The sequence below is a fragment of the Diplotaxodon limnothrissa genome, linkage group LG9 (genome assembly GCF_057381915.1).
Source record: "Diplotaxodon limnothrissa isolate DT_005_m linkage group LG9, D_limnothrissa_male_GT1.1, whole genome shotgun sequence".
Classification (NCBI taxonomy): Eukaryota; Metazoa; Chordata; class Actinopteri; order Cichliformes; family Cichlidae; genus Diplotaxodon; species Diplotaxodon limnothrissa.
In genome coordinates, this window is record NC_140604.1 from 16692367 (window position 1) to 16836545 (window position 144179).

The 144179-nt window shown below is 38.4% G+C and overlaps 1 protein-coding gene across 1 annotated transcript; it reads left to right on the top strand.

Annotated features, from left to right (window-relative positions):
* The first annotated feature begins 19303 nt into the window (after positions 1-19303).
* LOC146625383 (cadherin-12-like) lies at positions 19304-84465 on the top strand. Its single transcript, XM_085362031.1, has 11 exons — positions 19304-19549; positions 35990-36284; positions 40613-40732; positions 42914-43081; positions 45503-45690; positions 62004-62257; positions 69031-69167; positions 72509-72630; positions 78023-78140; positions 80602-80853; positions 83837-84465. The coding sequence occupies exons 1-11, from the start codon at positions 19304-19306 to the stop codon at positions 84346-84348; spliced, it is 2412 nt and encodes an 803-aa protein (XP_085218157.1). The 3' UTR covers positions 84349-84465.
* The last annotated feature ends 59714 nt before the right edge of the window (positions 84466-144179 follow it).

Below are 144179 nucleotides of genomic sequence, written 5' to 3' on the forward strand. Positions count from 1 at the left end.
TCTATTATAATAGTGAGGCTCAGCTGGGGGTCCATTACATTATCTGTGCTTTGAGATGAGAACTTGACAGCTTGAAAAGGAATTTCAGGACAGGGGAGCGACATGGAAGTCAAACTGTGAGCAAAAAAACTGAGAAAAACTCTCAAAGGAAGAGAGTCAAATAAAGATGCATGTAGCAGCTTTTTTTTTTTTTTTTTTAATTTACTTATAAAATCTGTTTTCAATTTCAGACAAGCGCAGGCTTATATGCCGTGAAGTTACGCTGAGCTGGAAGTGTGCTGTGTATACAAAAAAACCCCAAAAAACAACCTCTGTTTTAACTGAAAGCATATCATCCTTGCCTGTCCTAATGCTCTTTGACAGCTTTGTGTCTCGTATTGTTTCTCAGTAATCAGTGGCAGACGACAGCAGGCAGGGGAAATGCCAAATAAATGAGATCACAACAGTTTCAAAAAGATAATCCCACCAAACAGCCACCTCAAAGTCACTGACTCACAAAACTGTTCCCTCTTCTATTTGCACAAAAAGGTATCACAGGTTAAAGTGGACATTTTTGCCGGCACAGTAATATCACCCTGCAATGCTGCAAACATCAATAGCTTGCAGTGCAAATTGCTAAAGGGGAGGAAGATGAGATTCCGTGAGGCGTATCATTTATGTCACATAGTGTGGTCACCGAGGGGCCGCCTAAGGCAAAACCCTGAACTCATTCTCTTTTACTTGCATTTCTTTGATCTTCATTAATTAATTAGATAATTATTACACCAAATTTCAAGCGTGTGAAATGCGCATAATGGACCATTAGTTTGGGATGATGTGATTGGTCTACTGGGTTTCTAACACTTGCAAGTCAATGAAAAGCCTAAAGAAATGTTTACTGCTCAGTTCTTCTGTGTCTTCTTGCATTAACAGTGAGATACTCTGCACTCAGTTACAGACTCGCACACTTTAATATACATATGTACCAGCATGACCATTTGGCTACATGGACACACATGAAAAACACAGAAGTCCATTAGCATAAACCAATGACATGATCATAACTATACATCAGCGACTTCCAACCCAAATGTTCTTTGTGTTTATCTTTACCCTGATAATGAGACTCAGCTTAATGTGATTCTGTATCTAATAACCCAGAACACCATGACAAAAATATTTGCTTTTGTCTCTCCCTTTCTAGTTTTATTTTGCAGCATGGTTGAGCAGAAAATGTGCACCACGCAAGAGAAAATAAAAGAGCCATTAAAACCGAGGATAAAATAGAGCCAGCTGTGGAGGAGTGGAGGTTGACTGGAGGCCACAGAATAGTAACCTGGTCTAAGGTTGATTCACTCCCACACCTGCCCACCCGTGACAGATAGTGGAGACCAGAAAGTTCAACTGCATCATTTTAGGTTCACTGACTTGGCAAAACCTAACGGTTAATGAAATTAGGTGCAGAGTTTTGTTTTTTTTTGTCAAGGTTTCATTTCAAGGACATAACTCCAATAAAGGAGAAATAAACCTGGCTGTGTTACTGATATGATATTCTTCCATTCCATTCTTCTGATATTCTACTTTTCTATTTTAAAGGTTTCTCTTAAAGGGCTTACATCTATGAGCTACATAGATGCATTGATTATATAAGCTATCTAATTAATCTAAGTTAGATGTGTCACCTTACATTTAAGAACAGCATGTTTTAATCATGCTTTTCATCGATTAATGATTCAGAAAAGGATGAAGCTCATTTAAATCAGTTTTGCTGTCTACAACTGGGAAAACACGAGTAACTACACTATCTTTTGCATGCAAATTAAACCAGCTTCTCTCTTCTTCCACTTGTCTTACAGTTCTGAAAATGTTATTGTTTCACAACACTTAAACCAGGATTTTTCAATAAAAGTTGCCCAGGAGCCCCAAACAAACCGACATAACTTAACATCACCAACTGTGTGGTATGGGGGAGTCTGTTGCAGTGATGCAAGCTACTCTTCTATGTGTCAGGAAGAGGAAGACAACAAAGAAAGTGTCAATTGCATCAGCAGATACACAACAGGCACTGCTCATGAAGAAAAGACAACAAATCAGACTCCTGATATGTTTTTTTTTAATGATGCAGCAGTCTGACTGTGCACAAGTCCAGTCGCTCACACAACAGAAACTATTGCTCCAAGAGTAAAACTATAATTTACTAAGCTAACATAAATAATATAAATAACAAGCTCCAGGCTGCATTTACTGTCAAGGTTGGGTTCAGAAATTCAATGTTCACCGGTCACTAGGGGTGAGCTACATAAAAACGGCCTGCTCGCCATGTGAAATTGGCCTTTGATGAGGATTTTAATTTAACAGTTCATTAATGCTCATAATGCCAGACCTTTCCCGACCAAGGAACAGATGTGATGTACATGCCCCTGCTTTAAAGAACCTTTTTCTTTTTATGTTTTAGGCAATGCTTCCAAGTAATTAGGGTCAGACAGGGCAGGAAATACCAGGTTTAGTACGAACCATTTAACTTTAAAACTACATGCAATATCCTCCACCTCTGTCTTGTGATCACAGGTCCAACTAAACGACTCAAGAAGAATAGGTGTGCATCCACATTGATCTCAAATGACAGCAACCACCTCAGAACATTTAAATGGGGATATGCGGTCAGGATCACTTCTCTTTTCCTTATCTTGGAGGTTGTCCTGATAGTCCCAAAATAAAATGTCAAGTGTTCGATCCATGAAACACCAATCAATAGTTTAGTCCTTCTCTCACACAGGCTGATTAAGAGACACATTGAACCTATGTATACAACGGTTCTGCATAATAAATCTAAATGTTAATGTGCTGCTCAGTGTGCCAGAACAGTAGCGGACTCCCTGCAGTCACACTGCATCTTCGTTATCACTTGTTTCAACACATGTAGGCCAACAATAGAAATACCTGCGGTTTGGCCACATATTTAAGTCTGTCCAAATGTGAAGAGACTGTTCACTTTGTGCGTGCTCTTTCCTGTGCTCTTTTAGTTGGGACATCATTTTCATTACTCCTTGTTGTCACAAAGGTCATATCTTAAATAATTATTGCTTATTTGATAATACATGCTGGTATTTCAAATTCATTAGATGGGGCATGCAAATAAAAAAAAGGTTTTCTACTTACATATTCAACTGGGTTTTCTATAGAGTTCTGCAGAATTTCTGTGGCATTTCTGTGGTAGTAATAACAGTCATATATGTGACCTCAAGCCGGTGTTTATCTATTTGCTGTACACAACTGAATCCATTTGAGCGCATAAATAATTTAAAAAACAACCTCTCTGCGATAGCATTTTCTCATTATACTCTAATTGCTAACTTTTAAGAGCTATTGTTTCATTCAGTGTTTCTACATGTTGTTTTGGGAGGTCACATAACCCAAGTTTCATATAGAGTTGACTGCAAGAAAGAAGTGAGTGCAGGTATTTGATGATCATTATAAAATGTTTCAAAATCAATTATTAACTATGCATTCAGTGCTAATGCTGCACTGTATGCTGTATTTAGCAATCTTGCGGACTGTTCATCTGGTTTCAGATCTACCCAGAACACCACAAGCTGTGTGGCTCTGCTTCCATCCATCATGATACTGGGATGGGGGGAAAAAAGGGAAATCAGCAGGACAGAATGCTGAAGGATAGGAAAAACAAGACTACTGTATCTCCTCAAATAAAAACTAGCAGTCAGTTTAAAAGCTGAGTTGACATGTGTGTTGAAAAAAATACAAAAACAGAACAGACGAGCTATTTCTGCATAATTTAAACCTGCCAAAGTCTCAATAAAAGTATAACGCAACATCTGTGTTTAGTTAAAAGTCAAAGTTACACAATGTGTTAAAATTACTTATACTGCATTCAGACTGCATGTCAGAAAACTTGGCGTTTTAACAGTAGCCAAGCTTAAGGACTAATGCGTTCAGTCGTTTTAAGTAATTTCATGTTTTGCCCCACCCCCTCCCCTCATTTACCGTTTGGTGGCTCATGATGTGTTTTATTTAACCTCAACTCAGACCAGCAAAGCTGTGACACTATGAGTGCAGTTGATGAAAGCATACTGAAATAAATTTGAGTAATCCCTTTTGAGGAAACAGTGCCCCCCACACCCACCCCAAATTTAAAAGAAAACGCCAGCCTCTGATACAAGCTTGTTCTCTTGAATAGTAGAGGCAGATAAGCGCTCTAAGATGCCGTCAGTACTTCATCCCTTTGTTCGAACACACACATTACAGCAGAGCATTAATACCAGACGATTAAGATTTGGAATTTCTATAATCATATCATTGTGCCCGTTCAAGAATAAAGTAAACCAGTCTGTGTCACAAAATTACTGGAAGAATAAATAAGAAATGAATTCACACAGTGTCAGATGTAAAAATGCAATAATTTTCTACAATTTAGCATTTTTAATTAAAAAAAAAATGATTCCACTTCCATCGGTGTAGGCGTACATTAATTACCATCAGTATTTGTTGCACAGGTTTTTGTTCCTGTGCATTTGTCTGACCCTTGATCGTTTTGCCTCTTTCTAAGCTGTTGTGAATTAGTGGAAAATAACAACATTTTAACTGAAACATTAAATCCCCTTTACATTAGAACATTAATACACAGACAATACAATTTGTCAGTAAACACTATAAAAGTGTATAATTAACCTTATCTGGAGAGCCTTCTTGCACTCACCAGCCTCTTAACAGGCACTTCAACAAGCACCGATGGCACCCACAGTGTCAGCAGTACTCAGTTCTTTGATTCTCATTTTTATTTTTGTGGGGTTTGTTTCAGGAAATTTTCCTGTTGTATTCGAAATTCCCCATTTTTGACAGCTTTGAGGAGATTAAAATTGTTTAGAATTTCACAACAAAACCAAAAAGGCTTCCACTGAACTCAGTTTTCTGAAACTCTGCTTGTTAACAGGAAAGATTGTCAAGAGAATAAAATTCCCTGTCTCATTTAAACATCCTAAGCCTTTAAATCTGCAACAGGGGAGTAGACGACTGTGGGGTTTCATTACCCACAGAGTGTAAACCTTTTATTTAGTTTTTATGTTTTTCTTCCAGGTTCGTCCTAAATAAGTACAGCTCTTTTTTTCCCCAAACATCAGGCCAAAATGTTCTATTTATTTTCTGAACAAACAAACTTTTCTTTTGGTATGCAGGAAAAATCCTGCTAGAATGATATGAGAAAGAAAAATAAATAGAAGGGACTGGACAGCATTTTCTTCTTGCAGACTAATTTTGTAATTTCGAATTGTGAGAGGCAGATGTGTTTCATTTTAGATAAACTCAAACAGAAATTGAGTGAAGAAATGAATGATATGGACTCTGATATTCCACAGCTTCTAATGAAACAAAAATGATAGGAAAAGGCCATGAGTATCCCTGACCACGTCAGTAGAGTACAATTGAGTGGCAATGCCAAAGCAGCAGCGTGCAGAGGTAGATTATTGGTATCAGACCTCAAACATGTGGGTTTAAAGTTACAGAAGGACAGGCACGTTCAGCTCCTACGCTGTGGAAGTATTTACAGTGCTGCAGAAGAGGGGAGATAGGGGAAAGCAACTTCCCAGGTGTCACTCAGGACCATATCCATGCAGGGAAAATTGATGATGGCACAAGAAGGAAGGCAGGAATGATGAAGATTTTCACTGCCACCAATCCATATCAGTGTATCTGGGATGTCTGTGCCACCACACTGCGTGTTTGTGTGCGTGTCTGTTTCCTCATTCCATGTGCAATCAAAGTAGGCAAACCTCTGAAAAGCTTCCATCTAAGTCCAAATGATAAATTCAGCATATCCGCTAAGAAATGCATGTTTTATGTAAAAGTAAAGTCCCCAAATTATAATTTGATTAGCTTCAAAATGATCTGCATCACCAAAGACAACCGCCATCCATTCCTCACCTACTGACTGCTCCATGTCATCGTTTAGTTCAGTATCATATTCCGCTATTTAGGCATCCTTGCACATTTCCTTGCTACTTTTATCACTTCTCCTGAAAGTACAGGCAAAAATGTGTCAGCATCTAACCAAAAAGCTTTATTTTGGTTCAATTAGTGACATCTTTTACAATATGCCAACCTGATAAGCAGTCTCTATTCGCTGAAAGTAAAATTTATGTGTAACAAAAGGTAGAATGGGAAGGGAAAAACCACATGTCAATTCTAGTGCACATGCTGTGCCATAAGCATCATTCTGGTGGAAAAAGGGGCAGTTAAAATTTGCATTTAGATTACTATGGTAATAGAAAAAAACCACAGTGATGAATCTTGTTCTGAAAGAGAGACTAATGTGGTTGTATTTTGAATAAAATTGTAAAGTTAAATACTTGTGGTAAGCTGTATGAAAAGAGGTACAATGTAATCCTCATAATTAATTCATCGGGGTTAAACAATAAAAGCCAAGCCAAACTTACTACCATAAGGAAAAGATGGCAGTGGTTTAATGGAGATGAGCCAAATCATGTGTCACCACCATTGTTTATCAAGTGCGCTAAAGATTATGTGAACTTGATGCTTACTTCTGCCATGTGTACTTTATAAAATGGACTAATGGTAATGCAAAGCAGTAAAAGCTGAAGACAAGTCATTATTTCTTCAACATGCATAATCTCCAAACATTGCATGAATAACTATATAATTGTAAATTAAAACTTAAAGACACGAGAAATTCAGTCATGAGATGAATTTGCCACACACCACACAAGTACTGATTTTCATATTCATGAGCACCACATTGTTTGTCAATAGTGCATACCAAAAGGGCTTAATTTGTTTTCAGTTCTCCCCCGTCCTCCAATTGCAGAAGTGACGGCTCTGCAGCATCAGAGCCACTTAATTAAGCATCGCCGAGCACACACACACGCACTTTTTAGAGCTGTCTCAAATAATCAAATAATAAGGCATTCTTTGGGTGAGAATTCCCCCGATGACTGTAGTCATTACTGTGGAAGGGAAAATGTAAACAAAAGGCAGGAAACACAATTGAACACAAGTTGGAGGAAATTTATTCAGGGAACTTATTTTGTACTTACTTCTCAAGTTGAGAGAAGTTTATTTTGCAGCCCAGGATGGCAACAGGCCAACTGTTACTCCAGGCCGCCTGAATTATTAACTGCGTGTGACAAACAGAAGTTGGGACTTTTTAATTTCTGTCCAAGACTTACTTGTTGCACAGCAGATGTTTCAGTGAACTGTCAGACGCCATTAGCATTCAGTTGACTGCAGAGGTGGAGAGTCAGATTAAAGATTCAGCATGTGACAATATGCACAAGCTTGCAATTCATACATTTGTAAGTACTTAAAAGTTTGACTTAGTATGGACTTTTTTCCCCCCACTTCAACCTCACACGCTTTTCTCACTGTGTGAGAAATATGATCCATCCCCTGCATCAACATGATGAGCATAAGAGAGACGCTGCGGTTGATGTGAAGACACTTATTAAGTAAAATGCTTTTGATCTGACTGTTGAATAGAAGATGCAACATTAAAGCAGGCCTCCATAATAGCTATGCTTTTAAGTACATCACCACAATATCATGAAAAACAAAATAAACAGGAGGAGGGAGGGTGGGAAGAGGCGGAACTGCTCATAATATCAGCTCCAAAACTGTTGATTAGAATCTACAGAAACGCCTTCAAAAATACCACAAAAGCGAGCAAAGGCTGGTTCGTTCTCTGCTACCATCAAACGGGATTTCAGAAACTGTTTAGACTCATTTCTCTCTCTCTTTCTTTCTTTCTCTCCCTCTCTCGCTCATTTCTAATTTATTGCCATCTGCTCTGCTCGGGTGTAAATCTGAACGCAGGCTGACTTGCTCGCCCAAGCTTTATCTGTTAACATTTAGCAATGTCTAATTAAGCAAAAATGGGAAGTGCGTTGGCTGAAAAATGCTGCGGCCGGATAATGACAGTCATAACAGTTTGGGATACGTGTCTGTCACAGCAAGCAAATGCACTTATTAGATCAGGGTAATTAGAAGAAGACAACAGCTATAATAGGCAAAAGCTGTTCAGCTGTGATTAAAGAGGCCAACTTGCAGTACGTCGCTTGCTTCGTTTTTAAGTTTCAGATGTGCAAATTGCTGATGAAGGTCACTAAAAAGGCAACATACTTCATTCACCGTACATACCTACTGACAAAGACAACAAATGCTTTAATTAAACAAATGTTCTAATCTGATGAATGCAACAGGAATTAACTTTTCTGGCTCAGCTAGACAATACTCAGTAATCATCACTAAGTTGGCTAAATCAGGGCTTTAAGTTGGCGTATCCTGAAGTAGCCAAAGTTGAGCAACAGCAAAGATAAGGAGCGAGGAATTAAGCGCTAAAGCCGTAGTGCCCCATAGGCCTTCAAATATTATTTCATTTGGATACTTAAATACATTAGAAACAATACATATTTTGACGATTCTCTGCCTGTCCCACCAATCAAACGTGTGAAACCAAAGTAAAAACAACCATCTGGAAATAATTCAGCTGTCAGAATTCAATTTTATGAACAAAAATTATTTTATGGCCAAGTGAACATAGCAAAATGAACTTCTACTGGTTAGACATTTTTACATGTTGTCAAACCAGTATTTAATTATAAGATAGGTGCCCTCTACGGGGGTAAAAAAAAGTCTATACATAGAATCCCTTATAATCCCTTAAAACTCCTCTCAGCTTACACGAGGAGTGAAATGTCCCAAGATGGGTAATTCAAGTCAACAAACAACTAAATAATGCTTAACAGACCAAAAGTAACACATTTGCAATGCTAAATGGTTGTTCCTGAGTGTCATTAATGAGTTTATCCCATGACTGACTTTAATGTGCTGTATTTGCTGCCTCACTAAAAGATTTCCAATTTGTAAGGTAAATCTAGGAAGGGCTTCCTACTGCCTCACTGGAAGTTTAATGTTTAAGTGTATACTAGGACCGGACAGTTTGACCAAAAATCTTCTCATCGCTGTAGTTCTTGAAATTCGGATGGTTTCACAGTATAAAAATTGAATGTCACAATAAATATATAAATACAAGTAAAGAAACCAGAAATCAATAAATAATCTTCTCTTAAGGTCTATCAATTCAATTATTTTCCAAAATGCTTGCAATGTTGAACAGCATTAGTTTGGTTAATTGTTGTCTCATGTAAAAAATGTATCTTGTGCATGGAATTACAATTAGTATAGAGGTAATAGAGTAATCTAGTAATTTAGTAAAACTACACAATCCCCTGTTATAGCTGATAAGAATAACAGGGGATTGTGTGTAGTGAGACTATAGGAGATCAATGCACACCTGCAATGCAGTTTCTGGAAGCAGAAACAGAAAATAATGGCATTATTTGACACCCGCATGTACTCTGCTTCTTGGCATTTCAGTTAGCATTCTATATCTGGCATAAATCATTTTTTTGAAGTTCATAAAATGATGTTTTAGACATTTTTTTTTTATCCTCAATTAACTTTAAACTTTTCTAGCACAGAAATTAAAATCTGCCTTTCTGCAAACACATTTACATTAAATTACCAGTGTTGTTCATGACAATTATGGATTTTTTTTCTTTTCATGAGTTTTGATTACATATGGTTTTCTGCAACTCGAAACTTAATTTTCTTCTCTCACCTTAAAGAGAACCGGTACTTAGCCACTTCTCTGGTGCTATCAGTCTTGTTATCATCTGACTTGCCTTCTCTAACCTTGTCTGCCAATAGTTGGTGCTGCCTTCAGAAGAATTTAATGGCACACACTGTAAGGCAGCAAAAGAGTTCAAAATTCAGCCTTCGACCATTTCTTTCCATAGCTCAAAATGAAGCAGCAGGGGCTGAAGCACTATCTGAGCTTCTACAGCGTACACTACAGTAGGGAGGTAAAGCAAGATTCCTCCTACTGCCAATTTGGCTTCTGGGTCTGTGCTCAAGCTGAGCACTGACAGGTCTTCACAGTCACACCTTTTATTTTAATGTACCTTCATTGAGTTCAGATCAGAGAACAGCAGTAGCTTTGACTAAAACAGCATGAACCAGGAATCACTTTTGAGCTGTTCCACCTTTAGGGCCAGTTTTTCTTTTCTGTATGTGTGCAGCATGTCACAGATTATCCATAGCATCTAAACTTTAGAAAGAAAATACAGAATTCCGATCCTGGGTGCCTGTCTGAAGTTTTATACATTTTTCCTTTTTAATCATAACCTTTCATTTGAGCGATATCTGTTGCATCATAGATTTTGTTGGCAGGGGATCCAGACATGTTCACGCTGGGGAGAGCTGAGTCAGTGTGGAGCTTTTTTTTTTTTTTTTTTTTTTAATTTCCTCAGGCCAGTTTTGTCTCTACAGCTAAGCCTTCCATATATTCAGGGGGGGAAAGTTCAGTTTCTAACAGAGAGGCAACCTTCATTCAGTAGGACACATAGCTAATTTATTTTTCATAATAACTGGATTATATTCAAGGTGTTATACTGTCTCACAGAGTACTCAGTGGCATGAAGAGTTCCTAAATGAACAGAACTAAACTTGTGAAAAGATGTCTTAGTTTGTAATCTAGTCTACCTGTCTTAAATGACAATACAATGGAAAGCCATGGAAACCGACGTAATCAAGGATTCCAAAAACACCCCAGCAAGCACATCGTCAGTTTTCCCCTGTCTGTCTCTGAACTGATAAGGAGGTGACAGATTTATGACTGGAATAATCTCCAAAGTATCAGGTATCCACAGCTTTGGACACATTTTAGCATAAATCTTTAGCTTTTGGTTGTCGTGTACTTGGTATGGTTAATTTGTAATCGACACCACAATATCCCAAATATGCATTCACCAGTGCACAGCCATTACTGAATTATGAGCACTGCTGCTGAAATTTCATGGTTCATCAATATCCACAATGGAAGGTAATCAACACAAATTGTAGTTTCTACATTGCAAGCAGCTAACTGGGATCAGTATGAAACAAAGAGGACCAGATAGCCACAAACAATTGCATGTATAATTTAACCACTGCTTACCATAGATGGCTCATCAAGTGTTACACAGACAGCTGGAGTCAAAAGTTCATGGAGAATTTTTATTCCCAGATACAAAATTGGACCTAGACTAGTGCAACAGTGTCCTGCACAAAGTGTATTCACTACAGAGCTCCATCAAGTCTCAAACTCCACAAGGCAGACATAAATCATCCTAAAGATTCAAATTTTGTTTTAAGCTACTCCTCAGCTAGTGTGTGTGTGTGTGTGTGTGTGTGTGTGTGTGTGTGTGTGTGTGTGTGTGTGTGTTGGTCCAGTCTTGCACTTTAATGGTCATCGGATCAATAGCTTCACTACTTAAAAGAAATATAAAAAAAAAGTCTGCTCCTAAATATATTTCTGGAAGTCATTTTCTTTTGGCATAAACACAATCATCCATTGAATTGTGATTATTTCTTAGAGACAGAGGCCCATACAGAGGTACTGTCACAGAATGCATGCAGTTTAAAATGAGAAACTCTGAGGACCACTGCTGCAGTCATGCCTCTGAAACGCAGACTTCTACTCTACATCAAGATAGTGACTTTCTACCTGCTTACTCTAAATAGATCCTCCAAGATACCCAGTTATGTTTAAAAAAAAAATGTAAAAAGCTAAATGATACCAAATGCCACAAGACAGAGTTGTGAATCCCTCATTAAGTGCTGTTTTCAAGCAGCTCAAATTCACAAGGTCAAAAACTTGTTGTCTGGCATCCCTGAGAACTGTCTGCCTGAATGACGACAGTTGCCTGTGTACCATTGGTGCACCATGGCTGCCTTGGGGCAACAGGGATGTTTCATTTCATCTTAGTAGCTGCTTGTCTTTCACTGCTCCAGAATAAGATCAGGCATGTCTCCTGACTCTGAATATTTGTATCTGTCAAAACCTCAGATGTCAAAAAAGTGATAAAAGATAGCTGAGGACTGGTTTATCAGGATATAGGGGAAATATATTTGTTACTGTGATTCTTTGATGTACCTGGGTATTAAAAGTCTGAGTAAAAAAAATAAATATAAATAAATAAATAAATATAAATAAATAAATAAATATATATATATATATATATATATATATATATATATATATATATATATATATATATATATATATATATATATATATATATTTTATGTATTAAGTCAAAATATATTAATATATATTAAATGTAATCAAAAATAGTTTGAGTATTTGGGATTTTTTATTTTTTTTTGTACACCAACACGTTAAATTTTAAATCAGACAGACAATCGAGGTGTGACTGAAGTGAAGTCTTTCGTCTCTAATTCAACTGTTTAACAAAGGCAATGTGAGAACTGACACTTTGTGTCAAAGTGAAGTGACAGGGTGACAGACATCAAATCAAAGGCGCAAAATAAGCTGTTCTTGCATTTCCTGCCTGTCTTGTTTGACTTTATTATAAAACTCTGCTTTTTGGCAATCAATTGTCAGTTTTTATCATTATAAAAACACTGCATGTTGCCAAATCCATGCACACCTAGATCAATATTCCAAGTCCTTTCAAAGTAGCAATCTGCTGACTCCTCGTCTGATCAGATACTACTACTAATTGTGTATCAGACACACTGAAATACCAGCCTTTTATTTCGTTGGAACACCTTTTACTTCCCAAACTAATTCATCCAAATAGTGAAGGCCCTTGTTCCAAACTATTAAGGTGATGAGCTTAAATTATTGATATGACTAAACATTTTAGTGGGCGAATTCATCTCTTGAAGTTGATATAAATTGAAATGCTGGAGAGAAGACGTCTCACTCTCTTGGTTGTACAATAGTCTTAGAGTAGAGCATCTCAGACACCAGCTTGCAATGTTACAATAATTTGACAAGACAAACTTAATTACATAAGAAGATTTTAAAATAATTACCTGAAGCATCTATAACTTTATTTTTCCCTTTCAAAGGGAACACTGACAGAAATCGGTGCACACAAAGCAATACTGCAAATGACAAAGAGTCAAGGTGGACAATGCGGTACAGTACAAAATGTGTCATTTTAGGCTGTTGAACTCCCTGTCCTTGTTGTGATACATAAACAATGAGATGTTTAGATATGTGAAGCAAGGAAAGCAGTAAAAGTATACTTCCTAAGCAGCTTCTATCAAAACCCCTGCAAAGTATCTTTGTAGTGATGACTTTCTGGTTTTGTCGATGTAGCACTTTAACAAACATCAAAGCACATTCATCACAGAAATAGTCTTGGCAACAAGCATAGTTGCCATTTGTCACTATTAAAAGAATGTGTTTTCGGCTACTGTCTAGTAGTTGTAATAAACTCAAAGGATTGAGTTCTTCTTCAACAGTCCAATTTAACAGTTTAGTTTAAAAATGCATACTGGCATTTAACAGTGGTATCACCTCTTTTAAATCAATGGGGTTATTTGCTGCTGAATCTATTTGTTGGCAAGGTAGTTTTTTGAATGCTTTTACAGTTGTTGATACCCAAATAAGACACATATTGAGGGTGCATGCAAACTGGAGAAACACTTCCCGACAAGACTAAAGTGTAAGTGCCAAACTTTTGTGAAAACTTTTCAATACGTTTTATGATTGGAAGCAAAATATGTACGCAACCTTTTTGAAGGACTCAAACTTTGATGGATGTGGACATGAATTTATTGCAGACAGAATGCCACGGGCTACCTATGGGAAAATAAAATTCATCATATTCCTGTTATGCCCACAGTATTTCATATCGACAACAAAATGTAACATTTTTCCAGGAGTAACACGCGTTAAAGTAAAGAAGATGACTTATCACATCATAATAATAATAATGTTTTCATTGTTCAGGGAACAACATTTCGTGCTGCTTGTACATTTGTGTTATAGACCTTACATGCTGACGCCCTCCAAAGTGAAGAATGTTTCCATTTCCAACATTAGCTGTGTTATTTTACACATGAATAAAGGACTGTATTTTCAGACAAGCCAACTGCATGGTAAATAAGTACATTTATCTGAGTAACTAACTGAGCCCTTTTGTTCACTATTCATTACTTAGGTTGTGCTATAACCTACGCATGAGGTGTTCCTCGATAATTTACCTTGACTGGCCAGCTGTGTTGTTACTCCCATTTTCATTACATTGCTTCCACCTACACCTCTCTCCTCCCACTCTTTCCCTCAAGGGTTTCAATGATATTACTGTCTTCTTCTGCCTTAGCTCTACAAAAAAATTCTTCCAGTTATTTCCCTGACACTTTTTTCCCCTCACATGTCCTCAGCTTTAGTGCACATATTTCCTCCTCAGTCAGAGCTGTACTTGACATGAGGTTTCTGCCTTGAACACTGTAGTGATAGAACTGTGACAAGTCCTTTCCTATTAAAACTTGGAAACAAAACTCCTTGTATGTTACAGATTCTTTAATGCAGTGGTCCCCATCCCCCGGGCCTCGGACCGGTACCGGTCCGTGAGTCGTTTGGTACCGGGCCGCGAGAGTTGAGGCTCAGGTGTGAAATGTATGGTTTTCAGGGTTTTTAATCGGTTTTCAGCGTTATTTTGTTATCGTTTTTATCGTTAACTTGGTTTTCCTGGGTCTTTTCACGTGTGTTATGAATAACTCGTCTATTTTTCAGTACCGGTACTAGTTTTATTTTGTTGTATTTTTCCGCGACACCTTAAAGGCCGGTCCGTGAAAATATTGTCGGGCATAAACCGGTCCGTGGCGCAAAAAAGGTTGGGGGACCACTGCTTTAATACAGATACACATATAGATCCTAATACCATTATATCTTTTAATATCACCAGCTGATAGTTTGTCAAATATAAGCACAGACAGAGGGAGACTAATCCTTATCTAGATGTACATGTAGGTGCTCTCAGGGAATTGAGTGAAAAGCCTAACAATAATGCAGAAGTGAGTGAGTCAGCACTATGTGGAAACACCTATATTCAAAGGACAAATTATCCCTCATGAAACAGCATTTAAAAAGGTTATTCTTGGTACACACTGAGGAATTAAAAGACCTAAGGAATGTGAATCAGGTTCATAAAAAAATGTCAGTATAACATTCTCAAACAATATATGAATAAGTAAAACAAACTGACAGCAAATTACTTGAATATAACTCTTGAGATTATTAGAACAGCCATGTCTGGTCTAAAAGGAAGACCAGACATGGCATTCAACATAAAATCTAAATATTGTCCAATGTCCAGTATTTACAAAAGGATTTTCAGTTCTGTTTAGAAAGTTACCCTTAACACAACAGTTAAATAGGGGAAAAATGTTTACTTGTTTTAGTTTGCTTGAGTCCCCACAAGAGAAATCTTTGGTGAAAGCCTCGGAGCTTTGCAGAGCTACAGGAAGCCAGTCTAGAATATGTTGAGACCAGAGTTCGATAAGCTTTCTGAGATGCCCTGCACCCCCGTTGCCAAGAATGATTCATTACTCCTATGCACAGAATTCAATTTGTAAAGTATAAATTGTAGCACTAGGGATAAGGACCCAGGTCATTCCTGGACTGGCAGAACATGTGTCCATCACAGTCTGTGACCTCCTATCCATAAACTCAAAATCACTCTTTTAAATGCAAAAGTCATTATGAAGATTTACGAAAAAAGAAGCCATACGACAATAAATTATGTATTACATTCTTGCATTGTTCTGCTTAGGCTGCACTACTTGATGCTTCTGTCTACAGTGAAATGTGCATGCTGTTGCTCTATAATCAATGGAATATTTATTCATCTCTGTATAAGTCGATAACCTCGTGTAGATGATCATCAACATTTACACAAGGTTAGTGAAATCTCATTCGGTAGTTGTACATTCGGGAAATCTAAATGCTGCTGTTAGGGTTGGACAAGATGGTAAAACCTCTCACACAGGTACGTCTGAGGAAAATAACAGCATGCAGTACTAAACTATAAAAACGTAAAATTATAATATTGTAGTATTACTTGTTATTTGCAGAGTCACATGGAGAATACTGTGCCTGACAAAAAAAGATATTAATAGAGAAAATAACAATGTAGAGTGTAAGAAAAGATGTGCTTTGTGCAAATGCTTTGTAGCAATTGTGTTACTGGTTAAGCCTTCCTCTTTCATAAGGTGACCTTGTGTGCTACCTGTGTGTATCGTACACAGGTAGCACTCTATTTAAAATATGAAATCAAGATCAATTCCGTTGTATATCAAACGTAGCTAAATCCCTAACCTTATTATTCCAAGTACAAATTTTCTGCTGGCCGCCACTGCAAGACGCTGCAGTTTTTAAAGAAGGATGAAAACAAACATCTCTGCCCACTTGTCTACCAAGACATTAATGTGTTTGCAAAACAACAACTTGATCCAGATGACTCATTTCTCCCCCCTTTTCCAAAAGTCAATGCCTACTTATTCGTTTGTCATGTTTATAGCAGCCTTGACGACTAATAACTTTCTGTGGGAGTTTCTTGTGGGTGGTAATCTGCACCAGCAGATCGGCCAGCCATATGTTGTTTGATTATTGAAGGTGATGTGCGAGAACACTGTCAGCCTACTGCGTTGTGTTATCTGAAGTAGACACCTGGGTCAAGGCTCACAACCGAAGCCAGACATATGCTAATTAACTTATCTCATAAAATATGCATCAAGCCCTCCCAGGACCGTACAGTGGCAGAGGATTGTGATTTTCCAGGAATTATGGGAACAGTCATTTTCCATTATGTCGATGCTAAATGAGGAGTGACCTGCGGGAGAGGCATGTCTGACCCATGTCAAGACAGTTCCTGCCAATTTTGCACAGAGAACTTTGCAGATCAGTTTTGACTTTTAAGATACTGTCGTGACAGAGAGAATAAATGGATCCAGTTGCACCGCATAACCTTGTTGAAGTAATCTTCTTCTGAAGCCGATGTTCCAAGTCAGTATAATTAATCAAAGACAATGATGTCAATGAGGGCTCCAGTTATGAAATTAGAGGCACGCTGTCTTCCATTACTGTACAGCTTATAAGTGCATTAGGAGGGAAAGAGGAATAATAAACCAGGTGTGGAAACCATTAGCTCCATTCTTCATTCCCACCATTTGTGGTTGCCTTCTCTTGTTTTCAGCACAATTAAGTGTCTTGTAACAAGGCCAGAGTTGAATGCGTGAGTGTTGATATGGTAGTCAAGATTGTAAACAAGGTGTGAACAGCAACACTCGGTACAACAGTCATTTGCTCAATAATGAATGAGCTTAACAAATTAGGCTCCTTGTGTAATATTTCATTCTCTTCTGTGCAATGGACTAATGAGTGATTGTTCAATTACAATACCATTTCAGTCCTTTTATTAATAATAATTTAAAAAAAAAAAAGACTCACCTGACATCCATAATTGCAAGTAAATTAGTTTGAAACTGTATATTTTTTATGTCTGTCTAAACGCAGACAAAAATGGGGTTTCTAAATTATGTACTTTAGCAATCCTGTTTCTCTCTATAATCTCTAGACACACACAAACGGTCATGTTTTTGTGTTCCATTCTCATTTGTTTATTTAAGACTGGTGGATATGTGTGTTAGATCAACACTAAAGTATACCACAGGGGCTGAGCGGTCAGAAAAACTATTAAAAATGCGCTGTGGACTCGTTTCAATATTATCTAAAATCTGCATGCCATATTTCTGCAAATACTGCAGGGCCATTATTTACCTGAACTGCAACAAGAAAGGTTTCATTTGAAGCTGGCTTGAATTAGAGGCAGGCTTTTATTTCTAGTTTCCTCTGTTTAATCAATACAAGTGTCCATGTATCAGCATTAAGTCTCGTTACGCACCAGTTTGCCCCGTTAAAGTCACCAACACGTGGTAACTTACTTTTGGGAGAGAGAGAGGGTGTGTGATCAGCGAGGTACTTTATATTAATGATTTCACATACATGTAAAATAATTCTCCAATGCACCAATGTACAGGTCAAAACAATTTGTAATACTTCAAGATGTTTACTGTACTGGAAAAAAGTCTAAGACTTCTCTAAGAAAGGCAGGCAAAATAAGGTGCATTTTCATTAACATAATTTATGAACATAAATATTTAAGCAACTTAAATCCTTATGTTTACCAAGCAGTTTAGGTTTGTTCATACTTTACATCTGGCGCTATAGCACAAGTAAGACCACAACACAACCATTATTGTTTTAACCGTTTTTACATTTTTCCTTCACTCATTGATGCAAAATCAGATCAAATGAACTTCTAATGAGTTTTATGCAAACAAAACCTCTTGGATATACTGTAAGTTCTAATGAAATCTAACATTATATGTCTTTGAGTGGTAATATGTATAATGAATATCTTCTGCATGAGGTGCCACTTTTGTACAATACATGTCTGTCAAATGACACGCTACAGCAATAGGTTCAATCTCCTGTGGCCACTAGTTGTCAAAATGCACTCCACATAAGAGCGATGTCTGAAAGAAAGCAACGTATCCTAAAGAAATCACTGAGAGCATGTTGACATTTTACACAATACGCATGTCAATTTGATATATGAACTGCCAATGTATCACGTTTTATTTTCAGATGGCTGCGTGCAACGTTTGTCAGGTTTTTTGTTTTTTTTTCAGTAGAGTTCAACTTTCAAGTTTCATTGGGTTTCATACTAAGACAAGGTTTGTGAGGCAAAACATAAAGCTAATCAGCAACCTCTCATTAAAGCGTCACTAAATAATACATAACTTTGAACTTCTGTGGGAAATCATGGCAGTGACAGGTCCACAGCACAGTGGCACACAGTGGTTTGACAGCAAGAATAAAGTCTCAGTTTTCACTAAAGAGATGAGTAGTCTAGATAATTAGTGCATGCGTCAATAAGAACCGTCTGGTGTAGAGGTAATCTATCACCAGGCAAATAATTACAACAATTATTTTTATGCTTGAGAATCAAAGTAGTCTCATTTATCACTGTGCAGTTAAAAAGTAAAGCATGGAGGTTGGGGGAAGAATAAAGGCTATGCTGTACTATCGATTCACTGACATTTATAAATAGCAGGATAACAGCACTTCATATCAACCTGTGATAATCACAAGTGCTGTAAGACATTCCTGGACTGTCTCTAATCAGAATTAGCTGTATTATTACAGTTTGGTGCAGGTGTGGAGGATAAGGACGTCTTTTCGACTAAACATTTGTTTTCTTTCCTTCAGGTGATGAGCTCCACAACTCTCTAAGAGGGATCCTGACAGACCGGGGAGAGCTGCAGAGTCTCACAACTCACCCATTTTCCATACACGCCATCGCAGATTGTTTCACTGTGGCTCAGTTCTCGTCACTGGACTTTAACTTGGGGACCTGAACCGCACAGATCGCCAATGCTAACAAGGAACTGCCTGCTGCTGTTCCTGTGGATTCTTGTCGACGAGGGTTCGGTCTCTTATTTACGTCCACCTTTACCACCATTGGGACGGAGCAGGACGGGAAGGGAGCACACCAGGAGCTTGGTGGGCCCAATGAGGAATGGGGCAGCTGGATTTCAGCGGGTCAAAAGGGGCTGGGTGTGGAACCAGTTCTTTGTACTGGAGGAGTACATGGGGTCAGATCCGCAGTACGTGGGCAAGGTAAAAAACTTTTTTTTTTTTCCCCACTGTTATTTATGGTGCAGCAGAAGTCATAAATCACATAGTAAGGAGCCTAGGAGAAATTGAATTGGGAGTAAATGGAGGGAGCGATAGAACATGAGGAAGATAAAATGGGAGGAAGGGAACAGAAAAAAAACCTTCTAGTTTAGAGTAACTATAAAACTACCCTAAAACTACCAGTATTTTAGATGGGAAATATTTTATTCCTTGAGGTTATAATTAATTATTGACTATTTTAATACCATGTACTTATACAAGTAACAGCAAATACTAGAAGTTGCCTATTTTCATTCATCCCCAAGAACTTTACCTCTTTAATCTAATAATGCTCCTAAGGCTTGTAAATCTGCTCCTATTTCTTAGTGTTTTATGATGTGACCAGCATCACACAAGAAAAAAATCCAGACCTAATAATGGAGCTGTGCCACAAGATTTCCACGTTAGACCAGCCACACATGACATTGAAGTGGTGAAAGGTTTGATGGTGTGGTAGAAATAAATTTAAATTACAGTCCTTGTAAAGGTGTCAGAACATCATAGTTATGAGCCACGGAAGATGCTGACAGCAATAAAAAGACAGCAGAGACCCAACAGCCTGATCCGAAACCAGACGGAGATATATACACATACATCCCATCAAACTCACATCTTTTTGTGTCACCTCAAACCTTGGCCGTCCCCGCTTTTTAGCACAGGATTTCTTATTCACTGTTCTGGCTTAAGACATTCGTAAGCAAACTCTGTGGGGGTTTAAGGCTAAAGTTGTAATTTGGCACTCCAAGCTTACATAGGATAATAGTAAGACTGACTTATCTGCCTCAGTGCCACTGCAATCAGCCCTGACAAGCCACGCTGTTTGTGGAAGTCTCTGAGGCTAAAGCAGGGCCAGGGAAGCAGCTGTCTACTGCACTCCTAAATCACTTAATCCTGGGCGGCTGCTCTTCTTCAAAATAATTGACTGATTCTTCAACATATGAAAAGCATTTGGAGATCCTCGGACCTTTGTTGGGAAAATCTTAAGGGAGAGGATTTCCCTTTGAATCTTAACCTTTTTATTGTACACTGTTAAATGGCACGGGGAGCGCTGGAGTGGGTTACCATTTACACACACTTCTGTGATATCATATTGAACGGTAATGTGAGAAATGTTCAAACAGAGAGCATACTAAGAGATAAAGATGTAGGTGAAAGGGTTCAAGGACCTTAGGAAGCAGCTTTGTTTACAGGGCACATTAATGGACTATAATTGACCATAAGTCTGCAATGAATGCGTGTTCTATATTACATCAATATCTAATGTGGTAATGTTTTCACTTTAGAGTGTACTCATGATTTCCAGCCAGTGACCTGCAGTGAATTGGAGCTCAAGACACTTTTGTTTTATCCTCTGTGGCAGAAGTGTCCTTCTGGACCAATTGAAGTAGTAATTATCTGACAACAGAGAGGCAACTGAACCCAAGAGGAAAAAGTTTAGTGAAGCAGCTGAAGCAGTTTGGGGTATTTTTTAACATACGCTAAGTAATATAGAAAGCACAAGTAGTGTACATGTGACTAGTTTATCCAAATGCACACCTATAGCTCAAAAAGGGTATTTTAATGAGACATGGTTTGTGAGTATGTTACCCGGCATTTATTTAGGTATATAACGTACACAGTGCTGTTATTATTCATTACTTTTTGTGTTTTTATTATTATTTTTATTGTTTTGCCTTTATTTGATAGCTGCAGCAGAGATCTATGGGAAATGTGGGGAAAGCAAAGAGGAGAATGAAACATGAAAAGGAACCAGGAGCTGAACTGAATTCTGAATACAGCAATCACTATACTTTAGTACGTGATTGTTAAAAATGCTGTCATAAGAGATTTATCAACAATGGACTAATAAGGGGGGGGGGGGGGGGGGGGGATTTTACATGCCACACTCCAATTTATCAAGGAGATGATTAATGCAGACAATTAATCTTTCCTTTTAAAGTTTAAATGGCACGATCTGACTGTAGGAACAGCGCTCACAGAGGAAGCTCAGAAAAAGGTACTTCTGACAGCAGGAGGAGAACGACTTGCATCCATGCATGTGTGAGACGAATGACAAACACTAATAAATCCTGACCCTGTTAGCAATAATCAAAATCTATTTCGAGAGCATTAAATGCATCACTGCCAACTGTAATTTTGACAGCCAAATCACTACTAATTAGTGCTGGCCAATAAATAAAAAAAACAAAACACGAGTCACATTACAAACAAGGTGTATTTCTGCCAGTTGTTCTGACAGCACAGAATGCAGACACGTATCGGACGAGGAATGGGGACATTGCCAGTACTGGTATTATGGATCAGTAAGTTTGCCTATTAACTAGTGCCTTTGCCTGAACACACCAGCTGTTTGTGGAGAAGGAAGATGTTAAAGCACAGCGGGATAACATTTAGTTGTGCTTACATCTGCCTTGCTGTACGTCAAATTGTCAGAACACGCTCACCTCAGTTTTAGACTTCACCAAAACAATATCCGCGCCAATGCAATCGGCACAAACATAACTGGATAACATGCAATTCTACCTGGTTTTACTGCTTGACTATTCCCACTAAAATAACTCATGTTTCAAAGCATCTGACAGACATAAATAACCAAATCATTTTGTGTATCTCAGAATATCCTGCTTCTTCTATTATATTGGTAAATGTATTTATTTTTCCTAGTTGCAAATCCATTTAGTAATGATGCAACAAACCTAATTGGGCATTTCTGTACTTCTACCTGGGGCAGCATGTGCATGGTGATTAGTATCGTTACTTTACAGCAAGAAGGTCCTGACATCTGGCCTGGCCCTTTCTGTATGGAGTTCAGATGTTTGCAAGGTTCTCTCTGAGTACTCTGAGTTCTGCCCGTAGTCCAGTTATTGGGTTTAGGTGGTTCTAAATATGCCATGGGTGTGTATGTGACTGTAAGTGTCTTCCTCCATGTGTTAGCTGTGACAGACTGGCGATCTGTGGTAGCTGGGATGGGCTCCACCCCCCCCCCTCCCTGTGACTCGGATAAGCAGAAGAAGATGGATGGATACAGTTACCTGATATAACTGATATAAAAAGATGATTCACTGGTCCAGCTTTAGTTTGCTTGATTTAATTTACCTTAGTCCTGTCTTAGTGGCTTACATAAGGTTTAGCTAGAGCAACTGAAGGTCTTTTAAACATGATATAATACTAAAAATAAATAACAAGGTTCTGGGTGACAGACTTATGTAAATTTGTGAGACTAGGTTGTCTGTAAAGGGCAGAAGAAAAACACATGAAAAAAAACCACATCAAATGCTGCCTGATCTATTTTGGATTAATGAGTGCAAGCAAAGCAAGATTTCTTTTCTTCTGCACCACAAGCAGAAAGATATGCCATGTCTGCATTTTCACTTGTTCTGTTATTATCAGATGAGTACAAAATAAAGAAAATGAATCTACACTCCAGCTTATATACCGTTTAATATATGCCATCTAAATTAAAAATACAAACTGTGTAACTGTGTGTGACAAAAAAAAGAACCACAGAGCTACAATATTCACACTGTTTTTAAACACATCATATATCTTAATATTTAGATAGGATTTTATACACTCCAACACTAACAGCTACATGCTCGGGAACTTAAGGTAGGAGACACTAAACGTGAGAGGAATGTTAGAAACGCTACAGTCACAACTGCAGGTTCACCTTCACTACTTACTTAATTACCCCGATTTCTCCCAGAGGTGTAAGTAAGGTCACCGGATTCAGCAAGGTCTTTAGCACTACTACTACTAGTCCCAACTGCTTGTATTAACAAATGCTCTGAGTTCTTGCATTTTTTTTTTACTTTTCTGCATACAATCACAATGCTTTATGGACTTTTTTCTATTAAAGATGCACTTAGAGTGAATCACATTTACATTTGAAAAAGCAAAAAAAGGGCATGTTAATACCAGATTTGATTTGTAGTGTAAATAAAGGAAACATAGTCTGCCAAGGATATTATAAAGGTTTTAAACCACATTAACATGTCATGCTCGTCGTTCACTTTTATGGTGAGGTTGTTCTCAGCAATGTGAAGAAACAAGCTTTAATGCCATAAACATAAAAGTAAAACAAATATATTTTCACCATCTTTCTCTGCTGTTTATAACGATAGCACATAAAGTATTGTGTCAGCGTTTGTGTGTACAGCATTGTTTCTTTGCTGTTCCATTAGTATTTTCACAGCACTTTTCATTCACTGAATGGTTAGGCACCTAAATTTAAATTAAGTTTTCCACAGTGTAATTGTCTACTAATGAGACTGCATCATCAATGTGGTTTCATTCCCTCAAATTTAAAGTAATACGCTGCACCGACAATACGTTTGCAGAGACAGTTACTGAAAGTTGCACCAGCAGGTAGAGCTTGTCACTAACAGAGGGACAGTTACAACACCAGCTGTGGTGGCCACGTCATCTTCTTGCTGACAACTTGATATAGCTGCTGTAGAATGTTTGGCACACATTGCAAATGTTTTCTTAAATCTGATGCGTTGGCTGTTTCGATGTTTCGAAACTCGTGTACATTCAGTATCAGTCCGGTGCAATTAAAACATGAGCTGGAGGGGAACTTCATGTGCTGGCCCAATGTAGCAAATAGTAAATTAATTGATTAATCTCTATCGCTAAACTATAACCAATAGAAAGGCATGATCATTAATAAATGCAACGCTAAATGTGCATTTGCATAGTGATAAATTTACTGCTAATGTCAATAAGCTGCACCCCTTTTAATACAACCATCAATAAAATCCTAACGACACCTAACCATGCACTTAACTCAAGAATATACTCATGTTGACAGCATCATTATTGCAGTTTAGCAACGAAGCCCGGAGGGCTCGTGGGGGTTAATATAACAACCCTCTGTACCCTCAATAAGATAATGCTGAGGCCTTTCGTGTGCCAAGCAGTGATTATCTGACGTTAAAAAAAAAAAAAAAAAAAAAACTATTAACAGCGTGGCTGCATATCAAGTCAAACTGCTTCCTCTCACTCTCGATTAAACTCTCCAATGAGTTCGGGAGCTATTTTCGAGATTTTTCCTCTGACATCATGTCACTTTCTGTTTAAAGTTGATGGCTATGGATGTTGGAAGCAATTCCCTAAGATTTTTAATAATATGGAAACTCAGAATACACTTAAACAGCACTTGTCTTCTGAATGACAACACTATCTTAATACTTAAGAGTAGAGATGTAATCAAAACCCAATGTATCTCTTATTTTTGCCAACCAGACTGCTGGGATTTTTCTAGCTTGATGCTCCAATTTTATATAAAGTCATGCATATTGTGAGTACTTTATATTGCATTGCATATGGATGCTCAAGACAATATGCTTATATACAGTTAGAGGAAGGTAAAGAGAGATTATTACACTGATACTAAACTAAAAACTTTGTTTTCAGTATTTTCAGTGCAACATTATCTAAGAATTGTAACTGAGTACTGGCCCCAGATAAGAAATGTTTTCATGTTATCAAATCCATCTGAACTGTACGCCTGAATTGTTTTTTTTGGGGGGGGTTTTTTGCTGTTGTTGTTTTTTCTAAATCAAGCAGTGCACTGTAAAATGACAGTATAAAGCTTGTGACACTGGATGCTTTTGCAAACTTGATTCACATGCATGATATATTTTTTTTTTACCATGTATTCATTCTAAGAGATAATTAACCAGTTGTACTGAAGATGAAAAAAATAGACATGATAGGGAATCCACTATTTTCTCTTTATGCAAGTCATGAGAAAATGACAACAATGGAATGTGCTGCCAATGACAGTCTCAAAAGATACTCAACAAATTATACACTTGGCAAGAAAAAGCAGACAGGGAATTGCTTTCATTAAAAAAAAAAAAAAAAAAATTTAAAAAACGCAGCAACACGGTGGCACAAAGCAATTATTTAACCCGTAACGGCACTGAAGAGAAAGCCAATCAATTTAAAGAGTCACATTTACAACCCATACAAGGAAAGAAAAAATATATGCAGTGTATGCAAAGACATGCAGGACATGCCCCAATGCCCTGCTTTTCACACTTGCAGACAAAAGGTCACTTATTTACATATAAGTCAATAAGCCTCTTTTTCTAGAAAGGGCAGAGCTGTTTCTCCCACAACTTGTTTGTTTCCTGCCTGACAAGGAATGACCATCCTTCTTTTTATTGATGGCTCTTCCTCCCAGTACCACCCCACACCTGGCTGAGATTTATTACTGATGTGAAGCCTGCAATTTAATCTTTCAATGAGGACCTATAAGAAGGACATAAAAACCTTTTCAGCAAGACTTATGCACCAGGCTCAACAAAGAGAGCGATTCCATCAGCTGACCATATGAAATTTACAAGCCTTACTCTGCGATAGTATGTTCCACACTGTTAAATACAGTTTGTTTTAAATGCTATGGAATTAAGCTGTAAAGCTAAAACCTGAAGACGGCCATATAAAAGCAGCAAACCTGTTTACATCATTTGATGATGACAGCCACTGCTGTAAAATACTTGGGATAAAATACTTTGATTGACTACAAGGCAAGCGAGCGGATAATTAACTTCAACTCCAAAACTCTCAGCCTTCATAACACTGTTTTGCATGAAGCTATGAAGACTGGTAGCCAGTGATCAACAGCTAAGCTACAGAAAGCTACAATTTGAAGAGTCTTTCAAGAATCCTGTTGAACTGTGCATGACTTCTATGCAGTATGTCCAACTTGTACATATGCTCCCTACCGGTCTCTGAATTCACCTCTGAATTCAAGTTTGCCACCTTTTTAATTCACTGTCACATTCTGCATAATTTGAAAGGATTGCTCTCCTGAAGAGTATGCATGGAGTGTGTCGGTGAGTCAGCTGCTCGTTACAACATATTAAGAGGTTGAGAGCATTTACAATTGTAATGTACGTTAGTGATGAATGCTGCGGGATTTCTGAAAAGAACAGCTGAAATAAAAGCTAATGATGCCATTCATCTGTCCTGCCAAAGTAATATATATTTCACATATTTTGTCCTCATGGGTAATGGGCTTTTTCCCCTGAATTGCTTGGGCCATATATCCAAATGGTGCACTAATGCCCCAATCAGTATCACTTTATACCATAGTCCACTTTTTCTATGTTTACAATGACACTGATGGGCAGTATTGTTGGCACTGTAGGCAGAAAATCGCATTGTGCATGTCATATCACACATCAATATATCGTTTAATCATGTGTGATATGAGGAAATGGAATGCAGCCTTAACCCTGTTTTCTGGGATCAACAGAATCATATATATCAATGTTTTATTTAAAGAAAGAAGAAGAAAAAAATCAGTACTGCATAATGTTATTTGCAAAAGGTAGCCTTGTATACAACCAGTAATCTTAGCACGAGTTCCTCGGATTCTTGGCCTAGGAAACATTTACATCAAAAACAATTTACAATTGACCCATTTACAAATGGTAAACGCAGTTGTCTCAGTTCTGACTGCTGCTGTCGCACACCCACGACAATATCTGTCACTCTGTTACTGCCTCTTGCTTTCGCTCTCTCCCTTCCTCACACGTGTTTTCTGAGATTGCGTATCTACCAGTATAGCCTCCTGTATGAATATCTTTTTTTTTGTTAGCTTTTCGTCCCCATTACCTGACTGAGGTATGACACAAACCAGACAGGGAGCTCCGAGTTGTCAGCAGCAAAGAAATAGCTCGGAGGCCAGTATCGATCAGCTATAATAAGCTTGCAGGATTTGGCATAGTATTTTCCTTCCATCAGCCGCTGCTCACCAAAATTACCTGCAAAAACTTACAATGCAACCAGGAGTCATCATGTGCCCTGACAATACACGAACTTCAAGCCACCTGCAACGTACCCCAATGCCAACAGACTGCCATACTGTCATCATACTCCTGAGTTGCTAGGACAGTGGTTGAATGGCTGAACTGAATGGTGGTTTCAGACCTTATCTAATGAATACAAGACAGCAATAGAACAGGGGCGCATAAGAGCAGTGGAATGTTTTACTCTCATTAACAGTGCACAGTATAAATTCTGACAGGTGACATATAGAATATGCCCTGGTCTTGCTCAAAGCATAATCCACAATTAAATATGGATTAGAATCAATTTATTTAATAAATATAAAGTATAATAAATATGCAAAGAAGAGCTTTGTGATACCAGTCAGGAAGCATGTTTCGCTTGTATACCACGAAATGTGAATAATCCACAGAGACATTTAACTGCATTTAAAGACAAGAAGAGCAAGTACGTTCTAACTCTTTTTCGACTTGTTTACAGTTTTGTAAATGCACTCAGTGGTGCGGGATTGCTGGACCATTCAGGGAACAATGTTGGCTCGCTATCAGCAAAGGGTTGTGGCTGTGATATGCATTCCTTAGAGGAGCTCCACATAATCCTGGTTGCAGAAATCCAATTACAGCATTTTCTACAGAGGTTGGTTACGTTCTCTGAAATCACTCAAATTAATCAATATGCAGGGTTTACTGCATTGCCAATGAGGAACCATGCACTGCAAATCCTAAAAGGAACAGGGATCACCGACCTCTTGCACATTCAAGAATTTACTGCAAGGCAAATTCCAAATATGTGACTATTTTACAGCCGGTAAGATGAGCTACCATTTCCCATCATTTCTGCTAGTAGTTGAGTAGTCTGAGTCAATATTAGTATTTTGCCCTGATGATTAATAGATGAGTAGTTGCCTTAGCCATATTTGTTTTCAAAGCATTGCTGGCGCATTGGCTGCTCATCATTTCTTCAATACTGTGGAAATTAAAGGTTTAACCCTAAATCTAATCTTTTTTTTCCCCTTTAAAAGCTATGCCAACAAAATCTGAACTGCTTCGTGATCACTGAAACATTTGTCTGACAGTCTGTGAACACTAAAGGACATTAAAGAAAAAAAAAAAAAGAAATGTAAACAAATGAAATGTAAGTGCAGTGACAGTGTGAGCTTGGATGGCAACAGGAATCTCATTTCAGCTCCACACACGAGCAGTTTCTTTTTATAGCTGCCATGTCACCTGATACCTTGAGCAGAGAGTTTTACTAATTGTGCTTAACATGAAAAATGGAGAGGAAGGATATCATCACAAGCCAGCTCTTATTCACTCATTCTCCACAAGTTAATTTACTTAATGTGTGCAAATGAAATAATGGCATTACTGAAAACTGTAACTGTTTTGTTCATGTGTTAGAAATTGGAAGCAGTGCTACAACAATGGAAGGAATTTCCCCGTCTCTATTTTTAAAAAGCCGTATTGTTAAAAAGGTTATGGATACGATCATGTCTCTTGTCTTGTGGGTGTTTTATAGCTTAAACAAAGCATTTGTCTCCCTTCTTATTAATGGACTTTCTTTACATAATTGATTACCATTGTTAGTGCAATGGAATTTTTAATTAATATCAGTCAAGTTTCACTTATAATTAATGGGGCAATGAGCCTGTTCATTTTGCATTTGCATTTCTTTTTCATCTCCAATTCTGCAGCTCTGAATCAATGTGCAGGTTCCTCTCTTGGGTACTTGTATTGAATAAACTACAAATGTGAAAAATATTCTTTTTATGCCAATACCCAGAAGAGGCTTGTTTTTCCCCACTCTCTTCTTAGTTAAATGACAATTAAATATAAACTCTCATAAATACAATGTGATTATTTGCTCAATAGTACACAAAAATATGAATGCGCCCACAGTAGTACTGTGTTGACTGATGATAGGGCAGCCTATTGAGTCATTAGTATATTGATTAAACACCATCACATCACAAAGTAGAGTACATGGAAGCTATCGCAAACAACTAAACAACCTTAAGCAATCTGAAACAGTGCACTGTAAGAGACAGTGGTGTGAAGATGTTGGCTCAGCACTACTGACTACAGACTTCAAGTGCTCCCTGTTTTGTTCACTGGAACTGTGGCAGATAAAGTTATGTAACTGCAATCACATTGTGCGATTCATGTGTGATCAAAACAATTATTTTAAAATTCATTATCATATTTACATTGCTTGTTGCAGAACCTGTATTAGACGATGATGACTGAACACAGGTGTTTGTGCTGAGTGCGACCCTGTATGTTTCTTGTCAGCAGAGGTGGCAAAAGTACAGACATTCTATACTTAGAGGTACAAGAAGAAGTGCAGATACTAGTGCTAAAAACCACTCCAGTAAACGTCCAAGTACTGATTCAATTTCTTTACTCAAAAGTAAAAATGTACAAGCTCTCAAATGTAATCAAAGTAAGAAAGTAAAAAGTTGCTCTTTGGGGGACATATCTATTTTTGTGCAAAGCTAACTGAACCTTGTGCTGTATTAACATAATGACAAAATAATATCAGGAGATGGGAATGGAAAAACTTAAGTCCAAAAAAATTAGCTGTAGGGGCTCAGCGTGGGGGAAAGGATCTCACAGTAATTTCTACTGAGAGCTCCAGTAGATTTTCTTAATGTACAGGTTGTGATCAGCTGGCCTGCTTCTCTCTGTGGATGCACACAACTGAATTCAGCAAGATGTCAGCGGATGTTTCATGAGTTGTCTTGGCCGATTTCCATCCTCACTGACAGTACACTGTTTATGCTGTATTTTTTCTAGACAGTATAAGTTGGTATGACGGTGGAATTCAGTCAGCATCATCTGCTAAAATTCATATGAATCTCTGCAACACTCGTTGTAACTCTGACCATGAAACCACAGCCGCTGTGCACCACACGCTGTTCTTTACTTTAAATCCATCACAGTACAGCAAACTAACCTGTTTAACCTTCACTATGCACAGGATTTTCATGCAACCTTTAAATAGCAATGTTCCACAATATTAAAAAAAATCAAAACATACTGTCACATGTACAGACCCAATATCCGATTTAAAAACATGAGGACTTACATGTAAGCTTTAATTTTCCAGTTTATCAGATACCACAGAGCAGTTCTTACCTTTAAATGTATATCTTCTTCCGCTCCTGTCCTGTTTTTCTTATCTTTCTCCATCTCTGAGTGAAGTTAGCGCTCCTTCTTTTCTCTCCCTGTGAAATACAGCGGCTTTAGCTAGCAACACAATGTGCGACAAACCGCACATGAACAGTTTGTCTTTGCTGACGTTTGTTGAGCTGACAGAAACATTGCGTTTGAAATTACCTGACACTTAAAAAAGGTCACTCCTTTTATGCTCGCTCCTCTTCAGTAGGGCTAGTCATTCCAGTGTTGTGGCAAAAAATAAATAAATAAATAAAAACACCAACCCACTTTTAGCCCCTTAATTTGGCACATCTCATCTCTTTTTATGCGATGTCCTCTGGCGATTAATACACGAACAGGATTTCTTATCATATGTTACTGTTTAGGCTCAAATCGGTTTGAAGACCAGCAGTGACATAAAATAACTCCTCTCAAGTGCATTAAAGCAAAAGTTACGAACCTGTTTTGAAAATGTAAAGAGTAGGAAGTAGTCTTGTGAGATACCACGGATTTCCTTTCCGAACCGATACCAAGTCAAATTCACGGCGCTATCAACGATACTGATCCGATACTTTGTACAAAAACTTAATGTGTTATTGTATTTCAGATTATAGCTTTATAATGATTACAGGACATCAGACTACTTGTTCTTATTGTTCAATTATGAAGAATTATCATAAAGAAATGTAAAAAGAACTAAAGTTGTGTGTTAATTGATGCTATTTGAACAGGTATCTTGTCATTTAACATGTATACTTGCCTGGACATTTCAGCAAAAACATTCAACATTCACACTTTCCCTCATTCACAGCAGTGCTGTGCCACACTACAAGTTTTGGTATCAATCCAATGCCAAGTAAATACAGGGCCAGGATTGCCGATATCAGTACAAATTATTTTAAGTTATTCAGGCAGCTAATTGTGGGAGAGTAGGTGCCATGACTTATGAGATAAATTCTCAGTTTGCAAATTCTGCACAGTTTTAATCACCACTATATCACTGTGATTGTTACTTTCCACAATAATTAGTTAACACAACAAAACACACCTTTCAGTTTTTCACGTGTTCTGAGACTGGGTTTTTGTTGACCTGGGATGTAAATATTTCTGTCTCTAAAGCACACAAAAACGTTCAGACATTTTTTTTATAGTGCATGTTTGCGCTTCATTTTTTGCAAAGAAATAATTAACACAGTTCAGTGGGCTACATACTGAACTTAATGGATAAAAGCAAAGTATCAATCCAATCGTGCTAGTACCGATCCGATACCAATACTAGAGTTGGTATTGATATTTGGATTGATAAGCCCACCGCTAGTAGGAAGTACAGATATTCACTAGGTATTCACTAGGGGTGGGTTTAAAAAATCAAATCGATTTTAGTTTGAATTATGCCATATCGATTCATTAAAACCTGAATTGATTTTTAAATATAAATGTATTTTTCAGTAACACCACAATCCTGAAAACCGAAATCTCACAGATTCTGAAGCTGCAGGTTTCGTCAGTCTCCAAACAAAACTCACTGAACCAGCAGCAAAAGAAGATCAACACTACGCTTCACATTTGAAAAACTTTGCTATGAATTCCCTCTTAATTTTGCTTTTACTTCCTGCACAGCTCTCTGTCAGTGTACTTAGAGACCAGTTTACCATCAAAAATCTCTATTTTCTGCATTATTCTCTTGCTTATTGTGCTTTCGTGCTGATTATGCGCCAGTCTACCGTTGTGTACCATGCCTTCGGGAGCTGTTTTTTTTTCCCCAAAAATGACCTCCAACAAGAAAGCCTAATTTCTGCTGTTGAATACCAAGGAAATGTAAACTTTAACAAATTATGTCAAATTGCAAAACGCTTAGCTGTGTCTCCAACAAAATATTTGTAACTTTGCCCTGCTTCACTTCAGCAGCATCAGGTAATGTTCATATGTTGATTCATGGTTTTCTTCTGTTTTTGATTTCCTGTGGAACATGTTTAAGTTGGTTATCTGCCATAAAAAGCCAGGCCAGCAAAATTTTCTTCATGGTTTTCCGTATTTGATCCTCAGTTGCTTTAACACAAAGGCATCTGCTGTGATGCTAACACCTCTGATGAAGTCTCACAAGTGTCAACTTTGTTTTTATACATGGATATAAAAATCTGAATATGTCTGATCATTCATACACTAATGAATGATCAGTATTATGATATTTCTGACTGTCTGAGTCAAAATTGAATCGAATTGGGATCTTGTGAATCTGAATCGGATCAGTTATAGAAATCAGTGACGATACCCAGCCCTAGCATTCACTCGTACGTCAGATCATTGCATTCAGGTGTTCCAGTCACCTTAATGGGCACAGGTAATATAAAGGACTTAGGCATGCAGAGAGCTTCTAAAAACCTTTTCGAAAGAATGGATCACTCTCAGGAGCTCAGTGAATTCCACTGTGGTATTGTAATAGGATGACACCTGTATAGCAAGTCCAGCCCTAAAATTTCATCACTGCTAAATATTTCACAGTCAACTGTTATTGGTGTTATTATAAAGTTGAAGCGATTGGGAACAGTCGTGAATGTACGTCACATGCATCACCAACACTAACAAAAAAGTGTCAGATACAGTGGTGTAAAGCATGATGCCACTTGACTCTAGAGCAGCATTCTCTGATATACCATATCACTGGCAATCTGATGTCAGTGGTCTCGGTTTGGCGATGCCAGGAAAATAGTGCGTGTCTGACTCCAATGTGCCAAGTATACTTTTGGTAAAGGGGAGATTATTGTGTGGGGTTGTTTTTGCAGGAGTTGGGCTCGACCCCTTAGTTCCAGTGAAAGGAACTGTTAATGCTGCAGCTTAACAAGACAGTTTGGATAATTTCATGCTCCCAGCAGTTTGGTGATGGCCTCTTCCTGTTCCTAAGCAGTCCTAAAACAAGTTTCAGACTAGCTGCCTGAGATTATACCCTTGGTTTGAACTTATAATGGTGAAATGAGTTGCGCGATTTCTAATATACACAGGGCTGATGTGGTGATAGTTATAGGAAAACTGAAAGAATGCAGAATGCCATGGAGACATGGCCATGGAATAATATAAAACTTCCAAAGCAAATATAAACAGAGCAGATGTTACAGCAATCATGTAGTTTAAGGAAAAGCACAATCAAAACACAATCTCTACCAAGGATAGGGCAATAAAATCTTTAGTTAAGCTCACAGTGTATACGAAAACCCTCTTGCGGAAAACATTTAAGTGAAGAATTCCCTCCGCAATTTTGAAATATGTATTTCAAGCCCTCGCTGTTCACTATTAATTTAATTTAATCTTCCCACAGTTGGAAATCTACTGTAGTACAAGTGATTTCATAAACCGTTTGAATAGATTTTGAATGTTTACAAGATTGCAAAACAGGACACAAGGTGAAAGATGCATGAACCATAGTTACACAAAACCCTTATTCATCTTGTACTCTTCTTGATGCTCTGATACTGTCCAACTAAAACACCAGGTACTAGAATACACAGTGTTTTATTAAAGACCAGCAAACTCTGAAGCACAAATTCCTGGGGAGCACTGGAGGGCAACAACACTTAAACCATACTGCTGTCAGTCAAAAGATCCACAAGAAATGGCTGCCTTTCATTTGGCTCAACAAAATACAATTCTCCACATAAGAGTGCGTATATCCACAAAGGACTGTGTTTATACCCCAGGCCCTAGGGTATCTGAATGTAGTTTAACCCGCAGACATGGTACTGTGTTACATATAGCATCAGAAAATGATAAATAACTGTAATCATTACTGCTCCAAAAAGTGCTGCCCAGATTTTGTGATGAAGACAGTTTAATTAGAGAGGGAGCTCTCTGCCCAGCTGATTTTACAAGAGCCTGATGCATCCTACAACAGCGGAGACAAGAAGCAGGGAACTGCAGCCAGCAACATCATGGCAGGTTTACTAAATGATGAAATGCACAGCCAAGCACAATGGCCAAAGTAAGAGCACAATGGCTTAAACCAAAGTAGAATATAAACAAAGGAAAATAAAACAGCCCAATTATACTTTATAAAGACAGAAAACATATCAGGAAGCCTATTGCATCTAGGTGCATAGGTGCATCTGCACCTATTGCCTTTGCATCCTTAAGCAAAGCCATCACAGAATTTCCCACATGGATTCTACGTTTTACAAATCAATAATCCGAACAGAGAAAAAGTAAACCACATCTTTTTTCATAGCCACTGAAACCAAAACCCTTCTGTCTTTTCTTGATTTTTATAATTACTGATTCACATTTTACATTTTTGAGACATGGCATGACTCAAAATGATGGGGAAAAAAAAGAATCATAACAACTCAAACTATTTCATCAACTTCTCTGCTGCAATAAATAAATGTCAATTGGATATCTGAAAAAGCTGAACAGATGGGCCAAAACCATGACGCACATGCTGCACAAGCCTGCCTGTGCAAAAAGGTTAATATTTACAGGCTGAAGAAAGGCTAATTTAATCGAGAGAAATGTGAGTGTTAGAGTGTGGATCTATCCACGTGTTAGGTAGTGCCATTGTAAGAGGGTGATTACAGGAATCAGTTCACAGGTTTAAAAACAACCAGAAATGTAGCAACCTCTACTCAGATCCCTTTTTTGATAGAATAAAAATGAAAAAGATGTTTTGCCCCAAGCCACAAGTAGTTAGCTGGCTATGGAAATTCCATACCTTAGCAAGCAAAAATCCATAATCATATATGGTGATGATCACATTGCATTACAGCCTTTAAATATTTAAAAGGCTTTGAATTGTATGAATGAGCGCTGCAGTGAGGAAAACATAACTGTGTCAATAGGCTTTCGAACACCAGCCCAGAACTTGTTTGTCTTGTACAAAGAGAGCTGCCACTGTCCTGGGTTTATATACAAAGAGGTTCTCTTGCTGGAGCTGTGATACTGTGAAACTGTGCTGACTCCTCTGGTTACAAGACTTTTAAGGTGAAGGTTGAAAACGAGTATTTACTTCAAGGATTTATAGTTTGAACTTTGCTACTTGGAAGAAAAAACAGAAAAAGAAAAAGAAACCCTCACATCTCCTGTTTTATATAAGAGAAAATTTTTTCGTCATTCATGATTAGGAATTGATCCACGATGTTGAAGAGTTATCACTGCAGCGTAATTGCACAGAGAGAATACATTATTTATGAGCGACTTAGCCTCATTAATCTGTGAAATGTTCTGAAAGCACGATCATTTTATTTTTCTCATGACTTAGTGTTTTGCAGATCTGTGCAGAGAAATGAATTTGCTCTTTGATGCGCAGTCAGTTTCCTTGGCTGTCTTTGTGAAATAGTCTTCCTTGACAGCCCTTCCCCGGCGCATTCAATGAATCATTATATGTGCCAATGTTTGCACTCAACCTGTCGTTTTTTTCTGCTTTGTCTTGCAGCTACACACTGACCTCGATAAGGGGGACAGTGCAGTGAAGTACACTCTCTCAGGAGAAGGGGCTGGCTCCATTTTCACAATTGACCAAACAACGGGGGACATCCATGCCTTAAGAAGTCTTGATAGGGAGGAGAAGCCTTACTACACCCTGCGCGCCCAGGCTGTTGACATCAACACCAATAGGCCCCTGGAACCTGAATCAGAATTTGTAATCAAGGTCCAAGATATCAACGACAATGAGCCCAAGTTCCTGGAAGGACCATATACAGCCAGTGTTCCCGAGATGTCACCAGTAGGTAAGTAATCATTCAGAGTTACTTTTAAATACTTGGATCAGTATCATCATCGGCACACCGCAATTCTCAGCATTGAAAACTTTATTTTTTCCACTTTGGAAACACATAAAGTTCTCTTTCAGGCGCATCTTTACAACCACAGGGTAAGACTGCTCCCCCCAACAGATTTTGACATTTCAGAGGACCATTTATTCTTGGTGTGCCCCGAGTGAATTGCACTGCTTTGTCTTTCAACGTTATCCCCAGGGAGAACAGATCAAGGTAATTCACGGGGGAAAAGGCTCCTCTTGATGTGAACTGCAATAAAACCCTCAAAACTCCAAAATCAGCACTCTTTGGAGAATTGGTAGGAAAAACAGGAACAACGCAGCATAACCCCAGTGAACACTCCCAAATCACAGGCTGCATGGTAACTGTTTATTGTAGAATAAGAAAGCGACTTTTAAGTTTATCAAAAGAAAAACATCTGTTGTGACCATGGAAACAGTGTACAGATATGAAATTTAAACAGCACCCACACACTGGATTAATGGCGTTGCTTACAAATAGCTAGTTGTTGGGCTTCTGAGGTCCAAAGAAAAGAAAGTCAAACAAGCACTGATGATTTATACTGTGACTTTCATTCTAAAGCATTAGCGAAAACTTCACTTTCCATCAAGCGACTGGATAGTACAGTTCATTTGTGAATTTAATCAGTGATTACATCTGCAACAACCCCACCCCCCACCCTGTTTGTAACACTAGCTTCCTGCTATAAGTGGAAAGTCTTAAGCGGAAACACCCCTGATGATATCATATGCAAAATGATTGGTGAAGCACCCCTGATGGTATCATCATAGTCATTTTTTCAGCCTTTGCAGAGCTCCCTCAAGATCCATAGAACACATACTCCAACTGTTTTTACAGCTTGAGTAATACTCCCTATGGTGTTATGACTAAAATGACCTTCGTGCCCATTTATTGGACTGCCCATTTAACTGATATTGGCAATGTGAATAAGCTTAACCAATATGTGACTGATTACTGTTTTAGGAGAAGGCAATATCTAAATGTATAATATTCTGTGTAAAAATAGTAAGAGTAACCTATTTCTACATTGAAGAATATGTATATGTATATTTTTTAAATAATATCTAGTCTGTATAAAGGTTTAGTTGTGTGTTGGGTGATAGAACTGTTATTCCAGGTCCCATTAAAAAGTAATGGTGAAACCAAGTTGGTACCAATTTATACAGAGGGACATTACTACCAGAAATGTCTTTGTTGAGAATTCAACTGTGTGAATTCAGCCGCAGCGGCCAGTGTAAACAACAACCCACAAGGATGCCTATACTGAGCTGCAACCATTGGATTAGCATTAAACCAAATGAAGTCATTATCAATATTTATAGCAGCAAGACTTGGGTGATCAATGGGCTCATTAACTGCTACATCTCTCTTGTTGTCTTTGTTAGCAGGGCAAAATAAAAGCTAAAAGATGCTGAGCATAAACACTGGCAGATAGAGTCAAGTAATCTATTTGCCCTCGTGGTAATAATCCTTTGTTAGCTATTAGCTTATCCATGAAGTTTTTAGAAAAAGTTAATGTGCTGAAACGACTGTACCTTACTGTGCAAAAGTCTCCTCTAATTTCTTTATATTTTACTCCCAAGGAGCCAGACCAAAGCACCTAGCCCAAGGGATGAATCACCTTTGTATCTACATACAGTATATATGAAAATGTAGCAAAGAACCAATTTTAAATTGTATCTTTAGCCAATATGTTACTTGCAGCCTGTCTCAAAAACTCATAATTTGTTCCAGCTTCATTAGTTCAATTTCTGAAAAATCCCAATTACACCAACAAGATGATTTTTAAAGAGCTAAAAACTAGGCATATCTGGGCATTGTGTGCAGTGTGTCCTTAAAAAATCTGAAGAAACTAGACAAGAGGAGAACAAAATTGTTATACCTAAAAAAAATAAATCTGCGTACTGAACAGTATCTGAAAGTCACGCCCTTAAGAAGGTCAAAATCCAGCAAAGACCTGATGAAAGACCTGAGAGATATATCTGACCCTTAAGCTGATGCATCTGCAAAGCCTCTTCAGAAAAAGTCTCAGTGGATTAAATGCTGTTGAGGTAAATGAGGAGGCTGAGGTATGCCAAATCACTGACGAAGTGGACAAAAATGGACCATAGTGTCAATAGGTCTAATGGAGTGATGAATCTGAAATTGTTGGTTCCAGTTGTTATCCATATGTACAGAGTCAGGTACAAGAGTGTGTGTCTGCAGCCATTTGCAGGCACTTCAGCTAGCAGTATTGGGAACCTGGTCAAAATTGATTAAGTTACAAACATATAAAACTACTATCAGATTTTGATCCACCATTCAATATCATCTGGAAAGTCTCTGACTGGAAATAGCTTTATTTTTTCAGCATGGCCATGCTTACAAAAGCATTGTAAATGCAGTGAAAGCATATCTGTATAGAAGACACAGTGCTTACCAGAGCTCAGACCTCAACATTATTGAACTTTAACTTAACAGAGGACATAACAAAAGGCAGTCAACATACAAAGAAGAGCTGTCTGTGTTTCTTTGAAGACACTTGTCAGGCTTGAATGTCCTTCAAGAAGCCTGGAGAACTATTCCTGAAGACTACTTAAAGAAAGGACAAGAAAGTTTGCCTGAGAGAGTTCAGGCTGTGTTGAAGATTAAAGGTGGCGATACCAACCATTGACTTTCAAGCTCGTTAAAATCCGTTCTTGCCTTATATACTGTTTTTCCATGCACCAGAGTTCTTGACTGATGCTCACTGTATTCATTCTCTTCTTTTTTTACTTCATATTTCATTTCAGTGTCATTTGACTTCCTCTACACTCTACTGAAACACATCATCGTCATTTTTTTGAATACTGACTGAAGCGAATTGAATATTTAAAGTTAGATAAATACAATATATTTCCTTTTTGCAAAATGTTACCAGCAGTGACCTTTGAAGTCACTTCTTTCATCGTATTCCTACTTATGCATTTGAATTGCCATAATAATAATAATATGAGTAGAATTTATTTGACTTGTTTATAGCCCTACACCTAGGTTGGTGCCTGCTGCGTAGGCGTATGATGTGCTTAAAGTCTCTCAAACTCTCTCTGCATCTGAGCTCTTACTGAAGCGGATTTCCTCTCCTTGGATGAACAGAAAAGGTGTTAAGTGTATTATCTCATCTATTGTATACCGTGTTGTAACATGATGCAGTCCTTCTCAGGTATGTCTAATCAGGCACATGTGGAGGACTGAAACACTAATCCCTCACACCATGTTTAATTCCATTGTTACCATCTCCTCAGACTGAAAAGCCTATTTAGTATACATCAAGTTCTTTATAGAGAGCTAAAATCTTAGCAGAATTCCAAGCAACTAATAATAATAATAATGGATTGGATTTATATAGCGCTTTTCAAGGCACCCAAAGCGCTTTACAATGCCACTATTCATTCACTCTCGCATTCATACACTATGTAAATACAGTCCCCGTGGTCAGCCTCTCTTGATCATACTAAGTATCCCATAAATGCTTCAGCTATATTGTGCACAGCTATCCAGACGTAGGCATGCGGTTGAGACGTGGACGTATGTGCACTGCGAGTGAAGCATCAATGTCAACCTGTCTGCAAGTCCTCCTAAACAATTGGTCCATCTGCACGAGAACCCCCAGAAATGAGTTGTGGAGTTGTCAAACAGTCATGCTGTCAAGGCATCACTTATTGTTTCCTCACACTAGAAACTTTTTATTAAATCTGTTTAATTCCAATGCATTTAATCAGGATTGTGTTAGTGAAATAGTGTTTTCACTGCCAGCTAGTTAAAAGGGATGAGCAAAACATCCAACAAGTAATTATTCTGTCCCTGTTACTGAAGGAGTTTGGAAGACTGCCATCTTAATACTATTCTTGCCATGCCCCTTTGTTTTCTTAATGGTTACACTGTATAATGAATAGTCACATAAGAGTTTTAAGAGTTTTTGATAACCAAAAACATAAAACTGCTGCTCTATTGTTAAAGAACAGCTACTTTTTAGCGATGCACAAATCAACACACACAACAAGAAAATTGAACAACTTCCCAGCACATTATTTCTCCTCTGCACTCCTCATTGCTCATTGCACTCCATCAGGGGCTCTGAATGTTGCGCATTAGCTGAGGCTTTCTCGGCAGAGATTCACCATTCATTAGTGTCAGGTGAGATTGTTTAGCAAACTGATGAGGTTCAAAGAGTTTGGATCTCGGTCTAATGAAGAAAGCGATTAGATCGAGTCAATATGTCTTCTGACTCCTGTCTGCAGGGACATATGTGACGCAAGTAACAGCCACAGATGCAGATGACCCTACCTATGGAAACAGTGCCAGAGTGGTGTATAGCATCCTCCACGGGCAACCCTATTTCTCTGTTGATCCCAAAACAGGTAAAGTACTTGTGTTTTTTTTTTGTGTGTGCTGTGAACAGATTTAGAATTTAAACAAAACAATAATGCAATGTTTTGCAAATCTCAGAAACCTATATTTTATTCACAACAGAACATATAAAGCATATCAAATGTTAAACTGAAACATTTTATCATTTCATTAAAAAATATTGTCTCATTTTGAATTTAATGGCAGTAACATGACTAAAAAACTGGCTGAAAAACTAAGTGGTACTAAAAAGAAACAGCCAGAGGAACCTTTTGCATTAAGTTTCTATTAATTGGCAACAGGTCAGTAACATGACGGGGTATAAACGAGCTTCTAGAGAAGCAGAGTGTCTAAGAATTTAAGATCAGCAGATGTTCACCAATTTGTAAAAAAACTGCATCTACAACTTGTTGAACATTTGTAGCATAGATATAGCATTAAAAATAGTCATGATTGTGTTATGAAAATCACTTAATTATCTCATGAACACTTCCAGAAATAACTGGCTGTTATCCACGATATCCAAAAATGCAGCTTAAAGCTCTAGCACGCAAAGAAGAAGCCTTAAGTGAAGATAATCAGGAAACACTACCCAATTCTCTTGGCCAAAGTTTGTTTTAAATGCACTAAGTCAGGACGCTACCTGACCCCATTTTTTTCAGATATGTTGCTGCAATCAAATTCAAAATGAACAAATATTTTAATGAAACGGTAAAATGTCCAGTTTAAACATTTATGTTTTCTGTCTTCCACTGTGAATAAAATATGGCTTTATGTGATTTGCATTGTCCCAAGAGAATTTGGTTTTTATCAAACGTGTGAGCATGTGTGAGAATTTAACACTCGGGAAAAACAGGCCTCAGAATTAACCTTGGGGCAATAAGACCTGAGAATCTGAATTATTTATTTGAAGGTTTAAAATTGGATTATAGGATGTGCTACACTAAAACCAAACTGCTCTAACATCACACATTCACCTTGAATATGGTGAATGTCATTACTTTGTTACTGAATCTCAGGCATATAGATGCTGGCTAGCCAGTGTTGTGTGCATATAGAGGTAGGTAATTTTAACCAGTATCTATCTGTCTCTGGTGGTGAGACATTAAGAGTGTTGGTTATTTCCATCTTATTTATATGTGTGCTTTGGTCTCATGTGAAGGAAATGGCACTAAAAAGGTTGTGGAGTGGCAGCAGGGGGAGCATGGCAGATGATGGCTCTGAATCTAAAAAAAAAATCGAAATAAAAAAATAAAGAATACTGTACTTTCATACTGCCAGTACTTGCTGGTAGTAGGCCGCTGTTGGCTTGCTTTCTGGAACTGTTCAAAGCATATGAAAATAGGTTCATACATATCACACAGCCAGATATGGTGGAATCTGTTGCTGATTATGCTGCTCATCCCAGAGCTTTACAGAGCACCTACTGTGACTGTATTTCAAACTGAAGCTGGAAAAAAATCAAACTGTTAAAGCAAATGTTTGCCCTGCTGGGTCTGCAGCTATCTACAAACGCACATAAACAAGGGGAACAAACACTAGGAGGTAAAAGGTGAGCAAAGGCAGGAGGACAACAATATACATAAATCACCATGCATGTCACAGGGAGAGACACTCTCCTTCTTCCCAAAAGAAAAAGATGACAGAAGTTTAAAAAAAAATAACTATAGTCTTTGATTTGGATTCTTACATGTTAGATGTTTGCGGATCAAATGGGACATCCTCACCAGATTGAGTAGAATGAGAAAAGGAGAAAGTGTGGACCCACCTATGCTGGTTGCCTCTTTTTAGCCTGCCAACCTCCCACTGACCTAGCTATTAATCTGTAGTACAAACGCTCTCTGATCTCAGGGTCTCTGATCCTCAAGTGAATCATTATATGGCTTCACCAGAGCTCCCTATTGAATGTCAAGTGTTTCCAGTTTGTAAGATGACCTCTATTTCAGCCTTGGTCTGAGCACATATGCAGCTTCTTACACGGGAGTCAGCTGCTTAGGTGGAAATATATTGTGCTTTTTGTAGTAAATTGTGGATCTGGCATCAACTGTTTTTTTCTGAGAATTTTATGTTCACCACTCTTTTTCCCTTTGTCTCTCTATCTCTTCATCTCTGTCTCTCACTATCTGCTCTTCCTTCTCCGCTATATCTCTTCTTTATTATCTGTATTTCTCATCAATCTTGCTGTACACCAGGGGTTATAAAGACAGCCTTGCCCAATATGGACAGAGAGGTGAAGGAACAGTACCAGGTATTAATCCAGGCCAAGGACATGGGGGGCCAGCTGGGGGGACTGGCTGGGACCACCACCATCAACATCACCCTCAGCGATGTCAACGACAACCCACCCAGGTTCTCTAAAAGTGAGTGCACTTTGCAGAAAACAACGTCTTGGCTGTTATGTAGAGCAATGATGATGGAGATGACCTTATACAGGTTCACACATTTTTTTGATAATGAAATAAACACTGTGCAATTACAACGGGGCAGGAGGTATTCATCATATCTACTCTTTGTAATTGCTTTTCATTATTTGTCATTACTGCCTTACTGTCGTAAGCAGTCGTAAGCAATGGCCTGTTTGTTTTGCATGATTGCATCTACTGCTACTACTCCTGGCAAATAAACCGGGGTTGGTTTTATTTTGCTCATGGGGCATCCTTCTATATTTGGATCAGATTTGAGCATGTCGCTGATGCATCAGGGATTGAGCCAGTGTATTTAAACTCAGTATTTTACTCAGTATTTTATATAAGCTGCTAAACAGATTAATTCAATTGTAGCGTTCACCAGGTCATGTAAGAAGCCATGCAGGGGAAAAAAATCCACAATTCTGCAAAATCATTGATCTGTGAAAGCTTCTCTGCATATACTGAGCATAAATATTAAACTCTCTGCACAATGTTTTCTATTCCAAGCCAGCAACTGTATGACAGGAAAGCACAAATACTGCTCTGTATTGATGCAGACTTTTTCGGTATTTCAGGTGACACTGAATGGCCTCCTCTGAATGTAAATAGATGCAGTCAGACGGTCAAGCTCCTTTGGCTGCAAGGAAAAGCTGATATTTCCATAATGCTGTCACAGCACAGAGGTTTGGGCCAAGTATGGTGGCTCCTCTGCCCTGTCCTAAATCCTGCCTTTGTCTTCTTCTTTTTTCCATTTATATGGGGCTTGCAGGTTTAAATAATGTGCAGTGGTGATGAGTAGAAGCACTCTTTCTGTCTGATTCAGTAATATATTGCCGTATGAACCCACCACACATCTGTCTTTCCGTTGCTTGTTATTATAGATTATGTGTTTGGGAACTGTCAATCCCCTAAACCTCTGTGATGGAAAGCCAGCAGATGCCATTACTAATAGCGGTGTATAGTACCTGCATCTGGCTTAGCTGAATTAAATCATAGAAGCTTGTTAACCCAATGACAGTGCCACATAACAGCTGTTTGTTACCATCTAATAATTTATAACTTGATTTTTTTTTCACTCTGGGGTTTACAAAAAGTTCTTGTTCTATCCTTGAAAGGACACGAACCTGAAAAGACTTTGAAATGACAGGATGTTCTTGAGAGTATTTGATTATTTATTGATTATATTTAATCACAGCTCCTGGATTCACACATATGCTGCAGCTTTCCTCTCTCAATCCTTGGATCAATATGAAGGAAAAAGCTATGATCCACAGTAAAATTGAGGAATAACAAATGAGTCCTAAGATAGTACGCTATTATTTTCTTGTGGTATTGGACAGTTGGTGGTTTTGTTTTAGCATATTTATTTTTGAGAACCAAAGTAGGAATCCACTGTTATCAGAAGCACAATCACACAATTTCTTCTGCACATTTTGTTCTCTTTATTGATCCTTTCTAATCCTCAAGTTCAAGCAAGATTTTATTTGTCAAATAAAGGCTGAGCAAATAAAAAACGTGTAACTGGTCTTTGCTGCTTTTTTTTTTTAAAGTATTGATTCAGTATGATTGGAATTTGCTTATTAAAATGGCAAAGCAGTGAAGCTGGTGCAGCGGTCAGGTTCAGCTGCTGGACTCTGATTAGACGTGCTTGCTAATCCAGTCATCATGAATAATATTGCAGTGCCTTCTGACATTGCATCATTCTGAGATTTCTTAAACTTATATAGATTGCAAGGACAAAATCAGTGGTGTAATTACCCTTAGACGTTCCAGGTCCACTTTCAGTGTTCTACTGAATCGCCCACACCACCTCCTTGAAGTCACTAGGTGTAGGCACTTGATTTTTAATGCAACAGTAAAGTTTTAATTTCTCTGGCAGCAGCAGAAACTGATAGTTCAAACTGATATCCTTCTGAGCCAGAGTAGGGAAATTTAGAATGAAAAAAAAAGAGATGAATTTCTATCCACCACCTGGTGTAAGTGATAATCAATCAACCTGCTGCTTGTTTGCTTATGGATTTCTTCCCAAATCCTCGGCAGAAATGTCTGCTGTTGGTAGTATCAAAGCCCCTGGACTCTTGTGTATGTTGGTCTTACAGGTTGAGCCAACCAATTTCAAGGAGCCGAGCAGCCTTGATGTCCAAACACGTCAAAATTGAATAATATCATGCCTATAGCTACAGGCCTGACTTCAGACAGAGAATATCAGTTGCTTTGCCTGTGGGTGGATAAGACATCCTTGGCTCGGTGAGAGAATACTTAAAGCACAGAGGATGTAAGGAGCTCTACATTTCCATTTGATGACAACAGATGATAACAAATGAGTCCTGTCTGATTTATATAAACACATTTTTGTGTTGTTGTTGTTGGCAGGTTTCTTTCACTTGAGAGTGCCTGAATCGTCTACAGTGGGCTCTGCTGTTGGGAGAATCAAAGCCCATGACCTGGACATCGGAAAAAATGCAGAAGTGGAGTACACAATTGTGCCGGGCGATGGAGGAGCCATGTTTGATATCACTACCAATGAACACAACCAGGAGGGGATCATCATTCTCAGAAAGGTAGCTTCTCAGAATTGCTAATTGTTTCAAATAATGGTTGCGTGTTTTATTAATGACATTAACACACGCATTTGCTGGAAGCGTTGAGTTACCAGAAATGGGAAAAGACCGGACTGTGTCAATCTCTACGGGTCAGGCTGTTGCAGTAACCTGAGCATATTTAGTTACCAGTGTTGGTCAAGTTACTTGAAAAAAGTAATCAGTAACTAATTACTGATTACCTCTCCAAAAAAGTAATCCAGTTACTTTACTGATTACTTATTTTCAAAAGTAATTAATTACTTAGTTACTTTTTAAAAACACAATTTACAACCTGAAGAGGTGATAAAGCGATAGATCTTTCAGCCCAATTCTACTTTTTCTGCATAATCCATCATACAAAATGTAATCAAATGGAAAAGTATCTTTTTTTTACTTGTTTTATCAGTTTTAATCTTTTAACTCACAGTACAATAATATTGAATGGGTTGCATTGTTGTATTTTGTCATGTTTCTCAGGTCTTTGTCTGAATTTCTACGAACATTATTGCTAAGGATTGTCTTATTGCATTGGAGTCACACTGGGTTAAATATGTACACTTGGGTTTTAAGGGGTATTTATTATTTTCTTCTTTTTTTTGGGTTGTATGGAAGCCCCAAACGCAATTTCATTGTTCTTGACAATGACAATAAATAAATAAATACTAAAAAATACTAAAACTTTATGCATCAAGCAAAAAATTTAATTATATGCACCATTCTCTGACTTGAATAAATTAGTTTAACATTTAAACCTATTTTCTGCACATTCCAGCACATAAAATAAAATATTTATTGTGTTTACACTCAGTCTTTCAAATAGAAGCAAGTAAAACACAGCAGAAAATAAATAAAGTCAAAGACTCAGCGGTCCTTTTGCTCTATTTTCACCTGTAAAGCAGGAGTGGGGAGGCGGAGGTTTCCCCTGGTGCAGGTGTGCCGCAGCGGTGAGTGGAAGAATCCGCGAGTGAATTTCCCATTATATCCTTGTGCACTCAGTGCTTGTTTAGGGCTTTTTTTTCGCTGTAAAAAGAAGTTTTCTTCCCACGCACAACGGACGCTAATGTTTTTGTCACTTTTTATGGAATCAAACTCAAAGTAAGGTCAGTACTTCCACGCTTTAAACGCTGCACGCTCATACTCTCTCCGCACTCGATATATTATCCATTGTTGATCTGCACACAGCTGTTGTCACTAACGGCGCACTCGCTTACGTCACTGTCATGAGACATTCTCGCAAAAAAATCACGGTTTTAGTAACGCAGTAACGCAGCATTCCTATGGGAAAGTAACGGTAATCTAATTACCGTTTTTGCAATAGTAATCCCTTACTTTACTCGTTACTTGAAAAAAGTAATCAGATTACAGTAACGCGTTACAAATAACGCGTTACTGCCATCATGCATTGTTTTTTGTTATCTTTACACCCAGGATGTCCACATGGATAATATTTTTAGTAGTGTGATTATGAGTTTTGAGCACTGCAAAAGGTTTTTGTAGCATTTTTAGGCCATAGCAACAATATTCAAATAAGTGAAAATGTTCAGGTAGTCCCTCTTTATGTTATGTTGTATAATGCTGGACTAGGCAGATGCAAGGGCCACACCTGTGATCTCTCAGTTGTGAGATGTTGCTCTCTGCTTGAGTCCTTGCTGTCCATGCCTTAAAGCACAGCACGGAGACATGGCATAACTCTCTCTGAGCGCCTGTGCTATATAAAGCATTCACTCAGCACGTCAAGGCTCATTTAGTATGCCATATGTTCTTTCTGCTAAATGGATTAATACATCGAGAGCATTGTGACCCACAGCGAGAGGTCTTGGTTGCTGGCTGTTTTGAACCACAGAGCAAAAGTATCTCATTTAATACCAACTTCTTTCACCACACACAGCATTAGAGTGGCCATGATATCACTTCACAAAATGGTAAGTGGCACATAGTGATATTAGTGAAATGTATTACTCCTAGGATAAACCCACTGAGATCTGTCATCACATTTTCGAGGGGGGCCTGTAACTGCAAGAGGTGAAAAAAGGCCATTACAGCCACAGACTAAAATTAGAGAGAGAAATAGAATGGTCCAGCCAGCGCAATCACTTCTAATCTGCTAAAATGAAGCTATATTAAGACTGATTATGCAATCCATTATTACATTTAAATATGTATAGACAGTGCTGTGCAAAAGTCTTCAGCCACCTACGGGGAATGGAAATGGGGAATAAGTTCAGTGATTTATTGAAATGTGCATACATGGAGACACACTATGTTAGGGGAAAACAGAGTTTGTACAAGTCTGATTAGCTTGAAAGTACAAAGGAGTGTTAGGGCCACATTAAGAACAAAATGCAAAATGCCTTGGCACTGTCGTGCTGTGTGATACAACATACATTCTCTTTATTGCAGAAGAGTGTAACCATTGTTTCCTTGCATTTGTCCATTGCCAGCCATTTTGCTTTTTTACAAATCTGGCCAACTCAGAGTTTGTGTGCTTTTTTTGTTCTGAGCAGATGCAGATTTCTGCACCGTTTTTTCAACGTCCTTATAATTATCACCACATAGTATTTATGTGCTAAAAGAGGGATAATTTCCTTGTAACTGTAAGTGTAATTGATTTCACTACAGAGGGCACTTTGTATAGAGCATAACAGCTGCAGGTTTTTTTCTTAAAACCACAACAGGAATCTTCACATTTCAACTTTTTTCCTGAAATAGAATTTTGACTTTATTCTCAAAATGATTAATAATGTATATATTTTTTTCTTAATGTGGTCCTGATACTCTGTGGTATGAAAGTCAGTATTTCCCATGACCAGCTTTGAATCAGAATCAGAATACTTTCTTAATCCCTAATGAAGGAAATTATGTAATTTTGCTTTTTGCTTTTTAAGATAGTCTGAACCTGAAGTTTTCTTGTCATGGACTAGTAACTAGTTTTTGAAGGACATTCAAAGCTTTTCTTTGGATGTTGGTCATGATGATCTCACATTGCTACATTAATGTTGAGATACGGGCTCTGTGTTGGCCAATCCATGACCAAAAGCTTACCATTGTGGGGTTTTCTGTGCAGGTATAGTTCGACTGAATTGGCAGTGTGTTTAGAATCATTGCCATGCTGAAAAATCAAGGTGTTGCCAACCAGATGCTTTCCACATTGCATTACATGGTAAATTAAAACCTACGTTTGTAGTTCCATTCATTTTTCCTAGATCCATAACACCACTGGCTGAAATGCAAAACTATGACAGAATGTATCATAAATCCAACAAAACATGAGAACAAATGATGTGTTTTTGTAACAGGGAGCAAGTTACAAATTTGGCATGATTTAATTTAAGTCTTTACAAAGTTGCTTGTTATGTATAGAGACAACACTGGTTTATCCAATGAGGTGCCTCTTTTATACTTGAATATAAGTGGTAAGTGGCTTAAGAAACCAAAATAAACATTCCTCTGTAAACAGTCAGGTAGAAGTACTGAAAGCAAATGAAGAAGCAGCCAATGTCCAAAGGGAAACTTTGAAAGACCATCAGAAGTATTGCTCAAGACCACCAAAATAAAATGTGACCTGTGCTGCTACTCCAATATCCATTGCAATTTTTTGGATTTGAATAACACAAAATTAGTATACATCAATTGTCCAGTGTCTGATTTTAAAACCCTTTGAAAAAATAAGCAGAACTGTGCAGAAACATTTTTGTGTTTTTTTTTTTTTTTTGTCATTTTTAAACAGGTTGAAAAGTTACATTTGAAATTACTTAAAACAATTTACCTCCTTTACTCTCATTTACTTTCATTCCACTTCTGTGGTGTTAGCTAGATGCTGTATAGTGATCGAGTGTATTTACATCTGCACCTTAAATACATCACAAAGATGAGAAGAAAAAAAAGAGTGTGACCAGGTCTTTTCATTATTTTCTCATTGCTGAATAAGTGAATTCGTGCCATTACTAAAAGCAACAGCCAGCTACAGGACACAGGCTGCAGGACACAAAAATGAACTCATTCAGCAATAATATGCATTAACCTGTCTATCAGATTTAAATGTTCATTAATTCAAGGTGCAGGAACGCTGTACCGGATTCTGCTGGTCCACTTTAACGCCTGAGTACACCTCATGATTCAACAGCTTGTAGAACCACCTTTAGCGGCAATAACTTGAAGTAATCATTTTTTTCTATGACTTTATCAGTCTCGTCACATCTTTGTGGAGGAATTTTGGTTCCAGCAAGGAACCAAAAGCAAGGTCCCAGCAAAGTGTTTCAATCAGGCTGAGTTCTGGACTTTGTCTTGGTCATTCCAGCACCTTGATTCTTTGCTTTTTCAGCCATTCTGTGTTATCTGTAGAGAGAAAAATCCAATTTTAGATTTAGACAAAGAGCTGTGACACAAAAAAGCAAACCTCTAAATTTCTTCAAGTCAGAATATCCTCATTAAAATCATTTATGCTCTGTTCTGTTGTGACCCTTTCTTTGTGATAAATCTGGTTAACAACGTATGTTAACACACATAAATAGACATAATGTCACTCTTACACCCACAGCAAAAGGATGATATTTCTCTTTGGACATTGAAAGCATTCAAGTCAATTGCCGTGGGTGGGTGAGTGCTGCATGGGCAGAGAAGAGTCACATTGCAGTCTCATTAAGGTTTCACCGGCCATCTCTTAAAAGGTACAGCTTTTAGAATGATGGCATGCATCACAAAAAAGTGCATTAATAGAATTTTATATAACTTTAATTACCACTGGATTGATTTTTTGCCTTCATCGGGCCATATTAATCAAAATCAAAGTCAAAGTGCCTATGTACACAGAAACACGAGCTTCCTGATGTTGATTTGTTTGCCTCTCCACTCTGTTTTGTTTTATGAAAGCATCAAGCATTACAGGCCTAACTAATACTGTGCAATATGTTGTTTTCAGCAGTGCACAAACTCATACCTTTCATTGCCATTTGGAGCCATAACACAATAAATAATAAACAGAAATGCTCACGCTTCCACAATTCTGCCATCATGCCAGTATCACTGGAACAGCTGGCAAATGTTTGGCTCACTATCTCAGAAAGTGTCATGTAACAATAGAGAACAAATAATGTGAAGGTGTAAAAGTTAAAATTACCCACACAAGAAACTACACAGATGCACTCATATAAAGTTTTTCATGCATTCTCGCTTTCTCTCTAACGCATGGACAAAGAAACATGCAGAAATATCAGCTCTCAATCACTTAGCAGCTGACACAAGTCTATTGTTACACTGATACCTTCGTATTCTTTTGCGTATTTCACTTTAGCAGGATGCAGCAGACCCCTGTGGTGAGTTTAAATGGCATTTTCTATCAGTGGTATTGAGATTCAAGAGAAAAGGGGGGAAAAAAGTGCAAAGGAAAGCTACATTTGCATGATGAAAAAATGTCAGCATTGTGGAAAAGAAGACAATATAAATGTCAGTGACTAAAGATTATGCTTAGCATGCTTTTATAGAAAACATTTAAATGTGTTGGAACATATGTAATCGATAAGCCACAACTTTTTCTGTTTTTTTGTTTCTTTTTAAATACTTATTTAACAGCAACATTTAATTTTAATTTCATTTGATGTCATTAAATTTTTCTTGTCTCGTAATTATTTTTGGTTGTGTGTAATTGTGTATAAAAAGAGTCTTCCTTCACATGAAAAATCACTTGTAGAAGTTAAAGAAGTGGGTTTCACATTAAAACTTGCTTTCTTCACTAAAAAAAAATCACTGCTAAGGAGTTACAACAGATCCGTTTTTGTCTCTCATTTTATTCAGGGACGGAGCATTTATTTCATCTGATTGCAGAAGTATTTGAAAAAAAGGTGCAGCCAATTCTGTCTGTATTTTGTGCCTTTCAGGCTTTTTCTGATGTAAGTGTCTAAAATTTTCTTTGGGGGAATGCGAATCTGCATTTGTTTTTCTGATCTATCAGACTGAGGTATTCGTTAACTGGTACATTTTTAGTACATGCCCCAGCACACGACTACACAAAGGTGTGTGATCCTTTGATCCTCCAAAAATATGCAGCTGAGTGAGTAATTGATTCACTGCTTAGTGTAAGAGCTCCCTCAGTATGCTCTATACGTGTGTGCATGAACATGTGCAAACCAGTGTGTGTAGATCATAGGCACGCGTCTGTACACTGAAAGCGAATAGTGGATATAGTCATAGCTGTAGATCATTATATCGTGACCTTCTCATTGACAGTAATGGAAAAACAGAATGAAACAGGAGGCAATTATAATGTAAATGAAGACAGTTATTTGTTTACATCAGGCATAGCCTCGATGGATGGCAGGGATGCATCTTTCCTGCTATTGTTTTACTTCCCATGTTTGATATGCTGCCATAACAACAATGCAGCATTGTGATGTATCCCCTACAGTAGCATGGTTCTGTACAAAGCCAGCATTGAAGGGAGGCATTCTGAGCCCCTCTAACTGACCAGACCCCCCACAGGGTAATTTGCCAAACAACACGTGCTCCGTCCCATCTGGTATTACGATATTAGCAGGAGTGAGAAAGAGAAAAGAGGAAGAATGAGCATTGCCTTGGAAAGGCGTGGGAAGCAGGTAGCCAGAGATGAAGCCTTTAAGAGTTGTTCACTGTGTTCCCCAGAATACTGACCTGCCTACGGACTTGTCTTTTTTCAGGTTGATAGACTATCCCTAGAGACAGGTGTGCAAATGTGCACAGATCACCCCTCACTCTACCGTTTCCCCTCCCTCTCTGTCTTTCTTGTCTTTTTTTTTTTACTTCCCTTCCTCTCACACACATTAAAAACAGTGGGGTAGAGACAAGAGCCACATTGTGCACAGAGCAGAGTTTGGCAGACCTCAAATTAAAGACTCAGGAAGGTTGGCTATGATAAGAGGATCAGGCTGAGTGTTGGGTTCAAAGGATGATCATCTGTTTCCCAGTCTACCAATACAGGGAGAGAGGTAAAAAAGAGGCACAGAGGCATAGGGGGAATTTGTACATCCCATCTGCAAAGCATAAGATTATGGGAGACAATAGGTAAATCCACCAATGAATTCCCAAAGAGACGTACTGACAAATGTGTGCATACAGAGGGACATACTGTACATGGAAAAGCATGCAGTGGCACACAGTGTGTTCAAATACCACTATAGGTATATGGAGAAGACTCGCACACCCACACATTGAGAGATCTTGCATGATAACCTTGGGTTACGACGCTAGAATAGTTTTCAGTCAGATTGAATGCTGTTTGTCCATTTGCCTGTTTATTTGCCTTCTCCTGGGAGGGAAAAAAAGATGGCAGATATGTGTAATTGAAATGTGCGAGGCCTAAAGGAACAGCATTGTTTAATGACAGCTTGTGTGGCTTAATATTTGCTGGCTCACATTCAGCGAATCTATTTTAATACAGGACTATCTCCTCCCTGTAAAAACTGAATGCCCCCAGCGGCCACAGTGCATTGAATAAAGAGCATTTGCTGCAAACCTCTGGCACCACTTCCAAATCCATTACCACAGAGAGCGACAGTGGTCCATAAACCACTGTAGAGAAGTACAGACGACTTCAGTTGCAAGCTGCTGTATCTATAGCTTAACCATGAGTATATATAGACAACTGGGGTTGGTAAAATAATATATCTAGAACATATGTATGCAATATGCTAGGGAAAATCTGGACAGCTCAGCCAGATTTCCTGTAACCTCAGATGATAACAGCATTTCCATGCCAGTCCATCTTGCCTTACACCTACATGTATCTGGGCATCCTACTGGCAAATCTCCTTTTTTAAATAAATTTGAATTGAAATATTTTTATTTAAAAGGGGCAGTCTATATTATTGAACATATCAATGTAAATATGCCAGAGTTAGCCAAATGGCTATGTTTCATCTCCAGTGCCTGGCAGTTCAGACAAAATAAAATAAAATAAATAAATTTAACACATCATTAGATAAAACAAATATGATATGGTTCTTTGGATATTACAGTGTTTTGAGCTGCTGTTGGATATTTTGTTACAATGGTGTCATGTCTGGCATCGTTTTTGATTGGTTGTCAAGGTTTTCTATAGTTTATGTTCATGGTCTGGCTATTCCTTAGCAAGAGTGGAGTAAGTTTATTAATCAGTGGTTTGATGCTACAAGATGTTGAACTCCAATTATTCTCTGTGGCAAGCCTAACACCTTTGCGCTGAAGCTCTACAAACATGAGGGTGAAAATGGATTAATGAAATACATATTGTATAGAGATTTGTCCTCAGCTTTAATGGTCCAGTCTATTAAAAATCGGTTGCCATGGATTTTGAAGTCATCAGTTAGGATTGTTAGATTATTGTTAGTATATTTAAGTTGGTTGTCAAGGCAGTGTTGGAAGATCATTGCATAAAAAATGCACAGAAAAAGTGAAAACTTATAAACAGCACAAAGCGTAAACTAGACACTCTTTAGACAAGCTTCATCTTAAGAATACCAACTTTCAAACAAACCAAATACACAGAAAATGTGTCCACGCTGTAGGCATTTGTGCTTAAATTCTGTGCTGCATTGTGCCACATTTATAGAAACATACATGCAACAATAGCAAAAGTACACTTTACATAGAAATAAGTTTAGTGCTTACTATAAAAGAAACAATTAGTTTTACAGAGTCCGTGAACATAGGTGTCATTTGTCACTCTGTCCTTGGTGCTGAAACATCTGACAAAGAAAAAAATGGCTTGAAGGTTTCAAACTTAGCATATACTCACCAGCCACTGTGTTACCAACCACATCGCCACAATTCAGTAAATTTAGCCATGTAGACAAAGTCAATATGACCTGCTGAGGTTCAAACTGAGAAACAGGGATATAGGGATAGGGAATAAAGGGGAATGTGCTGTGGTTTTTGGTATCAGACAGGCATTTCCCATTCAAAAATCTTTCAGTTTACAGAGAATCTGAAAGACTGTGAAAAAACATTGAGTGGGTGGGAGTTCTCAGGGTAATAATCATTTTCTAATTCCAGAGGTCAGTGGAGACTGGACAAACTGCCTGGAGCTAATAATCAAATAACCACTTGTTACAACCGAGATTTGCAGAACAGCATCTTTAAAACACAAAGCAGATTGAATGGAACAGCTGAAGCCTACACCAGGTACAACTCCTGTCAGCTAATTACAGGAAACTGAGCCTTCAATTTGCCACAACTCACCAAAACTGGATGGTACGGAGGACTGAAAAAATGTCTTCTCTGACAGTCAAATTTAGGGTCAAAATTTGGTGCAAAAAACATGAAAATAGGGATCCATATTGCCAACAACAGGCTGCTGGTGGTGTTGATGCAATATTTGCACACTTTGAACACTTTTAGTACAAATTCAGCATGATTTAAACACTACACCACAGCTTCCCTGGTTGTTGTTGTTGACTGTGTCTGTCCCTTTATGGCCACATTGTAAGTAAGCTCAAATGATCTCAGACTGGTTTCTTGAAATTGAAAAGTAAGTTCACTGGCGTCCAAACTTACCAAATCAAAGAGCACTTTTCTGGGGCTGACAAATCTGCATCAATGCTTGATGCTGTCACAAGCAAATTTCAGACCATATCTGAAAAGTTTTAACTGAGATAATACTTCATACAAGAAGTCTATAAGATTCAAGACTCCATCACTCTTGCTTATAGATGCTATGTTAGCGTACAAGCTGGATTATTTAATGTATTTAAATGTAAATAGAAAGAATGTCTTTCAAGATTTTGAGTTAATAAAGCAGCAGTCAAAGTCAGCCAATGAGTCATCCAGCTTGCATAAGGTGACATGTTTTTTCTGCTCCCAAAGAACAGCATGTTCAAGTGATTAATGTTATAGTGTTGCATGGCATTTAAGAAAAGAGTGTGCCACCAATAGGGAGCAAAACAAATTCGACTGATTGCTTGGTTTGCCTTTGCTCAAAATGTCCATATTTAGACTTCCCCATAGTCAATTGACTGTACTGAGAGAAGAAGCCTTTTTTTTCAGCCTTCCTGCCATCAATTAAGGACTTAATTTTACTGAAGCCATAAAGTGACTGCAGTCTAATTTCTTCATCAGACATGTCATTACTGTGCTGTTTGAACAGTAATCATTTCAGAGCATGAATGCTGTTAGCGCCTTTCAATCTCCCTGAGATACTAGCTTAAAAAAAAGGTCAAACGACAAACACAATGAACAAGCTGCTTGAAGGACCAAAAACTGTGAAGAATATTGGTTGAATGCAAAAGAACAAAGAAGACTGATTAGACAAAGGCACATTCATTCAAATGTCTTGAAATAACATGTCATTGTATTGTAAAACCATCTGAAACATATAATGCTCATAACCTATATATTTGTATAGGATAATTACAGTACCCCCCCAACAAACAAACAAACAAACAAACAAACAAATAAAAAACAAAAACAGACAAACATACACGCCAAAAAGAATCCCCCAAAAAACAGAGACCACGGAGTGGCATGATACTACCTAGTCCTGCTCAAAGACAAGAGTTGAAACTCATCTATTGATTAACGTGCCGAATGTTCCAGTAGGAGGTGAAATGAGTTATTTTAGGCCTGGTGTAAAAGGAGTCCAGAGATGGGGGGAAGCAGGAAACAATATGTCAGCACAGCGGGAGATTCAGGTGTCCAACACATGAATAACACCTTGCCGAGACGCCAAGCAGGGAGCAATGTGTGTGCACGTCTGTGTTTGCATGTGCCGTCTGTGAGCAAATACGTACAACAAGAGAAAAAGAGGAGAGAGAGTGACAAAGAGGTGGCTGAGGTGGTGCTAGGAGTCGATGAAGTGCCTTCTCTCTCCGGTGGCCTGGGGAGGCGTGGGTGTTATAGATTAAACTAGTGTCTCGGGGCTCATCTCATGGCTAACCCTGTCCTATTAAGAGTGGCAGAGTCTTTCACAGTCACTCTACTCAACTGCAGTGTGGACAGAGCTGCTGGCAAGGCTCTCACATGGCACTCCACTGTTGTGAACACTGGGGGGATGGAGATGCTTCGAGGCAGCCAAGGACACAAACCGATGTGACTGATGGCAGCACAATAAAGTGAGCAGCTCTTCTCCGCAGTGTTAGGACCCCCTGGTATTCACAGGGACATGAAATGGCTCTCTGGGGCATGTAAGCTTTTCTCTACTGATGATAAGCTCTTTGTGCTCTGTGGTCAGTTGACTGCTGATAGCACAATTGTGGCCCCAGGGCTTAAGTATTCTTCTGCATGGCCGAATTTCGCCGAACTGTCAGTCAATGATTGCGGTGACTTCATGAAGGTGTCATTCATTTTAGACAGCCCTACTAAACCGGCGACAAACCATGCCTCATAACTGCTCATCTCACAATCTCAGTGGAATCTGAAGCAACTTTGTATCCAACAAATAATGTGTTTAGCTTATTGGACTGGCTGTCATGTAGGCTCGGAAGGTATTGATCTCACAAGAAATAAGCATCCAGACAACACGCACTTTTGCTATTCAGAGAAATATGTTGGCTCACGCGGCTGCTATTAGAAATGTGTAATATTCTGGGCATGTTTGGCTTAACTTTGATTTGCTCTCGAGGGGGTTGGAGGGGTTGGTGATTCATAAGCAGTATTGTAAATATATAATACTGTGGTTAAACGGATTTAAAGCCGCTCTGCACATCACAGATTAACCAACACTGTTGGATTTTTCACCCATTTAATCTTCGGCCCTCTTCAGGTAACACAGGCATTCAGCACAAACAAATAAAATCAGCCCTCTAATGGCTTGCTGTGCTGTGATAATGATTCGTCAGTGGGAAAGACTAGATACAGTCCCGGCTTTTGGCAGAAAACTATCCCCCCCCATTAGCAGGTGAGCATAGCTGAAGTTGAAGAAGAGTATTGAACTCTGCTATTGTTACAGTATACTGAAGTGAATGCACAAACAAACGGTGAACTTATTAAATATGCATATCATCCTGCCTCTCACATCCCTAAAATAACCACCAAGGTAAAAAAAAACAAGACAAAACAAAAAAACAACAACAGCTGCAACTAACACTTTATGCTGTTAAGAGAGAAAGCTGCGAAGGCGCGAGTAGAAACAGAAATGAGTGCCAAGTGAGACGTAAATTACTTTTTTTTTTGGACTTGCCCTTATAATATCTCAGTATAAATCGTCAACGAGCTCATCCATTGTTCTGTATTCACACATGGGAATCTGTCGATGTAAGGACTTTTTAACGTGTGTGAAGGATAATACTGTACCTGTGAGACTATGATGCTGTGATTAGTCCCCAGCTCTGAATTAACAAATTCCCTTGGAACATAACAGGTTCAATTGGCAAGGAAAAAATAAATAAAGTTCCTTCATTCAGTATCACTGCCAGTGCAATGAAGGTGCACATTTACATATCAAAGGGCGCTGCGCCATGTCTAGAATTTCAAGTATGTTCTGTTGTGATGTTGAAGAGCAGTAGCACTGACATGAGAGGAACTTGGTTTGTCCTCCTTACAAATTCCGCCGTTGATACGCTTCCTTGTTGCGTCTGCAGTCACCCATAAAAAGGTGCATAACAACTGAAGCAATAATGAGACACTTTAAACATGTAATTGAATGGTATGCAACTTGTTTATGGACAATATACATGTGTGGATATGGGTAATACTTAGCAATACAGAGCTGGCTTCATAAGTAGGTCATCTTCGAAGGAGAGGGAGAAAAAAAACCTAAACTGATACATGCAGGCACAGAATGAATGGCTGTTTTTTTTTTCCTTCTTGGGAAATTTCCCCTATGGCCTGCAGGTCTGATTTGATTCTCCCCAAGTCAAGCGTTGACACATTAGTACGTCTTCTCATTAACTCAGAATTTCTCATTACCCCCTCCTGGTCCCATTTTATTCCAATTTAACCACAGCTATCCCAGACATACTTGGACCATCATGTGTCTCAGACATATTTAAAAGGCCGTGAAGCTCTGAACATTACTGTTTGCACTGTGGAATTTGCTCGATGGTTTGTCCATGCATTGTCTAATCTCCCGCTTCCATTTGTGAAGTAAATGAACTGCACTTTGCCCCCGTGTTGTCATCTCTTTTCATTTAATAGGAGACTCGATATCAAAACCTTTCAATCGTCTGCCATAGTACTCCATAAAAAGAAAAAATAATAAAGCCATAATAAAGCACTAATACGTGCTCTATCATGCCGGGGTGTTTGTTGTGTGTTTTTAGTTTTCAAATGCTAGTGTAGAATTTGAGAGCTCTGCTCTTTATTTTGATACTGTAGAAGAAAATATCCTGGGGGGGGGGGGTCTTTGTGCAATCAAATATTATTGGCAGTGTTTGGTAAGCTTAAAACAATATGATGGGGAGGGTATTAAAAGGTTTGGATTTTTTATATTATTTTTCTGGTCTCCTGTGCACTATATTTTAGTCTTCCACTCTGTTGAATTGTTACACACTGAATAAACATGTCAAATGAACTTAATTAAGTTTCATAATGAGCAAAATGTTATAAATGTGATAAATGTTGCATAAAATGATTCAGGGCAGGAATATTTTTATGACATTTAAAACACTTTCTAGTTGCCACATTGGCTGTTTCAGCTAACAAAGGTGAGTGTTTCATAATTATGAAAAGACACACATCTTTCAAAGAAATGCACCATACTATTAATTTCTTGGCATAAAACCTGGGACATCTTAATAAGTAGGAACTTTTGTCAAACAAAGCTGTTGTGAATGGGAGGGTGAATGTGAATGCACAGATTTGAGAGCACCTTGTAGTTGGTGGCTTGTGAGAAATGTTAAAACATTTGCAAATATGCAAATGCAGAGAGTATAACTGCAGAAGCAAAGAAGTTGAGAAAAAAAGAAACAAGAATATGTGAATCATAACTCATATGTGATAAATATGTAGTAATAACGAATAAACCAACCAGCAGTTTTAAGATATAGCAAGGTAACTTTTTGAGTCTGACAAAATTGGCTAAGCGTTGCTGCAGTTTAAGAGTGCCTTATTAAAACAGTCACATTTAAAATGCCTGAATCCACATGCAATTAAATAGCATTGCTCATGCTCAACTGTTTTCAGGCATTATTTATGCAAAGTCATTTGTCAGCTGGAGCTCCAAGACACCAGCTGCGCTTGCTAGGAGATTTGTGTCAAAACTGTGGCAAAGTCGGTGTGTGAAAGGAGCATTTCCTCATCGCATCCCGCAAGACTGTCCTCAGCTAGCTGCGGATTACAAGAAAATTAGACAGTTATAAAGGGTGAGATTTTGGGCCTGTATCCTAATTGTGGTGATGCAGCATGTTGAGATGGAAAGCAGAGCTTCTCCCTATCCCCAGTGAGATTCTGGCTAATGAGGCCGGGCGTACACCTCCTGCTGTCCACAGGCCCACCACCGCCTTCCCTCCTCCTTCTCCACCTGTGCAAGTATTACTGTTGAACTATGCATGGCTGTCTACAGATGCCGGTCCAGGCACAGTATGATGTACTATGCCAGAGGGCCTATTATTAGTATGTTATTCATTTTGCTTTGTTTATGCGGGGTTTGAATCGTATAAATTCAGGTAATGAGAACTGTTTTAAATATCTTATTGGTGCAGTTATTTCAGTTCTCTCAAACATACTTTTTAAGAAACAAAAGCACAGAGATTTCCTTTTGATGCTGGTTTCCAGGAATTCACAGCAGGAAGCTCAGTAAACACTGACTGTTGTACATTTCAGACTACTTTGCAGGTGTCGGTGTAACTTTGGGGAAACTTCTCGCTTGATTGCGGCGATCAGAATTTGACTGACACCCACAATTAATTCAGTTTTTACACCAGACTGTTGCTTCAGGGAGCTCTGTCTTCCCTTGATGTTGTCACCTCTTGAGAGTGATTGAAAGGGACAGAGTGTATTTCCTGTTAAAGAATCTTATAGCTGTGCCTAGCCAGTTGCATCTGGTGCACTGTAATCAAACCAATCATGGTGGTTGATGGTCAATGATTGCTTTCAGATTGGCTTGCCTTCACATAGTGCTCTCGCTCTCTTTTTTCTTTTTTTTTTCTTTTTATGGACACCTGCTGCAAGTGCAAGACTGTGAAGCCGTGGAGATGGAAGAGAGACAGAGGGCTTGAGAAGCATCTGTTATCACTGTGAAATCATGACTGCACAGCCTCTGATTATTTCTAGTGGTTGGACTCTAATTACATTGCTAATTCATGTGCATTTAATTTGGACAGATGATTTAGTCATATTCATTTTGCATGGCAAAAAAAAAAAAAATCCTCAATTTTAGGCATCCTCCAGCTTACCCACTCTCCCACAGCCTCTGTCTCTTCACATAAGAACATTTTGCAGCCCTATTACCAGCTGTTTTCACTTGGTGTCTTCTGAAACAGCAGGCCAGAGAAGCCAAAGACCTGAGGCAGGGAGATAGCATTGCTGCCATAGTGGTTACATGTTAGTCAATTTGAAATACACAGAAAGGAATGTCTCTCATGTGACTCCCGGCCAGTAGAGCGTGACCAACTGCAAGCTTGCCAAGTACGGTTGGTCACACATGAGAGGGCAGGAGACAGGCAGAAGCACGAACACGGGTGTCATTGCTGTCGGATGTGTACACCTCATTCGCAGACATGCCGAGGCCGCTCATTCCACCCCTCGCTTTTCACTAATTGACCCTGAGCTGATATGTCAGACGCTCAAGTAGGAAGAACATATGAACTCTGAAGCTATTGTTTGAGAACTCTTGTATGTGGGGTGAAGTCCTGCTGAACCAAATAAGTGCTGCTTGACTTAATCACCCTGAGGGGGGGGGGAAACGTTGACCTGGTCAGGACCTGCAATATGTGTCTCATGAACTTGGTGCTACTGTACTATTAACTGCCAATTGACCTGTCATGTAAACAACAAGCATACACACAATCATTATCCTTCCTATCATATCAGTTGTTGCTTTTTTCACATGCATTTACTCTTTTTTTCGCAGGCAGGTGTGAACAATGCCGCTTGAATGTGTTTTGCCAAACTGAATAAATACAGGAAATAACACGTAATGCTGTTTTTTATTGAATGTGAAGACTGATGTTGACATTTGATAGCAGTTACTCATGCTTTAAAATGATAATATAACAAAAATGAAGTGAGAGGAAACTGCTGTCAACAGCGATGCTGATATCGAGTTGCAGCATTTTCCTCAAGAGCTCTTAGCACGTACATGATGAACACTACACCAAAAGTGCATTAGATCAGAAGTGCAAACACATGACACAATTATGATTTGCAAACAAGTTGGAGGTAAAAATTACTTCTTTTTTCCCCTCACTCAGCCTCTGGACTATGAAACAAAGAAGGCATATACCTTTAAGGTAGATGCTTCCAACGCTCACCTGGATCCAAGATTTCAGAGCTCTGGGGCCTTCAAAGACACAGCAACAGTGAAGATTAACGTTTTGGATGTGGATGAGCCTCCGGTGTTCAATAAGCCCTCCTATGTGATGGATGTGTATGAGGACACACCTGCGGGGACCATCATCGGAGCAGTGACTGCACAGGATTTGGATGCCAGCAGCAGCCCAGTCAGGTAAAGTTAAACTCTTCAGGATTAAAAAGTAGATCCTGTAGACATATATTTCTGCACATGGTGTTTAATCACAGTTCAGTTTTATCAGTTTTGTTATATCTCAGTGGTGGGAAAAGTGATCTGATTTATCAAAGGGTAAGCCAGTCTCAGGTTTCTTTCAAGTTAAACTGCCACAAATATTTTGCACACAGTGGAAACTGTCTGGAAAACCTTTGTTTTTAATGCCCCAGGAAGTGGTTGTATTTAAATCACAAACATATGTCTCCACAGTACTACACAAATGTCTTGAGTAACCTCTCATTTCTTTATATTCTGCAGAAAAATGGGAAATATGTGCACTGAGTTATTAAAACACGAGTATAATTCAAAGGTTAATATTTGGTGTAACCAGATAGTATAAGTAACTCCAGTACAGCCTGAACTCTCTTAAGCAAGGTTTCTTGTTATTTCTGTAAGCAGTTTTCAGGCATAGTTCTCCAGTCTTGTTAAAGGGCATACAATACAATTCTCTGGATGTTGTCTGCCATGATGAGGTCTGGACTTTGAAGAGGCACATTTTTCGAGCAGGATACACTTTTGTTGCATTAATAACATGTAAGGCATCACTTTTGTGCTGGAAAAATGACGCTGTTGCCAGTTAGATGCTTTCCAGATGGTATTGCATGATCCACTAAAATCTGGCTGGACTTTTCTGCATTCATAATTCTATCAATTTTAATCACATGCCCACTACCATTGGGTAAAATATAGCCTGGAATTTTGGAATTTTCTGTATAGTCAACTAAACTGTTGTAACAAGGTACCAAAAGATACAATTTAAAATAGTTTCTATGTTAAGTTGTGTGAAGACATGAATTAGGTGTGTTTTTATACTTATTCACAGTTTAATAAACTATAAGAAGCATATCTGTGAGGCTTCTCAGTCATCCAGGTCATCGTAGTGTAAGGAGCTTGGAAAGAAGAGCATCTGGAGTTGTACACCTGCATCTAAAGGACAAAGGCCATTTTTTTGAGAATGCCAATGTCCACTTCTTGGACAGAGAAGACAGAGGGTTTGAAAGAGGAGTGAAAAAGCCATCTATGTCCACTGTGAACAACCATCTTCAAATAGAGGCGGTGGCTTACGACACCAACTGTCTGCCATCTATAATCCAGTTTTGAGATCCCTTCCAAGACACTTTAATGCCCACTCACATCTTAGGTCATTTGTTCTCAGTAAGTCACATGATAGGGTGGGGCAAGGTCTCACAACAGGTTCACCCAAAACTTTGGCTGATTGTGACCCACACCTGTTTTCACACCTTTGCTTGTCTGATTAGGAAGAGGAACAACAGGGGGTCCAGGATCCTCTTAGGGACACTCCCAACAGGACTTAAAAATCTGGGACTCTCCACCAGTTGCTCTTAGAACTGAAGAAACTTCTCAGATGAGAGGTTGAGAGGTGAAATATCTTCAAGAAATTTTAAAGAAGTCCAGACACTTTTAAAATAGAAGAACAAAAGAAATAAAAAATGTGCCTGAAGAATGTTGCACAGCACTGTATATAATTCGAAATATTTCTCTTTTGTAGGAATGTTCAGAGACAAACTGCACTTGAAAATCAGTTTTTCATGCAATCAGTTATGCCACTGACCGAATATGATGCTGAATGAACAACACTTACTTCTTTTCTTAATTACTAAGATTAACAGACTTGTCAAGATGCTATGCATTTTGTGCCAACTTAATTATACTAAATTTGCATCGTCATGATGGTTTTATGTAGAACCTTGACAACACAGCTACATTACAGTGTTTCCCGTGATTCAGAAATCCCTGCCATTAAAAGAAACACATTGGTTGACATTATTCAGACTATAATTTGTACTAAATACTTGAGTAAAGTATGGTAGGATCTAAACGCGCATCCATCTTCAAGAGCTCAGGCTATTGAGCCAAATTGCCCTTGGTATTCTCTTGAGAATAAAAGTGTTAAATAGGGAAGTACTGTCATTCTGCAGCCGGTGATTGAAGGTTTTAGATCTCTATTCATCGGTGTTTCCAGTCTTCATTCATCAGTGTCATCATAGCTTTAATCTTGAGAGTTTTGTCAGGTTTACTCATCAGTCTAAAGCCCAATCAGTCTATGTAGAACATTTGACACTGCCATCTAAAATCCTGCTAGGATGATCTGTTAGCAGGTCTACACTTGCCGGTAATGTTACACAACATAAGCAGCCTATTTGAACTTTGTAAGAGTTGTCATTAAGTATATTTAAATATTCTGTGTACTTTCAAAACAAAAATTAGTGACTTTAGTTTTTAATAGTTTATAATGACTCATTAAACTAAACTGAATGTATTGATCCCTGCCTCTCAAGCTGAACATTAGAGATACCTGTTGTTATGTTTAATTTGTTTTGCAGATAACAAATAGGGATAAAGCAGCAGGAACCTATGTAATTATGCCAACAAAGGCAGACAATTTGGGAATAAATCAGTAATGTAATAACATCATTGAAAGAACACTACAAAGCTGGACATTGAGAGGCGATAGCACACTGGGAACAATAGTGAGCAGTATGGACATAATAAGCCAGCCCTGACAGAAGAAAGCAATGCAGTGACCAATGCATCTACTGAGCTGAGGTTAAAGATTATGGCCAAACACAAGGTATCAACCCAACTGAAAACGATCCGGAGCTGAAACGGAACAATTTTGAAGAATATGTGGGAAAAAGAGTTGTCACACAACACAAACTCCAAGTGGCTATTGGACCTAAGAGCACACCTCCCAGAACAAGAACCAGTCAACTTCACAAAGACAGACATCCACTTTCTGGAATGAAGAACTGGACAGTACCGGGACCCGGCACAAGCCCAGCCTATGAAAAAGCTATCTCCTCCTGAGATCCAGCCTGTTCATTTATGGCCCCTGTAGTCGACATACAAATCACAAAAAAAGTTAAATTGGAAGATATTTTTGCCCTTTGTTCTCAAGAGGATTTGGCGATCCATGATTGCCTGGCAGCACGAATAAGGGGCTGCTAATAGCAGGTATTCATCCAGACAAGGTAGAACAATCCTGATCATGAAGGATCCCCTAAAGGCAGGTAACAGCCAATTACCTGCCTCTCCACAGAACACAAATTCCTATCAGGCATTATAGCAACCAAGCCGATTAGGTATATAAGTCAACACGTGACCATGACCGTTTTCCAATGCTCAGAAGAGCATTGGAAAACCCACCAGACTGCCAAAGCATCAGCTTGTGGTTGATAGAGCAGACAGTAGGAACACATGTGAAAGGTAAAGTCCAAAGTGATCCCAGTGGTATTAGTTACATCAGAAGCTGTAACCCCCCAAACTGGGAGAGAGACTCCACCAGATTCTAAGCACAACATCAGAGGTCTCTGTCCAGAAGATTGCAGTTCTAGCAACAACTAAGACACTGGACTTGTTACTGGACACCTTTCATACTGTTTAAGTCCAGTTAAGAAGGAACAGGACGAACATTTTCACCAATCACTTTTAAAACTGTAGGTGACAAAGAGTGGACCTTAAAAATCTGCATAATTTACAAAATTGATTTTACAAAACAGATTTCATACCTTGTTTTGTTTTGTTTGTTTTTTTCTTTTTCTTTTGCTTTATTTTTGTCGGGTGCAGGTTGTTTTCCCATAGACTTCTATATAAACATTTAAGATTGCATGCATCATTTTTTTTTAACAGTGAAGGAAATACTTACTGTATCATGCAATCAAAACCCAGATTGTACAGTGAATTACGTTTTACCTTCTCAAATCTAATCCCTTTTGTTGTATCAGTTTAGTATTGCTGATAAAGTATTTTCAAGACATTCTGAACAAAACATGTTTTCAATAAATCAAGGTTTACATACATGGCTGTGGATTCTACATAAATGCATACAGTATCATCACTTCACAGTGTTGTAGCTTGTAGTAAGTCTGCTTTGGACAATGCAGATGACATGTTTGCATTAAATACTGCTCAGAAGTAATAGATCTAAGAATGTGTTAGATGAAAGAAAAGTGTAAACCATAGCATAATATATCCATGTAACCTTACAAGGGTACTAAAAACAAATGGAAATTCATTCCCTTTGCTAATTTATATTATTAGAATTAATTACTCAGGTTTTAATTTCCTCTTTAATAGTTTTTTGTTGAACGCTGAAATCAACCACCTAGTTTATGAAAGCTGAAGGGTCCTTTATAAGGCGCTGCTGCTCTCTCCTGGGTAATTATCAGGTGAGACATTTTAACATTACAGCTCAGTTTTATAGATCTGACATGCCTCACTCATCTTCTGATTTATAATCAAGGCAAGACGCTCCTTTTCTTTCTCAATCTCTCTGCCTCGATATGCACCCGCCACTGCACGCACACACATACATAGAACGCACACTTACTCATGCTGCCCCATTTTCTACCATTAAACCTCAGTGGTGGATAACAATAGACTGTCCTTTGCAAAGACAAAAGAGTGCATTCTTAAAAATGTATGAGAACCCTTTCGCTTTTTAAAACAAATTAGCTGCTCTTATTCAGGTGGATTGCTTTATAGTAATGGATTTCAGAGATGAATTACCAGAGTGTTACGCAAAAAATGGGAAAAAAAAAAACATGTTGCATGGACAGTAGTTGTTTTATTATGAATATTTCATCCCAGGGAAAACAAAAGAAGAGAAGAAGCAAAGATTTGTACAACAAAAAACGAATGCCCTCTACTCTGTGGATCTCCACTTTGTCTCCAACATTTTAAATATTCATCAATACCACAGCTGACATTGTTCATTTGTGTGCCTTTAGAGAGCCATACATTCTTCACTTCAAAACAACGGACCCAGTGACCCATCATGCATAAGGAATAATGCTTTTAGACATTTAGACTCGACCAGTAACACTATTTAGCAGTATAGTGTCAAGCTATCTCTAGCTGCAGGGACAAAAAGGGCATCATGAATAGTGCATTGTTGGCTGATTCTATAGAGCTTCCTACAGCTTGTGTTAGTTTTCAGAACTTAAAGATGGAAAGGCCTCTGCCTAAAAAAGGCAGTAACACAGATCACAAGACTTTGAAGAGGCACATTGGTCATGGACTTTAAAATGCTACCACAGTAAAACCATAAACTCTAAAAACCAACGACTGTAGAAAATAAACTGAAACATGCCTTCCTTTTTTCCCTTAAATCACCTTGTGCACTGTGTGCAATGTGCACTGAAGTGAATTAACATCATCGCAATTCAAAGAAGGAGATAACGCCATAATTAATTTTCATATCTACAGCTGTCTGCACTGAGTTGATCTTAAATAGACTCTTTATATCTGTGATTTCTTATTCCTAGCTGTTGATGAGCTCTATTCTATTTAAAGATAACTCAGAGATTAGGACAATTACAAGTAAAACTATTTTACATGCTTTTTGTCCCACATGAATACAGAATTAATGTTTTTTTCATCTTTGTAATGCACTTTTAGAAACTGTGACTGATGTGTTGATACGTATTGTGTCGTTGAACTGAATACCAGCGCTGTTTGTTAATGAACATGCGATATCTTGTAATACCAACTGCATGGGCCACGGTGAAAGCAACACATGTGCTTGACTAGCAGGTTGACAACAATGATACCCTCTCCCCACAAAAAGCATAAAAATAAAATGTTTTACCCTGAGGAAAAATTACACCTATTGATTTTTTTGAACTTTTGATGGGAGTTTGGCTGTAATATTTATCAAAGAGACTCACACTAAACTATTTTGACACGATCATGTTCGCTTCAAGGCCGCATGCAATGCAGAGTTAAAGAGAAAATGGCGACTGACCCAAAACTAAACTGAAAATTTAATGGAACCCAAGCTCATAGAAAATATTACTCAAGTGGTGTTGTTATCAACCTGATTACAGTAAAAGACTTGAGGGTGTAAATGTAAGCCAGGCTTTTTTCTCTTAATGACTGAGTCAAGTCCAGTTTGAGGCTCTGTAGTGTGGAAAACAAGCATTATAAATATTCATGAGAAATAGCTTTTTAAGATCAAATACTTTGGCATGGAACAAAATGTTTTTTTTTTACCAGGATAGTGGCAAAGACAGCCTTTTCTGTATGTAGTGAATGCGGACTCACTCCCATGAAAAATTAACTATCAGCCCTGTAGAAATGACCATGAGTAAGGCACCAGATTCCCATTACATCTCAACTGACCTAATTGTGAATGAGAATGAAAAAAGACAATCTATTTATTCCTGCTGGAACGCCATTGACGATCACAAAATTATTAATGAAAAATAGCCTTTTAAGATCAAATAGCATGGAGTGATGAATGGCGCTGTCACTGCCATGCGGTCTGCTCTCAGATCTCTTTTGTGTTTCGTAGTTTGCATTCAGAGCAACTCAGTAAGACCAAAGATGCATTTCACAGAGAGGACATCATGCCTTCTGTTCTCAGACATCGAACCAACACTTTATGCCTTTGTTGTTCATTGAGCATGAGAGATTGATACGGTTTCAACTGTGCCCAAAATTCATTTATGTTCCCAAGAAAACCGTTAGCTCAGCATGGCCAAAGTACGTGTGCCCCATTACTAGATTGGAATGTATATGCGATCCTCAGCACATTTCCTGGAAATGACCATTCAGAATGAGTAATGAAGGCTACGCCAACATTACATTACACCTAACTCATATACATGAAGCTAGAAGGAAAATCGCTGTGGTTTAATTTGCTGGTTTGTGCTGCAAATGGATGTCTTTAAACTAACGTTTTCTTTCAGATATTCCATTGACTGGAAGACCGACTTGGACAGCTACTTTGACATTGATCCAGTGGAGGGAACGATTTCTACAAACGAACTTCTTGACAGAGAAAACATCGCCCAACACAATATCTCCATCGTAGCGACAAAACTCAGTAAGTATGACAATGAGATCAGTTATGATTCACGCAGGTGTCATTGTCCTTCCCCCACCTTAATCTGCGTGAAGGATTTAATGCACTTTTACTCAAGTCAATACTCAATCCCATTTTGCTGGAAAGGTTTATAGGTATCTATAAACTATGATAGCTCTCCCAGAGGGATGTGTCTTCAGGACATTGTCTCCTCTAGCATACTTGCCTTAACTCTGTTTTCATTTTTAACTGCCTCTTTTAGCACGTTTGATGTCACTGGCATTGGAAGAGAGCTTGTCTTGCCAGAGTCAACTTTTACTTACGCCGCAATAAAACGTGAACCTTCCACAGTTTAACAGTCCGCCGACGCAGCGGCATCGCAGCATGTTGTGAGCCAAGCTCGGAAAAGGATGGAACTAATGTGAAGCTGTGGCTTTAAGACATGTCATCAAGCTAATTATGTTTTTATGAAGGAAGTGGAGCAAATTTCTGGATAAATAAGCAAATCCATCGTCATCAAGTCATCAAATCTGCTAAGAACCGTCAAAGTCATTATCCCAGAGGCAGGCTGGTGCTCAATCAAAATTACACATGCTGTATATTCATTAGGACAGACTGTGAAATATGGGCTGTTAAAACTTGAGTCATTGTCGCCTTGGAAACTGATATTAGTCACTTCCCCTCAAGGTCATGGAAGTGACATGCTAATTTTGTTTTCAATGTGTGTGCGCCTTTCTTTGTGTGGCTTTTGTGCATAAGTGCCAAGAAATTGCAGGATGAGGTAGACTGAGAGGAAACAGCACAGATGAAGAGGAAGAGAAGCGAGATGGAAGTTTTAATAGGCAGTTACATGTTCAGTGTGTCATACTAGATGCAGGAATCAGGGGGAAGTTCTGCTCATTTTATCCTCACCCACCTGCGCTTCACTCCTTTCTTATCACCTCGCTACAAGTCGGGCTCTGATCCAGACCTCTGCCCACCCCTCTCAGAGGATCAATGTTCATCTACAGACAATGTTACTCACTGACAATAACAAAAAAAGAAATAAACAAAACTTCCAGAGCCAGTGTTTAAAAATAATAGTTGGACTGGTGCAGCAAGAACAGAGATAAAACCAGCACCCCAGAGTTTGTGTCCCAGCTTGAGTTCAAATCTGTGTTTGACCTTGAGTTAGATTTGGCAGTACTTTGTGTTCTGGGTATTGGATGGCTGTTATGGCTCCACTCTTCTGGATACTATTGTCATCGTTGGCATGTTTGCTGTCTGTTATTCAGGTCTTAAACCACGGATAACAACAATAAATACTAAAGCAAGGATGCCTTCAGTGCCCATACAAAAAAATCCAGTTGTTGAGGAGAGGTCACGCACACACAGAGAAAAAAAATAATTGTTCTAACTTATCTACAGTCTGTAGCAGCCCTATTTAGTATTGCACAGCAGTTTTCAATAAACAGTAAATTATTGCAGACCTCTGTATTTGACCTGCCTCGGTATCTACCGAGTGTTCTTGCCGCTAATGCTTTTTAACATTTATCCGCCCACACCTTTTATTCCCGTTACACTTGGTGGAAAGCATCCAGCAGTATCGACAGAGTTGCTGGATGGCATTTATGCTTTTGTTCACCTGGTCACAACACCTGAGCTGGAGACACTTTAGTTCGGAGACCTTGGCGATCCGTCTGGTCGTCTGTAGACACTGCAGTCATGCAGCAAAATGAGAGCAGTGCGTGCTGTTCCCCTGAGACACTGGGCTGAACAGAAGGCGTGCTAAATAAGAGCCAGGGCTAGATTAACTGGTTGTGTTTTGGCATTTAAACTCATTGGTAATTTTAAGGCAAGGGAGAGATATATTCAATGCTGTAATAACCATGACATGGGGCAATTAGGAAGCACACTTACTATCTTTCTTCTTTTTTCTTCTTCTTTTTTTTCAAAAAAAATGACAGTCAACACAATTTGTTTTTTTGTTACTTATGTTATCTGCAGTTACACTTTTAGCAGACAGATACTCAGAATGATTTCTTTTTATTAGTGTTCTGCAGTGCATTTTATAGATCCGTGGTTGATTGCTTGCAATAATAAAGTATTTTTTTTTAATTAAAATGAGAAATAAAAAATGCAAAATGTGCATTAGAAAAACAGTATAAGCTGGTAACTTCAGGGCAAATCACTCAAGCATTGTACAACTATACAGGACTCAGTAAATCAATAGAGCATATGTTTGGGCTAAATTGCTGCTCGAAGTCAGATTCAAATATAACCACTGTGCCATTGCTCCATCTAGTGGGCTGAATGATATATCACTCATAATAACAACAGTTATGGAGATGAGTTTTTAAAATTAGATGAGAGGGAAAACTGTAAACTTAACTAGCTCAAACCACTGAGACTATATAGAAATATAGAATTTATTGATATGGAAATATTTTAAGTTGTCCCCACTTTTATAAATAGAGTTCTCGATCACAAGCGAGCGATAGTGCCTTTTTGCCAACTGAGCATCCGTGTTAGTAGTTCAGTCAGTGCAAAGCAGCAAATCCCATGATCAGTGTCATTTTTACCTTGGTGGGAAGATTGCTTTTTCCATCAAGGTCAGAGACAGGTTGCTAACTGAGCCGTGGCTGCTTCTCCAATCCCCCCGCCCTTGCATTTTTTTTTTTCTCAACCACCCAGCAACGCACAAACCTACCAACCTATGCACTGGCACTCACACAAACGAGAACACGCTAAGCCTCCCAATGTGCACCAAAGCCTATTCCCACATCAAATCCATAAAGTTTACCTTAACTGGGCTCTCACACAAAGAGAACATTTCCCCATTGTATCCCCTCTGTGAGGAAACACTAACAAACAACTGTGGATTCAAGCTATTCCCACTCGAAGGGGCTTTCACACACTAATTAGAATGGGATGCACATCTTATGGTTCAAACCCATAACAGAACCTTTAAAAAAAGGCTTGTAATAAAAAATGTCCTCTCGAAAGGGCCGTATACAATAATATGAGGTGTGCTTTAGAAGCAACACATGGGATGAATTTAGTGCATGTATTTATTTTATTTTCCTTCTCAGCATCATAAAACAGCATTTATGCATCACTGTGTTCCACACACATAAGACGTTTTCCAGAATTTGAACACTTGCAGTGGCTAAGCAGCTATAACATCTGTTCAAGGAGACTCAAGCATGAAAGCCTCTTTAACCACTTGACCATGCTACTGCAACAGTGATAAACCTTCGAGCTCTGGCTTGTCATAAGATGGTAGTACTTAATTTATCCACATGATGTCAGTGCTGTGAACAAAACACCCAAAATGTCTCTGTTTCTGTATTCATGTAATTGTTTGTTGCTTCTCTCTGCAGACAGTCCAGTTCTGACCAGTCGAGTAGCCATCACTGTCCAAGTGCTGGACATCAACGAGTTCCCCCCTGAGCTCGCCAGTCCTTATGAGACCTTTGTGTGTGAAAATGCTAAAGCAGGACAGGTATGTTTACAGCTGCTGCTTTTGTCTGACAGGTGCTGAAGGAATTAGGCAGAACTCATTAAATTGTGTTAATTTATAGCGAGATAACATCTGCTTGTTGGAATATGTGTTCCCCCATAGAGGGGGGTATGGTTTTACAGCATTTACTGACAGTTATCTAAAGATGTCAAATTGAATATGAAGGATACTTCTTTATGAATAGTGACAGTGTCCCTGTTTCAACTTTGGCAGAAATAATTTCAGACTTTTTAGAGGAAGTTTTTGCTTTTTGGAATGCTACACATTTCGCTCTCACATTGATATCTAACCAGCTACTGCATCTTACTCAAGGTCACTTGAATAAAAGCTTTTATTTCAGGGGATTTTTCCGAGAACACTTACAGAGTAGTACAGAGTATGAATCAAAATCTCGAACTCACTGAGTCATGGAGTTGGATTCAGTTCATAAAGCAAAGCGGCGCTTTGCATATCAGCAACCTCGAGCACATTTCGGATAATATATTTGAGATGCAGTGGAGAATTTGCCTGTGTGGATTGTAAACCACCTGTGCCTGTAAATTAGCCCATTAACTAGCATCTATATGCAGTTAGCGTTGTGAGGGAACAGCGTCTTTGGCAGTCTATCAAATCACCGTAGACACCTCATCACATTAAGGATGTTTTGCTGGTCGTCAGGTCTGTTGCAATCAAAACGCCCATGCCCTTCATTTGAAGACATCAGTGTCTTCCTTGGCATGTGAATTTGTCATGTTTCTTGCTTGCCAGACTGAATTAAAACACAAAATTGTCATTTTTCTCCTAAATTTAACGTGAATGGTTTCTCATTTGAAGTTAACCTTCACTCAAAAGCGTGTTTTGCTCATGGCTTCACTGTGCAGGATGATGAACAGTATTTGATAGTGGAAGGATGTTTTATCATTTATCTCCTCATGGAAAATGTTTGTCTTGAAGTTTTTGTCTTTAGAGTTTAAAGCATGTACCTGTGAGCATGTAATTCATCTAATCACACCTAATCGGAAGGCAGTTCTGGACCAATATGCAATTTACACTTCACAGCATAATGTGAGCACAGTAGTACAGATACACATAGCATGTTCAATGATGTGCAAGGCTTTGTGCGGGCAGCAAACTTTTTTTTTTTCAATCTAAAAAGATTGAAAAAAAAAACTATCTATCTATCTATCTATCTATCTATCTATCTATCTATCTATAGATAGATATATATATATATATATTTTTTTTTTTTTTTTTTTGATCCACATTCTAAAGAAATGAGGTGTACAATGCGTCCTTTAAAAGGTTTTCAGGCTAGCGGCTGTGGACTTGCGGGTGGCTTATGGGAGGTTTAAGGAGAGTGTATAAATGTGCAGATATGAGTGGCTATCTGGTGCCCTGAGCATAGTTTCTCTTTCCTGAGGTTGTGCCCCTAGCTTTAAGGATTAGGAGGTCATTATGTTCAATTATATGACTGCTTTGATTCTGCTTCAGATGAACCGATAGAATCAGCTTTTTATTTTGCTCGGTCTGTTGTTTTGGGGTTTTTTTTGTTTTGAAATTCCTTTATTTAACAAGATTAAGATTACGATTTTTATTTATTTATTATTTTTCTATATAGACCTGTTATACATGTGCAAATGTATTAGGGAGGTAAAGAAAGTAAACAAGTTGAAATAATATCAAGGCATTCATATATTCAGGTGAACTGGTCACATCATGCAAGAAGTGTCCTGTATATAAAACACAACATCGCATCTCCGTGGGTGGCATGGTATCGTGGTGTATAGTATTACTGCTTCACTGAGTTTGAATCCACCTCGGAGCCTTTCTGTGTGGACTTTGCATGTTCTCGCTATGTTTGGATGGGTTCCCTCTGTGTACTCTAACTTCCCGACACAGTCCAAACACATGCATGTTAGGTTAATTTGTGATTTTAATTCGAACATAGTTCCGAATGGTTATCCTCGTCTCTCTGTTAGCCCTGTGATAGATTGGCGACCTGTCCGGGGCATACCTCGCCTCTCGCCCTATGACAGCTGGGAAAGGCTCCAGTGACCCTGAATTGGCACTTCTATTTCTCTGGAGCTTCTTTTTCCTCAAATCCGGAGCATGCTTTTTCTTCCACAGCATGATCCTTCCAGGTGTTTTGCACAGCACAGCTGGAAGATTTAACAAAAAAGAACCGCAGAGCCTCTCTTGTAAAATCCATCATATGTTCCCCTTGTCTGCACTCACACGGCTAAAAACATGTAAAAACAGCTTGTTTCAGAGTGTCTCGTGCTGCTGCACAACATCCAATTCAAAATGATTGGTAACTTGGATGAAACCAAGCAAGCAGGAAAAGCAACTGATTGTTTTTATGTAAGTGTGTGGAGAAAGCAGGGGGGAGAGTGGCCTGAAACCTTCAACTGAGTTTTGCATATAAAGAAGATCAGGGTTGTGGCAAAGTTAGACAGCAGGTCGTTTCCACATCCCATAATTTACTGTACTCAGAGTCAACTGGTCAAGTGTGAAATGAGAAAAGCAACCATAAAGGGAATATAAAACAAATGACTTCCTACATATTAGCGCAGCTGGCGCTACAGTGTGTTCCTTCTGTTATATTTACTTTGTTTTTGATAATGCTATATTAAAACAGTGACCTAATGAATCACACTGATTCGCTGGAACAATTACATTTGCATTTACAGCATTTAGTTGACACCCTCATCTTGCTGTATGCAAAAGTGCAGAAGCAGGATACACTTAAAAACCATTAAAATATATATAATAGAGCCCGGTATATTCTACACATGTTTGTATGGGATATTGTATTTGTTTTAAATGTTATATACCTATGTGGTATGTGACTTTTGTTGCCATGATGCCAGGTCTCTCTTGGAAATGAGATTTTTAATCTCAATGAGATTTTTTACCTGGATAAATAAAGGATTAATAATAAGCGGTTACTGCAGCAACAGCTCTACTTGTGATCAAGAGGAGAGGTGAAGCATTTTTGAGAGCAAGGTAAGGTGGATTTACACTTGACAGATTATAATTAATTTTCTGTTTGTGAAAAATATAATAAATGCTGTTTTAAATAGGTGATACGAGGTTCTGATGTTTCAGCAGTGAAGCTAATTGTCAGTTAATACTGCGTGACATGGATTTACAGTAGTAGTAGATACTGTGGTCCTTGATAGGTAAAGAAGAGGGATAGTGGTGCACTAAAACACATTTTAAATAAGAGCGAGATTTTGTGTAGCCAAAGCTGATGGAGGCATACTTGCCAACATTTAATACAGGCTATTTTACTAAGGTTTTATGCATTTTAAAATTCAATTGATGCTAAAAGACCGTAACCTCTTTCATCCTTTACTTGGGGATAAGTATCCACAAGGGAGGTCTCCTGGGAACGACATACCTTCCTAGCCTCCCCCCCTATTTGCTCTTGCATCTCTAATAGTGAAATCTGGAATGATGTAATACCTGGCCAATGGTTGGTAATGCAAAGTCACCTTTTACTTTTGATATTTTCTTGTAATCCTGTTTCAACTTCTTAATTTTCTCTCTACATGTACCACATTACTGTGCTTTGTGTTGGATGCCCAGCAGCAGGTCAAGTGGAGCTACTTGTGAAGATTTTTTATATTTCCTCTGTCGCATATAGGTTTAGATTTTCCCTGTTTTTCCACCTGACCTCTCTGCAGAGAGTAGGGAGCCGGAAGTGTGCGTGTATATGTATATGGTTTTGTTGAGTTTGCGTTCTCAGTTTGCTTTTGTTTTTCGCTCTTGCATAATTGAACTTTTTGCACATCAGCATTTTTAGGTTTTCGTTCATATTGTGTTCATGCTCTAGTTAATGTTTCTGTTGTCTTCTATTTGTGCTCATTTTCCTTAATGTTGCTTTTGTTCAGTGTAGCAGTTATCTGTGGATTTAGTTCTTGTTTTACTTTGGCTGTGCTTAGTTTTACTTCCTCCCCTGTCTCATTTTCTTGATTGTCTACACCTGTGTCGATTGCCCCAGCTGTCTTCACTTCCATGACCATGACTTTCATGGCTTCCCTTCACTCTTTCTTGCAGTGTCTGTTTAAACTTACACTGTGTTCTCTGCCTACTTTGGATTCAGTTTTACATTTTTCTGGTGGACTTTGAATCAGCCACAATAAAAGGCCCGTCTTTTGTTATGTAGTCTGTTTTGGAGTTTCCATTTGGGTTCTCTTCTTGCAATTCATTAGACAACCTGCCCATATTTCTGGACCAATCACAGTACACCTACATAATTCAAAGTTGAAGGTTTTATGTGATATAGTTTAAGTCATTTTCCTTTGGAATACACTGCAAAACACGATTTCCCAGTCTTTTGATGGCCATTAGACAAAATTGCCTATATTTATTGAAAAAAGATGGGTCTGTTTGTAGCTTCATTTATTCATAAAAAAGCTAATTTGGTTGCAGGGGTTCAATAGTGCAAACTGTACATCTGCAGCGAGGACCTCAGCAGAGTGCTCATCACACCTAGTGTCAAGTTTACTCCCCTGGAGGGAATTTCATTTAGATACTGAGAAGGGAAAACCTCAGACACAACGCAGCCAGGGTAGCAGGGCAGTGGGGCCGAGTCGTGGCTCCTGCAGGTGGGGGAGCCAGCACCAGGGCACTGGGTCTCCCGCAGGTTAAATCCAGTAAGTGAAGAGCAGCTTGATTGCACAGCTGGATTGGCAGCAAGGCCATTTCCAGACATATCTCTGAAATGTTTGGGGAACAAAAGAAAGTAGAAAGCAGTCAGCCGCCTGGCACAGAGGTGGCTAAATCAGCAGTCTATGTCTAACAGGAAAGTGCAGAGGGGATAGTGGCTGTCATGGTGTTCTATTAGTAAACTCTATTTCACATGTAAGTGATCCAGTTTGCTGAGGTGCAGTAGTACGTAACAGTCGGTGTCGGACTGATCAAACTGTGTCTTTTTCCTGCATTTGTCTATGCCTAAAGCAGATGCACTATAAAAGAAATGCAATTTAAAATAGCTGGCCTCTTTCCATGACCATTGCACAAGCTCCAGCAGTTTTGAATAAAGTTAATCCATCACTTCATGTGATGAGGTGATCTAGCAATTTCAACAAGTTTTCAATCAAGTGCTAAAAACGTCCGGCAAAACAATTCAGTGGCAGGTCTGACACACAGGCAGTTTAAAACGACTAGACGTTGTTCAATGATGGATAATTTTCACCTCCAAACTGTGCAAATTCAGTCAATTTTCTGCGTGTGCGGTTTGCCAGTCTTCCACTAACCAACAGGCAGGAGAAGAGCAAGCCTCTTAAAATCCCCCAACGTTTAATACACATAAATGGCAAAGGAAAAAAGTTGATTTGAATAGTTTTATTGTCAACCTGTGGCATTCATTTATTTATTTTTTTTGCAGGTGATACAATCTTTCAGAGCAAAAGACCAGGACTTACCAAGCGCTGGACAACAGTTCTCCTTCAGATCACCAAAAGAAGATCTGAAAAACAGGAATTTTACCATCCGAGACTTTGGAAGTACGTATTCTCTGTTTTGACATACCTGACCAATGAGTACAGTTTGAAACATGTCTCCTGCTTTAACAGTTTATGAAATACTGACAAACAGGTCATAATCTTAGAAAGCAGATGACCTTTTTCAGAGATAAATTGAAATTGCACTTGAAACACTTTAAAGTGACAGTGAAAGTAATGATGATACTGAAATATACTGGGGTAGTGACATAAAAATCACCTTGGGTTGTACATTCAAGTGAGATATTACTCTTCAGTCGCTGCCTGCAAAAAACCTGTCTCCAAACAAAACCCAAAAGCACAGAGACTTCAGATCATCTTTTCATTGAAAGGTTTGAGTGGCATGTCTCAGTGCTAAAAATAACCCAAACACATGCAGTCAGAAACTGTATTGTGATAAGGCCACATATCACATGTGAAGCTCTGCAGTCTGCACCGGTTGAGGCCTTTGAAGTCTAACCAGAAAGACGGGTAATGAAAAGTGAAAAGTGGGACATGGCAGGATGAGGCCAGGGAAACGAATGCATTCACCATCCTTGACAAGCACTGGTCCGAACCTCTGATCCAGTTTTACCTTTTGGACACAGTGTCTTGCAGCATCCTGACTGCCAGAAGCCTCAGAAGCACACTCTCCAGATACAAAGTGAGATCTGATAGGTAGGGACAGGAAATGCAAACACCACAGGCTCTGCGGACAGGTTGGGTAAGACAGGGGGAGAGAGTGCACAAACAAAATCGTGCTTGTGCGCAACATGCAAGGTGTGCTAAAACGCCTGACCTCCTGTCAAGAGAAAGTGCTAGGCTTCGTCACTGGAACAAACCTGGCTTGACAGGGGTCAGACAGTCTAGCTGTAGCAGACAGAAGCAGGCAGGTTTAACCTGACATGTTCCCTCTCCCTCGTATACACTGTCGACCTCTATTCAAGTTGAATTTCTTACACCTTTGGCTGTCATCCCAAGTTGTTCCCTTTGTGTGTTTTTAGGAGTGTAATCAACAAAGCAGCAGTAACCCCACTGGAATTATTCAGATTATTTTATCCAATCTTCTTTTTATTTCTTTATTTATCCATGCTGCAAAAGGTTCATGAAGTCAGAACCATAAAAACAAACATTTCACGACAGGCTCCCTGTTGCCAAGAATATTCATACCACAAAACTTTAGGTGCCGCACACGGAGGTGCCACTATCAAAATGAAGTTTACAATTTTGCACATAGCTCAAAAACAGCTTGGCTTGCAGTGGTTTCTTTTCATAGTTTCATTCTCGGAGTCTTTGTTCTAATAGTTTTCAGCCCCAAAGTAATTTCCAAAAAATGGTTACAAAGTCAACTGATACATCAGATTTGACATTACAAAGTAAATCAATATTTATTGATTTAAATAGATAAAAAATAAAAGGAATTTCCCAGTTGTCTGAGAAAATACATTTCTTAATGCACACTCACTAATGCGTACTTAACTTTTCTCCAAGTGTACTCATTCATAAATAATAGTAACAATTTTTAAATCATTAGACGTCTCCATTTAAATGCTGCCAACACTGTTACAGATGATTTAAAGAAAGCGATCACATTTCAGTAGTAATCGGACACGTCGATGGTGAGACTTGTCTGAACTGCTACTGTATAGTCAGCCTGTATATTATAGACTTAGAGTATTTGATAATACATGCAAAGCTAGCAGAACAATATTTTAAATCATAATTTAATCTATTTTGCTTTAAGTTTAGTTTGACAAAAACATGTACATCTGAGTTATTGCCTCAGCTGTACACATGTGATGTCATTACATCAAGATGTGAGAGAGTATACTGAAAACCATGTGTCTCCCCCCACTGGTGCAGCCAGCAAGTCAACTTCAGCGAACACGTAAAAGTTAATATTTAACATTCCTGGTTTCTCCCAAATCCTACTTGTGTTGACAGAGATCTGCAAATGCTTCCAGTCAGCCTGGACCCAAATTATTTATAATAGAAAATGATCTACTACCTGTAAAACAAGATAACATCATAAATAAAACATGCATACATAATTACAAACTCTCTGCAGTTAGATAGAAAACCCTTTGTGGTGTTTCAAGGAATACTGTCTCGGGTGTGGCTCGAAGCAAATTATTGAAGTTTCTCATCTCACTCAGAGAAACAAATTGAGAGGATTTGATATCACACATAAAGAGTTATCAGACATGGCAAAATTTCGTCTCTCAAACTTGGACATTGAGAGTTGTAATTCAGCTCAGAGGATTGTCTGACTGATGTGAGGTTATACTTGGAGGAATATTTCAGAACTTTCAAGCCTGCACAGATCAAGGAATAAGCAGTTGCTGCACTACTTCAGGCCTTTCCATAAAAAAAAAAAAAGATCTCTTAAATCCAAGACTACATATGTTGTCAAAGAATCAATGACTGTGTTTGAAGCTCTTTTGTTTATTTGATGACATTTTAAAAAAGCTCTTGTCTTTTTTAGATAACACAGCTGGAATCGTGACAAAGCGGAGCGGCTTTCGAAGACGTTTACAGGAGATCTACTTCCTCCCTGTGGTTATTGAAGATAATGGCTACCCACCCAAAAGCAGCACGGGCACATTGACCATCCGTGTATGCGGCTGTGAATCGGACGGTTCACTGTTAACTTGCAGTGCAGAGGCCATCTTTCTTCGTGTGGGTCTAAGCACAGGAGCGCTGATTGCTATACTTCTATGTATCATCATCCTGCTCGGTGAGATTCGGATTTTATTCTCAAACTTTTGAAAACTCCAAACTGTGTGAAATATGACTATATTTATGGCAGTTATAGTTAGTAGTCATTTTCTTTGTGGAAAATATTTCATGGGATTTCAGGAGGATAAGTCCTAGTCTGCTCTATATTTATCCTTTGTACTATAAACTCTATTAAAATGTGAACTAGTTTGACATTTTGGGAAATATAACATCATTTTTCATAACAGCTGGAGGCAGTCCAGCAAAACTGCTCCGTCCAAAGGTCTGATGGCTTCTTATCACTGTAGAGGCTCAAGGGCACACAGTGTGCATATGTTTAAGTTGTATGAAAAACCATTGCGTCCAATTTTCCTGGGTTGGACTCTTTCTTGGCTGGGTTCAGCGACAGTCTGGAGTCTTCATTGTTTGCCTGGCGATCTCATAATGAGGCCAGGACTTGGAGAAATATTGATCTTCTCTAACTTCTGAGGGGAGAAAAAAAAAAAAAGCAGGGGCTGACATTTTATGAAATATCAAACTATTGACATTTCCACTCTACAACTATTCCTTTAGTGCAGGCTCTGAAAAGTTGAGAATTTATTTTTTAATTCCTGCGATTTTAGTAGCCAAATTCTGATCTGAATGTAACCAAAGAAAACTGTAATGTTTTAGAAAACCCTGTGAGACTAGACGCATGTGCATCAAAGAATATTGATGCATGTGCTCCAGATATACTTCCCCTTGTGTCTGGCAATACCTGGTTCCAAACATGCTGAGCTGACCGTCAGAGTTGGGCTGGCATTTCTCCAGGAGTGTCTGCAGTTAATTATCAAACCCATGTGAATATTGTCATTCAATGAGATGTTAAAGACTAAAGGGAGGGTCGCTCGGCTCTATAAACTAAATCCAATCTTGCTGCCCTGTGGCTGTTTCAGAAGCTACAGCTTTTACATTTCCCACAAGGTCATGGTTGTAAAACTCCTTCCTAATTCTCTGCTATTAATGCCTGAGCTCATCTGCATAGCTGGGAGGAAGTAAATGTAGGTTTATGGCATCATTTTCTGAATTATAAGCGTGGGATGGTCGGTTGTTAAAGAAGACCTTGTTTTAAACTGGAAGTCCATGCCCTTTGAATTTAGCTGTATTTACTTTTCTCTATCTCCTTCTAATTTACGGTGCACGAAGAATCCACTGTTAAATTCCACCTATGCCTAATCATTAATCCTTTTTCATTACCCTCATGAATGTATTCATGTGAAATATCAGCCCAACTTCCACTGTTTTATATGTGATTGAACATAAAAGCACATTGTGGCACTGTGCTGTAGAGCTGTGTCGGTGTGTTCACTTCATTTGAGAAGAATGTCTTCAAAGCTCCAAGTCGACCCACCCCCAAGGCTAAGGCTGATGCCAAACTGTCATGCTTTCCCTGAGAAGGGAAGAGGCAGAGAAAATCAGCACTCCCACTGAGAACATTTCCATAGAGCCACTTAGTTTCTGTGCAGCATTTGTAAGGATGACCCAGTTGTCCTGTGAGGGGAAAAAAACCGAGGAGTCGAAATTAAACAAGCCAGGCGTTCATCTGCATTGCTATGTCTCCCAAACCGATGTGGATCGGCTGCATCTAATGACAAAGCCTGTAATAACCGTCTGTTGTGAAAGTCTACAAATGAGCCACTGGGGGGAGCTGGAACACCACTTAAAGGAAGATAAAAATAACTTGAGAGTAAAAGAAAGGAGAGAGAAAGTGAGCTACAGAGAGGTTGAAAAGAGGCGACCTAGTCAGGGCTTTTTTCAGTCTGAATGTATTTATTGGAATATTTCATTTGAATGATTTCACTTTTTCCTGCCCATTGCTCTTACTCCTAGATGCAGCTGTATATTAAAAGCCCAGAGGAGAAAAAACCCCCCACATTTTACTGCAGTTTTCAATGACTAGGCTGAGAAGGGGACACAGACACAGAGAGACAGATTGCACTGACAGGAGTGAAGAGAGAGTAGGAAATATACCGTGCTGAAAATAACACAGCGGTACTATGGTGTCTAAAATATGCAGCACCTCGAGCAATCTCTGATGGTTTGTGTGAAAAAACAATAAAATGTTGCTTTGGGTATATTGTCAGCGGTACAATTTCACTTCCAACAATGTTTACAGCTCTGTGCTATTTTTTTCTAAGCATGTTTTGCAGTGAGTACATCTTATTCTTTGAGATGCCAAGGCAAAAGAAGGCATTGATTTGCAGGTCAGATGTCTAGACAAAAAATGACAACGATAACAGGGATCGTGGGTTTCTTTTTTACCCCTTATAACTGTTGTTCCTGTGCTCTATATTACCACTTGCTTTTGATCGTGGGTATGACACAGCATGGCAAAACGTATGGCTTATGTTGGAATGAGATTAAACATCTAGAGTCATACTACCTGCACTTTGCCGAGCACATTTCTACACTAATCCTCTTTGCTAGCATACTCATCATCTTTGTTTCATGTGTACGCATGTTAATAGCATTTTATATATATTTTTTTAAAACACAATACTCAAAAAAAGAACACTCTGGGCCACACTGTGTATAAATCTTGATCCTATTAAATATTTTCAGTAGGATTAAGCATAAAACCAGCTGGACTCAGTGAAGGAGGGAGACTCAGGTGATACCCTTCTGTCCATCCAGTCGAGTAAATTTTATATAGGGTTTAATAATTAAGTTGCCACAGTTTCTCTGCATGCTACTCTGCCATACAGCCAATCTCAGCTGCAGTATCTGTTCTCATGTAGAGCCAAGTAAAAATTAAGACATGCCAAAATCATCTTTTTTTGACTATAGGGGTCCTGTTTAAAATGACATTTACTGTTGTGTAATCCAAATTCATACCTCTGATCAACACATATTTTGAGCTGTAAATGGTTAAAACTATACCTCTAAGAGGCTCTACTTTTCTCACAAATAACCTGATATTTTTGGGAAATCTAACATGGAAACATTTCGATTTGTTCTCCTAGTTATTGTAGTTCTCTACGTGGGATTGAGACGGCAGAAGAAGAAGGAAACCCTTATGTCATCCAAAGAGGACATCCGGGATAATGTGATTCACTACGATGATGAAGGAGGAGGAGAAGAGGACACGCACGCGTTTGACATGGGGACACTTCGCAATCCCAAGGTTGTCAAAGACAACCTGTACCGCAGGGATGTCAAGCCTGAGATGAAAAGAGGTACCAGGCCGCCTGTCTCTCAGGACAGCGCAGACATCCGAGACTTCATCAACCAGCGTCTGAAAGAGCATGACACGGACAACTCAGCCCCGCCGTACGACTCCTTAGCGACATACGCTTACGAAGGAGATGGCTCTGTAGCTGAGTCGCTAAGCTCCATTGAGTCCCTCGCAATAGACCTCGAGGAGGACTATGATTACCTCACTGACTGGGGGCCCCGCTTTAAGACACTGGCAGGGATTTTCGGGGAACAGTCAGAAACTCAGTCGAACTCAGCAACCACAGAGAACGCACATTGATGTTGTTCACAGACTCAAAAAGCAAATATGTAACAATATTCTTTTTGTTGGCTCAAATGTTTCATCATTACTTTCTTCCCATGTTATCCATTTTTAATGTTTTGGGGATTTTTTTTTCAGCTCACTGTTTTCTATTTCATTGGTGCTTCACCATGCTCAGTCCCCAAATTGTCTCAAAAAATAAAATAAAAAAATAGAAAGAAAGAACATATGATAACATAAGTACATGAGCTAAGCAGTCATTCAATTTCCTTTCGGCTGAATATTGTTTCTTGTCTTACATTTTATTTCCTCTCGGGGATTACGCATAGACACGGAAATGTTGCCGTTTCCAACAACATCCTTTAAAGTGCCTCAATATAATTGTTCTTTCACTTGCTATTTCATGCCACATGTCCAGTGATGTTCTTTTGAGCCCCATAGATAAATTCAGTCAGCACTGCGCTCTGACTGGCAGAAGCATCTACCAACACCAATGTAACTCTGTGGGGACAATGAGGTGGCCCAAGTTTGGCCAAAGATGTTTTGAATGTTATTTATTGTTATATTTATTTATTGGCTGATTGAGTTTGATTCGATTTTTGTGTATTTATCTATTTATCTCTCAGTCATCAATCTGTATTTTTATTTTTGGAGACACTTGAGGATTTTGTAATTAATCGAGGCCCACTTGAAAATGTATGTTTCTATTAGGTGGGTCCTGTGAATAGACTTGTACTAGAGTTGTAAAAAAAAAAGAGAGAGAGAGAAATTAGGGCTAAATACTGCAGTTGAGTCATGTAAGCACTGTTTTGTTAAATAAACCACACTTGGATAGAATCCCTCTCCATCTATTTATTACTTATGAAAGTTCACTTACCACTGATTAAAATAATACTGTCTGATTTATGGTGAACTTAGAAGTTGTATGAATGGACCTGAGCACTCTTGGTAGGTACATTAGGTGTAATTGTGAAGCTGTATATATTATACATGTGTAAATAGTAAGTTCTAGCTATCAGTGGGTGATGTTACAGTACTACGCACCGGCAAATTCATAATGTGAGTTGCTAACTAACTTAGCCATCAAATGTCATTATGTTTAAATAGCATACATACAGCCATGGTGAAAAAGAAAGTGCACCCTATTTCAATTCAAAGAGTTTATGTTTCAGGACATAAAATCATCTACTCCTTACCAGGGCTAAAATGAGTTAAATACAATATTGTTTCATTGTTTTTTTTAAGAAAAGATAAGACAAAATGCAGAAACAGTGTGTGGTAAAACTAAGAAAAGCCACGTGCTGCTAATCACATGTACTTGTTTGATTAATCATCATCAACTGTGAGCACCTCTATAAAAGCAGAGGTTTTGGCAATTTGCTGGTTTGGAGCATTCGGTTGTGCAAGCAATTGTTGATGGCCATCAGTCTTGGAAGGGTTGTAAAGCTGTTTCCAAACCATTTCAAGTCCATCCTTTCACAGTGAAAAAGATTATAACCAAGTGACCAAAGTATTATAGAGACAAATGTGAGACCGTCTGTGTGACAGCTAAGCTTGGCTGAAATTGGGTCATGCAACAGCACAATGATCCTGAGCACAGCAGCAAATCTGCAATAGAATGGCTGGGAAAGAAAAGAACAAATGTGCTGCAATGGCCCAGTAAAAGTCCAGACCTCAACCGGATTTAGAAAGAGATGTATGGATAAACAAATGCCAATAAAGATTAATGAACCAAAGCAATGTTATAAATACAAGTGGGCTTGCACAACAATGTGAAACTTGTTGGTGAAACGGCAAACAATTGGAGTTATTTCTACTAAAGGTGATTCTATAAGTTACTGAATCAAGCGGTGCACTATTTTTGTTTCACGCTGCTTCAGTATGTCAGCTTAGTTTCTGTTAAATAAATAATGACACTGTGTGGTAAGTCATGGGTTGATGTTAATCTGAGGTTGTATATCACTAATTTTAAGACCTTTTAAGGACCAGACCATTTTAATATGTCCCAACATTTAAAACCTTAGAGCTGAAAGACTTTCTTTTTGCCACAACTTCATGTCTCTTTACCAGGTCTCACCACCAAAGTAACACAACCTTCCTGCACCTGAGAAATTACTTTCTGATCATTTGATTGAAATAAAGGTTTTTAAGAGAGTGTTTCTGGATTTGGCCATACTGAACAAAGGTAATCAAGGTGCAAGCATTTCAAGTAACACAGAGACTTCAGTAGGGTATTAGAATGGTTTATTCCTCCAGTAACTGAATGAGGTGGCTTGGTTTTTTTCTTGGCATGCTCTGGTGACAACATAATGGAAGGTCTGGATGAAAGCCAAAGCAGTGACATACAAGGTAGATCTTTTACTGATGGATGTAAGTGATTCCACTTTCTGTCTCTCTTTGTCACATCCAACAGGTATACCAAGGTAGAGCTTCAGTAAATGTGTAGCGATGTGTTTAAATGGACATTAGGTAATCTATGATCCTTGCAGGCAGCAGCAATTGCAACGACAGTGATATAAGTTAACTCCTACACCCTCTCTGTCCTTTTTACGGATAGTGGTCCACAACTGACAGTGATGACAATAATGCTGCTTTGTGCTTGTCATTTTGCAATTTGTCAATTATAGAACTGAGCTTTCCTCACAGCTTAGCTGCACCACTGAAGTTTACTCCAACTATGCCTATGATGCAATATGTTAATTTTGTGCTCTTGTCATATAACAAGTTTTTGAACCATTAAAACCTGTGAATTTTTTCATTTGCAAAATTGCAAGTGCAATGCAAAAATATTCTGCAAATTATAGGCTTAGTAGACAGAAACTGCAGACTCTGGCATTACGATTAATAATTCTCATCTAGCTCACATTATTGCTACTACCATAACAGCCTCAGGTTTTTAGCCATGGATCTACCAAATGGATTGGCACCTAATTTGGTACAAACTATTTGGTATTCATTACATTACATTAGATTATTCCTAAAACATCTGAATTTTACCTTTCAAGGTCCATTTTGAGTTTGATTTTTAGGTAAAATATTGCCATTTTATGTCTTTTAATTATTTGAAGTTTATGTCCTAAAGTAATGCCCTCCCATCAGCTTCAGAAGCACTGTGCTTTGTGCTAACTGGAAATGTTTTCTACCTAAAAGGCTAAAATATATGAATTCTACATGGTGAACAGTTATGAGCATATATGCATAATGATTAAATACAGCCTCAGAGGCTCAAGGCTGTGCACTTTTGTTGTACTATATTAACTGATGGTGTAATGCAAGAATTATTGCAATTGTGGCTCATTTTTGAAAAAGAAAATGAAAAGAAATCTTAGCTGCATTCTTATGCCAGGGGTCAATTTGGTGGCAGCAGTTCAAATACTATGGTGGTGGTGGACTACTTAGAACTGTTGTCTCACAGGAAGAGCCAGCTGGGGTATTTCTGTGTGGAGTTTGCATGTTCACTACATTTACAATCTCAAGGTAGTCTGGCTCTCACCCACAGTTAAAGTGCATTCTTCTTGTTGTAGTTTAGCTGGCGATTTTAAATTTGTAATATGTGTGAATTCTTGTCTGTCTCTATGTGTTAGCCTTGTGACAGACGAATGACCAGTCTGGGATGTATCCTGCCTGTCATCCAGTGACAGCTGGGAGAAGCTCCACCTCCACCGCAAACCTGAATCAGAAAAGTAAAAGGAAATGAATGGATAATGAATGGATAACTGAAAAAAAAACCCAGTAATGAAAACAAATCTTTGCTACAACCCCAGTTTGGTGACACAGTATTTGAGCGGATACAGTAACCAACTGTGATCAATAAACACCCCATTCCCCTGTGTGGCTGTTCTCAAAGGACGGCATTTCCAACACTGCTTGTGACTCACTCTGTCTTGTGGCACAGTCTGTGTACCAAACCAAACAGAGACATCAGGACTAACAGGGGGTTGTGGTGGGTGTGGGAATGAGGGGGATGCCATCCCCTGCATAAACATGAGAGAACTGGCACAATCTATGCTATAGCTCAGGGGAAAGCGGCCATTACTACCGCCAACAAAAAAAAGTGATGGCATTGATACTGTTTATGTTGGACTGGGTTCAGCCTTCTGTGCCCCGGTGAAGAACACTGTCCAGTCCCATTGTTCTTGCTCCTCTTTTCTTTTTACTGCCAGTACTCCACAATGAGTTAAGTAACTCCATAAAATGAAAATGTCCCCTTGGTTGCAAGTTACTTGTCAATACTTCAATAACAAAACTGTAACTCTGGAACATAGAGAAATATCACAATATACGGGACATTCATGCTCTGGGACCATTGTTTGGCTCTGAACTAAGATGTTTGTGCAGCATTCACTTTCTGAGTCATATTAGCCTGTGAGAGCATAGCTGTCATGATTCAACAATCATGAGTTGTCAAGACACCTTTTAAATCAACTCCCCTATTGTTGTAGGCACTAAACTATTTGCTTAGACGAAATAAATGAATACACATCACCAAGAGTACTGTTATTACTTTGGAGTTGGCTATGGAAATATGCCTCGGTTACTAAAGAACCCCTCAGGGATTATAAGGCTCAAAGATGCACGTGCGCTAATTAATACCAGTCACTTTGTATTATTCTGCATGTAGGATGCTTTTAGAAAGTGGATTTCATATGTACATGGCAAAAAAAGCCTGTCACTACTGCCACTGAGTTCTCACTAAGCTGACAGGTTTGCTTTACAGGAATTTGCTGATCTTAGTGTGCAAAGCTGCGCGTCTTTGGCCACTTACTTTTGTTAACCCTATTAATTATGCAGTGACAGCTGCTGCTAACCTTGAGACAGAGGAATATAGGTAAACACAGCAGTCATTATTGCACTCTAAGAACATTTTTAGCTTTTGTTATGGAATAATTAAGACATAATGATGAAACAGAAATAACTTTTTAAATAGGCAGTTTACACCCAGATGTACCAGATATATGGCACAACTAAGAAAGTGAAGCTGATCGCAGCCAAATAGAAAATGATTATTGACATGATGTTGGAGAATTGCTGTCTAAAGGTTCAGACCTTATGCTTAATTGTATTGTACTGCATGGGTATCAAATCCCATTTACTTCAAAAGGGTGAAAAACGGCTCTTATTTTTATCCCGAATCATGACAGACTGCACCATAAATGACACTAAATTCTAGGCATATGTACAGATCATCTACTTGGAATTAACATAGGGATGTGTTTGAGGCTTCCTATCTTTAGTATTACACCAGACACCAGGGTTGAAAAGAACTGGGTGAAAAAGTCAGCCAGTGAATAGAAACAAAGACCACAGTAATTTTTTCCTTTGATGGTTTTATAAAACTAAGCCACAAAGTAACTTTTTGAACCCATCCACAAATTTCAAAACCATGTGTAAAATAACCTGAATTCTTTTGTTGTATGGAGTATCTTTATTTTCCAGCTTGTCACTGTTCTCCACCTGTGGTGTGATTCATAAGAAGTCGAACTAAATCGTCTCTCTCTGTGTGTTACATGTTCTACTCTGTGAAAATGGCAGCGTGACTGCACCAAAGCCAAGAAAATTAAAAACCTAAATAAAAAAAATCAGGATTAATTCTGTGGCGACTTTGATCGAAAAAATTTCTGATAATTCAATTTCTAACCCGGGGAGCTAAATATGGCACGATTGCATGTATTTATGGAGTAGTATACAGTCCCTTCTACTAAACTTTGTCTTGTCCCTGTAATCCCACTGCTGCTTACTTAGTGTGAAATGAAAATGAATAGACTGAGTCTAAGATAAACAGACATCCAATACGATAAAATAAGCACAGAGCCAAATTGAAGTGCTATGCAGAGGCTACAAAGTACATTAGAACAATGGCAAGGGAAATAAAAACAATTAAAGGAGAATCAAACTGAATAAAATGAGAAAGCACTCTCACATCTCCCGTATAAAAACAAATATATTACATCGAAAGCTGTTTTCAGTGATTTTCTGTAATCTGACAACCAGCATATCAAAGTTTGTTCCATTTCTATTTTTGATCTTCAGCTCAATCTTCAATGACTACTCTTGATTTCTGAAGGTCCTGGATATTACTGCTCTCGGCGATAAACAAGAATGGAAACAAATGCATTAAACATTAAATGCCACCATGACTCAGCACACAGCTAGTACTTTACTCCAGCCCTGACTCATTCTTTCAAGGCAGTGACTATATATATATATATATATATATATATATATATATAAATAGAAAAAAAGGCCGTGTATCTCTAATGCAGGTCAATATGGTACAACGCAACCTAAAAAGGTCAACTTTTAGGCCAGTAACACATACCTTTTACCTCTTCTTGCAAATGGTTGTCTTTCTTGTCCATCTTTTGACAAGCAGAAAATACTGTTTGACATTACCTCACAAATGACAGAAACACAATAAAAAGCATAAAAAAAGACAATCCAAAAACAATAAGAAATACAAAGTTAAATAGGCTTGGATTTAAAAGGGAAAGTTATTGTGTCAGTGTTTTAATACGTTCTCATATAATTGAGGCACAGAATGTAATTGTTACAACCAGGAATCCCTAAATAGCTGTCACGGTCTCGCTGGCAGACCGTGGGGATGTGGGGAAAGGAGGACCCAAAACGCAGACTCTGCGATGCAAACAGTGCTCTTTATTTACAGTGGAAAGCTGTAAACACAACAACTCCCCGTTGCTCCCTCGAACCCCATGTGCGTGCTTCCCTCCGACGTCTGTGCTCGTGCTCGTGCTCCCCGCTGTTGTGTTACTGCACACCCTGTGCGTGCTGCCCTTCTGGTCCCTCGTTTCACCTGCAGGACAATACAGAAGCAGCCGTTAAACACTGAACCCGCGCGCACACACACGATCCGCACTTCCTAATGCTACACACTGACTTGGAGTCTTAGCTTAATGATCCTGCGCCGGTGGGAGCTCCAACTCTCTCCTAAGTAGCTCCCCCGACGAGCCCTGATCACCAACAGGTGTGGCATGAACTTCAGGTGTGGCCAGTCCTTCCGCAGGGCCACACCCCTCAGGCCTGCAGGTGGCTGAGCTCCATCCTCCAGCCACACCCGCAGACATACACACCCATACCCTGCCTATACATATGAGTGGGACACAGACTAACACAGCACAGTGCAGAAAAACACACACATCACCAAAATAATAATAACAACAATATCAACGGGAGGTGAGTCAAAACTGCTCACGGACCCCGAGTCCTCCAGAGCTGGGTCCGTGACAATAGCAATATTTCAGTCCCCATTGTCTTTGCTACTTCATTAACTAAGGAGAAGCACCTTCTCATTTCACCACTGAATGACTTAAGGGCCATATACTCTGTGCTCTGTTCAGTCTTAGAACGTAGAGTACACATTGCTTGAACTCATATTCATTTAGTCGGCTCCTTGTGTGCGTTACTAACACTAACAGACACAGACCATTTTCTACATGGTATCTGCCCCAAGGGAGTGGAGTGCTTGCTATTTTTAAAGCCAATACAAAACAGGTTAGGCTGGTGAGAGCCAAATGTGCATGTTATTACCAAGCCAGCTACTACAAAGCTGTCCCCATGTAATGTGTATCAAATAAAACAACATTGCCCACAGATTTGTGTCTACTGTCATCCTTTTCTTAGAATGTTTGCATAATGTTGAAAAAAATAAATACATTTTCATTTGTGTCTTTTGCAAGAGGGAGGGACTGAAGTTGGTTCCCTGTGCAAAAACCTGACATTGCTTGATAAAGTACAGGATTATGGTAGGGATGCACGCATTTTGCATGCTCGAAGGAGTTTATTCCAACTTTGTAGACATGTCTCCTCTATACTGTTCCAAGTCGTGGAGCTTCCAAAGAACTGGGCCAAGATGCTTTAAAAATGCACTTCTCACTTCTTCTTCAACCACAGAGGTGCTTGTGGTATTTAAGTACAAATAATCTGCATTTAACCTTTTTACCATGACACTCAGTTTGGATGTGGGTCTGCTGACAGTGAGAGCTCCAAAAGTATTGAATTTTGCAGAGCATCCTGCCTGAAGCCTTCCTTCTATGCACCGCTGATATAGTAAATGTGTGGAAGACTCAGACTCCTTGAAGAGATTTGACCAGAGATCTGTGAAATTAAACAGATTACTGATTAATACCAGAGAGCACTCCAAGAGCACATGACTGTGTCAAGGCTGTGCAAACCTCTAAGTTTTTTTTTTTTTAATAAAACATTCTATTGGGATTATATATATATATATATATATATATATATATATATATATATATATATATGTGTGTGTGTGTGTGTGTGTGTGTGTGTGTGTAGATGAACCTCTCATTTCAAATGCAATTTAATTAAAAACACACAGAAACAAACAATAATGATATCATACCTGTAATTCCCAGAAGCAACTATCATGCCCTCATTAAAATTATACACATTCCTATTGGTTTAAAAATGTTATTTAGCATTTATGAATCCATTGCCTCTAGTTTAATAAAGTCTGTAGATGAAGAAGGACTACTAATGCCATCTCTGCAAGACTTTTTTGATTTCCTGGTGGTGGAACAAGTCATCAGCCTCTGTAGAGTCAGAAGAGTCTCTCCTCACAAATTGCTTGAAGACTTACTGTACCTCTTGTGAGACAGTTTTCTCATACTCTCTGGTTACAGCTCTGCCAAAAAAAATACCATTGGCTATGCACTTATGTGTTACCGTGCACCTAAAGCCTTGTGGCACTGGAATAAAGTGGAATAGAGTGTTGAGACACTTATTTTCAATGGTCTCTCCTCAGTCTTCTGTGGATTGTGTCAGATTTGGTTGTTGCTTAGGAGAGAATTGTTCATTTTAGTGCTCTAATTGTCTAGTAACACTTTATTCTGTTTGTATTTCAAAACTACAGCACTGACATTGCATCATCAGTATGTGTTGTGATATTATCCAGATTCTTATAAGATAGACATTTTATTTCCCACGTTTGACAGTTTTCTTCATGTTGATAAGCATAGATCTTGTCTGACAGTTCCTATCTGATGTTGATTTAAATTAAAAAACTCTGACAGATTGAAAACAAAAAAAAAGAAGAAGTGTGAAATAACACTTTATTTACATCTACTGTAGGTATAGCAGGCTCACAGCGGATAGAGAAAATGAAATGGAGACAGATTGAATCAATGTTAAAGATATGGCGCATATGATGTAGAAGAATGAAGGAAGACTGAGCTTGAATTATTATAGTGATGACCCTTGCTTTATATATTTTGAGTGGTCTGCTGATTTCCCACAACACCCACTGAGGTCAGTGCACAAAATTCGAAAACACGGCGGTCTAATGAAAAACAACCAAATGATTATATCAGCCACATAATATACACTGGATTACACAATCTCTGTGATTACCCCTGTGCTCAATGAAATTCCCCCGGCTACATCTGTTTAACACATGAGATGCTACTGGTCAGTAAAGCTTCAAGCTAATGTAGTTTGGGAATGTAAACAAGTTTAGATGGCAGTGGGTTTTGTTCAGCTCTTTGAGGATACTACGACAAAGCAAAACATTTATTTATCCTTATTATTACATTTATTATTAATTTATATCTAAAGTGTATAAGTTTCTAGATAAAGTATTTCCAGCTTCAGTGTTGTGTTATATTATTTGATTTATGTCCCACATAAATCAAAGTCCTGTTCCTAGACTACAGTTCAGCATTCAACACAATAATTCCCTCAAAGCTTTTCACCAAGTTGAAGGACCTAGGACTCAGCTCATCACTGTGTCAGTGGATCCTGAATTTCCTCACAGGCAGACCCCAATCAATAAGGGTGGGAAGACATGTCTCCCTCCTGATCTCACTCAGTACTGGAGCACCTCAGGGCTGTGTTTTAAGCCCCCTGCTGTACTCACTGTACACTTATGACTGTGTAGCCACATCACATACCACCTCCACTGTCAAGTTTGACAACATCGAGAAGGCCTACCTGGAGGAGATTAGGAACCTGGAGAACTGGTGCCAGGAGAACAACCTCCTCCTAAACGTCAGCAAGACTAAGGAGCTGATTGTGAACTTCAGTACAAAGCAGGCGAGGAATTATGAGCCCCTAAACATCAGTGGCATGCCAGTGGAGAGAGTGGACAGCTTCCGGTACCTGGATGTCCACATTACCCAGGACCTGTCATGCGCCTGTCACAATAACACCCTGGTCGAGAAAGCCTGTCAGCATCTCTTCTTCCTCAGAAGACTTCAAGACTTCTACCTGTCGCATTTACTCCTGCACCACTGAGAGCATCCTGATGGGAAACATCTGCACCTGGTGTGGGAACAGCACCAAGCAAGACAGATGAGCTCTTGAAAGAGTGGTGCGCTCGGGCGAACGCATCATTTGCATCAGTCTGTCTAAACTAAGCGGTGCAAGACCAAAACCAGGAACATTATGAAGGATCTCTCCCATCCCAACAACGGATTATTCTCACTGTTAAAGTCTGGGAAGCGCTTCCGCTCCCGTATGGCCAAAACAGAGAAAATGAGGAGGAGCTTCTTCCCTCAGGCTACTTGGTCTCTGAACCAGGTGTAGGACATACATCACACCACTGCACATGCACTCTAATAACAATAATGTAGCTTATTACTATACCTCAGTAACTTGTTATTTTACTGTAAACTATTACTTTGCACACCGTATGTTTTAAAAAAAATCTTCAAGTTGCTTATTTGAACATTTTTTTAAAATGTAACTTTAATTCTTAGTTCAGACTTTACTTCTTGGGTTCAATTCCTAATTTATTCTTTAAATCTTGTTATGTAACTCTTATTTCTTTTTTCTGTAAATTTTTACCGTATGGTCGGGCATTCCACAGCAACAAGCATTTCACTGCATGTCATACCGTGTATGATTGTGTATGTGGCGAATAAAATCTGAATTTGAATTTAAAAAATACATAAAATGTGATCAGATTACAAAAAGGACATTTAAAGTCCAAAACAAAAATCACAAAGTCAGTAAAGTCCATAATCAAAGCAACACAAGTCTTGCAGGAGCAAATAGTAGGAAACACATTGGCAAGGAAAAACTGAGGAGGACTGGACTATTTATACACATGTAGTAATCAGAGAAGTGGAAGCAGGAAGGATTACTAAATTAAATCTAAACAAGGAGACAGAGGCCAAGAGTACCAAGTAAAACATGACTGCGTGACAACCAAACCAAAACCCAGAAACATGAACGACCTTAAGAAAGTGAATCTATAAGAGGATGACACTGAAGGAAAAACTAAGGGGACTAATTAAACTCAACAAATACAAAGAGCAAATAGAACTAAAAATACTCCAAGACTTAAATGCTTAACACAAACCTAAACAAACCTAAACTAAACAGATCTAAGACCCAAGTAGAAATCACAAAAAACAAATAATAAAAAAAGTAATCCTAAATCCAACAATATCAAAACCCTGGGACCACTTAGAGATCATGACCAGTTCAGGAGCAAAATAACATTTCTGATGAAGAACTGTGAATAAAGTAATTCATTTGTAAGCTTATTATTTCCACATTATGTAACATCGCTGAAGAGTAGCATTCAGGGTATTTGCAGTAAAACTCTATGCAACAAAGTGCAACAGAGAAACTAATCCTTGGTTTCATATCCTTCTGGACAACTTGTTATACTTTGGCATGACTCAGTCTTTTTATCTTGTCTTTGAATGTTTCAGAATTCTGCAAAACAAGTTTTGAAAAGCTCAAAAGAGAGTCTGTCAGTTCCTCTTATCGCTTCAGGCCAAATAATTTAATTTAAAATTCTTACATCACAAATGCCTGTTTGGATATATTAGCTTCAAAGGCCTTTGCTCTTCTAACCAAAGTCCTGGTTCCTACATCGAGGATTAAATAAATGTTATGGGGAAAACCTTAACAATAGGTGCATCAAATTTACTAATTATCTTCCTCTGCCACTGTGCATGTTTTTAGAATCTATTGAGCTTGTTATTCACCTAAAATTCAGTTTTCCCCATTGTGTCTCATCAAAGAAATGTGTTTAATCACTTCCATAGCATTTTTAGATGTTGTGTTTCTGTGAATTGTGAAACAATGTGTTTGCATTCATTTTATTTGATTATTTTCACCACATTTCTCTCCTTGTGTTTATTTTACTATCTCTCTGAATGTGCTGCAAGAAACTAGGAATCTTTTGAACATTGCTTGTGAGAGAAATTTTACGATAATTATTGAAATATCTGATAATAAAAGCTATGTAAAGAAACTAAGTGATGTTAATTTACCTTGTTTCATTATTTTGCTAATAGCTGCCTTTCCCAGCTACCGCACAAAGACATGGCGTGTTTGCTTTTCTGCAGTTGCTGCTGGGAAAAATGACATTCACTGTCAATGCTTTTCAGACAGCTTGATAATAATAATTATGTTTTCATCGTTGAATACATGTATCTTTTTGTCACACTTTGACAATTTAATATTTCATATTTTAGTAAAAAAGATCATTTAGTTTAGTTAATTTATGGACAACAAAATGCAAGAATTTATATACCCTCACTGAGCACTTTGTTAGGCAAACTCGTTCAAGCTGTTCAACTGCTCGTTTACACAAATATCTAATCAGCCAATCGCATGCAAAATTTAGGGATGTAGAGATAATCAAGACATAATTCAAATCAAACATTGGAATGGGGAAGAAAGGTGATTTGAGTGACTTTGAAGATGTCATAGCTTTCAGGTTATCCAGTGAGCAGCAGTTCTAAAAAAAACAAAATCAGAGGAAAATGCCTAGACTACCTCAAGCTAATAGGAAGGCAACATCCTCTTGTCTTTCCACTTTTTAGATTAATGTATACTGAAGAACATGATACCACTGACCTTGAAGAAGATGGCCTACAGCAGCGTAGGACCACACTGGGTGTTGCTTCTCTCAGCTAAGAACAGGAACTGAGACTGTATTTCACACAGGCTTGTCAAAGTTTGACAGCAGATGATAAGAACGTGCTGCCTGGTCTTATGAGTCTTGATTTCTGCTGCAACATTCAGATGGTAGACTCTGAATTTGACATGAACAACATTAAAGCAAGTTCCATCCTGCTCCATATCAAAGGTTCAAGCTGACCGTGGTGGTAAAAACGGTGTGTGTGTGTGTGTGTGTGTGGGGGGGGGGGATTTTCGCGACACCCACTGGGAAGCTTTATATGAGATAATCAATGTTTAAACATCACCGCTTACTTGAGTAATCTTGCTGACCACAATGTACCCATCTTCTGATGGCTGTTTCCAGGAGGATAACACACCCTGTCATAAGGCTTAACCTGGTTTCTTGAACATGACAATGAGCTCACTCGCTGTCATGTTCACTTTGTGATGCCATTGTATCAATATGGAGCAAAATCTCTACGCATGTTTCCAGCACCAAGAACTAAGGCATTTATGAAGGAAATAAGGACTGATAACAGAAGGAGTATATAATAAAGTGTCTCAGATGACATGACGACTATTGTGATGTCTAGTGTGTCATCTATTTTGTATTTTATTTATTTAATTAACTATTGTTTGTGTTTTTCTTTCTTTTCCTTTTTGAATTGTGTCAGTTTTTAGTACCAGGAATCATCTGTAATGTTTCTAAGAAGTTATCTTGTATTCATGTGAGGTAACTTAAAAATCTGTACATAGATATGGAAGATAACTTAAACATTTATTCTCATTCAAGTGTATCTGCTTCTAAAAGTTAAGATAGTTTTGAGGTGAACATGTTGCAGATTTTGATCTATATGATTCCACGTTAAAACGCTCAAGGTGTAATATCTATTTGACCTTGATCGTTGGAGATGGACAGCGTGGTGTGGTTAGATTTGAGCTTTAGGTTCTTGACCTGGCATCAAACATACACCCAGAAAGTCTTTCTATACAGGCTACTTCTGTTTATTAATTAATTTAATCTCTCTAGCAGCAGTATGCATCATACATAATCATAGTCATAATCATTTATATGAGATTTTGTCAGCAATTGCAGGTACTACCTTTTAGGAGGAAGCTGTCCTGTGTGTGCAGCATACCAATACTGATTGGTCCTATTAGGAATAAAATGAAAATAAGACCACATAAAACACCCCAAGCCTCGTGTTAAGTATAGAAACAAAGCATTTATCAGGGTTTATGAGTCATTACTACGGGTATTCTATATTTCTATTTAGGTTGGGATAATTGAAAATTAGTTTGGCTCAATTGTTTGGAGACAATGATACAGAGAGCACAAAGAGACATGACTTCGACTTTGCCAAAAGCACCTTCGTTGCTGAAATAGATACTCGCCAAGGGGGAATGAGGAAACTCATTACCCATGTCAGTTTTGTTCACTGATGAGATGCACACTACTACTACCAACTAACTGCCAGGGGGAGAAAGAGGGAATGGAAGACTAGAGTAACCTCGAAACCGGCCACCTCGTTCAGGTATAAGTGCAGATGTTTGCAGTGTAACTCTGTTCTGCATGATGAGACTCTCATTACCAGTTCAAGAAGAAAAAAAAAAGGATGAAACTAATTTTTATTGCTTTACAAAGAATGTAATCAAACTCAACAAACCGTGTATCCTATGCAAACTGCCTCACTCTATAATGAATGAAAAAGCCAATGTTTATGCAAGGTTTGCACTGTAATTACAGAGTTCATTTAAGTCTTTTAAGTCAAGTACAAGGTAAACAATTTTAAGGTGTGCCCCCCCCCAAAAGAAAAAAAACGAAGAAAAATTAAAAAACAAACAAACCTGAAATTATTGTGGTTGGCAGCATTTTGTTAAGCAGTCCCTGTCTCACTGATATTTGCTGTTTGAAAGAGATGTGGTTTGTGTCAGGGTTCAGACAGAGTGAAATGCTGCTCTGCAAAATGCCAGTTTATCTCTTTTTGTGTCAAATGGGGGTGTAATAAGCAGGTGATTTACTCGGATGTTGTGGTTGCAACCATGTGTCTAAAGAGGTCTTGCATATAAATAACACCTCTTTCATATATAACATTAGTTTTACCTTGTGAGTCATTCTGAAGTATATTTACTGTATAAATACTAATAACACAGAAGCTCAGTTGTTACCATTGTCTAAAATGAACATTTGTTTGATGATTTTGACATTTAAGTGTGACATAGCTGACAAATGTACAGAAAACTAAGAAATAAAGGGAACATACATGTTTGTTTGTTTTTTTCATTTTTATTTTTATTAATAGTCTAACTGCACATTTCCATCAAGTTTCAGATGTGATGGAACTAAACTGAACATTTCAAGGATACGGTCATGTAAATGTTCTGAGATGGTAGGATGAGCATTTATAGACTTTCAACAATTAATTAGGTGCAAAGAAGAATGTGATGAGGACAGAAGATTTTATTTAAGTTTCATTCAAAACATTAAATCACAACTATTTTTCAGAGAGCCTGAATGTTATACTTGTGTTTACATTTAAATGTGTTAATATCAGCGAACTAATTTTCCCTCTTCAGTAAATGAAAGGAATAAAAAGGGAGGAAATATGCAATGAACACCTTTCTAAAATGAGAAAGAACAACAGGGTGCCTTTCAAAGCAAACCAGGCATAAATTTGTTGTGCACAGCTGGTCGACCCTGAATATCAACTTCAAAGAGGAAAACGGCAGAGGTGGGACCAAGTCATTGTTTTGCAAGTCTCAAGTAAGTCTCAAGTCTTTATCCTCAAGTCTCAAGTCAAGTCTCAAGTAATGTCAGGCAAGTCAGAGTCGAGTCTCAAGTCACTGGTGTAAAAGTCCGAGTCAAGTCACAAGTCTGAAACTTTGAATTTCAAGTCCTTTCGAGTCTTTAAAAAAAACAACCGAAAAGATAATGTTGCAGTTATATGCTAAATGTAAATATTAGACCATGTAATTTTAAAATCTGTGTTTTTCTCAACACATGACAAAATAGTGAACTTAGAAAATATACACAAATTGTGAAATTGCACCTCTTTAAAATGCAGCTCAATTAAACTTAGCTCCAAGAATAATTTTCACCGACAGTTCTGAGATACGCTGCATGTTATTCTTGGATGCGGTTGTAGGACCAGCTTTAAAATCGCATGACAAAAATATCATACACATTAAAAAAAACTGTATCACCAACGTAGCCTGGAAAACATTTGCTAGTTAGATGAAGTCAGCTATCTCATCTTAGCATATTTATATGCATATTTATAATTATACGGTTCTTGGAGTGAGTGCACACACTCATGAAGTTTAGTAACTTCCGGTCACTGCAACAAGCCCAGGTACAGTTTACCGACGGATGGGTGCAGGACCTTGAAATGCACCGTGTAGAACGAAAGACCATCGTACGTATCATAAGTTTACCAGTCTCACAAATCGTCTTCATAAATACACATTCGTTAACCGTTTATTAATATAACCTTTGAGCTCAACGGTAATTAATTAGTAGTGGAAATAATTTCTGGTAGCATCACAGAAATGTAGCAGTGACAACAATATTGTATGCTGTAATGGTACTGGGCAATTAGTGATACAAAAAACCTGTTTTATCCTGTGAATAAAAGTATATGTTTTTGTCAATGTACCATAATAACAGAAGCGAAACGCAATATTGTGTCAGGACAATTTACTATTTATGCACAATAAATAAAGGAGCATAGCGCGACAATTTCTGTTCAGCGCCAGACTTACTTGTAACCTATATCACCAATTATGTTATGAAAATGACGCATTAACTACAACAGCAGACTGACCTTTGTGTAAATGCTTGGAGCAGACTAACCTGTGAGCTGGAGTGTTCTAGGACGTTATATTTGATCTTTGAATGGCTGCAATCCAGTCGCCTCTTTGTTACTTCGGAAACATGGCTCGAACAATTTCTCTTCAACGACGTAATCCGATAACAACCGATCTCTTTACCCATCGGCTTCCCGTGGCTGTCATGCGACCGGCTATTGCAGTTAATAATACAACAGCTTCTTGACATTTTTGTGTTTCTTTTTATCGCTGTGTGACTGATTTTAATTGAAAGCCTGCGTGCGCTAGTACCGCTTGCCACGAGTTCCCAGAATCCTTTGCGGTTCTACCCGTGAATGACGTCACATTTTCAATCTCCATATAATATGCATGTTAAATTTTATATTTGGGGTAAAATATCAAGTCTTTTCAAGTAAACCGGTTCAAGTCCAATTCAAGTCCCAAGTCATTGGTGTAAAAGTCCAAGTCAAGTCACAAGTCTTAGAACATTTTTTCAAGTCAAGTCTAAAGTCATAAAATTAATGACTCGAGTCTGACTCGAGTCCAAGTCATGTGACTCGAGTCCACACCTCTGGAAAACGGGAGTTTAGTTATGGCTCGAATCTCATGCATCCCACAGGCAGCATAAATAAAGCAGTTCTCTTAATGGTGAAGTGGAATCTGCAGATTAAAGTGGTAACAAACAAGGTTAAATCTCCAATTCAATGATAGAGAACTAGCCAGTAAATTAAGGAGAAGAATAGAGGTAAACATATCAAACACTGGTGTTGGAAAAAAGATGTTTTACAAATTTTGCTTAGGACTGAATTGTAGCATTTGTCTAAATGTCTGAAGGACTTTTATCAAAAGCTGTTATTGCAAAGATTTTAAGCAGCTATTGGTGCTCGGTTATGATTAGTTCCCCAGTCTCTTTTCAATTTGTCATTCTTCAAACACATAGACACCTCAAATTTCTTAAACATAGTAAGTGCATATACAGAAAATCTAAAGCACTCTGTGAAGAAACAACAGCAAAAAACCAGCAAACAAACCAAAAGAAAAGAAAAAAGAAGGCTGAGTGAAACTTGATTTGATCGGGACAAAGGAAACAAGAGTGACAGCATATCATCACAGTGCCATACTTAGTAAAAACGTATAAACCACTCTCAGAAAACAAAAAAAAAAGAAAACACTGTATGGAGACAGATCCTCTGTCCTTGAATGCTGGCTGTGCTGTAATAAAAGAACCCGTCTCACTATCAAAAACAAAAGATAAAAATAAAGCTTTAGGTTGTTTCACACGCCTGCACCCTTGAGATGCACTTTTGGCAACTGTAAAATGTGACACTGTTCGGCCTGTTTTTCAGAATTTATAGATGCTAAATATTATATGAGCTATACCGTACCATAAAAACACAATACTTATGGTTGGATGTGGACTGTAAAAACAAAACTAATGGTATAACATGGAATAACACAGGGGATGAAGCATGAGAAGAAAATCACATGATTTGTTCACACCCTTGAATTTTAAGAACATGTTTGGCTTTGTATTTATGGATGCACAGTGTGAGCTACTAGACCACCTGTGTTGAATAGCGATTAAGATAATGGTGCAAGTATTCTCTCAGACTGATGAAACATGTGGATGAATCACTCTGAGTAAACGTGCCAAAAAGATCGAGCTTTGAGCACTCTTTCCTTGGTCAGTGCCTCTAGAAATAACTGGTCATTTTGATGTTTATTCAGCCTTTTAAACTGAAAAGAAAAATGGTGATAAAACTGGGTTTCCAAAATTAGACAGTTATTTCACAGTGATATCAAATAACTCGATTCTCCATGGTCTTAATGCATCGGTTGAGTATGAAATTCAATCAGATTTGACAAATACAGAACTCTGCCTGCCTTCTATCACTAGAACATCCAAAGCATCAGAAGACTCTTTTTTTGGATAATTCATCAATAGAAATTGATAAACAACTATAGCAGTCGGTTGTGGCATAATGACTTTTGCCAGTTGAGTTTGTGGGCCAGTTTTAAGTTTACAAACTCCTACAAGACATGCTTAGTGCTTTCCGTGGATTCGACTGACTATTTCAGCATGTATTATTGTTATGGCCTAGAAATTATTCATTTCACTGGATTTAGACCAGAGTTACTTTAGACAAACATCTAACTTTGGGCAAAAGCAGATGAATATCAAAACAGGGCCATGGTGCTAGGTTTATGGTTTAGTTTTTCTTTCACCCTCTGCTTTTTACCGTTTCCCTCCTTGTGTCTGTGTGACCCTCCATGGAATTGTGTATTGTTTGCGTATCCATGATATGATCCTCATCAAAAATGAACTCAAAAGATTGTCTGTCTATGTCAATGTGGTATCATTTAAAACAACTATTGATCTTTTCCCATATTGATAACAAAACTGCTTTCTAACCAGGCCGTTTTGTTATCCTGGTCGAGCCATATTTGGAAACGTGAATAAAAACTGAGACAAAGTGAACCTTAATAGTAGAAAAGAATTGCACTCCACTTACCTAGCCAACAATCAAGGCCTCCTACCTGCTAATACAGACTTTCTCCATCACCAACAGTGGATACACTCAGAGATAAACATTTCAAAAACTCTTGTATAGGTGACATTGAAACCCTAGGAACGAATGAATGGTATGATGGTTTAGTCATGAGAACCTGCTGGTGTAGTTCTGCCATGATCATAGCTGTTTGTCATCCTGTCTTCTTATTTGCCTGTTATCATTCCCAGTGTTTTCCTTATGTTCATTGGCCTGCTTATTTTGAATTTTGTGCAGAATCTATTTCATGAGTTGATTAAACACACATTTATAACAGTAGCACAAACAGTCCTTTTAATATAAAGTGCTCACACATGACAATGATCTCCAGAGAACTGCCAAGACAGGAACAAGCACTTGATGTACCTCAAAACACTGAATATATAAATATATGCCATCATGTCCATAATAACCAATTTAAGTATTCCTGGATATACCGGAATATTGGATTTAAATTGCTGCTGATATTGGAAGCCATTGCCTTTGTGCTGTATATATGGTGCTATGCATTTTTTAAGTTAGCTAATGTTCTCTTAAGTATCTGTCACCTCACTACTAAAGCCTGTTAACCTCATCCACTGCAGAGATGCCTGTATCAGGATCAGGTTGTATTTAATATACAGACATGACTGGCTTTTTTTTATGAAGGTTTTCTAAGCATGAGAAATTTACCAAAGAGGCCCTTTGGTACTGTTGTGACTAAAAGAAATGTAGGATTTGCTGTGCATGAATTTGGTAGAGTTGCCCTGGAGAAATCTCTAGAACAGGTTCAATAAGACCACTGACACTCAGACATTATGAAGCTGTCATTCACTCTCAACTTCACAGTTTTGATCATAAAATAAGTATTTTTCCCCATTGTCACTGTAGACCGGTGAAGGATGAGGGGACTTATTGTTTTTCCAAAAGTCTCTCGATTGTCTCTTACCAACAAAGCCCAAGGTTGCATTTCTTTTTTCCCCTTACCATTTTGAAGCTATACCGCAGTTATGAAAAAAATGACTCAATCTTGAGATCTAACTAATTTTTCAAGCACCTGAATCTTGTTTACTTGCATAACAAGTTACATCAACAAACAATTCTGGTTGGATTTCTGTCAGCTCGTGCTAAACCCTTTTATAAAACAAGAAATAAATAAAGTATAATCAGGTTGTTCAGTTTTCTCTTCTCCAAGGCTTCATGCAAATCATGTCATTGTGTCATGATCCAAGCAGCCAGGAACACACAGGCACAAATGTAATCTTCAAAAAATGGGTTTTATTATACCCCCAAAAAGGACAAGATGATTACAAAAATTCAAGATATCAAAAATAACGTTTTTAAGAACCAAGTGGGCCCGTAAAAGAGGTTAACATAACATAACGCTACTCAAAAGTCACTTAACAAAAACATAACTCAACAAACTGACCTGCTCAAATGAGAAACAGCTCCAGTTATATAGCAAATGAATAAACCATTATATACACCAAAGGTGAAAACTAAAGAGATAACAGCCAACCATCATTCAAGAAGAACCCCATTCCCCCTGCATGATCACAATAGATGGTTCAGTCCACTTTATTGGCTTCTGCATTTAAACCAGCTCCACCCTCAGCCTCCTCTTTCAGCCAAACCAGGAAGGACTGGAGCGGAGGTCAGGTAACTCAGAAAGAGCAGAAATATAATCAATATAACATATACCTATATAAAATAACAAACAATGCAAAGCAAAGTCTATGCCACCATTTGGGCTATAGCTAGTGCTGTCATGCATTACAGGTAACTCAAAATATCAAATTAGTTAACTTATGATCACAGAAGCTTTAGAGCATAACGTAAACATAATACAAAAGACCACATGAATATTACCTAAGTATCTCAGTTGTGTGGTTGCATGCATCCATCACACATTGTAAGAACACAAGTAATTCCAGCTTTATCTGTGTCTATCCCTCATGTGTTCAACTTGCCACCTGGGTGTTTTAGTTGTGAATCAACACAGGAACATGAGCTTTGCTGGCGTAACTCAAGCTTTGTGTGTCTATAAGCCTTGTGTTTTTAGAGCATGGGAGTAAATGGTGGATTATGCATGAAGCCCCTTGCACCAGAGCAGTCAGACAAGGTGACCCCAGAGAACAAGGCTGTGTTTGGAAGATATGGAGATCAGTGTGGTCATCCATGACTGCCAGTCTCCAACTTTTTACACCTCCTTTTTTAACAATTGCAGTCTAACTGCTACATTTTGTATGGTTTGCTTTGCATTCCCCACAAAGTCTTGTCTTGTTTTTTTTTTCTAAGACGCTGTGTTCATAAGCAGATGGTTATTTGCTTAATGAAGTGAGACTCATTCCAGATTATAATCATGGTTTAAATTCCACTGAGAATGAATTATCTACTGTACCAAAAAACACATTAAGACCTGTTTGCTCTACATTTATAACAAGTTCGTATTAGTCATATTGCAGTTGGAGTTTTGTGAGTCAGAAATGTCTGATGGCCAAAAATGTGAGTCAGAAAAGTCTGATGGTAAAAAAATGCTCAAGACTGCAGAGCTTTGCTGTGCTGTGCGCTTGCTATATTTGACTAAAAAGGTCAATCTGGTGCATATGGCATGATGAAACAGGCTGAATTCAGTAATAGTATTCTAGTTATTGCCACAGATACAGTGGGTGCATGAGTGATTGTTACTTTTTCTTTCCATTCTTCAAAGAAAGAACTTGCTACAACCTACTCTTATGACTTAGTTGTCACATGATTTCGTGGTCAGGACCCATCAGCCTAACATTGTAATGCACTGAGTACCCCTTTGGTGTAATTTTTCAGAGTGTAGTAGTCAGACACAGTTCAATAGGAGACCGCAACGTCTGAAATAGACACGATGAATCTGTGTTGATGCTCCCAATGGAAATGTCAGTGAGGTCTGTTTGTAGATGGGAAAGGCTTGCCATTTAAAGCGTGTTTATTGTACTGAAAAGGAGTATTTTTACCCAACCCATGGGTTTTGTTACCTAAACCTAAGCAGAGATTTTAGTGACTAAACAGCAAGAGAGAGGAGAAAGTAAACGAAAAGTGCAAAAGACAGATGATGCTTGACAGATGTTCTTCCGTGTATATATATATATATATATATATATATATATATATATATATATATATATATATATATATATATATATATGAAAATAATGTTCTTCCTCTACCCCCCCATTTTTGCACATGTCGAGGAGCGTGTCAGGTTACATTTCACTGTGTGTTATACTTGTATAATTATGCATGTGACAAATAAAGAACCTCGAAAAGTGCAAAAGACAGATGATGCTTGAACTCTCACATTCTCGATGAAAGTCATATGATTACCTTATTATGCAATCTGTTGAGAGTGACATATTGGCTGCTATGTTTTGTTCTTGTAATATTGGGCATGGATGTTAACACCATTGGCTCACAGCAAGAAGGTCCTGAGTTTGTGTTTCTTTGAAATTATTTTTAATTCCCCGAGATATGCAGATTTTGTGAATGGTGATAATGAAGAGAGCAGAATGAGAGATTGCACGATGCAAAAATCAAGCCTGTTCAGAAGTGCAGATTATGGCATCTTATTTTGTTGAAGGAGAAGAAAAAAAAGATGAATCAACATGTGTCTACAAAACTTTAGTATTCCAAATACTGTATGTCTGGGACGTATGAATCTGGGAAAATGCTAGCTGCTATCTTCCACAGTTCCCCATCAATATATTTCTCTGTGGAGATGGGATCTAGTTTCTCTCTGTAATGACGATCATGTTATGTTTATGCTTGTGGGCAGGTTTGTATATCTCAGTTAGCCACTGACAACGTTCAGCTGTTGTGCAGCTGAAAATAGTTATACACTGGCTTCAGAGCAATAAACTTTCAACAGTCCTCAACTTTTTTGTCTTTGTTCCGACACCTTTGAGAGATAATTTCTTATATTTCTGTTCCCTTAAGATGCCTCCTGAAATCATGTCAGAGTGTTCAAAGCATCTCAGGCTGATGCTGCCCTATTTTAGTGACAAGACAGGCAAGGGAGCAGTATTCTTCTCAAAAACAATGATCCGCTGTGGAGATACTCTCAGTACTGTCTTTTTGTTAGTTGTGAGTGTGCTAAAGTAGATTCACTTACCACACTACAAGATTGAGCCTCAATAAAGTTTAGACGTCAAGAAGGGATCCTTTCACTCAACCGACAATCTCTGAAAGCTAGGCTCCTTTCCTTCTCTGTCGGTGGCTATTTAAACTGCGCTATTATTTTAAGTCAGACTTCCTAACATCCAGACTTGGTGAGGGATACAAATAAAAGTTTTGGAACTAATTGAAAGCAAATACACAGCAAATTCAAAAGTGTTAAATGTTTTGGTGTTAATAGTCTTCTTGCAAAAGTAGAGTTAATTTTACTCTAAGTAGAGTCACATTCTTTTAATGTAACTCTGAGGTGTAAAATGATAGTAGTTAAAATCGAGTGTTAAAAATGAGTGTTTCTCTGTCAAATCTGGAGGTGTTACAATGGAAACATTAACTCTTGACCTCTTAATTCTGAACTCCTAGAGGGGCTATGACACCAATAGAGTAAATTCACAGACTCCGCCCCCAGCACGGCTCCAATCGAAGCTGAAGTGAAGCCGTTTCAGAACATTTTGCTCTACATATTTGAGTTGTTTGCCATGCTTGGTAAGTCATTTTTTCAAAGATTGTTTCAATTATTTCTATTAGCTTTTACTTCTGTGGCTCTTTGGAGTTGAGACAAAGCTGTGTGAAAGGCATTAGCCATGTTGCTCGGTGATAGCATAATATTCTGTTTTAGCTAGCTGAAAGGTATTGTTTGCAGGCAAATACCACAGCCTTGAAAAAAAGCTTGCATGTGAATTTTCAGTCAAACTTTTGGTCAAATACACCTAAAACAATGTGTAGAATGTGAAACGTTGATATAATGGTGCTACTTGAAGCCTGAAAACGATTTCCCATTAAAAAAAACGAGCAAACAGCAGTAGCAGGCGTCCTGACTGGATTCTACGTTAGCATAGATCCCTCCAGAGTTTTGTGCACACGGTTTAGGTAAAAATTAAAAAGGTTGAGGTTTTACATTTAGTTCAGTATTACCTGTTGCCTGTGTCCTTGTCTTTTGGGAAAATACTTTACACAAGTAATGGCTCAAAGAGGATTCCTTTTTTTTTTTTACTGTGCTGCAATTGTTTACTGGATTATTTGTGCCATTAATTAGTCTCAACTAATTTTTATTCAATCTCCACACAGGATATGCTTGTGAAGATGGAATATGGGGGAGAGCAGAAGTGCGTTGAAGTTCCACAAAGGGATGAATGAAGGACATGCATATTGTATTGAAGAAATAAGTGATGAGAATGCTGTTATTTGCATTTACCATGTCAGACCTTTTGATAAACAAAATTCTAATGAAAGTGAGAACATGTATACTGTTACATCTTTCAGAAAATGTTTTGAAATTGTGGTGCACAGTTCAGAATAAATGTTTTTCAAAAACCATTGCATCTTTTTAGTAAATGTTTATTTCCAAAAGAAATTTCTAGAAGTTCAGAACAGTAAAATTCCTGCTTTTTAGAATGAATTAGAAGATAACTCTTACGTAGTTAAACTAAAATACTCTTTGAGAGTTAATATATAAACTCTTAACACCAAGTGTTAAATTATCAACTCCAGACAGATTTGGTGTTTAACACTAAATCAGAGTTAACGTACCAACTCTCCAAAAAGAGTTAAATTAACACTCTCTGGTGTGGACCCATATAGACACTTTAATAGTGTTGAAATCAAATCCGACAGTGTTAATTTGGACATGCTGGATTTGCTGTGTACAGCTGACTTAGCCTGTACTGTAAAGCCCTTTTTTGATGTGTCATCACTGTCCTCTCCTAAACCTTCACCCTGCCCAACCCCATATTAGTCTTAGTCTGAAAATCACCTCATTGCAGTGAATTACACCACAGGGTACCCACTGACATGCTTCTCATGCAGAAGGAAATTAACAACAGACCACAGCTTTCCAAAAGTAAGCTTTAAAGCCGAGTAATTATTGATGGAGGTGTGAGCCAAGGGCAGCAGCCTCTCTGTGTGAAGGCTGCAGAGGCTGGAGCATGGTGACCCGAGTGGGTTCTTCTTATGCAACACTTGAATGGTAAGAAAAAAATAAAGGAAAGCAAAGTGTTTCAGTGGTTTTGGCGAAACAGCTGAAAACAAGTCGATTGTGTTTGCTGTTTGATGAATGTTGTAAATATAAAGTCTTTTTTCCAATTATATCACCATGTGAAATATGCTGTTATCCATGTAACATGTGTTACAAGTTTTCACAATGTTATGTCTTTGGTTTTTTAACAGAGAGATGTTTGTAAAAAAAAGATATAGAGAGGCACACTATCCCTCTTAGGACACAAAAAAAGGTGACACAGTCACTGCTTCTTGTAGTTACTGCAAAATCCTAAGGTAGTACTTCTTAATTGTGCTTCTCATAGTAATAATAAGTTAGGATGAAGTTATTTTATATGGGCTGACTGAAAGTGTTGGATTTCAGGTCAGGAACAAAGTTCTCAAAATAGAAAAGGCCTCAGGTTACTCAACAAATATTTTTCCTTTCTTTTTTCCACTTTCCTTGGCTAAAAACTTTTTAGGTGTTGCAAGTTTTATTATTTATAATTTATGTATTATGACTACCGACTACACTCTCAGAGTGAAGATGCAATAATTAGATGTAAAAAAAAAAAAAAGTCCTCCAACTACACAAGCATCTTGGGCTTTTGTTCATACTGTTTGAAAAGATGTATGTAATCACCTACAGTAAGCAGATCTGAAAGTGTCCGTGAAAATCTTTGCCCAATCCTAAAACTCAAAGATTTCAGCATTATTAATCACAAACAAAGACAGTGTTCATAAGTCTTGTAATGATCGCTCATGTATTTTTATTTTCTTGTGCTGTCCTATATTTGATTTGTGCATGAGGTTTTTTTTTTTGCCTTTGCAATGATGTAGTGTTGTTGTTATATTTGGATGCTTCTGGGTTTTCTTTTGTGTTTGCTTTCCCCCATGTCATTGGATTATATTTAAGTCTCTTCCTTGAGTTTGTGTATTATTTTTAAATCTTACAAGTACTTTCCATATTACCACTATAGTAGCTCTATATTCCTTTGTTTTTTGCTGTGTTATCGTGTCTACTCCTGCATGCTTCTGCCTTCGATTAATTCCTATTTATTGCCTAGTGTTCCTGGATTTACCTCATGCTTTGGATTTCATTTGAAATTTTGTGTGACCTTTGTTATTTTGGATTTCCAACAACCACAATGAAGGAGTAGGGTGCATCCTCTACTCAACACACTCAACTCGTGTACCAGCCTGTGTCCAAAGAAAGTCCACTTATTTATACATATTCTAAATGTTTTTAGTTGCTTTCAGTGCACTGTTGTCATTAAATAATAATAATAATAATAATAATAATAATAATAATAATAATAATAATAATTATAATAATAATTATAATAATAATTATTATTATTATTATTATGCCTGAATAAAAAACAAAAAAACCTCAAACAAAACAAAACAAAAAAAATTGCAATTTAATTAAATCAAATTAATCCTCTTAATTATTATAGCAGCAATTTATATGAATAATTTTTTTTTTATTTAAAAAAAAAAAAGACTGACTGGGGTTTGGCAATGGTGTAAGCATCTCTTTTATTCTTTATTCCTTTTTATTCTTTTCATAGATGTTGGGTGGTTAAAGGTCATCAATGAGAAAGAGGAAGACTCAAAAATTCAGGACCCCAACACTGAAATTGAGTTTAGAGATTTTACCAACAAAACTCAGGAGTTGCAAAGTTCCTTAAAGGCTATGTTGGAGCACAAGGAGAATCACAACTAAGTTGTTGTTCAGATAAGTGAAGTTTAAGCTGAGTTTGGACCAAAAAGGTGAGGTGGTCAACCTATAAACAAAAACACTGCAATTTATGTGACCTCTCAACCCGCAAAATGTCAAAAGACAATGACAGTAAATTAATAATATATGATATACTAGATACGTTTTCAGCTACTTTTGAAGTGAATTGAATGAAAAAGAAAATTGGTCATATCTATAAAATCTATTGTGTATCAGCAAAATAATAACAAAATACACCACAGCCCCCACATCAATCATTAGGTATTACTTTATTGCTCAACCTTGCTGTACTGAGCGTTTTACACAAAATAAAAAGCAACCATGCTATTGCAATACACTTTCTTTCAATACTTGCTCAGCTCATTTAAGCTCTATGATCTTCCTCGCTGGACATACTAAAGAACTTTATTGCAAACACTGAATAATTAAAATGGAAGTATCTGCCATTTCATTGTAATGCCAACATGCAGTGCTGTAGCTAATGAGATTTTGGTGATGGGCCGAATTTCCCCCCACAGGTGCTTTAACACCCGTGTCTCGAACCATTTTGGTGGAGCCAGGAAATTGCCTTGCTGCAAGCTCCCTGCCCTATTGAGCTATAAATTCCTCCAAGGGAACAGAGCACCTTTATGATCTCCAGTCTTCTGCACAATTGTTGCTTGTTGTGAAGACTTGTCACTTGTTTTGTGCGTTGACAGGTATGGCTTGTTTGGTGTCTGAATATTGATAACAGAAAAGCATTTTTGGATTTATTTAAACTGAAAGTGGTGTTTCATGTCATGTTATACTTGAAGGAGTGTCGGCTATAAATCTCACATAAAAGAGATGCCACGCATATTTTGTGTGTGATCTCTCAATTGCTATTTACACCGATTTCTCTGAAATACATGACACCTCAGGTGAAGTTACTTTTTAGATAGCCTAAACATCAAGTCTGCTGTCTTTGGTTTCATTGACATCTAATTTTATGACAGCATTATTATTTATTTATTTATTTATTTTTTGCATGACAAATGTTCATTAGCTTTATATTTCCCCGCCTATTTTCAAGACCAATTCACATGGCTGGTTTATATGAAGCTCATGTGTAAGAGTAGTAAGGAAGATCTCATCTGCCGGCCTTCCTGGGAGTTTGAGTGCTTTTCTGTTCTTTACATGAATACCACTTTCCCCTTAATCTCAATACTGACTTCATTACTCTACTCCAGTCCTCTTCATACATGCCTTCTTTGAGCCAATCAGCCTCTGCTTCACATGGTTAAATCTGTGCTCTCTGTCATTCCCACTTTCAAACTTCTTTCATGCAATCCACCTTCACCCCATTTCAACCTTTAGACACCTCAGACAGAGCTCTATTCAAGCCTCAGCCTTCATCTTCACCACCACCTGTTTCTAGATTCTGGGGGGTCCTGTCCTAAATCTAGTCACTGCCGGGACTCTCTTCTGGTATGGAACGCCAGGACTGCCATAATGAATTAATTAAATACACCATTAAATAATTAATTAAATGTGGCAATAATTAATTAAAATTGGAATTAATTAATTAAATAAATAGTTATGACACATGTAATTAATTAATTATTGACACATTTAATTAATTATTTATGTATTTCACATTTTAATTAATTATTGACACATTTAATTAATTAATTATTGACACATTTAATTAATTATTTATGTATTTCACATTTTAATTAATTATTGACACATTTCATTAATTATTGACACATTTAATTAATTATTTAATGATATATTTATTTATTTCATTTTGGCAGTCCTGACGCCTGGCTCTCATCATGAAATAATTTTATCTGTCAGCCTCACCCATCAAACTCAGGGGGCGGGGTTAACGCTGATCGAGTCAAAACCATTGCTTTGGCCTGGTGGCCATTGTTTCTAGCACACAACAACCGGCATGTGGAAGCTAACAGAACTGAGCTTTGAAAAACCCTGTTTGTGTGTTACCAAATACCGTTTTAATATTTTTTTAGCCGAGAATGTAGTGGTTTAATCTTCATGTGTCTGGTCGGTTTGTCAAGATACAGCCTCTTTGCAAAAGTGTTTCGATGATTTCGGAGATGTCTGCCCAGTCTCACGGCAAAGCGTGGGATAGACCCGCTCGCCTCGCAAGCAATCCCACCGACAAAGCGCAGGCCCCGGTACACAGCTGTAGTAACCCCCGCTGACTTCTTTTACTGAGGTTATATTTATCGATGTTTTATTTCCTGATGTTCTTATGTGTCCTACGTGTTTCAGTCGCCAATTCTGAATTATAACTAACATTAAAAACATGTTTAAGGAGGAGAGAGAGCAAATAAATCTGTTTAACATCTGATCTTTGGGTTTTTGTTCAGTAATCAGCGTGACCTGTGTATAAACACATAAAAGAGATAACGTTGGTGTTTCCGTCATGTAGTAACTGCTGGCTTTAACTGTACAAAGGTTGTTCGACACTATGAAACACATACAGACTTCATGATGTTCGGCTAATATTTTTATTGTGAATATTAATCATGCTGACCTCGCTCTGTACACCACGCAGCGAGGTCAGCATATCCACGATATCCTCAGCTCCATGAGTTAACACAAAGTTTCCCAGCTGACTATCTAACTGCCAACTATTCCAGAGACGTGAAAATATACAGCATAAAGAAAAGTGTAAGAGACTCAGCAGCAGATTAGAATAACAGTTATACATTTAATAAATCACCAAATGAATCCAAGAAACGAGCAAACCTGTTCCGACAATTTGAATTTGTATTCCCTCAGCTGCAGACTCGCTGCTGTTTAAATGTTTGAAAAGGAAGATTAGATATAAAAAACGTCAAACATAGACTCAGTCTGCCTTCACATTTGATATGAGACCAGCACGTATAGTGGCCTCAGCAGGCTATTACTGAAATACACGTGCTATATCATAAACTATGATATAAACAGGGAGGTCCTATTAACATGTTTAGTTTTAAAGGACACCTTCCTGCCTTTAGTCTCATTCATGAGCGGTATTAGTTTTCTTCTAACATCCAGAAGTCTGCACCATGTGTTTCATAGTTTGTAACAAGCCTTTGACAGGTAAACATAACATGACCGAAAAAGCAAAAAAAAAGAAAAAAAAAAGAGAGAGAGAGAGAGAGAGAGTGTTGACATAAGAAGAGAAAATGCTCTCAATTATGGAGACAGACAAATGGTTCATTTATGTTTGATGTGTGTTTATTCCTCCCTAAATATCGTCGGTGAAGTTCGCCATGCATGTCAGATTTTCCTGCGCATTTTTATACCTCTGCCAACAGAGAGAGAAAAAAAATCACATTCTAACAGACAGCTGGTGCTTAGAATACAGTTGAATAACTATTAAAAAACAGATGATATTTAGATGATAGTTCAGTCTAACACATGTGCCAGTGAACCATTAAACGTCTGTGAAACTATGCAGTTATGAAACGTAACTTTAACCTCAGCCAAACCGATTTGCTCAGTTGTAAATAAAACAGCGAAGTAAACGTGACCCGACAGACAGAACCTGAGTGAATGAAGTCCAGCGTTTAACCACTGAGAGCTAAAACTCAGCTGAGGTTTGAAAGCTGTGTGCCGGTGATTGGACATCAGCCGCTGATAAAGCTGTTCGCCTATAAAGTGCTCTGTAAGGAAACGAGCTCCAGCAGCTCTGCGCTCGGGGAAAACACTATATTTACTTATCTTGTGCAGAAAAATGCGCTGACATTGCGTTATATCGAGCACCGGCTGCCCAGTTAAACTGTGACTATCACCAGGTAACTAGGCGTGTTTCTTGAATTAGCAGCAGGTGTTAAACAGCTGACAGATGAGGAGGAGGATGCATGCAGGTAAACTGAGGGTCTGTTGAGCTGATCGCTGGTTTCGTGAGAAAAATGTCAGCTCGTTCTTTATGTTACAGAAGCACAGAGACACAAGACCAGGCGGAAAGAGACGATCGTTCGGTGAAAATGAGAATCTGCGAATGCAACATGTGGAACACGGAGAGTGGAATATGTAAACAAACCGGTTAACGTAACCCCCTCGGTGCACTCTGCATGCTAACTGTTAGCAGAGCTAGTGAAATCTCTGAAAACATCTGAGCACTTTTGCAAACATGTTCTATGTTGACAACCTGACCAGACATACGTCGCGACATTCGCGGCTAAAACACTGTTAAAAGTGTAGCTGGTGACAGAAAAACGGGGTATTTTAAAACTACACCACCACCATTGCTGCTTGTGATTTGATCTGCATTCTGGGATAACTGGCTGCCCCAAGTCTACACAAGCAATCGATTTTCTAGGATCGACCTGTTTTGACTTACTTTGCATGGCAACCAATCAAATGTTAGAGAAGCTGCATGGGCAGCGTTAACCCCGCCCCCTGAGTTTGATGGGTGAGGCTGACAGATAAAATTATTTCATGACGAGAGCCAGGCGTCAGGACTGCCAAAATGAAATAAATAAATATATCATTAAATAATTAATTAAATGTGTCAATAATTAATTAAATGTGTCAATAATTAATTAAAATGTGAAATACATAAATAATTAATTAAATGTGTCAATAATTAATTAATTACATGTGTCAATAATTAATTAAAATGTGAAATACATAAATAATTAATTAAATGTGTCAATAATTAATTAATTACATGTGTCATAACTATTTATTTAATTAATTAATTCCAATTTTAATTAATTATTGCCACATTTAATTAATTATTTAATGGTGTATTTAATTAATTCATTATGGCAGTCCTGGCGTTCCATATTCTGGTTCATCGGAGTGTAATCGACAAATACATTATTTTCTCTACCTCAATAAATCATGTTCAGTTCTTCCAAGTAATCTCTCCTTATTTAAATATATCTATATTAAAACAAAACAAAACAAAAGACAAACTTCTACAAATATTGAAACTCTGACATAATCTGGTAACACTAAAAATGTCTAGAAGTTGTGAGGAGATACACCCGGTGCTCATAAGCCTTACAATCTGGAAAATCTTTCATTAATATGTAAACCACATAAACCTGCCGGTATCCCGCTACGCTGCATAAATCACAAAATAAATCTGAAATCTTCCCTTTACAATTTAGGTCCCTTGTTTCCTGAATCCTTCCTTTTCTTTGAGAGGTGTGAAGTATCTAATTGAACAGTGGAAATCTCTCTGGTGCTGTTTTGCAAAGCAAACTAAATTAAAATTCGCCTCACTATGGACAATAATCATTCACTGAGGGGCTTTTTCAGAATGCCAGCCACCGCATATCGGCATGAATTCAAGTCCAGATGAAACACTAGAATAAAACCAGTCTCCCGTGCTTATGTAAATATGTCTAAGAACATTTGTAAGATATATGGAAGAGGATTCGACCACAAGGTGGAAAACAGGCTTAACATTTAGCACATACAGCAGCATTACAATAACAAGCAGGTTTTAGATTTTATTGAGACTGTGTCAGAAAAATGTGATGAGATTTTTGTGGCCATAGCTTATAGCATTGCTTGGGATTGCATTTTATTGCAAGCTTTTTCCTGTTATTTTGGCCATCCACTGTAGGTGGACTGCAGATTGGAAAAATAAGCATATAGCCTTGGACCTTGTCACAGAAGAGGTTAGCTTCCAACAACCTCTTCTCAGATGTGTAAAGATGCTTAATTATCATTCAGACAGGATAGACTGTACTAGAGCATATGGGTTCTGCAGAAAAGAGTGCAGAAGGTGCCAGAATATGGGCACTTCTTGAACCAGATGAAGAGTAAATCTCAAAGAAACATGTGAAATGTCATTGGCACACAAATGGACAGCTCTAAGGTTAATCAACGTGGGTTGATTCATATACTGAGATTTTCATTAGGAAGAGTAGACACTATTGTTTTGGTCCATGTGACTAAATGTTATTGTAATGTAAAAAGGTCATAAATAGGCTGTTGACCCAGTAATCTAATAAAAAACAGATTAGAAAGGGGAAAAATATGTTAATAACACCTACATTTAAAGGGTAACAGGATGCTTGATTTTACTCTGAAAAACAGTAAAGTAAAATAAAAAGTCATGCAGTGCATTGGGTTGCATGTATTTTAAGACAAAGTGAAAATATAACCCTTTTATGCATGCATGCTTTAAACCTGTCTGATGTCTGTGGATTTGCTACACCAAATTCACCTTACATGAAACTTATTATGACATTCAAGGCATAACAACATGTGTGGGATTATTTTGTTGAGGTGTCACACTATAGTCCAAGAAGTGCATTTTTTTTCAGACACATATTTAACATATTGAAAGACTGTTCAAGTGTCATTCTTTACATTTCAGTTGGATAGACTGTGATGTAACCAGGTCACAGGTTCAGAGCTTAGCATTCAGTTTTCTGACAGTGAACAATCTACAAGATGAGATGAGAAAGAGAGTCAAGTTCATTTTGTTGTTATATAATTATTTAGACAATGTGCAGTCGTAAACTGCTTATTTTTTAGTATAAATAATTTCACAAGCCATGTGTTTATGTCTGCTCAGTTGATGAAGAAAGCATTGAGATACTGATATCAGACTACAACTAAGATATTACCTTCAGTGCAAAAAACTGAGATATTACCTGCATTGCCTCAAGGTTTGGAACTCCACAAGACTCCCAGAGACTCTATGTGCTCACACATCAACACTTACACCACATGGGCTTATGCATTCTTTTGAACCCATATGTTGGTCATCATAATTACAACTTTTTAATTGGATCGGCAGTATGGTGCAGCAGGGTTCCTTGAGGTTCAGCAGCAGCTGCAAATTAACTCCATAAATCTCTCTTTTCCCAGGAAATGCATGTTGAATGTTGGTTACTTGTATGGTCATTAGACAGAGTAACACAGGTTGAAAACATCTATAGAGTCATGTGAAAAAGTTTCTGTAGGACTCTGTGCTGTCCTGTGAAAACTTAAGTATGCCCAATGATGCAGTAGTTTGCAAAACTAAAACATTTTATGGACAGCTTTATCAATCTCGGTCATTGTTGTGTACAAATGTTGGTCCCTTCTTCTTTATGATGTTGTTCATCAAGGTTTGTAGGCATTTGTTTATACGAAACATTTCAGTTGGGTCGGGCTTTGGCTGGTCCATTGGAACTGCCTGATTCTTCCTCTTTTTTTCAGCCAACCAATTGTAGATTTGTTCACGTCCTTGGGGTCATTGTCAAATTGCATGGCCAGTTAGCGTGACAGTTTATGTTTGTTTGTTTTTTCTCTATCCAGGTACTTTGAGTAAATTGGCATTATGTTTGGGATCATCATGGTGACATTAGTAATTAAACACTTTAAAGATGGAATCTGACAGTACTTCTGTGTTCATCAATTTTTGACAAAATCCCCAACACCACAGAGTGAAAATCAGCCCCAACCAGACATATCATCCACTGTGTTTTGCAGATATCTGTAGGCACTCAAATTTGTAGCACTCTCCTGACCTCCTCCAGGCATACTGATGAAAATGTATTTGCATTAATCACTAAATAAGACCTTTCTTGTTTGTTTTTTTTAAGTCATTTTTTTTATAAACATTTGTAATACCTATCCATGTTCTCCCTGTTTTCCTTCCCTAAGAATTACTTCTTGACATCTACCCTTGTCAGGGGCTGGGTCGGTGACTCAGTGTTTTTGAGTTTATCTTGTATGGTCGTTTTCCTATATTAAAATTAATGTTAAATTCAGGTGTTATTCTTAAGTTAAGGGTGTAATTGAGTTATTTTGTATTACTTGAGATATGTTATGTTAAGTTCTAGTATTGTTATTAGTTTGTCTTGGTTGAGTTTTAAATCTGGTTTACATTTCTTCTATGCCTCTTTGTCTATGTAGGTTCTCCTTGTGTTCCATGTTTTTCCAATATGTCATGTGTCTATGTCTTTGTGTTCTGTGTTGTCATGTCTACATCGATGTTCCCTCTAATTTTTCATGTGTCTGAGTGAACACACAAACTCCCTGAGCGGTCCCTTGGACCACTTTGAGCAACAGTAGACGTGTGCACTGTGGTCACGCCAGCATCGAATCCATCAAAGTTACATGGTTTATTAAAATAATCAAATTACAGCATTTACATTTATGTTAGACTACTTTTAAATAACTGCTTTAGCCCACTTTCAATGAAAATTGAAAAAAAAATCTTGTTCATGACCTGTGTAGTATGTTAACACTATTGGAAGTAAAAATAACATGAACTCCAATTTTGAAAATTTGCTAGCTGAAATGCTAAGGACGCTGTCATAGCCTGTCAACGACGTTGATTAGCTGCGTATATACAAATGTGAATCGCATCATTGGCTGGACTATGGGATAAGGTGGAATCGTTCTACGGGATCAGCCAGTCACTTACTGACTAACACTGCAAAACAGAATTGTTAAAGTATTAATTTTAATTTCAATTCAGGTTAGATTTCTTTTTTTTGTGCGCAACGCAGATTTTCTGTGCGCAGAGACCGTGCCAGCAGTGCGCATTTGTGCACACGTGCAGCTTAGAGGGAACATTGGTCTACATCCCATTATCTTTCCTGCTTTATTTTGAAGAGTCTCATGTTCCATGTTCAGTATGTTTTGTTTTGCTTCCCCTGTGGTGTTCAGGTTCATTTGTGTCAGCTGTGTTTCCTCCAGGTGTTTCTACTTCCCTTCTCTGTATTTAAGTCCTCTGTCTCTCTCTGTTTATTACTGGATTGTCTCAGGATCATTTTCATGCTTCTGTTCAGGTCCATGTCCATGTTGATGTCAATGTTTCTGGTTATAGTTTTTGCATGTGCCTGTTCAGATTCACGTCACGTTCCATATCATAGTTTTCATGTTGCGTTTAGGTTATTTGAGTTTAGGTTTTGGTTTCGTTTTTCCCCCCAACTTGCCTTGTTTTCTGTTTTGGATATCAATCTCAATAAAAGGGTTGACTTTTGCTATACCTTATTCCCTCTCCTGTGTCTGCTTTTGGGTCCACACCACAAACACACAAGCCGTGACAATCCTCCCATTAAGGCCATTCTTGATGAGGCTTTGGCAAACAGTAGATAGATCATCGGAATGACCCGATGCGTCTCTTAGGCCCTGGGACAGGTCTTTGCTGGATTTTTTTCTACTTTTTAATAACTCAACTGTTCATAGATTCAACCAAAAAAAGATGTTTTATGTCTTTGTGACAGGTTGCTAAAACGATGCTAAAAGTCCAGCAAGATAAGCCTGTATTTGTAATGCTTCTAGCATCAGTTCCACCCCCATTGAATCTATCTGCAATTTGTCCGCCCATTGCTAATTTCCCAAAGACATAATAGTGCATTGGAAGGTCTGCTTTATGTTATGGCTTTAGTTCAGTCTAAGTTGTGATTCCAAATTGATGGAATAAATAAAGATATTTAAAACTTTATGTTTCCATGTCTAGGATATGGGTCATTGGTTGTTTCTTAGTAAATCAAATTTACTCTTGAGTAGGAAATGTTCATTTGGACTGTAAAATTAAGTCCATAATAAGTCAATTTTAAAACAAGGTTGAATTATATTTCAAAACGCATCTTACAGACAAAAAAGTATAAAGGCATTATCCGTGTCTTGTTTGAGCTTGTTTTCAAATGTCATGACAAAATGCCCTAGAGCAGATTTGATTTTCTTTAGTATTTTTAAGATTAGACCATGACATGACTTAATATGTTCCTCACTTAAACTTGGTAATTCTTTTTTTAATTTTTTTTTTTTCAAATAGCAACCCTAGAGATCCTGAATAATGAAGGACCTCTCACTATTTCAAAGGACCTTTTCACGGTTAATTTGGCTGAGCTACGTCTGTCAAAAGGCGGCACTATGTCAAAGACCTGCATTTTTAATGAACTTTCATTAAGTTGATTGAATAATTCAGCAATCGCTTTGATGAAAGCGACATCATTCTCATTGCTCTCATGGTTGTCACTTTTTACACTTTGTCTAAACATGATTACCCAAGTGCATTATGCAACCCATATGTGCTAGATGTGACAAATCAGGTTTTTCATCAGGTCTTTCTTGTTTTGTACTTTTTAGTTGTAAGAACTATAAATAAACAGTAGTTGTTAAAAGTCAATATTTGATATGTCTATCAAATTTAGACACAACTCCATAAGAAGCATAAGAAGTTGAAAAGATTTTGATAGGTTGAGTATGGAGAGAAACTAGCTCTTCACTCTATAGCTGAGCTTATATTACAGGTGTTTTAATATTTTCAGGTGTTGAGCTGGTCATTAATATTGCATAAAGCCTTCTTATGCACTTGATCTGCAATGATTCATTTCTCATGACTGAGATCTTAGCACAGCTTTTTTTTCCCTGTTTCCCCAATGTGATTTAAAGAATTATTAATTTAATTTATTTTCAGCTCCTCATTAATATTGTATCCCATCATTTTTGTTATGATGGCCTGATTGTAAATTCTTATCATTAAAAATCTGGTTATAAAACATAATTACCACTGTCAACTATGCTTGGAAAACAAAGCTTTTGATTTTCTGTGTGAAGGTGACACGGGCTGCTCTGCATGTGCTGTAACAAGCAAACTACAAGCTGAAGAAATCCAGCCTTGATTTAAAGTTTTCACCTGCTGTTTGAGTCACATTGGCATTGGCAGACTGTGTACAGTACTGCAGATTGCATTGTAATAATTGAGAACTTGCCCTGTCCAGTCCAATACCAAACCAAAGAAGAATCCTTTGCAAGTGTTTCCCAGAAACTTTTCCAAAACTTGCAGCCAATCCAAATAGAGCCTCATGCCCCACAAAGCCCACCTATTCAGTGGTCTCTAACTTGATTTTCTCCAGACCTCTTGAAATGAGCCGGTGTTGTGGCTACATCAGTTTACTGCTGGTTTGATAGATGGCTGAGCTGCTGATTGAACTGATTCAAAAGTGCATTTTGAAGGGGACAAATGTTTGTGTCTAGACCATGGGACAAAGTACAACCAGCTTCTTTCATCCAAAGCATTTTACGGAATACACATGAAATACTCCTCCGCATTTCGACTGTTATTTGAATTATTTGTGCACAAAATAACAATATTTCTGCAACAATGCAAAGTCACTTTTACCTACATTCTACAGACAGATTAAAATGCAAATTTTAAATAAATATAATTAGGACGTAATTAAAATTTGCAGTAACAAACAGTTTAAAATATGTGCAGCAATGTGATTATACAAAAGTAATTATATTTCAAAAGTAATTTAGTTTGCAGGCTTTACATTTTTAATATAAACTAGTAAATTGTCACAGATTTCAGCTTCTCTTTCAGTCTGACTTAATGAAAAAGGGGTAGGCTGAGAAATGAAATGCACCTTTAATTATTTAGCAAACTGCTGAATGAAGCTTGTTCTCTACATCAAACAGAGTGATGCACGGCACACGGAGAGCGAGGATCCACTGCAGTCAGTCACGAGCCGACACTCTACTCTCCGAGCTGTCTACTTAACGAACTGCTTTTCTGGTCCCTGGAAAATTGCAGGAAATCCGTCTATTTTAATGGATGTTTAACTCATAGTCATAGCACAGCCCATAACCTCCAATCCCCAGCGCATATTACAGCTTGGCAGAGTATTTGTTTTGTTTGAATAGCAATGTCAAATACTTTGTAGAAGAATTGCATTTTTGATGTAGTTTATTAATCTTTTTTTTTTTCTCTGTCCGGTAGCAAAATTGTTGTCTGAAGGCCAAAAAGATTTACTTTCACAAGTGGCGCATTACAGCATTTGATATAATGGTCCACTTGATAGTCATATTTTATTAGGACTTCATTAGGATTTGTTATTTTTAGTTATTAAACCCACACTGGACAAGACTGGGGGACGTGAAAGAAAAAGAAGAAAGAAAGTGAAGAGTTGGGAGAAAGTTAACAGCAGGAGAGATAGAGTGGGGGTGGGGGACTGGGAATCTGATTCAACACCTGCTGAGAAAACCACAGCAGCAACCAACATATGCATGAACAGTGACAATGTTACTGAACAGCACACAGTACTAATAATACACGATATTTTTAGAGGCAGCAGCCGAATAAGATAGTGTGTGTCTGTAAGTACGTGTGTGTGTGTGAGCACTCGTGTTCATAAGGCTTCTCCATGTTAGTGTCTAATAGAAGGTGTGGGGAGCCACAACCATGCCCCAGCCACACCCAAGTACCCAGCCCTGGACACTGAGAACTACCAATGCACCAGGCACGTGGGGGAACCAGCCAGTGTGGTGGGGAGAAATAGGCCCCGTACATGGGGAAGCCTGAGATGTTCTAACAGAGAGATGGAGTCTAAGACTTGACCTAACACATAGACAAACAGGCCCACACAGACAAACAAGCATTTCCACCCTCATACACACATACACCACACACGGAGACACACGTCGTGCACACACTCACTCTCCACATACAGACTTTATACTCCCAAGTGTAGGCACCAATACCCCCAGATGGGCAATGGGGCCCCAGACACAGGAGATGGTCCCCTTCACTCTAGAGAAGGTAGAGACATGAGGCCGAAGAGAAGCCCACCAGCCCAGACCCCTCCCAGATAGCCAGCTTCTCCAGAGAACAGTTGTGTGAAAATATAGTTTGTGAATCTTTAAAGGAAGAATTAACAAGCAGCCACTAACTTTATTTATATTTTTAATCATCTACTTATGGCCACAAGGAAAATTACAATGTTCAGACAGTAAATTAGATTAATATGGAGATTTTGTAAAAAGGACTTATGAAACACAAAATTTGAAACACAAAAAAGCCGCCAGCCAAAGAAACAGTGCACAGTGAAAGTGCAGAGCAGGGCACGTTGACACATTTTGCAAACTAAATAGAAAATTGTCTGGCACCGACTTTCCAAATAATCAACGTGTTCACATGGGGAGACATGCAAAAGGTATCCTTTGGTTCGGATGTCTAGGCACATTGATTGTGAAGATGTTACATTACGAAGGATGATGTGTGTGTGGTTTTTTTTAAATAGTTTGCATTAGGGCAAGAGATGGTGGTGGCCTTTTGTAACTTTGTGCATTACATGTCTTTTCCCCCTTATTTTATTTTTTTCTTTTACTGGCTGGTTAGCTGAGGTGGGAAGTAACAAAATGCACTTTGTTACTGTACTTAAGTAGAATTTTCAGGTTTTTGTAATTATTTCGGTATGTCATTTTCTGTCAACTTTTTACTTTTGCTCCCTACATTTTTTCCCACTTTTACACAAATACACTGTGTTGCCAAAAGTATTTCCTCGTCTGCCTTCACATGTATGTGAACTTGAGTGATTTGTCATTCTTAATCCATAGATTATAATATGATGTTAGAATTCAGTGAGATCTGGACGGCAACCCATTCTTTCACAAATGTTTGCAGAAGCAGGCTGAATGCCTTTGTGCTTGATTTTATACACCTGTGGCCATGGCAGTGATTGGAACACCTGAATTAAATCATTAGGATAGGTGAGTGAATACTTTTGGCAATATAGTGTATCTGTATTTCGTACTCCTTACATTTTTTAAACAGGCTTGTTACTTTAGTTTTAACAAAGTTGAAGCTGAGATGAATTATTATTTCATATCCCTGCACACCTTCAAGATCCCAAAACAATCTAAACCTAAACGGAGGGAATAATAATAAAGACAGTCCCTACGGCATCTCCATCACAGATGCTTATTGCACATGAAAAGGGGAAATGGGCAAAATATATATATAATCTATGCATCATTTATTGCATTATACCCAAAAATTAACGTGGGCCAAAGTGACCGAGAACAGCAGATTTTGATGCAGTTGTAAATACACTGTGGTTGCCGTACTTCAGCATGGTAAGCACTACTGAATATGAGAGAACATCAAGGGAGTAACACTTAAATTGGCAGATAATTTGAAATGCAACATTTCTAACAGCTCAACAAATATCAGCAAACACACAAACCTGTCATAAAACATGACAAAAGCAGATGTGAAAAATCAGACAAATTTGCAGATGAACAAAAGACAGATCTTTATTCCAGCAATGAAATGTCCAAAAATCCACTGAGAAAATAAACAGAGCACTACACCAACTGGGAAGAGTTAGAAAGGAAAAAGAAAACGGACACTGAGACAAAGACTAAAAGGATGAGGGTAATTAAGAGAAGTGAGCCACGAGGGGAAGTGAAACTAAACATAACACTAGAGACAAGTAACTATCAAAATAAAGGAGTGAGAACTGTAACTTAATGGGGATGCACAGACATATAAAAGAACTTAGCCTGGAGGAACTGACAATGACGATAGGACAGGAAACACTGAGGGAACAAATTAAACTCTAAATCTAAGATTAAATTTTAACAGGAACTAAAAAGTCTAAAATTTTTAATTCAGTTTTTTTTCTCCTTACGTTCTACATAACAGATCTTAAAACTGGGTGAATTCATTAGAATTTAAGTTGAAATACAGCTTTTATTCCCTTGTATATAATATTATTTTATTATATTACATGTGACAAGTGGAGTTAAAAAGAACCATAAAAGATTTACGTTTAATTATCATTCTTTGAGTATATTTCACAGCGTGCCGTTTTTCACTTTTACTTAAAGGTACAGTGAGTAATTGTTTGAGGTTATTTAAAACTGATTAGTTTGTAATTATGTCTTCCAACAACTGGATGACTGTCATAAACGTAAAATTCATTAAACATACTAAAATGCTTGCAATTACTTCAGCTTAAGCATCCTAAAAAGGCTCAAGTGTCCCTAAAAATCACAATATTAAACATTCTCATATGGAACTCAGACTCAGAATCAGAATACTTTATTCATCCCGAGGGAAATTAGGGGTTACAGCAGGCAGCACGCTAATGGCGCATGCGCACTCACAAAGGAACCTTCTGACCAACTTTACACAAACATCACATTGGGCAGACTCAGTGAGGATGTGGCAAACTACACTACAGGGGTTCAGATGCTGCTGTTCTGCATAGGTCTGAATGGCATCAGTGAGATCCCTGGCAAGACTCGCTACGGATACCGATTACAGAATGGAAGAATTGTCAGCCACCTGCTTTGCATGGATAACACCAAGCTGTAAGCCAGGAGTGGTGAACGAGACATCAGGAAATGAGTGAAAAAGTAGCCAATTTCCAAAGAAAAACTTTTAAAAAGCTTTAGAAAGCCTGGAGAAGTATTGCTCAAGACTACTTAAAAGCTATTTGAAAGCAAAATATAAAGAAATAAGGGATGCCTCCAGACTTATATATTGCTTTATGCACTGTTGTTACCCCAGTAACAACTGTCTTTCCTTAATGAGTTATTGTCAATGAATACTGTGTGCTTGAGGTCTCTAAGTCCACTTCATTTTTATTACTAGGGTGTCCAACACTGTTGTTTTGTCAGAATCTCCTGGTGTCACACAGATAGACATTAGGTGTTCACTGAAATACTGTCACCAGGAGCTCACATGCTATTTCAAAGCAGTGACAAAGTCTTCATTAGGAGGAAGGAAGAGGTGGTGGTGGCTTAAATCACAGCTTTTTCAGACAGAAGATCACATTCCTTGTTCTGTTTGGTAATGTTGTGTTTTGCTTTTTGTTTCACTTTTGTTTTTTTCTTTTGGTTGATTTGTTGAGTTTTTTGGTAGGTTAAAATATCCCCCTTTCACAAGGAGACTCTGATTCTCCTTGTGAAAGGAGACTGATTCTCTCTTCTGTCAACGTATATCCTCAGTTGCGGTCAGCAGTTCACCTCATTTGCTTCATTGTCTACAGGTTTGACAAAGCCTCCGTGACGTAGGCCAACAGTCTTTTCTCACCTTTTCTTATGTGACTATTAAGGGTACAGGACTTGTCCTTCTTGCCTACCTTCTCTATTATAAAAAAATGTGATTTGATATACTTTCCCCTCAAAAGTAAAAAAAAAGAAAAGTGTTATTAACAGGAAGGAGGGATTTGTGTTTTTGACTTGTATATGTACTCAGTGATCGAGCCAGGCTTGATTCTAGTGGCTTTAGTTTAGGCTTCTTCACACCTGACAACCAGCATGATTAAATCTACATAGACACAATTGCGTTTTTTTTCCATGTAGGACATCATTCCTTGTTGGTTTTGTTAAGGCTGCAGGCACTTTCTCTGTCCTCTCCTTGCACATTAAGACAGTGAGGCAAAGGTCACATACAAACCCTACATGGGACCTGCGGCAGTAGCATGCATTGTGCAATACAGTGATGAAGCACGAAGGAATGAGAGGTATCGGAAAGGATGGTGGCAAGAGGGAGGAAGGGGGTTGCTGGGGTGATCTTTTCTGTCCCTGTAAAGCTGCAGTTTACTTGTGTAATCCCCTACAGGGCAGCTAAAGGAGGATATCTTCCCATGATGCTTCTCTTGGGGAAATAAAGGTGCCAGCTGAAATGATCAATTTGTGGTCTGTGGTCCACAGTAAATTGGTGCTCAAACAGTCATAGCCAATTTGTATAATTTGGACAGAAAATTGCCAAATCGCTAACCTTCAATGTTGAAATCATTAATTAATCATTGTAGCAGAAAGTACTTGATAAACGGCAAAATAAACTCAACTTGGGCTAAAAAAAATAAATAAATACACACTTGCTTAGCATTAAGAGCAAGGCAATACTGGTAATTGTATTTCGATCTGGGCTGCATGTGTGTGTGTGTGTGTTATTATTCTTGTTAAGTGGCACCTTAACACTGAAGCGCAAGCTAATGAAAATCTCCTCAAGCTTGCCTGTAGCTAAAGATGCCCAGCCAAGTCTCTCTTTAGCTCTACGCCACATGTTGGCCTGTTGATATTCTGCTGTTTTAATAATATGAGAGATTATCAACTTTATAATTGCTGAGAATCAGCACTTCTTTGGATTTGTGTTTCAGATCTGCTTGTGCTTGCTCCCAAATTCAAGAAGTATTGCAACCTAAATGCCCTCATGAAATTGGAATTCTCCAGAGTTGAGTCTCCGCTTTAATCACTGTCATCCTTGAAATGAACGATAACAAGGTTTTGTTGGCAATCTCTTCTACATTTGTAGTCATATTTCCACTGCCCTATTCTTGTTGACCTGGCAAGGGATGCAGCAAACAATTTTGCAGACAACTGCAGGGAAGGTGGTGGAGTTCAGCAACATCAAGGTGCTGCAATGAGATATCAGAAAACTCAGCGAGGTTGATATGCTGTAGTCGGGAGTTATAAGATAAATCTCAGGGAGCAGATCAGATAGGTCTCAAGCTGCATAACCCCAAGAATCAGCTTAAAGAAAGAAAGAATGTCAGAGCTGGCAACTTGACATCAAAGTAGAATCTCCCCCTCAGATGTTTTTCTTGCTTTACCTGAAAGGCCACAAGATGTTCCTTCTCTTGCAGTGAAAAGAAAGTTGGCTAAAGCTTGCTCCAACTATTGAAACAATTGTTTTGAAATAAATAAATAAATGCACATAGTGAAATTAAACTCAAGCACTTCCCATTAGATTAGATATTGAGTTCTCTTCCAAATTACTGTAAAGAGATCTCTCTCTAGATGATTAGGTGTTTGTACATGTACTCTTACTTTCTTTCCTACTGTGTCAAGCATGGGTTGCAGAGGTTATGGACTCAAAATCTACACTGATAATTAACAATAAAACAAATGTAAAATTTGTCCGTTCATCATAAACTTTTAAAACTATGTCGTTTAGGTCAATTTAGCTAGAAACCAATTTCTTGTCTGTCCTCCTTTCTACTTGGTCCTTTGTAATTGTGATCATGTTTTTTGTGATCCTTCTGTTTTAATCTAATTTCTCTAATCTAATAAACGTAGACTTACTCTGAACAAAATGGTAACAACCAGGTATCAAACCAGACCAGTGTTGTCACAATTATTATTCAGTGTCATAGCTGGATGCTCAACCTGACTATATCTTCAATAGTTTATATATTTCTAACAAAAACAAAACATTTTCAGTTGTACTATTCAAAATCTAGACTGCTGGTAGCTGGAGAGCATAGCAACTTGTGATCAGTAGTTTAAGGAGTAATCTAAGGAGTAAGTAGTCTAAGGAGGGTTCCCCGGCTGTAGATGAATGGGTGGCAAAGATGAGAAGAGAGAACAAAAAAAAAACCCTTTTCTTTTCCCTGATCTTCTTTTAGGATTGTCTTTAAGGTCTGCATCCCATACACTGATAAAAACCAATGCACAGTACACAGGGAGGGCACTGCAGACAGACAGTGGGATAGACCTGTATAGCAGTGACTCTCACAAATATTTTTTTTAAAGCTTTTGCTAACTACGGGATTAGTTTGAGTAAGTGACCAGGTAACTGATATATATCTATATATATCTATCTATCTATCTATCTATCTATCTATCTATCTATCTATCTCTCTATCTATCTATCTATCTATCTATCTATCTATCTATCTATCTATCTATCTATCTATCTATCTATCTATCTATCTATCTATCTATCTATCTATCTATCTATCTATCTATCTATAGATATAGATATAGATATAGATATGATAAATCATGATATTTGTGTCTTCAATTTTGGTCATGTAGGAGACCAAAAGAAAGTACATAATGAATGACCATGAAAGCCTAAAGCAGACAAACAAGGAAGTCAGGATCCAGATGTTTGCTTCACAATGAGTACAAAATACATACTTAGTCTGCAGTCACAGGCTGTTACAAAAGCAGTAAAACTGTTATTTGCAAGTCTGCCTGCAAATTACTGCAATCTGGACTCCACAAAATATTAACAGGGGCTGAAGTTGTGTTTATTGTCGGAGTTATGCATTTACAAAGACAGGTTAGGTAGTAACAGTAAATCTCAAAATTTATTTCTCCAGATATCACATGGGAAGCTGTCAAAGTCAGAGTCACCATTTATCTACATTTAAGCACACAACCCTCTCCCTTCAGTTCCTTTGTCAGAACATTTTTATTTTACTGTTGGTAAAAGTCCCCACAAATAGGGATAGGTTAATTGGATAATCCAAATTGCCACTAGGTGTGAATGTGCGAGTGAATGTGAGTGTGAATGGTTGTTTGTCCTTGTGTGTTAGCCCTGCGACAGACTGGCGACCTGTCCAGGGTGTACCCTGCCTCTCGCCCTATGACAGCTGGGATTGGCTCCAGCACCCCCCGCGACCCTGAAAAGGATAAGCGGTAGCGAATTGATGGATGGATGGTAAAAGTCTGATCTGTTTACTAACCTCAAGAATGAACTCAGAAATCAGTGATTATTGTTTGCACAGCAGTACGACAGAAGCACACGAACATATTGATGAATAGTGGATAAGAAATACGAGTGAACCACATATTGAGAGTTTGTTCAGGACAGAACACCAAGACACTGATAGCTTCACGTGCAGCTCGTGATTGATTGAGTGACTGATTGACTAATACTTGTTTTCTAGTTTTATTTTAGCTAGTATATGCTAAGGAGCACCTCAATACGAATATACCTACCCTTCAGCTGTTTGCATATTATGAGTCATGAAACATTTTGGCAGGTAATTCTAAGAGACCTAAGGTCCATACATTTTTCATATGATTCATTTTTCCTGCAGCAGCATGTTGTCTAAATAAAACAAATTACTCTCTTTCAAAGGGAACTTTTTATACACCTCAGTTTGTGAAGCTAAAGCTGCTTCTATTCTGGTTTCCTGCTTCTACTTAATAAAAAGTGCAATTAATAACAAAAACAGACATTTAATTGGTCGGTGGTATTAAGTTTTAGAGTTGCACAGCACTGACCAGAAACAACCAGTCTTCCATTTAGTGAAAAAAATCAATCAATGATATTTTAGCATGTGAACAGGTGTGTGAAATGTCGAAATAAAAACAAACAACGACAATAATAAGGTATTAAGGTGTGTGTTCAAAACCACTGACTTGAGGGTGGATCAAACTGAAACTACCTGTAAAACATGTAAGGTTTACGTAATCCGGTATAAGCTTTTAAGGGAAGAACCTGCCATGAAGTGCTTTACAAAGGTATTAAAACCATGGTCAAATAAACACACCTCCATCAAGCAAAACACCACAAAACCCACAACCATTCCCCAAAAGCCTGTCTGAATAGATTTGTTTAAGGTGTTTTGTAAAGGAATTTTATGAGTGTGAATTTACATTGGAAGCTTCCTTGATAACAGTGACAACCAGAAACGGACCTTTAACAGTTAATCCATACAGTGATTGTCAGGATCTGAAGTAGGACTTACTTTAAAAAGTGCAAGAACAAAGTGCTTTCTGTTGCATGACTTCAGAGTGTTAAACGCTCGCCCTTGTCAGGCTATATCCTGTGTGTCACTTTATTCTACTAAAAGGAAAGTGGCAACAGTGTTATCAGCTTTCAGACTAACATGACCTCATTTCACAGTCAGTACTATACCAACACTCTATGCTTGCATCTAGAATTGTCAGGAAAGTAAAAAATGTAGATTTTGCATATGTCTAACATTATATATAGCTCTTTACCTCAGCTATGTCAGGAATTGTATCCTCTCACCAACTGGAACAAACTGTACACCTCGGTATTATTTTTAAACTTAAAAAAATTCTTAATTATTATTATTTTTTAAAGATGCTGATGAAAAAATAAAAACTGGTCACACTTTCTATTACAGCTTAGTAATAAGGTGATAGTAGTGGGGTAAGAAAGTGTGAACAAGAAGATCAGAACATGGAGAAAAAATATTATGATGTAATTACTAAAGACCAAGTGGTTATAACCAATTAACTGAAATGTAGGTACTTGGGTAATAACAGACCGAAAAGTAGGGATAATGACGTGAATACGAAGGTATATCTAAGATGCAAAAACAATTTGTACTATTAGGATAATATATAAATAAGAATATGATGACCACTTCCAATAAAATGTGACTATCTGGCCATTAGAATTGTTATGTACTGACTTTAAAGTGGTGGTAACCTGATAATAATAATCTAATACTGGAAGATCCTCATACTAGTGTACTATTACCATGTTTTTTAATCAGAAAAACTGTTTTTTTAAATATCTTGCTGCATTTTGTATAAGTTCATACTCAAGTTTAAAACAACAACTACACTAAAGCTATTCTGTTATACCTGTATGCAAAAAAAAAATAAATTTCATAGTTCAGCAATACTGATCAATCTAATAAACTTAAACCTACACCATCCTCCCTATTCTGGTATTTTAAAGAGTATTTGGCGTAAATATTAAGCAACCTAACTAATAGGGCTCCAACTCCCAGCAACAACAAAAATAAATAAATAAAAAATAGGGAACCACCCCTCACGCTCCACCTCATGATGCTTAATCGACATAATCAACCTTAATTTGATGCAGTGTGAAATAAAATGCACAGAAATCAATTATTTTTCAATATATTAAAATATTAAATAGATTCAACATCTTTCTTCAACAAAATTGTAGACTGCACAGATGGTACCTTCCCAAAGGAAAATGTACTATAGCTTACTAGGGTATATTAGACTTAACAGTTACTATATACAGTAATGGACTTCTATACATTTTACATCAGATTAAAACTTTGGGTGTAAGATTAGGATAATTATTTAATAACAGCCAGACATTTTAAATGAGAATAAGAAAGAAAAGTATGTCTTTGTGCTCCCCTTTTCCCTGTTAATGCCCTATCGGCCCCCCTGGCTAAACTTTGCTAGATCCGCCCCTGCACAGTTACCAGCCGTCAGCTACATAGAAAAAGATCCTGGTGTAGAAAGTAATATTAAATAAATTCTAACAACAGCTTATCAAGCTTAAACGTGCTGCTGTTGTTCAGCCGCCGGTTTCCTCTTTCTGGTGCAAAGTGGGCCAAAAACAAAGAAGAGAGACAGAGTCGCGACAGAAAAGCCGATCAGCTGATCATTAAGCAGTTTCATGATTGAAGTAGCAGCAAGACGAGGCAGTCGCTTGTTAAGCTTAACGCAGGAATGCTTTACAAACATTCAGAGATGGACTTACACACTTGCTTTACTTCTCTCGGGGATAACTTTGTCGGAGATGAAATGCCGGGTTGCTAGCGAAGCTCCACATGCTATCCAGACCACCACAGGTCCCGCATGCCACAGCCGCTCTATCACGTGATGCATACTGCTCCGACGTGCTAACGTTCTGAGGCGAGTTACGGCGTGTTTCAAGTTTTGTGAGGTGCTTTCGTGATATTTAATGGATCGGATTACATTTTTTATTTTTCTCCGATATCCGATCCAGTAATTTAGGTCAGTATCGGACCGATACCGATACATAATATCGGATTGGTCCATCTCTAGTTCATAATGAAGTTCACAAAAGATTTAGCCATGACAAACAAAAAAACAAACAAACAACAAACACAATGGTGTTAGCTAATAAAGTACCAATTTGAATTTCAACAATTTAATGAAAGATACTGGCAAAAAGTTGCTGACAAATTAAACTAGTAAGTAATTTAATAATAATAATAATAATAATAATAATAATGGATTGGATTTATATAGCGTTTTTCAAGGCACCCAAAGCGCTTTACAATGCCACTATTCATTCACTCTCACATTCACACACTGGTGGAGGCAGCTACGGTTGTAGCCACAGCTGCCCTGGGGCAGACTGGCAGAAGCGAGGCTGCCATATCGCACGATCGGCCCCTCTGGCCATCACCAGTAGGCGGTAGGGTAAATTTATTATATTATATTACATTATATCATATGTAATATTATGACATCCACATGGTAGGATTTGTAAAGAACTTATTCGGAAAATAGGGTGGAAAATAAGTATTTGGTCACCTCAAACAAGGAAAATCTCTGGCTCTCACAGACCTGTAACGTCTTCTGTAAGAAGCTTTTCTGTCCCCCACTCGTTACCTGTATGAATGGCACCTGTTTGAACTCATCATCTGTATAAAAGACACCTGTCCACAGCCTCAAACAGTCAGACTCCAAACTCCGCCATGGCCAAGACCAAAGAGCTTTCGAAGGACACCAGGAAAAGTATTGTAGACCTGCACCAGACTACAATAGGCAAGCAGCTTGGTGGCCCCCGGTCTGGATGGGCCTGGGCCCCCTTTCCCTGGCGGGTCGCGGAGTATGGGGGTGCCTACTGGGGTCAGCGGGGGAGCTGGCCCCAGGGAGGGGTCACTTGCCCCTCCCTTCCTTCCCTCCCCATCTCCAGCTGCCTCCCTCTTCCCGCTCCACCACAACCACCCACACACGCAGGATTTAAGTTAAAAACAGGCGATTCACAAAAATTGCGGAAAAATCTTCACCTGTAAACTGTAAATTGCGAATTCTAGAGTAGGGGTATGTCACCAGGGTGCAGAGGAGGCTACCCCCCCCCCCCCCCTGTCCCCTTCTGGCTGCCTCTGCCTCAATTTTATCCCACAACTTAGACATTCACATTACTCACACTCTCATTACACATACATATAGGATCTTAGGGGTGGGCACGATACACGGAATCCAAAGTACCATCAGGGTGTACACCCCACCCCTGGCGTCGTTGCCCACCTCTCAATTTTAAATACACGTAGACATTGAGGGCTAGCAGGAGGGACCATGCGCTTACCTGCTGCTCTCTGGCAGGTAGCTCCATGCCCTCCTGGGTTTTAAATGCACCTTAGAACACACATGCATCAACACTACAATGAGCGGGTGGAGGGAGGTTTGGAGTCTTCTCTCACCCCCATTCTCTGCGACCTGCTGGAGCGGGGGGGCTAGGAGGAGGAGTTGGCCGTCCGACTGCGGTCTGGAGTGTGGGGCCTCCCTGCTGCTGCGGAGTCGGGGCGGTCTGCCTCCCCCCACCGCAGGGAAAAGGGTAACACCACCTGGGTCTGGGTGCAGTTCCCCCTCCAGGGGCAAGGGTACCTAGACCCGGTTTGTAGAGTAAGCTTGGGGAGTGTGATCGTGTGTACAGCGTCTCTTTATGTCTGTCTCCACGTTGGTTGAGTGTGTAGTAAGTGCATATGAGAGCATGAGGGGGGGAATGGATGTTTGTATATGTGTGTGCCTGTATTTCTGTGTCTATATGTCAGGTTGGGTGTCAGGCGCCACCTCTCTGGGGACATCTTAGGCCCTCCAAGGTTTGGAGGCCTATCTCCCCCTACCACCACTTCCCCTGCCAGTGGCGGACCCCCTCAGACATCGATGCGTTGGTGGTTCTTTGTGTCCGGGGATGGGCGTCCGGGTACACACCGGCTCACTCCTTGGCGGCCGCTTATCGGGGCCTGGAGCCTGGGGCTCGCTCGGGCCACTTCGGAGGTGGGGTGCCCCCGGCCTGTTGGCCTGGGGCTCGGTCACTCAGGCACGGCTGGCTGCCGGCGGAGCTCACGGGCGCGTCACTGCAACTCCCCCTGGCTTCTGCTCCGCGGCTGCTGAGTGAGCCCTCATCTGGGACTCTCCTCAGCTCTTTCTGGGACAGTGGCGCGGCTGCCCCTCTGTTGGTCTTCCTTGGTCTGTTGTGTTCTGGGGGCCTCTGGATGTCTGGAGTTTTGATCTCCTCCATACCTGCTTCATGCCCTGGAGGACGGGGCTGTGGCCCCCCCACACCCTCTAGCAGATCATTACATGAAGGAACCTTTTAAAAAAACAAAACAAAAAAACAAGCGCGTCCATGCTCACAGGTGTACACACGGGTGATCACACCCACAAACTACACCCTTTTTGGCTTCTACCTCAAAGCACACTGTGTTCTGTTGATCTTATGTGCTGCACAATAATGTTTAATATTTAGTATTTACTGTCATATTCCCATATATCATTGTGATGCTGTTTATTCTATTACTCTTGTTCTCTTTTGCTTGTTTTCTTTTTTCTTTCTCAGCAGGTGATCCAGGTGATTGATATATGGATTTTTTCTTTCTTTTTTTTTTCTGCTCATTCTGTTGGTTTTTGTTTTTTGACCTTCTCCCCCGTCCCTCTTCTCAGCTGTTTCTCTTTTCCTCATTCTTTCTCCCCTTCTTTCACCCAGTCAAGTCTAACCCGTATTCAGTAAATGAAAATAAAATAAACAATAAAAGGTGAATCAAACGGACCATTACGGCAAGGCTGGGATGGTCAATTTGGTAAAGCAAATCCGTTGGGCATCTTTCTTTGCCTTTAGACAACAATTCTGATGGCAAAAGAGCCAAACGGGACAGGCAAAAAAAAAAAAAAAAAAAAAAAAAAAATACAATAGGCAAGCAGCTTGGTGTGAAAAAAATCAACTGTGGGAGCAATCATCAGAAAATGGAAGACATACAAGACCACTGATAATCTCCCTCGATCTGGGGCTCCACGCAAGATCTCATCCCGTGGGGTCAAAATGATCATGAGAACGGTGAGCAAAGATCCCAGAACCACACGGGGGGACCTGGTGAATGACCTGCAGAGAGCTGGGACCAAAGTAACAAAGGTCACCATCAGTAACACACTACAACGGCAGGGAATCAAATCCCGCAGTGCCAGACGTGTTCCGCTGCTGAAGCCAGTGCATGTCCAGGCCCGTCTGAAGTTTGCCAGAGAGCACATGGATGATACAGCAGAGGATTGGGAGAATGTCATGTGGTCAGATGAAACCAAAGTAGAACTTTTTGGTATAAACTCAACTCGTCGTGTTTGGAGGAAGAAGAATACTGAGTTGCATCCCAAGAACACCATACCTACTGTGAAGCATGGGGGTGGAAACATCATGCTATGGGGCTGTTTTTCTGCCAAGGGGACAGGACGACTGATCCGTGTTAAGGACAGAATGAATGGGGCCATGTATCGTGAGATTTTGAGCCAAAACCTCCTTCCATCAGTGAGAACTTTGAAGATGAAACGAGGCTGGGTCTTCCAACATGACAATGATCCAAAACACACCGCCCGGGCAACAAAGGAGTGGCTCCGTAAGAAGCATTTGAAAGTCCTGGAGTGGCCTAGCCAGTCTCCAGACCTCAACCCCATAGAAAATCTGTGGCGGGAGTTGAAAGTCCGTGTTGCTCGGCGACAGCCCCAAAACATCACAACAAACCTGCTCGGGAGCAGGCTTACTTTATGTAAACAGGATTAGATCGCGGCCACTCAGGTATGTCCGCTTCATTTATACGAAAGCAACAGCAATATTTTACCACTGTTTTACCATAAATAAATATTATCAATGTAACTAAAGATAATGCAGTATTTGATTCTTTTATTGATACATACAGATACATACAGGTCATTTCCTAAAAAAAGGGAAATGTACTATTAATCATTCTATTTCATGTATTTGATTATTTCAGATGTAATTCATATTTTAGAGTAGTAATTGTAAATTACTTCATGTAATCAAGATGAGAGACCACGGCTATAAAAGCGAAGGTGGATTTGGGAAGTCTGTCGCAGCCATGTCCTGTCCGTATACGCGAGCCACCCATTGCGGAAGGTGCGAGATTGACAAGGAGAGTTTTCAGAATTCCGCGTATATTGCGGGATAGACAGGATCCTTTAGCTCAGCGCGACAGTGTGCTCATAGAGAGATATCGATTTTCCCGTGAGGGTATTATTTACTTAACCAACTTGTTGACGAGGGGGTGCAGGACCACCACCTGTCTTTTTTTGCTCTGCCCTTTTCTTGGTTGCTATTATAAACAAACAAACAGATTATTTCAGGGTCTCTTTTCAAGAGACTAAAAGCAATATAAGTGATAAATATTACCATTCTGTAGCATATTCTTATATTTCACTTTTACTTGTTCCCATGTTCTAGTGGGTCCTGTCGTGGCTCTAATGTGAAAGAGGATAAAATGTAATATAATATAATAAATTTACCCTACCGCCTACTGGTGTTGGCCAGAGGGGCCGATGGCGCGATATGGCAGCCTCGCTTCTGCCAGTCTGCCCCAGGGCAGCTGTGGCTACAACCGTAGCTGCCTCCACCAGTGTGTGAATGTGAGAGTGAATGAATAGTGGCATTGTAAAGCGCTTTGGGTGCCTTGAAAAGCGCTGTATAAATCCAATCCATTATTATTATTATTATTATTATTATTATTAAATTACTTACTAGTTTAATTTGTCAGCAACTTTCTGCCAGCCCTCTCTCCTTGCTTTTGCAGCCTTTGCAGTGTTCCCTTGCGTTTTAATTAAACTCTGAAACTCCTGAAATCCCTCAATCAAGAGTTCTTGCTCTGCTGCCGAAAAATACTGAGCGCGCTCCTTCGACATTTTCGCCGACCAATCAAAGGGTTGCCGATCAATGTTTCTACTATCGATGCGTAGCCCCTGTTAAGCCACCCGGTGATCTCACATTACTTCATCCAGCTATACTAATCGTCAACAACAGGTGTGTTCGGAGAACCCGGATAGCGAGCTCAAAGTTAGCGCGATGATTTGATCTTGGATGTGTCATTTGATCTTGGATGTAGTAAGCGAGGTACGAAGAACGGACCCCTGGTAAAGACCTATAGTAAACGTTTGACCTCTGTTGTTGCCAACAAAGGTTATGTTACAAAGTATTGAGTTGTATTTCTGTTATTGACCAAATACTTATTTTCCACCCTGATTTACGAATAAATTCTTTACAAATCCTACCATGTGGATTCATGGATTTTTTTTTCACATTCTGTCTCTCACAGTTGAAGTGTACCTCTGGTGCAAATTACTGACCTCTGTCATCATTTTAGGTGGGGGAACTTGCACAATCGGTGGCTGACTAAATACTTTTTTGCCCCACTGTATCCATGGCTGCATGTCATTAATAAGCAATTTCTTTGAAAATGCTGCAGGTCTGGGGAGAAAAATAAATACAAAAATGAATAAATAAAAAATGGAAAGATGCTCTTGTGGCTCGGCTACCAAGTGAGAGGTCAAGGTCATTTTAGAGAAAGGTAAAAGCAAGACTACACCTACTTTGACACCTGACCATTTGCCACTGATGGGGAAGCTTACCGTTAAAGCCTATTATCCTCACATACTCATATCACGGTGTTGTTGTGTACCATATATCCTCCTAGATTCCTGAAATTCTCATTAAAAAAATATTTAGACTTGTTAGTTTCCACCAGATGAGAAATCCCACGCTGGAATAGAATTTGAGACAGAGAATAGATATTTACGAGATACCAATGATGAATAAACACAGAATAGGGACTCCTTCGTGTGGGTGCATCATTCACTTTGGGGGGTTATCTTATACAGCGGATCATCAGTGCTGAGCATGGAATCTGCAGTGTGACTTAGGTGCTTCAGAGGACATCCCATGTTACACAGTAATCAAAAAAGAGATCGCAGGGAATATCATCCAAGCAGAATGTGGAGTTGAGGGGATGGAATTGGGAAATATATTCGTGATTTTCCACCTGCATCCAGTACCTGTCTCAGTGAATAAATATGAACTGAGTGTCCATCCTGCACTTTTCACTGACAGACAGTTGCTTGCAAAATGCAATCTTGCAATATATGAAATCATATTCACACTCTACTTGTTCATATGTAAATCACACATAAAGGTGTTGTAACATCCCTTACAATACGGACAAACCAGTGAATAACACTGAAGTGGCTAAGTACCCAAGCCAAACCCAATTGTCATCTGCACCTGGTGTAAATATTTTATTGGATTCTTGATCGAACCATAATTTGCACATTAAATCTAAAGTTGTATTCAGTAAGACCATGAATTCATTAGGAAGGTGTTTACTGAAATTAATAAATTATCAGTAAACAGCAGAGTCCTTTTCATGAAGACTTCCGTGCATTATTTGCAACCAGAGGAGTCCTGCTGTGCTGACAATTAGAAAGACACGTTTTCTTCAGCCAGTGTAACTATAAGATAATTGATTATTGTCTGTGAACCTCTTTAAGCACAAAAGGAAAGATTCCATGAGTCCGAAAGAACATTTCTTTTTTAAGAAAATGGGGACAATCTAAAGTTGCACCATTCTTTCTTATTCATGAGGCTTAATTGTGCTTGTGATTTGACACTTCAGCTGTATATAATAGGTGAATAGTCATTATGTTGACACAGAATGGTGTAAATACTGTAAAATAAATCACACACAAAATTATTCCAGTAAATTATGCTTCAAAATATTCAAAAATAAGGTCACATTGGCCCATAGTGAAAACTGCTGATGGAATATGTGCCTTTCTAAGTGCAGAGTTGCGAACAGGAAGTTTTGTTATGTGTTAAGATACTTTAATGAGTGTAAAAACCAACTATTCCATTTGTACCTGTTGTAAAGACCTACAGTACATGAAATTGGCTCAAGCATAGTAGTGTTTGTACACAGAAATGCATTAAACCAGAAACAGTAAGGGAAACCTTTGACCCTATTTTTATGTATTTATATAGGTTCAGAAAATGTATTCCTCTGTATTCTTTTATTTCTGCTCTATTTTTCAAAAAAGAATACGCCAGTCAGTGTAATACAGTCGGAGATAGAAAGGCCTATGTTCAGGACAGATCAAAAGCCTGATATCTAATATAGCACACCAATAACAACTGGGTACAATCTAGCCAGCTAACTTCCTTTGTTCTTTCAAAAAGCATTATACATAATTGTAAAACATTGTTTGGAAATATGTCACTAGTTATGCTAGTCTACAGACTACAACAGACTGGCACTTCGTCAATGTTTTTGGAAAATGCTGCAATACCAACTGCACCAACGTTTTAAAAAATTGAGTGTTAATCCATATTTTTGTCGAAACATTTCACTCTGGAACAAAATGTTACATTGACAACCCAATGGACTAATAAACTGACATTTCAATCCCTTGAGCCATGTGGCAGGGGTGGAAACAAGTCTTCAAAGTCCTCTACTAAAGTCATATTTAGGATTGTAACCTGGGGGATGATAAAACAAACAAACAAAAAAAAAAACCAGTTGCTGAACAACAGCCAATATTGCATCAGGATACTGTAAGTTGCATACTCAAAAAGCCACAGTATGATGGCATGGCTTGTTCTCTGTCAATTCTTTGGCATACAAACACAGACCCCTTTTGTGTCTAAATGTGCATTACAAACATATACTACAAAGTGATTTACAGAATAAATCATAGGAGTTGGAGAATCATCCATCTATCCATTTTGTTCTGCTCATCCAAACATCCAAACAGGACAAAAGAATGCCATTCGTCAAGAGACTGCATGTAGCTAGGAAGTAGAAGTCTGCTACAGAAAATTTGTTATAAGCACATCCAGAAGAGGATGGATGGATGGATAAATAGATGGATGGATGTTTTTGAGCTGCATGCTGATATCAAGGCTACCTCATCTCATTTTTAAAGCAAAGATTTAATGTGTGAGCAACAGACTATATGCGGTATTAAGTAATGTGACACATTTATTTGCTGTTACCTAGCTAGCAAAGTTTGGTAATTAGTTTGTTTTGTTTTTTTCCCCAATGAGAAATGCTTTTTTTAAAATGAATGTATTCCGTTAATATCCACCTATTTTAATAGACTTTTACTCAACTGCCGTGTCCTAGAGAGTCGGTTGTGACAAATTGACCCACATTTTTGTAGAGACTGTAATGTCTAGTCTGGAAAAAAGAGGTGGTAAGATTCAGATGAAACCGAATAAAATTCCCCATCTGGTAAATAAATAAGTAAGCATCTATATAAGCACCAAGCAACCATGGATTGCTTTGAAGTCAACAGTGGCTGGAGGTTTAGATCAGGGGTGCCCAATCCCAGTCCTCGAGAGCTACCGTCCTGCAGCTTTTAGACGCATCCTTCTTCTGACACACCTGAATCAACTGAATGCCTTGTTATCAGGCCTTTGCCAAACTTGATGGCATGCTGAAGAGGTAATCACACCATTTGATTCAGCTGTGTTGGAGTAGGGATGCATCTAAAAGCTGCAGGATAGTAGATCTCGAGGACTGGGATTGGGCACCCCTGGTTTAGATGAATGACTTGTTACTTGCCCATGGCTACAACACGCAGTGGACCAGCCAGCCATTAGGGTCCTGTACCACCTGGCCAATGATCTTCTTTTGGAAATGCCCTGCTGCCTCCACCTGCCTGCTAAGATAATCTGCAACGTATAATAAATGACATGGCCCACATGCACTAAAGTAACGGCATGCACTTAGTCATTTTTTTTTATCTGGCTGACAAGGCTACGATTCCTCAGGAAGTTGTAAATAGCTGGAAAGTTCAAATGAATAAAAATGAAAACCTGAATTACTCTCTCAAACATTGGGTTAATTCTTTTGTATTTCATTTATGATACAATACAGTTGTGGTAACCAAATCTTTGGTTTCCTTAACTCAATTGCTAAATTCAGCAGGAAATTTTTCAGTACTACAAGAGTTAAGAGAAGTTTTAGAGGGAAAGGAGTAGACTGGAAAACAAGAGATATAAGGTTAGAGGTTCCGCATGTTTGGCTTGCAGTTGCTGCTTTTGTGTAACTGTCGAAAAAAATAAGCACTATGTCAAAAGACCTGCCAAACTAGAGCTGTAGGGAAATCATCTTCATAAGAGAATAGCATTAGAATTATTATGCACAACCACTTCATGTTAAGTTTTGGAAGCAAAACATATTTGCCTTAAGTACAACTTCTATACACCAGTAAGTCACGGTATTTATCACTAAAGATGGCTAAGAATTATTGTTTTAATAAAATGTATTTTTGTCAAGTTTTATTAAGTTTGTTAATCTTAAGATTAAATTCTACTGCATTCATTTTGTTGATACTGTTGTCCCTTTAAAAAAAAACATAAAACATAATGTTTTTCAACAGAAAATGTTAGTTTTGATGAATTATTAACTTTTACTTTGTAAGGTAATTGCACTGAGTCAGTACCTAACTTGGTGTTATAATTTCATGCTTCTCTTATGTTTTTCATTTGCACAGTACCATATGAAAATACATGTAAAATGAAGCAAAACAGAAGCTATAAGCCTGTTTTAAAATGCAGGTCAGGTTTTCATATCTGGCTGATAAGAAGATCCAACAATTAAATGGCGAGCCTTCCAGTTTGGTTTCCAAAAATCCAGATCTCCAGATCTCCATTGCCCTCTAACAGACGGCTCAACTGTCTGCCTTGTGGTTGGAGTGTGGCAGTCACTTGGATTACAACCAACTTGAAAACATACAAATAAGGACTGCACCCTGATCCTACCAACACTGATGGGTCTCATATGCATTCTAATTTACCACCTTAACATGTCAGAACCCCAGTTTAGTTATCTTTTTAAGTGCTCAAATATGCTTTCAATGTAACAAATTACCAGTATTTTCTATTTTGTTACTGTTTTATATTGGAATATGTGCACCCAGCTTTTGTTTTCCAGGTAAGACAAACAACAGTAGCAAATATCTTTCTTATGTTCACAATGCATTCCTTCCGCTAAGAGCTGATGTCCTGCTCTTGTAATATCTAGTAAACAAAGCTATAAGTTTTCTTCTTTAAAATGATTTTGTTACTATACGATCATAAGCTACTGTGATATGTCAGTGGTTGCTTATACATGTATTTTTCATGCATTTAGATTGGGATTGTTATGGATGGAGGTTAGAGTGGGAGTCTGTCTGATCACATTTGTTCTGGATGCACTCTTCTGTGAAATCATGAATTGGAGAAAATGTCTCCAGGGAGCCATCAAAACCAGACACCCACTGTTGATCTTTATGACCACAGGATTTTTTCTGCTATGGGACATCAACTGTGTACGAAATGTCTCAAGCTCAGGGGCCTGTTCTTCGTACCGCGCTAAGTGAGTTAGCTGGATGAGATTGTTGACGATTTCGCGTGATCCTGGATCGTTCGGTTCCCCGAAGCCCATCCG

Coding starts and splice junctions, on each gene's coding strand:
- LOC146625383 (XM_085362031.1), top strand. CDS start 19,304: ATGCTAACAAGGAACTGCCTGCTGCTGTTCCTGTGGATTCTTGTCGAC. Junction 40,733..42,913: donor CTCTGTTGATCCCAAAACAG/GTAAAGTACTTG, acceptor GCTGTACACCAG/GGGTTATAAAGACAGCCTTG. Junction 45,691..62,003: donor GGATCATCATTCTCAGAAAG/GTAGCTTCTCAG, acceptor CCCCTCACTCAG/CCTCTGGACTATGAAACAAA.